This window comes from Pantherophis guttatus, chromosome 10, assembly GCF_059756535.1.
Source record: "Pantherophis guttatus breed Tessera chromosome 10, ASM5975653v1, whole genome shotgun sequence".
In the NCBI taxonomy this organism is placed as follows: domain Eukaryota; kingdom Metazoa; phylum Chordata; class Lepidosauria; order Squamata; family Colubridae; genus Pantherophis; species Pantherophis guttatus.
The window spans coordinates 28,965,497-29,109,675 of record NC_142072.1 but is presented as its reverse complement, the minus strand read 5'-3'; the positions used below and the strand labels follow the sequence as shown (position 1 = coordinate 29,109,675).

Below are 144,179 nucleotides of genomic sequence, written 5' to 3'. Positions count from 1 at the left end.
GCAATGAAGGAGCTTGCGTTTTGAAAGGGTGTTGGGCAATTCCTATTATGGCTTAATGGCTTTGTCCTGGTTTGAGTGAGGGTTATTTGCTTATGAATAGAGCTACCTAGCTACTTGATTCCTTTCAATAAGCTCTTTATCTCTTAAGTGCTGACATCTTCTGAGGGCTATTAAAAAAGGTTGGGGCTGCTTTCTGTCTCCAAGAGCATATTTCTCCATTCCTCCTTTAGGGAAATATAATATTCTGCCTTTTTAATATTTCCTAAAATATTTCATTCTTCTAGGAGAGAGGTGGTTGACAACTTTCTACACAGGGGAATGGCCAAAAAGATCTATATTCTATAAGATCTTTTTTTTCTGCTTCTTTGTGACTTGTTTTTGGAAACCTTCCCTAATGTTTGGGGTTACCTGTTTGAGGTCCTTAATAGAATAACACAACAACAGAGTTGGAAAGAGGTCTTCAAGTCCCACCCCCCTGATCAAACAGAAGACCCTATATTAATCTGAACAAATGATTGTCCAATCTCTTCTTAAACACCTCCAGTGATGGAGCACCCACAACTTCTGAAGGCAAACTGCTCCACTGATTAATTGTTCTCACTGTTAGGAAGTTTCTCCTAAGACTGCTTTTCTCCTTGGTTAGCTTCCATCCATTGCTTCTTGTCCTGCTTTGGAGAAAAAGTTGACCTCCTCTTCTCTGTGACAGCCCCTCAAATATTGGAAGACTGTTATCATGTCACCTCATCAGTCCTTCTCCTTCAAGATCAATTTCTTTTCCCAAGTACTGAATGTGAGAGCGACTGCTGGGGGGAAGTTCTTCCAGCATTTATGTGTAACTATGTTATTATTATTATTTTTTATTTGATTTATATGCCGCCCTTCTCCGGAGACTCAGGGTGGCTTACAGTGCGTTAAGCAATAGCCTTCATACTTTTGTATATTTATACAAAGTCAGCTTATTGCCCCCACAAACTGGGTCCTCAATTTACCTACCTTAGAAAAGATAGAAGGCTGAGTCAACCTTGAGCCTGGTGAGATTCGCACTTGCAGTAATTGCAGACAGCTGGTGTTAATCACAATGCTATCAGTCTGCTGAGCCACCAGGCCCTTTTTCTCAACTGTAGCTCCTCCGTTGCTGCCAATATTATCACTTTCCAGTGAAGCAGTTTTCAGCTCCATCCCTCTTTGCCAACCAGCTGACTGAGGGGACTTGTGGAGAGGGATGGAGGGAGACAGACAGACGGGCAAACTGTGGGCTAAGGTTCATGAGCAGAAGGAGGCTGTGGTGGGCTTCCTGGGGTCTACCCTTGGACATTCAATCTCACAAATGGTTGGAGTTCCACAAGGGGCCTATAAAGAATGCGGACTAGCTCCCTGACATTTTAACAGTTGCAATTAGATCAGCTGTGGGGGCTTTTTTTAGTAGGTACAATATCAGCCTCCGTGATACACAGTGATGCTTTCTGGATGCCCTGGATCAGCAGCTGGAACTGAGAAAAGTTAAGAGAAGAGTTATAACCGATACCAAGAGAAGCCTGCATCAAATTCTTACAGTGTGTGGTTCATCCAGATGATTGCATGCAAACCTCAGTTTGCCTGCAGTCTTCTTTGCCATTTGTCACACCCCTCTTTACCTCAATTCTTTTCCCTTAAATATTATTTTAATTTAAACAAATATAAAAAGGAAAGTAACATGCAGCAAAACACCTGCCTAATATCCTTTTTCCTGTTGAGAATTCCCCTAGGGTTCCTGCTTGGCCCCTCTTGGAAAATCAAAGGAAGAGTGTTCTTTATCTACATGTCTTTGGGAAAGAACAGTTCCACAGGGGGTGTCTTGCAGCTGTGGATGGAGCTGAGTTTCTGAGGTCTCCTACTTTCTACCTAGCCACACCTGCCAGCAGCCACAGTCTCTGGGGAGGAACAGGAAGTCTCAATTGGCCTCAGCAAGGCACCCTTCCCTTGAGAGCTTCAGGAAAGCTTACTCCGATAGACACGGTGCAAACCCCAGGTGTATCTTAGCCAAACTTTGGCATAATGCACCCTGGACCAAATGGGATCTAATATTCAGAATAACAGAGTTGGAAGGGAACTTGGAGATCTTCTAGTCCAACCCCCTACTTGAGCCTTATTCCATTCTGGAGAAATGGCTGCCCAATCTCTTCTTAAGAACCTCCAGTGGTGGAGCATCCACACATTCTGGAAGCAAACCATTGGTTAATTGTTCTCACTATCAAGAAATTTCTCCTTAGTTCTAAGTTGCGCCTCTCCTTGCTTAGCTTCCATCCATTGTTTCTTGTCTGGCCTTCTAGTGCTTTGTGTTAAATCGTGGGCGATTGAAGGAAGACTCGAAACAATGTAACTGTAACTCTTTTATTTAACTCCAGAAACAGCAATGGCAATTCAACCCCCGGGCAACCCTTTATATAGGAAGGGGCTGTCCCCGACTGCAACCACTGACGTGCCTTCTAGTTTCCCGCTCTCAGGACTAATTCCTGATTGGCTCATTTGAACTGTACTTGATATCTAACACTCCTCCCCCCTAGTTCAGTGTCCGCCCGTCCAGGGTCTCTATGCTACGTAGTCGCGTAAGTAGGCGGGTTGCTTGGAGGTTCGACCGGACCTGCACAGTTCAGTCGTTCCGGTGCCTTCGGGTTGAGAGGTTGGGGTCCGCTGCTCTCTCTGTGTGGGCTCCGGAACTCTCTCGAACTCGGTCTCCGGCGTGGATTCGCCTCCTTCTCCCACTTTACTTGGCTGTCCCCGCCGGCTCCTTTCGGCGCCTGTCGCCTCCTCCGTGGACTCAGGTACGTGCTCGCTGTTATCTTCTTCCGGGCTGGTGTTAGGCGTGTCCAGAACTGGCGTTTGTGTATTGGCCCGCTCTGGTACCGCTTGCGTGTCTTTTCCTTCCCCCTGGTTGTTGTGCTGGGTTTCCCTCTCGACTCTCGTTACTCTTCCCCTGAGCTGGTCGATGTGCCTTTTCCAGTGCTGGCCGTCTGTTGTCTAGACCCGGTAGGACAGGGGCCCCGTCACCTGGGTTATTGTTGCTGGTACCCAGAGTGGGTTTCCGCTCAGGTTTTTTGCATAGACTCTGTCCCCTGGCTGGAACTCCCGGATTCTACTCGTGGAGTCGGTTGGCTTCTCTGTGCTGTACTGCGGGTGCAGTCTGTCCAGAGGGGATCTCAGCTTACGGCCCATTAATAATTCTGCTGGGCTTCGGTGGGTCGCGGCGCTTGGTGTAATGTGCTGGATGGCTAATAGTTTATCTAATTTGGCCTGAATGTCCCCTGGGCCTAATCTCATAAATGTCTCCTTTGTAGATCTCACCATCCGTTCCGCCAAACCATTCGTCGAAGGTTTTTGGGGGGCCGATAAGGCGTGCCTTATTCCTTGGTCAGCGAGGAACATCTCGAAGGTGTTTGATGTGAATGGAGGCCCGTTGTCGGAGACTATGAGATCAGGAATCCCATGTGTGGTGAGTAGGCATCTCAATACTTTAATCACTGTGTCTGCTGTGGTCGTCGACATGAGCACTACTTCGAGCCACTTTGAATATGTGTCCACGATGACTAGGAACGTATTCCCTTTGCACGGCCCTGCGAAGTCGATGTGCAATCTGGCCCATGGTGTTCCCGGGTTTTCCCAGTCGTGGACGGGGGCTGAGTTTGGTGCCGCCCTCGACTCTTGGCAGTTTGCGCAGGAGGACACCCACGTCTCGATTTCCTTGTCCATCCCGGGCCACCACACGTAGCTTCTGGCCAGGGCTTTCATCCTCACGATCCCCGGGTGCCCGTCGTGGAATAATCAGAGTGTCTGTTGTCTTAGTGTGTTTGGAACAATGACTCTATCCCCCCACAACACGCACCCCCTTAGTCCTGACAGTTCATTTTGCCTCCGTTTGTATGGCAGGAACTCTGTGCTTATGTCTTTTTCCTCCGGCCACCCCTTCCAGATCCAATATAAAATTCGCGCCAGTATTTTGTCCTTTGAGGTGGCCCTCGCGATGTCGGCTGCAGAAATTCGGGCTTCCTCCATCGTCTCGATTAGCAGGGTGGTCATTGCTGGCGCTGGATCCTCCCCCATTTCTGGAAGTGGGCACCTGCTGAGGGCGTCTGCATGGTCGATTGATTTTCCCAGGTGGTGGAGCAGTGTGTAGTTGTAGGCCGCCAGAAACTCCACCCATCTTAGCATTCTGGGCGACAAAACGGGGGGTGTTGGTTTGTCCCCTGCTATGATGCCTAACAATGGCTTGTGGTCGGTTATTAGTTCAAAACTCCGACCATAGAGATACTCATGGAACCTTTTTATTCCAGCTACTGCGGCTAACGCCTCTTTGTCCAATTGGCTATAGTTCCGTTCAGGTTTTGACAAAGTCCGGGAGAAAAATGCAATGGGGGCCTCTGTTCCGTTAGGCATCTTGTGGCTCAATACAGCTCCGATGCCGAAGGGGGATGCATCGCAAGTTAGTCTTATGGGTAATGTTCCGCTGTATTGCACTAAAACTCTGTCTGACGTTAAAAGGTTCTTTATGTCTTCGAACGCTTTCCTCTCTTGCTCCCCCCATTTCCATTCTGCCTTCCTGTCCAGTAGCCGGTGGAGTGGTTCAGCAGTGGTAGCTTTCTGCGGTAGGAAAATATTATAAAAGTTAAGCAACCCCCAAAATGCCTGCAGTTCGGTTTTATTTTTGGGGGGGGTGCTTCCTTGATCGCTCTCAGCTTCCCGGGGGTGGGTCTAATTCCCGACTCATCTATCAAGTATCCCAGGAACTCGACCTGAGTCTCTGCTAGTTGGCACTTGTCCCTTTTAACTTTGAGTCCCACTTTCTAGAACCTTGTCAGCACCTCCCTCAGCCGCTGCTTCAATTGAGCCGTGTCCCTTGCTGATATTAATACATCATCGAAATATGGGACGACTCCCTCGATTCCCTATAGGAGTCGTTCCATCAGGCTTTGGAACAGCCCGGGCGCTATGCTCACCCCAAATTGCAGTCTCTTACATTTGAATGCGCCCCTGTGTGTAACGATGGTTTGTGCTTCCGCGGTGGCTTCATCTACGGGCAGCTGCTGGTATGCTTGTGCTAAATCCAATTTTGCGAAGATTCTTCCCCTCCCCAAGGAATGCAAGAGGTGTTGGACTACTGGTACAGGGTATGCGCTTTGTTGGAGCGCCTTATTTAATGTACTTTTATAGTCTCCGCACAAGCGTACTGACCCGTCCGGTTTAATCGGTGTCACGATGGGGGTTTCCCATCTCGGGTGGTCTATTGGCTCTAACACTCCCTGCGCGACCAGTTTATCTAATTGTTCGTCTATTTTTGGCCGTAGCGCAAAAGGGACTCTCCAGGGTTTGATTTGGATTGGGGCTACCTGGGGGTCTAAATTGAATGAGATTGGGGACCCTTTGTACTTGCCTAGCTCGTTGTTAAAGACCTCTGCGAACTCCCTCATCAGGTCCTCCTCCCAGGTGTCGTTTCCGATGTGATCGACGCCGGTGATGGCTAGCCCCAATGGCTCGAACCACTCCATGCCCAGCAGGCTGGGCCGGTCTCTGTCCACAATCATGAGGGGTAGCGTGGCTTTGAATGTCTTGTAGGCTACGTTGAACTTGCCAATGCCTACCACAGGAATTCGGTTCCCTTGGTAGTCGATGAGGGTGAGGCGCTGTCGTTTGAGGTCGCGGGCTGTGATGTGTGGCAGGAGCTTCTTGATTGTTGTCCAGGATACCATCGATAGGCTGGATCCCGAGTCCACCTCCATTCTGCAGGGTCTCCCCTCGATCCAGACTGTTGCCGCCATCTTATTTGCCCTTCCCGCGCTGGCATGGCCGATCACGATGGTTTGATGGGTCTCGCCTCGATCCGCCCGATGGTCATCGTTTCTTTGTCCTCGCCCAAACGGTTGTCTCTTCCCACTTGTCTGGAATTTTCTGTTGTTTGTTGGCGATCGGGGGGGTCTGGTCCTCCTTGAGGCTGGCTGGGATGCCCTGCAGGCCCTCGCTATGTGCCCTTTCTTTTCGCATCTTTGGCAGATAGCGTCCCGGAATCTGCATTTGGCTCTCGGGTGGTTCCCTTCGCATCCCGAGCACCAGGCCTCTCTCTTCCCCTGTCTCTCCTTGCGATCGGCTCGGAGGTGATGGACTTCATCCTCCTCGTCCTCTTCCTCCGAACCCGATTCCACTCTTTCATAGTGCACGGCCACCTCCTCCTTTACGGGCGGCCCACTTTTCATTTTCTTCATAGCCGCCACCGATTTCGGGGAAGTTTCGGTTGCGGATGCTTCTTCCAAGGCCTCCTTGAATGTAATTTGAGGCCGGGCCAGCAACCTACTCTGTAACGTGAGGTCCCTCAGTCCCAGTACTAGACGGTCCCTCATGGCCTCTTCTAGATTCAGGAAATCGCATGCGGCAGCTATTTCTCGCAAGGTCGCCATGAACGCACTGATCGTCTCTCCCTCTCTTTGGTCCCTCCGATAAAACTCATGCCTTCTTACCAGGGATGATGCTTGCGGTGCGTAGTGTGCCTTGAGTATTTCTTGCAACGTTGTCCAGGTCATGGTCTTCAGATTGGCTGGGGCGGCAAGCGCTTTTGCCATTTTAAACACTGCTGGGCCGCAATGGGTGAGGAAAAGGGCCCTCTTTCTCTGCTCTGATAAGCTCAGCAGATCGTTCGCCTCCATGAACATATAGAATCGCTCCATGTAAGCTTCCCAATCTTCCCCGGTTGGGTTGAATGGAGCGGGTGGTGTGATTGCAGACATCACGATAGCCGATGATCTGACCGGTGTTTCGGTGGATCGGATGGGTGGCTGATGATTGCTTGGAGATTGATGTGCAGTCCTGTTCCTTCAGATCCCACCTTCGTCGCCAATGTTAAATCGTGGGCGATTGAAGGAAGACTCGAAACAATGTAACTGTAACTCTTTTATTTAACTCCAGAAACAGCAATGGCAATTCAACCCCCGGGCAACCCTTTATATAGGAAGGGGCTGTCCCCGGCTGCAACCACTGACGTGCCTTCTAGTTTCCCGCTCTCAGGACTAATTCCTGATTGGCTCATTTGAACTGTACTTGATATCTAACACTTTGGAAAACAGATTGACCCTCTCTTCTTTGTAGCAGTGCCCCTGTCAGGATAATGATTTAAGAGCTGACCGGCTACTACGATGATGTAATACTGGAAATGAGTCAGCAAGGTTTTTGGGCTGATATCACTTTAAGAGCCTGTAATAAGAAGAAGTCCTGTTGGGGAATATCTCTGTGTGTGTGTGTGTGTGCTTCCATGTAGTAATTGCTGTTTGTTTGAGGTTTGACTAAAGTACGTATATGTATATATTCTTTGTAGATAAAACCACTATTTAAATACAAACCTCTGTTTACTGTATTTGCTCCTGAGTTGTCTCACATAGTCACACTGTGCGCACTCTGACACCCCCCCAAATATTGGAACGCTGCTATCATGTTACCCTTAGTCCTTCTCTTTGCTAGACCAGACATACCCAGTTCCTGCAACCTTACTTCATATGTTTTAGCCTCCAGTCCCTAATCACCTTGTTGCTCTTCTCTGCATTCCAATCCTGATTTTAATGCCCAATTTACAAAGAGGGCTTCTTTGAACCACTGCCTCACCCAACTGCATATTGTAGCTTTGCTTTAAATCTCACAACAGGAGCTGGTCTGAGCAGATACCATTCTCTTTAAATGCTTTTAAGGTGCTTATGTTATCAGATGCAATTACTTTCCTCCTTCCCCTTATTCTTCCTCTTCTCCTTCTTCTCTCAGAATTTATCTTTCTCCTCATCTCTTTCTGGGACTTTGCCTGGCTGAAAAGATAACCAAAATATTCCTAACCTGGGTTTGGGGAATCCAGATGCAAATGAAAGACAGCACCTGAGCAAACAGCTGTTGGTGAAATTTAGATGTCCAAGAAAACTTGGTTTGAGTTCAATGAAATGCTGTAAGAAGAGACAGAGAAGGCTGTCCACAATAGGACTAAATCTGGAAACAGAAACCTCTGGCTACCAACATTGTTGGACTGCAACACTGTTAACTTTCATCCTATAGGGGCACATAGGAAGGTTGGATCTTTCTGAAAAGGCCATCTGTAGCATCTCAGCATTGTCGGCCACCATATGTTTTGGTACTCAAGATGGTGTTTCTGTTCCCAGTATTTTTTTTCCCCCCAAAGGAGAAGATTGCCATGGCAACTTCCACCTGCAAGCATGCATTCTAAGTGAAACTTGTCACTCATCATCCAACAATGTTAATCTGTTGGATTTACATAGTAATTAATGTCAAGAGGCCCTCTGCCACTGAGGCAATCAGCTCCTGTGTTTCCAGGTCTCTGCAGCCTGATGCTTGGAGGGAGGCCCTGAATTGACCTCACTCCTCAGCTGGGGAAAAATGAAATGGATTCAGAAATGGCCCATTTTGTGGGCCAGCAGGTTTGCCTAAAAAGAAAGAGATCTGGCTCCATGCAGGGCTAGTTCTCCCTTTTTTGCAAGCTGCTACAGGCAGCCCTCAACTTATGACCTCAGTTGAACCCAACATTTCTGTTGCTAAGCGAGACAGTTTTTAAGTAAGTTTGGCCACATTTTATGACCTTTCTTGCCACAATTGTTAAGCAGAACATTGCAGTTGTTAAGTCAGTAACAAAGCTGTTAAGTGAATCTGGCTTCCCCATTCACTTTGCTTCTCAGAAGATCACAAAAGGGGATCACATGACCCCGGGGGGACACAACTGTTGTCCGTTGCCAAACATCTGAATGTTGTTCAAGTGATCATGGAACTTCTGCAATGGTCATAAGTGGAAAAACGGTCATAAGTCACATTTTTCAGTGCCATTGTAACTTCAAACTGTCACTAAACAAATAGTTGTATGTCGAGGACTGCCTGTCTTTGTAACCCAAATGCCTGATAAGGAAGCCTACATTGACGAGACTTAAACTTTAGACTTTAAACTCTTCCCGAAAGCACTTTTTAAAAAACTCTTCATTGAGCCTTGAGCCAACAGGAGAGGATGCAAGCATACATGGTGCTGCTCCATCATGGATCCCAGTTCAGCTGTCTGACCAATTTACTTTGGGGCGAGTGGCGGAAGACGTTACTTTGTCTCCCAACAAGCATCACCTTCCAATTGGGCTTGTAGCTACTTTGGATGGTAGATTTCACCTAGGAGGTAGCAGGAACTGTAGATTGGGGGGCTGCAGGGGGGAGTGAAAGGGGGCAATCCTGATGCTTCTGCTCAATGCAACCCTTCCTCACACCAGGGATTTGCCCTGTACAGAACTCTAGAAGATTCCTGAAAGAGCACTACATGTCTTTCCAAAAGTAGCTCTGTTGATTGGCCAGTGGTGCAAACGAAGTGCAAAAGGGGATTGACTGGGATTACCTATGAGTGAGCTACGGAAGAAGTGAGAGTGAGCAACTAAGAATACCAGTTCTGCCTCGGGGCCAGCAAGATACGGAATCCCCAGCCGTGCTTCCAGGGAGCCTGCTATTTGTATTGGTCTCATTCTGTAGTAACATCAGCACAACAGTCATGCGTCAAAGCCAGAATAAAGAAAGCAAAATTTATTTATTTATTTATTTATTGGTTTGATTTATATGCCGCCCTTCTCTGGAGACTCAGGGCGGCTTACAATGTGTTAAGCAATAGCCTTCATACTTTTTTTTTTTTTATTATTGAAAAGTTTTACAAAAAGTTTACATATTTCCCCCCCCCTTCCCTACCTCAACCTCCCCCCTCCCCCCCTCCCCTTCCCAGAACAAATTACAGGGTATAAACTTCAACAATCATAATCAATCCTAATCTAAACAATTATGACATTTCACATCTCTTGTTTCTTCAATTCCCTAATTACCCGCCTAGCTTTATTACTTAAAGACACACTAAATATCTATATAATCATTCATAACCTATCTGCAATTTCTTATTCCGATATTTATTTTGAATATAATCTATCCACCTTCTCCAGTCTCTTAAATATCTTTCATTTGAATGATCCTTCAGGTACGCCGAGATTTTTGCCATTTCCGCTAGATTTATAACTTTCATTGTCCACTCTTGGATTGTAGGTAAATCTTGCTTCTTCCAATATTGTGCCACCAACAGTCTTGCTGCAGTTATTAAATTCAAAATCAATTTAGTCTCTATAACTGTACAATCCGTAACTATACCCAAAAGAAACAGCTGTGGTGTAAATTTCAACCTCTTTTTAAGAATATTTTGTAAAATCCACCAGATTTTAATCCAAAACGCTTTAACCTTTTTACATGTCCACCAAATGTGAAAATAAGTAGCATCCTCACAATTACATCTCCAACATTTTGGTTGTACATTCGGATACATACGAGATAACTTTTTTGGATCTAGATGCCATCTATAAAACATTTTATAAAAGTTCTCCCTTAAATTTTGCGCTTTGGTAAATTTCACATTTGTTACCCATATTTTCTCCCACGTTTCCATCATTATTGGCTGTTCAAAATTCTGCGCCCATTTTATCATACAGTCCTTAACTAGCTCTGTTTCCGAGTCCATCTCTATCAGTATATTATACAATCTTTTTATATGCATTGGGCTTTGATCTCTAATTTGTTTAATTAAATTTTCATCACTTTGTATAACACCAGTTTTCTGGTCTTTTCTCCATCTGGCTTGTAATTGTACATATTGAAACCATGTTTGAATTATTTTCTCCTCTTTCAACACATTCACAGATTTTAATTTTAATATACCTCCCTCCATAATGAGAATATCTTTATACGTAATTACATCCTGTCTACATTCTATACTCGTATTCTCTATTGCGTGCCTGGGTGCTGTCCATATAGGTATTTTTTCATTTAACTTATATTGATATTTCTTCCAGACACGCAATAAAGCATTTCTCAGTATATGACTCTTAAATGCTCTGTCCACCCTTTTTTCATACACTAAATAAGCATGCCAACCATAGACCAGATCATACCCTTCAATATTCAATATCCTTCCATTTGTTAAATTAATCCAATCACTAATTGCTGATAAAACAGCTGCTTCATAGTACAATTTTAAATTTGGCATTTTCAGTCCTCCTCTTTCTCGTATGTCCTGCATTATTTTCAATTTTATCCTTGGTTTCTTACCTTGCCATACGAACTTATTAATACCTTTCTGCCACTCTTCCAGGTTGGCATCCTTTTTTAGTATTGGTATCATTTGAAAGAGGAACAAAAACCTAGGCAACACATTCATTTTTATAACTGCTATTCTACCCAACAAGGACAATTGTAGTTTTTTCCAATTATCCATTTCAACTTGTATTTTATGCCATATCAATTCATAATTATACTTATACAATTTACCATTAGAAGATGCAATATAAACTCTTAAATACTTGACTTTTTTAACTATTTCACATCCCGTTACCCTTTGTAACTCCTCTTTTTGATTAGCTGTCATATTTTTAACTATCATCTTTGTTTTTCCAATGTTTATCTTAAACCCAGATACTTGACCATACTGTTTTATTATATCAATCAAAACCTTTGCTGATTCCACTGGATGAGTTAAGGCCATAACCAAATCATCTGCAAATGCCCGTATCTTATATTCATAATCTCTAACTTTGATTCCCTTTATCCCATCTGCATTACGTATTTTATTTAACAGCAACTCCAAAGTTAATATAAATAATAATGGCGATAAGGGACATCCCTGCCTCGTGCCTTTTTCAATTTTAAAAGTTTCTGTCAAACTGCCATTAATAATTATCTGAGCTGTCTGTTCCTGATATATTGCTTTTATGGACTGCATAAAGCAATTCCCAAATTGCATCCTATTGACCACTCTCAATAAAAATTGCCAATCTAATCGATCAAAAGCTTTTTCCGCATCCAGAAATATAAGCACCGCAGGGATTTGGTTATTCCTTTCCAAATGTTCCAATATGTCAACAATTTGTCTTACATTATTTTTCATTTGTCTACCTTGTATAAAACCAGTTTGGTCAGCATGAATCGTCTTCTGCATTACTAGCATTAACCTATTTGCCAATATCTTAGCAAATATTTTATAATCTGTATTCAATAAGGATATAGGTCTATAATTTTTGGGTTGTGTCAAATCTTGATCTTCTTTTGGAATTAACGAAATAAAAGCTGTTTTCCATGAAGGTGGTACCCCTTCACCCAGCTGAATTCTATTGAATAATTCTTTAAGAGGTAAAACCATCTCCAATTGTAAATATTTATAGTACACAGCTGTTAATCCATCCGTACCAGGAGCCTTACCAGTTTTTAACTGTTTAATTGTTGAGAGGATCTCCTCCTCTGTTATTAATTGGTTTAACCGTTCTCTTTGTTCCTCTGTAACTATTGGAATATTCTGTCTATCCAGATATGTCTCTACCTCTGCACCTTGTATTTTGTCTGCAGTATACAATCTTGCATAAAATTCTAAAAATGCCTTTTTAATCATATTTTGGTGATACAGCTCTCTACCTTTATACTCTATTTTCTCTATGGTACGAGATTTTTGTTTTTTCCTCAGCATGTATGCCAACCATCTACCTGGTTTATTTGCATTACAAAAAGTATTATGTTTAGCATATTGTAGATTGGTTGCCACTTGGTCTGAAAGCATCATATTAAATTGCCCACGTAATAAACTGATCTCTTCTTTAATTTTCTTATCCCCTGGGTTATCAATTAACACCCTTTCTTTTTTCTTAATCTCTTCTTCTAATTCCCTCCTTTTCTCCACTTGTTTACGCCTATAAGCATTATTCATATTTATCAGAACTCCTCTCATATATGCTTTACTAGCATCCCATACCATATCCATAGATGTTCCCTTGTTCATATTAAAAACAAAAAATTCCTTCATTAGTTTTTTACATTCTATTACATTTTTCTCATATCTGAAAAGGTTTTCATTTAACCGCCAAGATCTCCTAACTCTTTCCCCACACTCCAGTTCCATCCAAACTGGGCTGTGATCAGTTAAAATTCTGGGACAAATCTTTATCTTCTTTACCCTGGAAAAAAAATCATTTGTAATTAATATAAAATCAATTCTTGAAAAGGATTGATGTCTATCTGAAAAAAATGTAAAATCTTGTTCTCTATAATTCCTTTCACGCCAAATGTCTCTTAATTCCATATCCTCCATCATATCAAAAAAAGTCTTAGGCAGTCTAGATCGCAATTTGGTAGATTGTACTATTCTTTTCTTATCAATACTAGGGTCTAACACTCCATTCCAATCTCCCATCAGTATACATGAATTATAATCCCAATGTAATAATTTTGTATGTATCAACTTATAAAATTTCTCTTGCTGTTGATTGGGAGCATATACCCCCAATAAGAGTGTTTTCTTTCCTTCTATCATTATCTCAATTGCCAGAAATCTTCCTTGTTGATCTGCCTCAACTAATTTAGCCGTCAAATCTCTTTTCAAGTAAATCACTATTCCATTCTTTTTTTCCGGGGCTGATGCAGCAAAATGTGTTCCCAATTTTGTATTTATTAAATATTTTTGGTCAGTTGTCCTTATATGTGTTTCCTGCAGGCATATTATTTCATTTTTAAATTGTCTCAAATGGTGAAATATTTTCTTCCTTTTTTGTGGTGAGTTTAAACCGTTAACATTCCAGGTTAAGAACCTAGAAGCCATCCTCAGAATCTCGAAGCTTGGCGAGAACCGCTTGATAATCCTCTTGGAATTTTCTTTTAGGTCTCGCCCCTCCCACAGCTTCTACACCAGTATTCACTTCTTGTGATAAAGTCTGCTCTTGTAACTTTTTTAACTCTTCAACTTTACGTTTAGTAGCTGCTCTGGTTTGTCTTTGATCTTTGCCTTCTTCTTGTTTTTCAACTATATCCCATGCTTGGACAGCACTTGAAAGTTGCAGTACTTCCTCCTGCATACTCATAGCTCCGCCTTCCGATTGCTTCTGCAGATCCTCTTTTCTTCCCTCTGTCGCCTCTCTTGCTTTTTTGCCTCCTGGCACTGGTGGTTGTCCAGCCTTTAATATATTACTATAAAAATCTCTTGCTTTGTAAATTGTATTAAGGCGATATCACTCTCCTGCATAATCCACTGATAATCCGACTGGGACTTCCCATCTGTATTGTACCTGTCGGTTCCTCAGCTCATCTGCCAGAAAAGCATACTCTTTCTTGGATTTCAGCATTTTGGGTGGTATTTCTTTAAATACTGCAACTTCTTGTCCTGCCACTTGCAACTTATTTTTGTAGGCAGCTTGTAAAATCTCATTTCTAATCCTTCTAGTAACAAAATAAATCACAACATCTCTTGGTAATTTCCTTTGTCTAGCTACCCATGAATTAACACGATAGATCCGATCCATTTGCCATTCGAGTTCACCTCTGGACACTCCTATAAATTGTGCCAGAGCATCTTCAAAGATCTCTTTCAGATTTTCCTTCGGATTTTCTTTCAAGCCTCTTATTCTCACGGCAAATTCCATCATCTTATATTGTGTCAACAACATTTCAGCTTCTGCTTTATCAATCTTAGTTTGTGATTCCTCAACTTTACCATCTAAAATCTCATTAGCTTGAGCAACCTCATCAATTCTATCTTCTACATAACTAACATGTTTTGCCAGTCCCTGGAGTGCAAAGACTATATCTTCCCTTATATGTTGATTTCTTGTCTTAATTATGTCCTTCATTTCTTCCATTTGATCTGAGACTCCTTTAAATGCAAATGCAATGTCCTCTTTAAAACCTTCTTTGATTTCTTTCATGGCTTCCTGAAACATCTCAAGTGTTAACATTTGTGCTTGTGGTTGTAACTGTGGTTGTAATTGAGCTTGTGTATCTGCCGGAGGCAAGAAGGTTTGCAACCTACTAGTTTGAGCTGGGGAACTTCCCGCACTCGCTGCTTTAGGCAACACCAATTTTGTCTGCTTTGAAGCCATTTTAAAATTACACAGTCTCAGGAACAGTTCTTATAGCCAGCGAGAAAAAATCAGAAAATTTTTAAGATCTTTAAATTTTAATTCCCAAAGTCCAGGATATAAGATTAAATCCAAAAAATTTTTAAGCGGAGTTGTTAACTGGTAGGCATTAATGAGTTAACAAGTCTGTAACAACTTTCTTCTTAAGTTTCACTTTCGTCTCTTTGTCTTAACGAGCCAGCGCCATCTTCCCCTCCCTTCCCACTCCAGCTCCGCTCATATAGGCTCGAAAAGAAACGATGTTCAAAGGAATTAAAGTGTAAGTACTTGCAATTATGTAGTCTCCTGTTTTTGTTCTGCCTGCTTCAATTTTCTCTTTGTATCAATTAAAAGCAGGGGCGGACGTGGCGTTTTGCTCTGCCTTCTGGCAGAGGCGTCCCGGCTTTGGAGCTTTTCCCAGGTTCTTGGGGAGCTCGCACTTTTCGAGCCCCAGAATTAATTCTAGGGCTCTTATGGAGCTCTACCCTACACCTGGCTGCTCACTTCCCCCTCTTCTCCCGGGGGGGAAGGTTCTTCGCCGCTAGACAGCTGATGTTTTGCTGTTCTAGTGGCTAACAAAGTCGCGGGGCTAGCGCTCACCCAGGGAGCGTCCTCAACGTCCTACGGAGCCGCTGGAAGTCAGCCTTCATACTTTTTGTATATAACTGCTTAGTAGGGCTTTTGGCCCCCCCTAAGCAGTGTTCTTTCTTTTACAAAGTCAGCTTATTGCCCCCACAATCCGGGTCCTCATTTTACCTACCTCGGAAGGATGGAAGGCTGAGTCAACCTTGAGCTTGGTGAGATTTGAACTTGCAGTAATTGCAGGCAGCTGATGTTAATAACAGTGCTTTAGTCTGCTGTGCCACCAAGGCTCAAAATTGTGACATGATCATGAAGCTAGGCAGATTCTACCACCCCACCTTATCTCATCCCTTTCCCTTGACTGCATCAGCAGCTATCACTTGAGTGAATTGTATCAAATCATCTTACAAATCTGAGGGGCAAAGTCGAGAAGGGGTGACAATGCCTCAACTTGCCCAAACTTCAGGAAAGGAAAGGCAGCCTGGGTTATGAGCCCCACCCTCAGCCAACCCCAAGGCGCTACATTCACGTTTCCCAGGAGGGTTGAGAATTCTCTTTCACCTGAAGAATCTGGAGCCTCTGCCTATTCTCATTAAGCTGTTGCAATTGCAATGAGCAGAAGCTGTCAAAATACTGAGAATTTAAGTGCCTGCATGGAGGGGAAGAGAAAGAGACAGAAAAAAGAGGGTGCCCTTTGCTCAGTCGTGAAGAGCAAATTTTTTTTGACAAGAATCAGAAGCAGACTTTGCAGGATGAATAGCTTTCACAAAATCTAACATCACAAAATGTCTAATTGGCACGTGGCTTCAGCATGTTTTATTCATCCTTTCCTAAATGGTTTCCAATGTTTTGTCAAGAACAATTTGCCATCTTACAAAGCATCGATTAGAGCTGTCTTTGGGTTACTGTTTGGTATCACCCTAGTGAAATATTCATAAAGACACATTTAAGCAAAGGATGGAAAAGAAAACCTGCCAAACAGCTTTGGGCTGCAGGGAGGTTTCTGTGAATCTCTTACCAAAGGAAACGTGGAAATGGTAGTCCTCACTTAATGACCGGTAAGAAAGGAAACCGAAACCGAAACGGAAACGGAAAAGGAAAATTAGAAGAGAACAGAAGAGAACAGAACAGAACAGAACAGAACAGAACAGAACAGAACAGAACAGAACATCAGAGTTAGAAGGGACCTTGGAGGTTTTCCAATCCAACCCCCTGCACAGACAGGAAACCCTATACCCATGATGACAAACCTATGGCATGCATGCCAAAGGTGGCACACAGTGCCCTTTCTGATGGCACATGAGCCATCACCCCAGTTCAGATCCGCTGCACATGCACACACGCCTCCCACCGGCCAGCTTCTCTATGGGTCTATGAGGCATGGGGGGTGCTGCGTGTGTATGTGGGGGGGCAGGGCATAGGCACGGGGGCCATGCACACATTGCATTTTCGGGTTTCGGGCGCACATGCACGCTTTGGGCATTTGGTCCGGGAAAGGTTAGTCATCACTGCCCTATTTATTTATTTATTTATTTAAATATAAATACTAATAGTCTTATGCTATTATTGTTGTCAATTCATCGGGTTATATTTTTCTAAGATTAACTTAAATTATATATTTTCTATAAACAATAAATTAATTTGCTATAAATTACTATAAACAATAAATTACTAATAAAAAATACAATCAATCAAGATCTAGTTCAGGCACTTATAGCAATACACTTAAGGAAGGAGCTATGGAATATGGACAGTAATAAACAATAATTACTAAGAATCCCAATTTACTGTTTACTATTATATTATAATTAATTATCAAGTTAATTAAATAAGTTTAAATAAGTATAAATTATTTGTCTCCAATTAATTAAGAGATATAAATATAATAGATAAGTAGATATAAATATAAATATAAAATTATTCACAGTGTCTTTTCACTTGTTGCTTGCTTTTTAATTATCCCCTTTTCTGGTTAGTCAATAGGAGATTCAAGTGTAGATCGATTATAGTCTTTCTTTTGGAGAGTTATTCCTCCCGTTGATATTTCAAAATGGCAATTCCGAATCTGCAATCTCACTTTTGTGTATCCCCGCTTTTGCCGGTCCATGCTTTTTTCTCCGTTAGGACGGCTCTATTACAGGTGAAGCTAACACCTCACAGTCACTTCTCTTCACTTCTCTGCTTTCCGAAACACTTGCCTTCTCTTTTTTTTTTTTTCAAATCAAGATCTTTTTTTATTGAAAAAGTTTTACAAATACAAATTTTCCCATTCCCCCCCCTTTCCCTCCCTAGCCCTCCCTAGCCCTCCCCTCCCCCCATGACTTCTCCAAGGTGAAATCCAAATCCACATCATATTATATCATACTTTACCGCCCTTCTATTCTACCCTCTATATACTATACATTTCTACACAACATTCAACTAAAAGCTATCTGGTACTTCCTAGTTTGATATTTATTCTGCACATAATCTATCTGTTATGTATTGATACTTTTGAGCGGGAGTTTCAAACCTGCCTACGTTTCTGATTGGCTGACAGTCCCTCCAGGATTGTATATAAGGAGGGCTGCAGTCCCTGAGTTTTTGCTGAAGTCTCACTGTAAATTAAAGAGCTGTTGTCACTTGCTTGGTTGTGCCTCTCGTTATTCCCGAACCACTTCATTGGCGACGAAGGTGGGATAGAGGTCACAACAAGCGAACCAGTGAGACCACGAGCTTCAGCTAGGCGACGAGGTGAACTACAGGAGGCATACCGAACATGTCTGCCTACGTTCCGCCCAAGCCTTTTGATCCGACCCGCGAAAAATGGGTCTCGTACCTGACGAGGTTCGAATGCTCGCTCGAAGCCAGCGACATGCAAGGGCTCTCCGCTAATTGGAAGAGGGCCCTATTCCTAAGCCACTGCGGACCGGACGTGTTCGAGATGGCAGAGTCACTGTGCGAGCCAACGCCGGTCCAGACTGTTTCCTGGGACACCCTGATGGCCACGCTCCGGGCTCACTACGCTCCCGTGCCCTCCAAGTTCGTGCAACGATACCAACTCAGACAGCGCGTACAGCGAGAGGGAGAACCGGTCAGCGCATACATGGCCAGCCTGAGAAAAGCCGCAACCCATTGCGACTATAGAGACTTGGATGATGCGTTGCTTGAGCAACTCATCTGCGGTGTCCGGGATATTAGGCTGCAACGGCGCCTGCTCGCCAAGCCTGATTTAACGCTTGCTGGAGCCCTAGACGAGGCCAGGGCTCATGAAGCCTCCACAAAAGCCGCAGAAACGCTGCAGCGTCCGCTGACCAGCAAAGACAACCCCAAGTCTGCCCCGGTGCACAGAGAAGACGCCGGATCCAGCTCGGAGTCCGAGTCGGATGAAGACGTTTTCCGAACGGAGCACCAGAGAAAGGACACTGGCAGCCCCCGGCGAAGCTGTCCCAGCTGTGGAGGGCACCATGACAGACTGTCCTGCAAATATAGGGAGGCTATTTGCAGGCGTTGCGAGAAAAAAGGGCACTTGGCGCGAGTCTGTAGAGCCATTCTGCCCAGAAAACACCAACCACGTGAGCGCCGCAGCCAACCAGAATCAACGCGCCAGAAACAACCAACGAGAGAAGGCGGCGTGAAAAAACGGCGCGAATTTGAACCTCGAGATGGCTGCAGCATTCACATAGACCAGGCCAGCGCGGAAATCGAGGACAAAGTCAGCACGGTGGTCGAAATCAACGGCAAGCCATGCTCAATGGAGATCGACACCGGATCGGCTCTCTCCATAATGTCTTGGGCGACCCTAAAGACCCTCCTGCCGTCGTTCCGGAAGGACCAGCTCTCCAAACAGAGACTGCGCATCCTCGACTACCAGGGGAACCGAGTCCCCCTCGAAGGCGTGGGCACGTTCCGAGTCACCTACGGAGACTACGAAAGAGACCTGCCACTGACCATCGTCACAAAGCAGCTTCCCAGCCTTCTCGGCATGGGGTGGTTCCGAGCCCTCGGCATGGGTTTCACCGGCGTCCACCAGATGCTCAAGTCATCGTTAAAAGACAGTCTCCTGACCGAGTTCCAGGACGTTTTCAGGGACACGTTGGGCAAGTATGTGGGGACCCCTATCTCCCTTAATTTAGACCCCAACGTAGCCCAAATAAGACTCAAGGCCAGACGGGTGCCTTTCGCATTGAAACCAAAGATCGATGAGGAACTGGACAAACTGATTAAACAAGGGGTGTTAGTTCCCGTTGACCATGCAAAGTGGGAAACCCCTATAGTGACCCCAGTTAAGTCTGACGGCTCAATTAGAATCTGCGCCGACTACAAGTGCACGATCAACAAGGCTTTGCAGCCGAGCGCCTATCCGGTGCCGATCGTGCATCATCTACTACACTCCCTGGGGCCCGGAAAATTTTTTGCCAAATTAGACCTGGCTCAGGCCTATCAACAATTACCAGTTGATGATGCCACGGCAGAGGCACAAACAATTGTTACTCATAGCGGTGCATTCAAATGCACCAGGCTCCAGTTTGGGGTGAGCGTCGCACCCGGCCTGTTTCAAAGCACCATGGAGCGCCTTCTGCAAGGGCTTCCCGGAGTGGTGCCCTATTTTGATGACGTTCTAGTCAGCGCTCAGGACGAACGTCAGTTAGGGGATAGAGTAAGGAACGTCCTTTCTAGATTTAGGGAAGCGGGACTAAGGCTAAAAAAAATAAATGTATGATCGCTGTCCCCTCCGTTGAATTTTTGGGGTACAGGGTGGATGGCACAGGCATCCACCCTACCGAAAGCAAGGTGAGAGCAATTAAGAGCGCACCTGCCCCCAAGACCAAAGCTGAGCTCCAAGCCTTCCTTGGACTGCTCAATTTTTACTCAATGTTCCTGAAAGACAAAGCTACCGTCGCAGATCCCCTACACAAACTATTGGGGAAGAATGTACCATGGGTCTGGGGGAAACCACAAGCAGCCGCTTTTGAGGCAGTTAAGAGACTTCTATCAGAAGACAGTTTCCTAATCCAATACAACGCAGCGCTACCGCTTGTATTGGTTTGTGATGCCTCCCCCGTAGGAGTTGGTGCCGTCCTGGGCCATAGACTTCCGAACGGCCTAGAGGCGCCCATTGCGTTTTACTCTCGCACCCTGTCAAGCGCAGAGCGAAACTATAGCCAATTGGACAGAGAGGCTCTGGCTGCAATTGCAGGGGTTAAAAAGTTCCACGAATATCTCTTTGGCCGGCAATTCGAACTTGTGACTGATCACCGGCCCTTGCTAGGACTTTTGGCAGGCGACAGGCCCACCCCCGCTGCTCTGTCCCCACGCTTGACTAGATGGGCTATTTTTCTTTCGGCCTATTCGTACCAGCTTGTACATCGACCTGGACGGACCCTGGGTCACGCGGATGCCCTCAGCCGCTGTCCCCTACCTGACTTACTGACCAATCCAACACCTGAGGCCTCCGTCCTTCTACTGGACACATTAACTTTGGGACCTATTTCCTCTGCCGAAGTGGCTAAAGCCTCAGCCAGGGACCCGATCATTCGTACTGTGATGGGGTGGGTGCTGAAAGGGTGGCCGGTCAAGGTGGACGGGGGGGACTATCAAGGTTTTGTAAACAAATGAAACGAACTGTTTACGCAAGGGGGTTGTTTGTTGTGGGGTGATCGGGTGGTAGTGCCAACAAAACTACGAACGAGGGTCTTGGAATTGTTGCACGAAGGGCATCCGGGCATTGTCAGAATGAAAAGTTTAGCCCACAGTTACGTTTGGTGGCCCAACATGGACCAAGTTATCTCTGAGTGGGTGGGGAAGTGCAGACCCTGCCAGGAGTCTCGCCCCGATCCCCCGGTAGCGCCCATCCGAGAGTGGGAGAAACCAAAAGGGCCATGGGGGAGGAGCCATATTGATTTTGCTGGCCCCTTCCACGGGCAAACGTTTCTAATTGTAGTAGATGCCTTTTCGAAATGGCTCGAAATCATTTTAATGCCCTCTACCACAGCCGAGGCTGTTATTAAGGCCCTTCGCAAGCTGTTCGCCACACATGGCCTACTGGATTCCCTAGTATCTGACAACGGCCCTCAGTTCACAGCAACCCTGTTCGAGGGATACTTGGCCGGACTAGGCATCCGCCATGCCCTATCGGCCCCGTTCCACCCGGCTTCTAACGGATTGGCCGAGCGTTTTGTAAGAACGGCCAAAGAGGCCCTATCCAGACTAGATAACGGGGACTGGCAGGCCAGGATAGATCAATTCTTAGCTGTCCAGCATGCCACACCATGCACAGCCACAGGGAGAAGCCCAGCAGAGCTCCTCATGGGCAGGAAGCTCCGATGCGTGTTAGATAGGCTTCACCCCAATTATTCGCACGAAAATTTCAAGGGAGAGACCTCTGGACTAAGACAGTTTCAGGTTGGGTCCCCGGTGTTCGCTCGCAACTATGCCAGCGGACCTCTATGGGTTGCAGGAACCATAGTGGGCATAACGGGCCTGAAATCTTATACGGTAGACGTTGGGGTAGACAGACTCTGGAAGCGCCACATAGACCAGCTGAGAAAAAGGGTAGTCGGCGAAGCAAACATAAATTTAGACATATCCGAGCCTAACTATAACAACTTTCCCAAAACAGCTAACTCAAGCCCGGGTTCGCGAGAATACTTAGCTGACAAGCCCTGGTTCCAGCGCCGCCCCAGCGAGTCGCCACTCCCAACCGGGGATAACTACGCCCCGGACAAAATCCAGGAGGTTCCATTGGCGGAGCCGGGAGAGACAGAAAGTCCCTCCGACCAGCTCGACGCCCCACCAAACACTGAACTGCACAGGTCAACTAGGACGAGAACTCGCCCTGGGCACCTGCGAGATTTTGTGTGTACTTATGTAAATTTTTGAATATCAGTGCCTTCTGGGAAGGGAGGGGTGTTATGTATTGATACTTTTGAGCGGGAGTTTCAAACCTGCCTACGTTTCTGATTGGCTGACAGTCCCTCCAGGATTGTATATAAGGAGGGCTGCAGTCCCTGAGTTTTTGCTGAAGTCTCACTGTAAATTAAAGAGCTGTTGTCACTTGCTTGGTTGTGCCTCTCGTTATTCCCGAACCACTTCACTATCCATTTCTTCCACTCCCATACATAAGTCTCTTGAGTCCGGTCTTTTAAGTATGCTGATATCTTCGCCATTTCTGCAAAACTGGCTACCTTCAGAGTCCATTCTTCAATAGTAGGCAAAACACTCGCCTTCTCAATCGTTTTTTTTTTCCCACTCCTCTGGTGTTTCCTACTGGTCTAGCTTCACCCTTGCCATTTTACTCTCCTCGTTGTTTGCCGCCTGCTGCCTCTCTGAGTCTCTCTTCTTTTTAGCTGTCTCACGGGCTCTAAGTTCTTCTTCCTTTCCCTTATCCAAAAGTTTTATGGCATTTTAAACCTCTGCTCTCACCACCGATCTTCCCACCATACTCACTCTCTGTTTCCTGCTGTTTCGTTCGGTGCTTCAGACCTCTGGGCCAGCCATGGTGGCTGCCTTTTTGTGTGGTGGGAGACTGCACCTCTCCACACCTCCTCCGAAGGCTCCCTTCTTTCTTACCAGTCTCACCAAGACCGGTCTTGCCCCTTAACGGGCACCGCAACGCTGGAAATTCGGCACTGGGTACGGAGCGATCTTTCTCCGTGCCGCTTCAACCCACATCACCACCGGAAGTCTGTCCTCCTCTGTTTCAAGTTGCCTTCCCCCAGGCCTAGCCAGGCATCTGGAAAAGAAAGTAGCTCTACTTGTTTAGTAGGTTGAGAGGTGAGGAAAGACAGAGAAAGGAGAGGAGAGGAGCCAGGCTAACCCAGGCACAAGCTGTCTCCTGTGAGGCAGAGAAACCAAAAGGGATGACTGGGCAGAACCTGCTGTAGGAGCTGCCCAGGCTGAGCCACAGTGGCACAATGGTTAGAATGCAGTACTGTAGGCTACTTCTGCTGACTGCCAATTGCCAGCAGTTCGACAGTTCATTTCTCACCAGCTCAAGGTTGACTCAACCTTCCATCCTTCCAAGGTGGGTAAAATGAGGACCCAGATTGTTGGGGGCAATATGCAGTAAACTGCTTAGAGAAGGCTGTAAAAGCACTGTGAAGTCTAAGTGCTATTGCTATTGCTATCAGGCGTATCCAATGGTGGGATTCAATTTTTTTTACAACCGGTTCTGTGGGTGTGGCTTATTTGGGTGGCCGTGGCTAGCTGATCATGTCACCGGGTGGCTGTGGCTATGTGTATAGAGACTACTCAGAGGGCTGAAAAAAGTCATTTCTGACTGGTCCTCACACTTATGACCATCCTCACATTTATGCCCGTTGCAGCATTCTTAACAACTGTGTCACTCATTTCACAACTGCGGTGCTTCATGTGACCAGGAGGGCGTGGCCAGGTGGTCATGTGGCATTGCTTCTTTGCCCTAATGACAGTTTGCCGCAATGGTCTAAGTGTGAAAAACGGTCATAAATCACTTTTTTCAGTGCCATTCAGTTGTAAGTCAAGGATTACCTGTACAAAAATACAAAAAGCTTCTTTGCTTGCAAAAAGATGTCCTAAATACCAATCATTAGAATAGCAATACCTGCAAACTGGAGTTACAAATCAGGCAGGGTTCCAGAGTACCTTGAGGAATTAAAATAGTTAAAATGCAATGATAACTATCAGCAGCCAAACGAAACCGTTTAGCAGAGAGGACATTTAAGCTCTCCAGAATGAAGCAAAGGAGCAAACAGAGTATCTGTTGCTTGTTAAACCAATTACCAGAACAAATAGACACAGAATTAGTCAGATTTCCAAAGCTGCTTCTTTTTCAGGAATAGAGATTAACATTTTTCCTTCCAAACAAAGCTGAATAGGGAAAATTATCTCATCACTAAACACGGGATTAAGCATCACCAAGCACAGAATTAAACTTCACCGAAAACCAGTTTTAGATCAAAAGTCAGAAAGGGTATGTAAACTCACGTTTGAATATCAATCTTTCTAGCTAGCCAAGAAGCCTTGCTGAATGTCACTCATCTTGGTTCCTTGTCATTAAAAGCTTCTTTCCAGAAGCTCTGCTTCATTATTCAATTATTTCTTCAAAGTGCTGATCATTGCACCCTGGCTGGAAGAACTCCAACAGGGGAGTATTTCCTCCCAACAGCGGTGTAAAAAGCTTAAAACAACCCTTCCCCTTTAAGAAAGTCAAGCAAAAAAAAAAACCCTCTGAGAACCTCCGGAACCAGAAGCAACAGTAAGTTTAGGCATACTGCCAGAGAGGCAGTTTCTGTAAGCAGGGCAATAAAGATTAGGCTAGAATGTTGTAATTCCTTACAGGATTAATCCTGTAAAGTGGAAAAAAACAAAAGGAGATTTCTTTTAACAACCAGTTCTCCGAATTGTTTAACTACTTAACAACCGGTTCTACTGAACTGGTGCGAACTGGTAGAATCCCACCACTGGGCGTACCATCAGTCTCAAGTCCCTTCGTGCCCAACCCTCCTTGAATTCCGTTGACTCTTATCTACTGCCAATTCCCTTTGTCTGTTAGTAGTTCAGATTCTTGTAAAGAGCGTTAGCATGCAATAAAACTGTATTCGTTTGAACTGCCTTGCCTGATTTCCTGCACTTGGCAGCTTCTTAAGCATCAGGCCATTGGCTCCAGAGAGCCTTATCAGGTCTGGAAAATGCCTGTTTTTGCTGCATGATTAGGTCCTGAGCCTGTAGCCTGGCAGAGAATCCTCACAAGCAGGCAGGAACCTATTCTTCTGCCTCAGGCTTGGCTGGATGATGTTCAGGCAGATATATAAATTTGTTCATTAAAAAAAAAACTCTTTGAATAGTCTTGGCAAAGGTGTTTCTTATCCAAAACACTAAACTTTGAGTGCTTGGACACTTTAATGTTCTTAATTTTCCTCACCTATATAATGGTTCATAAACCATTATCAAGCTTCATCAACAATCAAAAATATTTCTGCTTCCAAAAGACCGTCTGCCCAAAGCTATCAGCCTCCAACAATTATTGGATGTGAATCAATAACCAGCAGGTGTTTTCATTCCAGATGCTTCCAGATGGAGGCTGTTGCCAGGATTACTAAAAGGAAGGTGCTGGACAGCTATGCCTTCTTTCTCTCTTACTGATTTGGCCAATGTGTGTGAATGTGAGATGGGTTACAAGTATTGGAGAGACTGAATCAGGCAATTGCACAATACAAGTCTCACCTGGAAGTTTTTCTTAATGTAAGTGTGCTACCATTGTGCATGGGGATGCTTATTGGAGAGGGATAAAGCAACTCTGCATATACAGTTCGTCTATTTGTTCCTTGGAAAAAGAGTATTTAGTGTGGTATTTAGTGTGAAACTTCTTATCTAACCTAGCTGCCCTAATATCTGAAGCAGCCACCCATTCAGCATCTGCTCACAGGTAGCGTTTCCACAATACAGCATAGCATAGCATAGCATAGCATAGCATAGCATAGCATAGCATAGCATAGCATAGCATAGCATAGGACAGGACAGGACAGGACAGGACAGGACAGGACCTTGGAAGTCTTCTCGTCCAACCCCCTGCTCAAGCAGGAGAACCTATTCAGACAAGTGACTGTCCAGTCTCTTCTTAAAAACCTCCAGTGTTGGAGCACCCATGATTTCTGGTGGCAAGCTGTTCCACTGGTTAATTGTCCTCACCGTTAGGAAGTTTCTCCTTAATTTCAGGTTGCTTCTCTCTTTGATTAGTTTCCATCCATTGTTTCTTGTCCTGCCCTCTGGTGCTTTGGAGAATAATTTGACCCCCCTCTACTTTGTGGCAGCTGCTCAAATATTGGAATACTAGTATCATGTCACCCCTAATCCTTCTTTTCTTTAGACTAGCCAAACCCAAAACCTGCAGCCGTTCTTCATATGATTTAGGCTCCAGGTCTTTGATCATCTTAGTTGCTCTTCTCTGAATTTTTTCTAAAGTCTCAACATCTTTTTTGTAGTATGGTGACCAAAATTCATTGCAGTATTGCAGGTGTAGTCTTACTAGGGTTTTGCAAAGCGGCATTGCTGACAAAATGTAATTCACTGGAGAAGGAAATGGCAACCCACTCCAGTATCTTTGCCATGAAAACCCCATGGACAGTACCAAAAGGCAAAAAGATATGACGCCGGAAGATGAGTCCCTCGGGTCAGAAGGTATCCAATATGCTACTGGGGAAGAGCAGAGGGCTAGTACTAGTAGCGCCAGAAAGAGTGAAGCGACTGGGCCAAAGCCAAAAGGACACTCAGCTGTGGAAGCATCTGGTGGTGAAAGGAAAGTCCGATGCTGTAAAGATTTTTTCTCCATCGGAACCTGGAATGTAAGATCCATGAATCAAGGCAAGCTGGAAGTGGTCAAACAAGAGATGAAAAGACTGAACATCGACATCTTAGGAACCAGCGAACTAAAATGGACAGGAATGGGTGAATTTAATTCAGATGACCATCAGGTATACTACTGCGGGCAAGAATCCCTCAAAAGAAATGGAGTAGCCTTCATAATCAATAAAAGAGTAGGCAAAGCAATACTGGGATAAAATCCCCAAAATGACAGAACGATCTCAGTTCAAATCCAAAGCAAACCATTCAATATCACAGTAATCCAAGTCTATGCCCCAACCACTGGTGCTGAAGAGGATGAAATTGACCGGTTCTATGAAGCCCTACAGCACCTTATAGAGTTAAAACCAAAAAATGATGTCCTTATCATTATGGGGGATTGGAATGCTAAAGTAGGAAGCCAAAAGATAACTGGAAAACAGGCAAGTTTGGCCTTGGAGTACAAAATGAAGCAGGGCACAGGCTGATAGAATTCTGTCAAGATAATACGATGGTCATAGCAGACACTTTTTTCCATCAACCCAAGAGATGACTCTATACATGGACATTACCAGACGGTCAACACAGAAATCAGATTGACTATGCGCTTTGCAGCCAAAGATGGAGAAGCTCTATACAGTCAGTAAAAAGAAGACCAGGAGCTGACTGTGGCTCAGATTATGAGCTTCTTGTTGCAAAATTTAGACTTAAATTGAAGAAAGTAGGGAAAAGCACTAGACCACTCAGGTATGAACTAAATCATATCCCTGATGAATATACAGTAGAGGTTTAAGGAATTAGATTTAAGGAATTAGATTTGATAGACAGAGTGCCTGAAGAACTATGGATGGAGGTTCGCAACCTTGTACAAGAGGTAGCAACTAAAACCATCCCAAAGAAAAAGAAAGGCAAGAAAGCAAAATGGCTGTCTGAGGAAGCTTTGCAAATAGCTGAGGAAAGAAGGGAAGCGAAAGGCAAGGGAGAAAGAGAAAGATACACCCTGTTGAATGCAGAATTCCAGAGAATAGCTAGAAGAGATAAGAATGCCTTCTTAAATGAACAGTGCAAAGAAATAGAAGAAAACAATAGAATAGGGAGGACCAGAGATCTCTTCAAGAAAATTGGAGATATGAAGGGAACATTTCATGCAAAGATGGACATGATAAAGGACCAAAATGGCAGGGACCTAACAGAGGCAGAAGAGATTAAGAAGAGGTGACAAAATTACAAGAAGAACTATACAAGAACAAGTTTAACATCCCTGATAACCACGATGGCATGGTCACTGACCTTGAGCCAGACATCCTAGAATGTGAAGTCAAATGGGCCTTAGGAAATCTGAGCAAGAACAAAGCTAGTGGAGGAGACAGTATTCCAGCTGAGCTATTCAAAATCTTAAAAGACAATGCAGTCAAAGTGCTACAGTCAATTTGCCAGCAAATTTGGAAAACTCAACGGTGGCCATAGGATTAGAAATCAGTCAGTTTACATTCCAATTCCAAAGAAAGGCAATGCCAAAGAATGTTCAAACTATCGCACCATTGCACTCATTTCACATGCTAGTAAGGTTATGCTTAAAATCCTACAGGCTAGGCTCCAGCAGTATGTGGATCGAGAACTACCAGAAGTACAGGCAGGATTTTGAAGAGGCAGAGGAAGTAGAGTTCAAATTGCCAACATACACTGGATCATGGAAAAAGCTAGGGAGTTCCAGAAAAACATCTACTTCTGCTTCATTGACTATCCTAAAGCCTTTGAGTGTGTGGATCACAACAAATTGTGGCAAGTTCTTAAAGAGATGGGAGTACCAGACCATCTTATTTGTCTCTTGAGAAACCTATATGTGGGTCAAGAAGCAACAGTGAGAACTGGACATGGAACCACTGATTGGTTCAAAATTGGGAAATGAGTCTGGCAAGGCTGTATACTGTCACCCTGCCTATTTAACTTATGTGCAGAGCACATCATGAGAAAGGCGGGGCTAGATGAATCACAAGCTGGAGTTAAGATTGCTGGGAGAAATAACAACCTCAGATATGCTGATGATACCACTCTAATGGCAGAAAGTGAAGAGAAACAAAAGAGTCCCTTGATGCAGGTGAAGAAGGAGAGTGCAAAGTAAGAAAACTAAGATCATGGCATCCAGCCCTCTCAATTCCTAGCAAATAGATGGGGAAGAAATGGAGGTAGTGACAGATTTTATTTTCCTGGGCTCCGAGATCACCGCAGATGGGGACTGCAGCCAAGAAATTAAAAGACACTTGATCCTGGGGAGAAAAGCTATGGCAAATCTAGACAGCATACTAAAAAGCAGAGACATCACCTTGCCAACAAAAGTGTGTATAGTCAAGGCTTTGGTTTCCCCAGTTGCAATGTATGGCTGTGAAAGCTGGACCATAAGAAAGGCTGAGCGCCAAAGAATCGACCTTTGAACTCTGGTGCTGGAGAAAACTCCTGCAAGTCCCTTGGACTGCAAGGTGATCAAACCGGTCAGTCCTAGAGATCAACCCTGACTGCTCTTTAGAAGATCCTGATGATGAAACTCAAGTATTTTGGCCACCTAATGAGATGGAAGGACTCACTGGAGAAGAACCTAATGCTGGGAAAGATTGAGGGCAAAAGAAGAAGGGGATGTCAGAGAATGAGGTGGCTGGATGGAGTCACTGAATCAGTAGGCGTTAGCTTAAATGGACTCCAGAGGAACATTGTCCATGGGGTCGCGATGGGTTGGACAAGACTTTGCAGCTAACAACAAAGTGGCACTAATACTTCATGTGATCTTGATTCTATGCATCTGTTTATACAATCCAGGATCGTATTAGTTTTTTGCTGGTTCATATTCAAATGATCATTCACTAAGACTCCAAGCTCCTTCTCACAGTTACTGTTTTTGAGCCAGGTTTTACCTAATCTGTACATATACCTTTGATTTTTCCTACTTAAATGTAAAGCTTTGCTTTTCTGCACATTAAAATTCATTTTGTTGGATAGGGCCCATTGTTCAAGTTTGTCAAGATCTTTTTGTTCCCATATTATTATTATTATTATTATTATTATTATTATTATTATTATTATTATTTAATCTTTAGTGAGATTCACAGCCTTTGAGGATGGTTAATAGCTCAGCAGCTCGAGTCCTAACCAAGGACCTAGGAACTGTTAAGGTATCGTTGGAGGATGTAAGCCAGCGGTTCTCAACCTGGGGGTCGCGACCCCTTTGGGGGTCGAACGGCCATTTCACAGGGGTCACCAAAGCCTTCTCTCGCCCCCCCCCCCCACGCCTTCACTCACCCTCACCCTCTGCCTCTGTTGGATCGCCGGTCGCCGGTCGCTTACCCCGCCCACTCCCAATCTATTGCTGCCTCCAGAGTCCCAGCTGATGGCTAGAGGGAAAAAAACTTTAAATTCTTGCTGCGGGGCTTCAAAGGGCCACCCTACAGCTGATCAGTGTTAAAAGAAAACAAATGAATAGACCGGTGCCTGCAAAAATAGAAAAAAACAGCCCCTTTCAGCTTCAGCATAGGTTAATTACAAGTTGATTTGATCAGCCTCCGGACTCTCAGCTTGCTCTCAGCTGTTTTGGGGAGGGCTCTGTTGCTAGCTAGCTGCAAAGAGGTAAATTCCTGGAGCAGATTTTTTTTTCCCCTAGCTATCCTGAAAAAGCGAAATTGAAAGTAAAGCAGGGTTTTTGCTGCAACATGACAAAATGAGGCAGAGAGAGATTTACTTTTATTTAATTTGTATACCGCCCTTCTCCCGAAGGACTCAGGGCAGTGAACAGCCAACAATAAAATACATACATACAAAATTTAAAAAACAGAAATAAAATCGAATTTCTTTTTCTTTTTCCTCACCAAAAAAGGTAGGTGCAAAACTGCAAACAATGGGAAATTTAGGGCAAAAGAGGAGGTTCAAGATTTTAAAACACAAAAGAAAAAAGCTCTATTTAACTAGGGAATTGTAATAATTGAGATACTATTAATTGTATATTGTGTTGAAAGCAGAAATGGTTAAGTTGTGGTTTGGAGAAATATATGGGGGAAATTATTTGGTTTATTATTATTGGTAAATATAATTAATTGATTTGTAAGAAATTGGATTGCATGGAAATAATTGGAATATTCATGTTCATATTGATTAATATACAAAAAAGATAGTTATATAACTAATTGATTTATATTAAAACGTTGAATTTGTATTAAACAACTGTATTACATAATTACATAATTAACCAATGTGAGGATGGATATAAAAATAGATGACAATAATATAGAATAGAAGGGAAAAATTGAATTTGATTAAGATTAGAGATGAGGATGAAGGGTAATATTGGTTTTTTTAAAAATAGATGAGGAATAAATATGGTAAAAAGGAAATATATAAATTGTAAATTTAATTGAAATGACTAAACACTGTGTTGGAAGAAATATCCTTCTGGGTTCTGCTCCCAGTGGAGAAAAAGACACTGGAAACATGGAGACTGCTTGGAAAGATGGTTTAATGGTGGACAGGATCACATGGCTTGAGTTCCTGAACAGAAAAGGGGCAGATACAGTAAATCCTCAGGTTTTTATGCTCTCTCTGGCTTGGCATTTCTTGGGGCCCCGAAAGAGTATCCTGATTGGTTGTCAGACTCCCAGGGAGTGGGGGTCTTATCTAGCCTTGCTGGCTGATGGTCACATGTGCTTCCCAGGTCACGTGTGGTGAGTTTCAGTTGCTAGATGGGGCCCATTGTGTTAGTTTCTGTTGCTATTGTGTTGCAAATGTCCTTTGACAAAGGATTGACTTTCTGCCTCTGGCCCATTAACAAAGGGTGGAGGGCAGGAAGGTGGGAGCTGCTTTGTTTGTAAAATATGCTTCTCCATTTCTCATCCAGGGAAATATAATATTCTGCCTTTTTAATATTTCCCAAAATATTTCATTCTTCTAGGAAAGGGGTGGGTGCTAACCTCCTACAAATGTTTAAATTTGTGAACCGGCCAAATACTCTGTTCAAAGAAAATACGTTGTATGTTTGTATGTGTGTTTCTAATTATTGCTATTTATTCATATTTGTTCTCTTTTATTCTTTAAAGTTTAACAATTCATTCTTTATCTTAATATCTTTATATTTGTTTGGGGTTGACTTTCTTCCCTTTCATCTTTTTTATTGTACAGCAATCTTTCTTCTCAAACCTACCACCTCTCTCTTTTCTTTTCTTTCCTTCTTACTTTCTCTTCCCTCCACCCTCTTCTTCTCCTCCCTACTTCCTCTTCCTTTCTCCTTCTCCTCCTCTCTTCCTCCCTCTCTTACCCTCACTCCTACTCTAATTTTCCTTCCCTTCCTTCATCCCTCTCTATTGCTGTATCCTTTTACGCATATGGACTACTCAGAGGGCTGAAAAAGTTATTTTCGACTGGTCCTCGCACTTTTGACCAGTCCTCGAACTTACAACTGTCCTCACAATTTATGTTTTTGCCCTATCTTGTCACCATGGTGAAGAGAAGCAGTTGTGAAATGAGTGACACGGTTGTTAAGAATGCTACAGTGGGTATAAATGATGACCAGTCATAACTGCGAAGACCGGTCAAAAGTGCGAGGACCTGTCAGAAATCACTTTTTTCAGCCCTCTGGGTAGTCCTTTTGTGCACAGGGACTACTCAGAGGGCTGAAAAAGTTATTTTTGACTGGTCCTCGCACTTTTGACCAGTCCTCGAATTTACGACTGTCCTCACAATTTACGTTTTTTGCCCTATCTTGTCACCTTGGTGAAGAGAAGCAGTTGTGAAATGAGTGACATGGTTGTTAAGAATGCTGCACAGGCATAAATATGAGGATGGTCATAAGTGTGAGGACCAGTCAAAAGTGCGAGGACCTGTCAGAAATGACTTTTTTCAGCCCTCTGAGTAGTCCCTATACATATAGCCATGGCCACCCGGTCACATGACCAGCTAGCCACGCCCACCTAGTCACATGACCTCCAAGCCACACCCACAAAACAAGCCACGCCCACAGAACCAGTATTTAAAAAATTTAGAACCCACCCCTGGTTGGGGGTCACCACAATATGAGGAACTGTATTAAAGGGTCGCGGCATTAAGAAGGTTGGTTTTTTGTAGAGTCAAAATGTTCAAGTCCGGTAAATTTAGAATTTCTAAATAACGGGGTAGCCCTTTGGGTATTGCTCCAAGGGCTCCAATTACAATTGGGACAACACACGATTTCTTTTTCCACAATCACTCAACTTCAATTTGCAAGTTCCTGTACTTTGTGATTTTTTCTTGCTGCTTATCTTCAATCCGTGCATCACCAGGTATTGCAATGTCAATGAACCATACTTTTTTCTTTTCAACTATTATTATGTCAGGTGTGTTGTGGACTAAGTGCCTGTCAGTCTGAATCCTAAAGTCCCACAAGATCTTGACTTTCTCATTCTCTAAAACTTTCTCAACCTGATGTTCCCAGTGGTTTTTGCTGTACTCAAATCCAAACTTCTGGCACAATTTCCAGTGAATGATCTTAGCAACACGGTCATGGCGTTGTAGGTAGTCAGTTTGTGAAATTTTGCTGCATCCACTGATCAGGTGGTCAACTGTCTCATCTTTATTATTATTATTATTATTATTATTATTATTATTATTATTATTATTATTATTATTATTATTAGTTCAATTTATATGCCACCTTTCTCCGGAGACTCAGGGCGGCTTACAATGCATTTAAAAAAAAACATTTTATTCCCTCATCTAAGTCTTTATAAAGATATTGATGAGTACTGGCCTAAGATAGAGCCTTGTGGTACCCCACTGCGTACACTCTCCATGCAGATATAGTACCATTAAGGATTACTTGTTGAGTACAGTTTGTCAGCCAACTACAATCCATCTGGTGATGATGTTGTCTATTTTTACCAAAAAGTAGATTGTGGTCTACTTTGTCAAATGCCTTACTGAAATCTAAGTATACTATGTCCACAGTATTTTGCTGGTCTACTAATTTAGTGACTTTATCAAAGAATGAAATAAGATTGGTTTGGCATGATCTATTTTTAATAATCCTGTGCTGGCTACTAGTTATAACTTTATTTGCTTCTAGTTGTTTACAGATCTGGGTTTTTTTTATTATTATTATTATCTTTCCCAGGATCTTCCCAGGTATTTATTAGTTTGTTTATTATTAGTTTGATTTATATGCCTCCCTTCTCTGGAGACTCAGGGCGGCTTACAATGCTTTTAAGCAATAGCCTTCATACTTTTTTGTATATACCTGCTTAGTAGGGCTTTTGGCCCCCCCAAGTGGTGTTCTATTTTATACGAAGTCAGCTTATTGCCCCCACAAACTGGGTCCTCATTTTACCTACCTTGGAAGGATGGAAGGCTGAGTCAACCTTGAGCCTGGTGAGAATTGAACTCGCAGTAATTGCAGGCAGCTGGCAGCAAAATACTACTTTAACAGTAGTTTAGTCCACTGCACCACCAGGCTCCTTATTGATGTTAGACTGATTGGCCTATAGTTTCCTCGGTCTGTTTTCTTCCCTTTCTTGAAGATGGAAACCACATCAGCCCTTTTCTAATCCTCAGGTAATTCCCCTGTGCTCCAGGATTTGCAAGCTCCTTCAGAACTCTGGGATGTAATCTGTCAGGTCCCAGTGATTATTCATCAAGGTCTGGTAGGTGTCCTCTTACCATTTTCTTGCTTATTTTAATTTTTATTTATGGTTTGTCTTTTACAGTAGCCTTTTTGGTACGTTGGGCTATAATTTCTTTTTGCGTGAAGACTGATGCAAAGAATGAGTTAAGCAGCTCTGCTTTCTCCCTACTGCCTGTTACTTCCTTGCCATCTTCTCTCTTTAGTGGACCTACTGTTTCCTTGACTTTTTTCTTGTTTTTAATATGTTGAAAGAAACTTTTTTTATTATCTTTTACTTTTGTAGCAAGTCTTAGTTCATTCTGAGCCTTTGCTTTCCTGAATGTCTTTGCATGTTCTTGCTATCTGCTGATATTCTGCCTTAGTTATGTGTCCCTCTTTCTATTTTCTGTGCATGTCCTTTTTGTCTTTCAGTTTGTCAGAGAGATGCTTGTGCAATCATGCTGGTTTCTTCTTGAATTTCTTGTTTTTCTTTTTCAGTGGTATTCTGCTGGACTGAGCTTTTATGATTGCATTTTTCAGAGTTTCCCATGCTTCTTGAGTTTAGTTTAGTTTAGTTTAGTTTATTGTCATTGCACATGGTACAACAAAATTAAATGTCATCTTCAGTGTATATTATAACTATAAAAATAAAAACAAAAACATACATCCTTTACATTCTATATAATTGAAATTGAAAACCCGATATTGCACTATACTGTGGAATTCAATATGGTTATTGCCCTGGGATAGAAGCTGTTTTTCAGCCTATTTATCCTTGTTTTTATTATCCTGTACTGTCTGCCAGATGGTAATAGTTCCAAAAAAGGGTGCCCAGGATGAGATGGATCTTTAAGAAAGTTTTGAACTTTCTTAAGGCAGCAGGAGCTATAAAGCTCTTCCAAAGAGGGGAGAGGGCAACCAATGATCCTCTGGGCAATGATGTTGACCCTTTGGAGTTCTGTCCTATCTGCCACTGTGCAATTGGCAAACCATACAAAGATGCAGATGAACTCTTCTCCCCTAACTAGGGGCGGTGGTTCTCTGACCAGTTGTCCCAAAGGTGCTTTTTTTCAAGTGGCAACTGAATTTTCTGTTTTTTCTTTGAAGACATTTCACTTCTCACCTAAGAAGCTTCTTCAGGTTTTATTGGATGAGAAGCTAAATGTCTTCAAAGAAAAACCAGAAAGTCCTGTTGAAAACAGCATCTTTGGGTCAATCCAAAGTCTTGAAAGGATTTTAAAAGACTGCAGTGAAACACCAGATGGACCCTGGACCTGCTTAGGGGATAGTTTCCTCTCAGTCTTTAATGCCTTTAGGTTCTTCTGGTCTGTCCATACCTCGAATGGGATTTTATTACCCTCTTAGAATTGCCTCCATGTTAGAAGAACCCATCAGACAGCATAAGCCTCCTTTTCCCAGATGGCCCAACATCTCTCAGTATCTGATAATTTGCAAAACATATAAGTACAGGGCTGCAACTCCCCTATTTCGTTCCTCTGGAGTAAAATTGCCCCAACTGCCACATCTCTAGCTTGGATTATGAATGGCTCATCTGGGTTTCGGTGTTTCAAAATTGGTTCCACAGCAAAGAGCCGCTTCAGTTTCTCAAAGACTGCTTGGCATTCGATGGACCAATTTAGTGGCTGACTCGGTCTTGAACAGGCAGGGCTATCTGGGAAAAAGTGGGGATGAAGTTCTGCTGACAGAAGTTCACAAATCCCTGGAAGCTCTGTAGCTGCCTCCTAGTGTAAGAAGCCTCTCACTCCAGAATCGCCCTCATCTTACCCGGGTCCATTTCCACCCCATCCTTGGAGATGCAGGTACAACTGGGCTTTTCACAATTTCTCAAGTAGTGCCCTCCCTATCCTGACGTGCTCTTCCATGGTCTTGGTATAAATTAGGATGCCATCTAGATACACCAGCACTCCTTTGTACAGGTGTTCATGCAGGACCTCGTTTATCAACTGCATGAATACTACTGGCGCCCCTTGCAGCCCAAATGGCATCACCTGAAATTGGTAGCAATTGAATGCAGTTTTCCACTCATCCCCCTCTTTAATCCTCACTTGGTAATAAGCTTCCCTCACGTCCATCTTAGTGAAAATTTTCCCTTTGGATAGGTAGCCCAGCATGTTCTTTATGATGGGGAGTGGATACATATTTTCCACACAGATACAGTTCAGCCCATGGTAATCCACTCACAACCTAAGAGACCCATCTTTCTTCTCTTTGAAAAGTAAAGGGGCAGACACCTTTGATTTCACTTGCTGGATACCATAAATCCTCCGACTAAGTCCTTGTCTATAAACCCCAAAGTTCTTCCATCTCCCTCGGCATCATGGAGCACATCTTCAGCTTAGGCAATTTAGCCCTGGCAAGATCTCAATAGTATAGTCTGTGGGGCAATTGGGAAGGAGACCATCCAATTCCCCCTCGTTGAATGCCTCTGCTAGGTTGCGGTATTCATTTTGAATGAGCGGCTCTAACTCCTCACTTCCCTTTAGTGCATTTGCTAATCCTTTCACTTTCCTAACTGCAGGCTTGTAGCTAGTGTTTGGTGCTTTTGCTGGCTCCTGCCAGCTAGCCGCTTTCTTCCTCGTTCGCCATTTGTTGCTGTCCCAATCTAATGATAGGTTCCATTTCCTCAACCAGGCTAGTCCTAGGACCATGGTTTGGTGTCAGCTTTGGAAGCCATATTAACACCAGAAGCTTCCACATTGCCACCTTATTGCACTTGGGAAAGTAGGAGGGGTGATTTAGTAGTGGGATTGTAGTTAGACATAATAGCATTCTTCTTTCCGGTCAAACTAAGCTATGCCAGCAAATCAGAGAATGACACAGTGGTTAGAAGTTAAAGAGGGATCCAAACTAGAAGTATATTAGAGTTTGCAGCAATCTAACCAGCACACAAGTAAATGATTCAGCAGGATTCATTTATAGAAGAAACTTGTTTATATACAATATTTTATATTATTGTAATTATATTACAATAATATAAAACACGATGCCTGTATACGATACCCATGCACTCTTGCAATGTGGTAGCAGAACTCAAAACCAGAAATCACAGAATCAATAATGCAAGGACAAACCAACTCTTATATACAGATCAGTCAAGCTAAGTGTCAACTTGCAAAGTTTTCAAGTTGCCATGAGCAGGAGGGAGGGAGAACTGATAGAGCTAATTGATTTCCCTAACGGAAGCTACATTCCATACATGCTTTCTTCCGCAATCAAAAGAAGGGTGTTGGATTTCCCAGTTAGCCAAAGTGGGTAATTGGAGAATGTGATTTATGACATGGCCAGGGAGGAGGGGAGAGACAGGGTCATAGGGGAAAGTAAATCTACATGGGATTAGTTCTAACTGCATCCGAATATTGTCGAAATGGTGCTCCTAATAAATGACTGTATTTCTTTTGAAGTTTGGCTCATGGCTCATGAATTAATTAGGGCATCTTTCGGAAACTTCACGCTAAGCCACGCCTTGGCTCCGAGTCATCTCACATGGCTCACAACAATCCTGTTTCTTAGTCACCAAACAGTTCCCTTTGGCTGACTTGTTATGGTTATCCCAGCTCATAATTTCTTATACACTGACAAAGTAAAGAGAAATTTCCTGAGTCTTGTTCCACAGACATGAAAACATGTCTCCCCAAGGCATGGATGCTCCATCACTGGAGGTTTTCAAAAATGGACAGTCATTCCATTACATGAAGTTGGACTAGAAGACCTCCAAGCTTCCTTCCAGCCCTAGGATTCTATTGCAACACCCACAAAAGAAGATTTAATCATCTAGCCCAATTAGAATGGAAAAAGACATGCCAGATGTTTGAGCTGACCTTAGAAAAAGCTGAGAAATATGGAACATTGTTGCTGATACATGCTGGCTAATTGAGAAAACCAAAGAATATCAAAAAGAGGTCACTATGTACATCATTGATTACAGAAAGGCCTTTGAGGAAGGGGTCAACCTATTTTCCAAAGCACCCAAAGGCCAGACAAGAAATAATGGATGGAAACTAATCAAGGAGAAATTCAACCAAGAACTAATTTTCTGACAGTGAGAACAATCAACCAATGGAACAGAAGTTGCCTTCAGAAGTTGTGGGAGCTTCATGACTGGAAGTTTTCAAGAAGAGACTGGACTGCCATCTGTCAGAAATGGTGTAGGGTCTCCTGCTTGGGGGGAGGGTTGGATTAGAAGACCTACAAGGTCCCTTCCAACTCTGTTAATCTGAATCTGATTCTCTGTGCTTGATCCCTCCTAGAAAACTAATTTTGCTTCCCCATTTTTATTCAATTCTGTCAGAACACTGTTACCTTCCCACCATAGTGGTACCTATTATCTACTAAAAGCCACGGCGGTGCAGTGGTTAGAATGCAGTACTGCAGGCTATGTCTGCTGCCTGCCAGCTGCCTGTAATTTGGCAGTTCAAATCTCATCAGGCTCAAGGTTGACTCAACCTTCCATCCTTCCAAGGTCAGTAAAATGAGGACCCTGATGGTTGCGGGAAATAGACTGACTCTGTAAACCGCTTAGAGACGGCTGTAAAGCACTGCGAAGCGGTATATAAGTCTAAGTGCTACTCATATTGCAACTAGTATTTGCATGCTTTTGAACTGCTAGGGGGGCAGAAGCTGGGGCTGGAACATTGCGTGGAGCAGGTCTCAAACCCAGGCTGTCAACTTTCCAGCAGACAAGCTCAGCATCTTTCACCAGTGAGGCATCGCACCCCCTTCATCCCAGTAAATATTCCCCTGAGCATTGAACTTCACTTCTCGATAATCCTAGGCAGCGTGTCTGAAATTTGTGCAGGCTATGATTATGGCAAAACTCAATATAAAGCTGGGGAATGTAAATACTATAAAGATAAAGTCTGGGAGATGCTATGCAGTACAAGTAGCCCACAAGTAGTATGACCACAATTGTATCAGTGTAATTATGAGCTGGGGTAGCCATAACAACAAGTCAGCCAATGAGAACTGTTTGGTGACTGAGAGCATTAATATTTCCTATATTATTATTAACATGCTCTAATGCTAAGGAGTTCTATTCCCCCTCCCCACCTGAAAAGAAATCTGTTCCTAATGCAAAACACAAGCAGAGGAGAGGAGTTTCAGTTTTACTTTCACAGCAGCAAGCCGGGGATAAGATAGGGGAGGCTTCTATGAGGCAAGCCTGAGGGAGAGAGAACCTCTCCTGCGCGAGCTGCATTGGCTCCCGGTGGTCTTCCGGGTGCGCTTTAAGGTGTTGGTTCTCATCTTTAAAGTGTTCCATGGCTTAGGGCCAGGGTATTTGCGAGACCGCCTGCTGCTACCGATAATCTCCCACCGGCCAATACGCTCTCACAGAGAGGGCCTCCTCGGGGTGCCGTCGGTCAGGCAATGTCGGCTGGCAGCCCCCAGTGGGCGAGCCTTCTCTGTGGTGGCACCCGCCCTGTGGAATGAGCTGCCTCCTGGAATACGATTGATCCCGGACCTCCGGACCTTCCGTAAAGCCCTGAAGACATTTTTATTTCATCAAGCCGGCCTAGCCTAAATGGTTTTTAATTGGGATTTTAAATTTTATGGATTTGGGGTTTTAAATTGGGTAGCCAGTGATTTAATTCTTTTAATTATCTTAACTTTTGCATTTGTATGTTTTTTAATTTTGGCTGTTCACCGCCCTGAGTCCCTTCTGGGAGAAGGGCGGTATACAAATTAAATTAAAAAAAAAAAGAAGGGGATAGGATAGGGGAGGCTTCTGTGGGGCAAGCTTGAGGAAGAGAAGGGGATAGGATAGGGGAGGCTTTTGTGGGACAAGGCTGAGGGAGAGAAGGGGAGAGGAGAGGCCGATCGTAACTACTCATTGATTCTCAAGCTGTAAGTGTTGATTTATCAAGCCTGAACACATAGTTTCGTAGCGGAGCTACTTCCATTCCCCACCATCCAGTCAGAGCGGGAGAAGCTTCTTGGATGAGAAGTGAAACATCTTCAAAGAAAAAACAGAAAGTCCAATTGCCTCCTGAAAAAAGCACCTTTGTGACAACTGTGACCTGGATGACTGAGAATCTCCATAGACAACATGAAAAACTGGTTAAATAACATGAAAGTGGTGATGGGAACAGATAAGACTTTTTGTAAAGCGGAGGAAAGCAAGTAGTGGGGACCTGAAGCCAACACTATTTGGGCCAGTTACTTAAGATAATTTCATAAACATGCTGGAGTCACCCATGCACAGCAAGAGAGCCTTATATGGTAAGTGAGAATATGAGACCAGATAATTCAGGAGAAAATCAGAGCAGACTGCAAAGAGTGCCAGAAGGATGTCTTCAAAGAGACTGGACAAGCATTAAAACGGCAAATGTGATTCAATATAAATTAACATAACAAAGACAGTTGTGGGGAGGGGAGGAGATTCTATGGTGGGAATAATTGAAAAGGAGATTGAGAACAACCCAGTTTATGATGCAGCCATACTGGAAAACTGTAGACAGCTCTCAAATTAGGTATCACATTTTAAATGAATACATTTATTTAGCTAGAAAACAGGGCTTGATTTATATTGACAACCAGGATCATAACCAGGGCCGGATTTTCCTATAGGCTAACTAGGCTTCAGCCTAGGGCCTCAAGATCCAGAAGGGCCTACACAGTGTGGGATTCTGGGGGTTCTAGGTGGCTCGGCCGAACCCTTTGTTAAATTGCTGGCTCCCCCGCCCCTCCGCACCACTATTTATTGCCAATAAATAGTGGTGGGCGAGGGGCGGGGGAGCCAGCAATTTAACAAAGGGTTCGGTGGTTTTTTTGTAATTTTATTGGCCCCCGGAGCTTCAGCAGAGGCTAATTGGCCTCCCGGCTCTCAGCTGATTTGTCTCCGCTGTTTTGCTTCCTTCCAAAGAGTGCTGATTTTTTTTCCCCTAGCTATACTGAGAAACGAAAGTGAAACTGCTTTGCTGTTGCTGCAAGGTTGGAAAATTAGGCAGGCAGAATTCTTTTCTTTTTCCTCACCAAAAAAGGTAGGTGAAAACAATGGGAAATTTAGGGAAAAAGAGAAGAGTTCAGGATTTTAAAACACAAAAGAAAAAAAAAGCTGTATTTAACTAGGGAATTGTAATAATTGAGATACTATTAATTGTATATTTCTGAAAGCAGAAATGGTTAAGTTGTGGTTTGGAGGAATATATGGGGGAAATTATTTGGTTTATTATTATTGGTAAATATAATTAATGGATTTGTAAGAAATTGGATTGCATGGAAATAATTGGAATATTCATGTTCATATTGATTAATATACAAAAAAGGTAGTTATATAACTAATTGATTTATATTAAAATGTTGAATTTATATTAAACAACTAATATTACATAATTAACCAATGTGAGGATGGATATAAAAATAGATGACAATGGGAAGGGGTATAATATAGAATAGAAGGGAAAAATTGAATTTGATTAAGATTAGAGATGAGGATGAGGGTAATATTGGTTTTTTACAAAAATAGATGAGGAATAAATATGGCAAAAAGGAAATATAGAAATTGTAAATTTAATTGAAATGACTAAACACTGTTTAAATTTGTGAACCGGCCAAATACTCTGTTCAAAGAAAATAGATTGTATGTTTGTATGTGTGTTTCTAATTATTGTTATTTATTCATATTTGTTCTCTTTTATTCTTTAAAGTTTAACAATTCATTCTTTATCTTAATATCTTTATATTTGTTTGGGGTTGGCTTTCTTCCCTTTCATCTTTTTTATTGTATAGCAATCTTTCTCCTCAAATCTACCACCTCTCTCTTTTCTTTCCTTCTTACTTTCTCTTCCTCCCCCTCTTCTTCTCCTCCCTACTTTCTCTTCCTTTCTCCTTCTCCTCCTCTCTTCCTCCCTCTCTCTCCTACTCTAATTTCCCTTCCCTTCCTTCATCCCTCTCTATTGCTGTATCCTTTTATGCATATGGACTACTCAGAGGGCTGAAAAAGTTATTTCTGACTGGTCCTTACACTTTTGACCAGTCCTCGAACTTACGACTGTCCTCACATTTTACGTTTTTGCCCTATCTTGTCACCATGGTGAAGAGAAGCAGTTGTGAAATGAGTGACATGGTTGTTAAGAAAGCTGCACGGGCATAAATGTGAGGATGGTCATAAGTGTGAGGACCGGTCAAAAGTGCGAGGCCCAGTCATGCACATAGCCATGCCCACCCGGTCACATGACGAGCTACCCACGCCTACACAGTCACGTGACCAGCTAGCCACGCCCACCCAGTCACATGATTGCCAAGCCACACCCCCAACTAAGCCACGCCCACAGAACCTGTTGTTAAATATTGAATCCCACCACCGGTGAAAGGGCCTCATAAGTGGATTAGCCTAGGGCCTCTTTCAATCTAAATCCGGCCCTGATCATAACTATGGTTTATAAAAAGTTAGGTCTGCTGAGGATGGAGAACATTTTTCTCTTCATGTGCAATATTTAGAACATCCAAAAATCCCCAAGGGCAGATCAGGCCAGGAACCCACTGGATCTGAAAAAAGGAGACGGACAATGTGCTTCACAGCCTCCAGTCAGTTCCTGCTCAGCAGCTCCTCTGCTCTGAAAGCATTTCAGACACCTTCCTGTGAAGCACTTGAGGGCCACTCAGGTTGCCAAAAACAAGGAAGCCCATGACACCTCAAGGTGTGACTCTCCCTTCCTTCCCCCGAATTCCCACTGTCCTTGCTTACAGTTTCTCATTTGTGAAAAGCTTCTGCCTCAGCAGCCTGCCAGCTCTCATTACCTGGCAGGTAGGAGAAATTGCTGGTGACACTTTACTTAGGCTGATAACAGGGTGCACCTGGTACATCATTTCTGTTCCTGCCTCCCCATGCAGGATGTGGCTGGGCTGGTGGAGAGCAGCCCTTCAATTTTAGCAGCAATGCTGTGGAATATAAAAGAGGCAGCCCATGAAACCTCAGCATGATGAAATCCAGAGGATTCTTCTTCAGCTCGGGGTGCATGACAAACAATAGCAAGCGGTCTCTGCTGCATTTTGAACATGAGTGCAAGACACACTCATAATCACTGGAGGAGGAGGAGGAGGAGGAGGAGGAGGAGGAACAAACAGCCTGGTGGCTCTGGAGACAGAGCTCTGAAATTGCAGGTGCCAATTTGCTGCCATCAGGTTTCTTTGCTCGCTCTGGACCAATTCTCTCTGTGGAGAATCCAAATCTTCTTTTCTTTCTTTGTTATAGGCTTTTTTTTTTAATTATTTTTTTTTCAGCCACCAGTCCTTTGAGTGGGGAAAAGATACTGAGAGAGACCTTCCCCTTTGCATTTCTTGTCTTATCCTTGATTTGTTAATGAGGATCTTATCCCAAATCCTGCCTTAGGTCACTTTCACTGGCTCTTAGTTTTATCATTCAAGGGATACCTCCCTGTGTATAGGATAGGATAGGATAGGATAGGATAGGATAGGATAGGATAGGATAGGATAGGATAGGATAGGATAGGATAGGATAGGATAGGATAGAATAGAATAGAATAGAATAGAATAGAATAGAATAGAATAGAATAGAATAGAATAGAATAGAATAGAACAGAATAGAATTCTTTATTGGCCAAGTGTGATTTGAAAAACAAGGAATTTGTCTTGGTGCGTACGCTCTCAGTGTACATAAAAGATACATTTGTCAAGAATCATAAGGTACAACACTTAATGATAGTCATAGGGAACAAATAAGTAATAAAATCATATTAGGAAACAGTCAATATAAATCGTAAGGATACTAGCAACAAGGTTACAGTCATACAGTATTCAGATAATAGTTCATCAAGATTCACCCGTGCTTAATCAAGCAGCAGTCTGAGTTGTGGTTGTCATGACATGCTTGGATTCTTCTCAGACAGATTTCTGTGTCCATGGAATGGTCACATCTTCTAGCCATGGAAGGTGAACAGATCAACAAACAGAATGCACATGAAATGTCATTTTTGGGAGGGACATGGGACCAGAAATAGCTGACCACAGCCTGGATCCTGAAGTGTTGGTTGAGTGAACCAAAGAAGGTGAAGCAGAGCGTGGAAGGGATCAACATCCTGACAGGGAATTAGGACCAGCATTGAAGGGAGCAGCAAGGCTGTGCATGTTAAGGAAGGGCAACCAGAGCTAGAGCAGGTTGAAGAAGCAGGAAAGGAAGGCACTCCATGTGGCAAGTGGAAGGGAGCAGGCAGGAAGGGAAAAGCCATGTTGGAGCAAGTCCTTGAGTTCATGTCCATAATTGGCCAATGGAGGAACTAAATTGCAGGGTAGGTTGCAGGAATTAGGTTGGAGGAACTAGGTAGGTCTAGTCTAGTGAAAAGAAGCACCAATGGCAACAGGATAGCAGGTTTTCCAATATTTGAGGGGCTGCCACATGGAAGAGGGGATCAACATATTTTCCAAAGCACCAGAATGCAAGACAAGAAGCAACGATGAAACTAATCAAGGAGGGAAGCAACCTAGAACTAAGGAGAAATTTCCTGACAGTGACAACAATTAACCAGTGGAATCGTTTGTCTTCAGAAGTTGTGAGTGCTCCATCACTGGAGGTTTTCAAAAAGAGACTGGACAGTCTGAAATGGTCTAGGGTCTCCCGCTTGAGCAGGGGATTGGACTAGAAGACCTCCAAGGTCCTTTCCAACTCTGTTATTCTGTTAAATTCATTGAAAAGTGTTTGTGCTTAACTATGCTTGCTCTTTCTTGGTGTTCATCACTAGCTCATAGAGCTATCATCCCACTTCCAGCTTACTATGTCCACAGCATTTCGCTGGTCTACTAATTTAATCACTTTGTCAAAGAATGAAATAAAATTGGTTTGGCATGATCTGTTTTTAACAAACCCATGCTGGCTTTTAGTTATAACTCCATTTGTTTCTAGATGTGGCTAGGGGGACCTTTGCTACAGCTTCGCCTGGTGCACCAATTGCGACCCTACTTGGATCGGGAGGCTCTCCTCACGGTCACTCATGCCCTTGTCACCTCACGGTTAGATTATTGCAACGCGCTCTATATGGGGCTACCCTTGAAACGTGTTCGGAAACTACAGTTGGTCCAGAACGCAGCCACACGAGCTGTCATGGGTGCACCTAGGTACATCCACATTACACCAATTCTCTGCGAGCTGCACTGGCTCCCTATTGGTCTCCGGTCACAATTCAAGGTGTTGGTTATTACCTTTAAAGCCCTACATGGCTTCTTCGAGGGTATCTTCGAGACCGCCTTCTACTGCATCGCTCCCAGTGACCGGTAAGATCCCACAGAGTTGGTCTCCTCCGGGTCCTGTCAGTTAAACAACGCTGGCTGGCGGGCCCGTGGGGGAGGGCCTTCTCTGTGGCTGCCCCAGCTCTCTGGAACCAGTTACCTCCTGAGGTCCGGACCATCCCCACCCTATTGGCCTTCCAAAAAGTGGTAAAGACCTGACTTTTCCGGCAGGCCTGGGGCCGTTGATCTCGCTCTTGCGATCCGTCGAGATCCGGCCATGAATGGTGTGAATGAGTTTTTAATGTTTTTAATTCTTAAATGTTTTTATAATGATTTTAAATGCATTGTGAGCCGCCCTGAATCTTCGGAGAGGGGCGGCATACAAATTGAAATAATAATAATAATAATAATAAATAAATAATAGATATTTGCAGATCTGTTTTTTGATTATTTTTTCCAGTATCTTCCCAGGTATTGATGTTAGGCTGATTTGTCCGTAGCTTCCTGGGTCTGTTTTTTTCCCTTTTTTGAAGATGGGAACCACATCAGCTCTTTTCAAATCCTCAGGTAGTTCCCTGGTGTTCCAGGATTTTTGAAAAATATGGTACAATGGTTCTGAGATAACATCTGCTGGCTCCTTCAGAAGTCTGGGATGTAATCCATCAGGTCCCTGTGATTTATATTCATCAAGATCAGATAGGTGTAACTATTGTCTTGCTTATTTTAATTTTTATTTCTAATCTGTCTTTTATAGTTATATTTTTGTGAGTTGGGCTATAGTTACTTTTTGCATGAAGAAGAATGCAAAGAATGAGTGTTAACAACTGTAGTGATTCACTTAATAACTATATCATGAAAGGTCATAAAATGGAACAAACCTCACATAACAACTGTCTTGCTTAGCAACAAAAATTTTGATTTCAATTGCGGTCAGAAGTCAAGGATTACCTGTACAGTTTGTGGCTTGCTGGTTAAAACCAGCATGACTGGAAGAGATTTTAGTCCTTTCCTATTGCATGTATACATTGTATTAAAGTGGGGTATTATGAAGGCGGGATCAGACCTTCAATGGCCCTGACATCCCCAGAGTGGCTTGGAACACCCATCCCGCCTGCAGGATTGACAGGGTTTGCATTTGGGAGCAAAGAGTAGGGCTGCAGCACCATCTAGTGGTCACAGGCAGGAAGGAGACCCATGGCATTTCCAGAGTTCATCTAGGAGAGTCAGCCTTGTTTTGAGTTTGGTTCTGGACAGAAGAGGCAGTTATAGTCCAGTCACAAAAGGATTTGAGGCTAATTTGGATCTAAATTGTCTTTAGGGAAACCTGTGAAAACTTCCCCCTTGTACAGAATAAGTAAAATATTACAAGACAGCCAGTCTGGTGTGGTGGTTAAGGCACCAAGCTAGAGTCCAAGGGACTGTATGTTCTCGCCCTGCCTGGGACACAAAGCCAGCTGGGTGATCTTGGGCCAGTCATTCTCTCTTGGCCCTAGGAAGAAGGCAATGGCGAACCACTTCTGAAAAACCTTGCCAGGAGTCCACATTAATTTGAAGGTACAAATTACAAGGATACAATGTCTATGGAGATTCTTAGTCATCCAGGTCATGGTTGTCCCAAAAGTACTTTTTCAAAAGGCAACTGGACTTCCTTTGTTTTTCCTTGAAGAAGTTTTACTTCTCATCCAAGAAGCTTCTCGGGATTGAAGAAGCTTCTTGGATGAGAAGTGAAACTTCTTCAAGGAAAAACGAAGTCCCGTTGCCTTTTGAAAAAGCACCTTTGAGACTACAAAGATACAAGTTTTATAATAACTGAGTTGATGCCTTATACTAAGCTATGATTTGCTTCATCATTTATTGAATAAATAAATGTTTATTCAATAAATGACACTTTCCTAATTCAGAAACCATGACTTTCAAAACAGATTGGCTAGATTTACATAAGATGGCAAGTTTTTAAAATAAACCCACATTGTGGCCTAAATAAGTACATGAATGGCCAAGCTGTGGATGAAGACATGTACTTCCTCCTAGTTCTTCTTTTGTGTAAGTAATGGTGTGCTAAATAACAACCAGGATGTCATAAGACTTTTGTTCAGGGGAAGGAACCATTTTGGCCTCCACTGCTGGATCTCATAATCCCAGGTGACTGGTTGGAGGTGTCCATATTTGGTCATGGCTGAAAGGTGTGGAATTCCACAGCATTTAGAGAGTTCCTTTCTTGCCCTTTCCTTTCTTCATTTCTAGAGGTACAAAATGAGAGGAAATTGATGTTTTGAGCCTTACTGCCTCAGCCCCAGAAGCAGGAACTGAACTGATGATCTAGAATTCTATACGCACATAAGAGAAAAGAAATCATCTTGCTGAGGAGAAATTTTAACTGGGGTTATTAGGGAGAGTTCAGTTATTCCCCAAGACCAACATGCCACCAAAAGATTGACACTAGAGCCTATGCAAAGAGTTGTTCCCAGGGGGAATGGGGGCTCCACCACTCTGAGACGACTACAGGCAATCCTCCACTCATAATAGTTTTTAGTGACTGTTCAAAGTTATAGAAGCACTGAAGTATAACAACACTGAAAAAAGTGAATAATGACTATTTTTCACACTTATGACCATTGCAACATCCCCGTGGTCACAGGATCAAAGTTTGGCTGCTTGGCACCTGGCCTGTATTTAGGACGGTCATCGTGCCTGATCGTTTTAAAAAATGCTTTGAAAAGGCTCTGACATCAGGCAACTCAGCTGGGATTGTCAGAGAGACTTTTAAAGCATTTTTTTCTGCAACCTCTTCCGGGGAAGAGGTGGTTTAAAAATGCTTTGAAAAGGCTCTGATGATCCCAGCTGTGTTGCCTGATCGTCAGAGCCTTTTCAAAGCATTTTTTAACCACCTCTTCCCCGGAAGAGGTTGCAGAAAAAAAATGCTTTAAAAGTCTCTCTGACAATCCCAGCTGAGCCGCGCGATCATCAGAGGCTTTTTTTTTTACTTTTAAAAGCATTTTTTCGGTGGAAGAAGTTGTAGAAAAAAATACTTTTAAAAGTTTTTTAAAAAGCCTCTGATGATCGTGCGGTTCAGTTGGGCATGGGGGGGGCGCAGGGATTCTTGCTACCGGTTCTCTGAACCACCTGCCACCATTGCTACCGGATCAGGCGATCCGGTCCGAACCGGGAGCATTTCACCCCTGACTTCCCCCCCCCCCGCCCCAACACACAAAACCTGGTTCTTCTTCCTGGATTAGGGCCACATGTGTCATCACCCGTCTTGTTCTGAGAAACAAAAGTGCCCCCACACTTCCTTCTTCTGAATTAACATTTTAAAAGCTGTTAACAAACCCCAAAGAGGGAAGGATCCTTCAGGGCCGGGTCAAGGATAGGTAGCTTCCTCATAGTATTACAAGTCCTACCTTCATTTTCTTTTTCAAATAACCGGTCTACAGTTAATTGAGACACCAGCAGTAAAATCATGTATGCAATTAAATGACATCAGTCTAAACATCAGTAAAAAGGTCTTGCAGTTTTATATAGTCCAACTTTAAGGAGAAGTACCATATAAAAGTACAATCAGACAGTATGAATTGCTTTTTATAGGTAACAGCTGGGAAGCCAGAGCAGAGGCATTTCCCATGAATTTGGTGGGCTATGGTGTGATCTGGCCCTGGCATCACTGAGTGTAGAATAACCACAAAGTTTTGTTTGTTTATAAATGTATTCACCACTCATCTTACCACAGGGTCACTCTGGCTTATGGTTGATCGTTAAAAACTTTCCTCAGGAAAAATCCAAAGATTCCTTAGAGAATTGTGCAGGCCTTTTATTTTATTTCAAGAGATGTGACAGTGCAGCATTGTTGTCACCCAAAAACAGGTTTTTCTTATTTCCAACTTCTGTCATAGTGTTGAGAATACGCAGCTGCCTTTAGATGTGCCAGTTTATCTCTGAGGAGGGCTGCTCATTTAAAGTACAGTACAAATGGCTCTTGTACTTGTGAGAAGCTTCCTCTGATGAATACAAATGTATGTAACTGGAGAAGCCATTGATTTATTTCCTGCCTGTGAATATCAGTGTCCGGCTGGAAGTAGAAGAATGGCCTAGCTGGACAGAGCTCTGATCCACGAAGACAATTTATAGCTCCTCTTACAAAGAATTTTTATATCAGTTTTAATACGAAAGTTACTCTGAGTGGCAGATGCAGTTTTTACTAACATTCATTCACAGAATTGGACTACGCCTGGAATACTGCATCCAGTTTTGGTCACCACAATATAAAAAAGAGGACTCTGGAAAGAGTGCAGAAAAGAGCAACCAAGATGATTAGGGGGCTGGAGGCTAAAACATATGAAGAACGGTTGCAAGAACTGGGCCTGGCTAGTCTAGTGAAGAGAAGGACCAGGGGAGACATGATAGCAGTCTTCCAATATTTGAGGGGCTGCCACAGAGAGGAAGGGGTCAAGCTATTCTCCAAAACACCAGAAGGCAAGACAAGGAATAATAGGCGGAAACTGATGAAGGAGATATTCAACTTAGAAATAAGGAGAAACTTCCTGACAGTTAAAACAATTCACCAGTGAATACAGAAGCTGTAGGTGCCCCAACACTGTTGGTTTTCAAGAAGAGACTGGACAGCCACTTGTCAGAAATGGTATAGGATCTCTGGCTTGAGCAGGAGTTTGGACTAGAAAACCTCCAATATCTTTTCCACGTCTGGTATTCTGTTAAGAATTCTATTTTCCTTCTATTAGGCCTTTTCATTTCATTTTCATCCACAATACTATGTGCTCCCTAATGGAAACATTTAAATATAATCATAATATTTTACTGGAAGAGAGACTTTTGGGGAGATGCTGCTAAGAGAAAGTTGTTGCCTCTCAACACTCACAAAGAGCCCAGTTCATTGTCTCCTCCATTCAGGGGTACTGCTAGGCCTTTAACATGGTCTTGTGAAATATAATAGCTGGCTCTGGCCATCAATACAGGCCTGATTTGCCCCATTTCTGCTCCTGGGCTGATGATCTTTGATCATGGCACAAACAGACAGTGATCTACAGTTGATGTGAACAAATTTGGAAAAGCTTCAATGCTCTTTGGCCTGACTATCAGCCTGAACAAGACTGAAGTATGTTATCAGCCCATGCCAAATACCAACTTGGTAAAACCAAAAATCACTGTTCACTACATCCAGCTGATAAATGTAAACAGCTTCAAATATTTGGGAAGCATCATATCGAGCAACGGATCTTTGGACAAAGGAATTGACTCCAGGATCAGCAAGGCCAGCCAGACTCTGGACTGGCTGTGTTCTAGAGTGCTCAGTCAACACAGTGTGCATGTCTCCACAAAGATGAAAGTCTACAGAGCTGTGGTTATCCCTTCCCTCCTCTGTGGTTGTGAGTCCTGGAGTCTGTATCTATAACACAACAAACAATTGGAGAAAATTCACACACACACTCTTTGCTCCATCCTTGGCATTTGTCAGCAAAACCCTGACTCCAACCTGGAGATGTTGCATCACACAGTCCACCTACGCCTAGAAATGGTGGGTGGAATAACATCATCCGAATAGATAGGCAGTCGCTCTGTCATGTACTGGAGACTGGAAAGGACCTTGAGGCTGTCCATACAAGTGGCACAAAGATGCTGTGAAGGAAACCCTAAACCACTGTAAAATCCAGCCAAGGGAACTGGAAGCTGCAGCTGCTATGAAGTTTCCATCAGCTTTGAAGGTAGGCACTGCCAAAAACAGACAGAAAACTAGGAATGACATCACAGGATAATATCCGCAGTTGTTTCATCAATGGACTTCTGGTGCCACCATTGCACTAGATTACACTTCCAGACTGGGAGTAGAGGGCCACCTGAACGTCTACAGATGAACTGCACCACAGCGTGTCTTCTTCAAACTTGAAGGACTTCTTATATGTCACCTTCAAAGTTCAGTGAAAAGGCTTTTGAAGCTGAAGCAACAAATGGGGTGTCTATGGAGATTCTCAGTCATCCAGATCACGGTTGTCCCAAAGTTGCCTTTTTCAAAAGGCAAGTGGTCTTTGTTTTTCCTTGAAGATGTTTCATTTTTCCTTGAAGACATTTCTCTTCTCATCCAAGAAGCTTCCTCAATTCTGACTGAATGGTGGACAACTTTTTAAAATCCTTCCATTCTCCACTATTCGGCCAGAACTGAAGAAGCTTCTTGGATGAGAAGTGAAACAACTTCAAGGAAAAACAAAGGAAATCCAGTTGCCTTTTGAAAAAGCACATTTGGAACATCAAATGGGGGTTTCTCACTGGCAGGAGCTCACATCATCCTGCCTGAAGGGGAAAGGTGGAACTACCTCAGAGGAGGAAGGCTGAAGCCACTGGCTGTGTGGAAGCAACCTCTGGAAGGTTGATGGGCTTGCACTTACTTTCTTGCCATGCTTTGTGCTTATCCTCTTTCTTTTTGCACATCATTTCTTGTAGTGCAAATAGCAATGAGGCAGTTTGATGAAGGGTTGAATAAATAAAATAAGCTGGGCCTGTTCGTCTAAAGGCCAGGATACAGCAAAAATATTGTTTCCTCTGACACAGACAAAGGTCATTACTTTTGCTGTTGACTGAGGAAGGGCTGCCATTAAAGATGAAAAATCTGGCCAGGTGACCTTTTACATTTCATGTTTTCAAAGGCACAACCTCTCAAGTTAATCTGGGAGAATTTCTAAGCAATGAGATCAGCGGGCAAAAATAAAGCTACTCTTTCTGCATTTTATTCCGTTACTCCTGTCTAGCAGTGTTCCAATATTGGATGGGCTGCCCCAAAGAAGAGGGAGTCAACTTATTTTCCAAAGCACCAGAAGGCAAAACAAGAAGCAACGGAGGGAAACTAATCAAGGAGAGAAGCAACTTAGAAATCAGGAGAAATTTCCTGACAGTGAGGACAATTAATCAGTGGAGTGACTTGCCTTCAAAAGTTGTGGATGTTCCATTACTGGGGGGGTTTAAAAAGAGATTGGACCACACATTGTCCGAAATGGTATAAGGTTTCCTGCTTGAGCAGGGAGTTGGACTAGAAAACCTCTGTTATTCTATTATTCTATGGAAATGCCAACTGCACTAGATCAAGCTGCTCACAGTTTACGGCTCCCCTTTGATAGAACTTCACCTCAAACAAGGAGGAGGAGGAGGAGGATATACATCTTGATTGGAACTACGTTGCTCCCTTAGCTATTGCTTTGAACATTAAGCTTCTAATTGCTGGTTTCTATTAAGAGTCCACATAAATATGTATTCTCTTTGGAATGTCCTGATTGTGGCATCTGTTCTTACAGCAATTGTTTGTCTCTACTTGTAATCCAGGGAAGAGGAAGAAGGAGGCAACAATGTTTTGTTTTGTGTGTTTGTGTGCTGTTTTTTTTTTGATCTGACACTTCCCTGCAGTTGGTCCCTTGAAGCTTCTTCCCACAGAGATGGATGATGCACATCACCATAGTTACTGGGGGGAAACTTGTTTTTTTTTCTGTAAGAAACTACAAGAAATTGCATCACTTTCTTAGTAAAACAAATTACAAAACTGACTCATTTCTGCCCAACTAGAAAATGTGGAGACCAGAAAGGGACAGGGGATATGTAATGTGAGGCATAGTGGATATTGCAGAAAAATATACCTAATTTGTTGGATCTGTTTTTAAGAAACTGTTTTTCAAAGCCTAAAACTTAGATATCATCAGAATAATGCAGATTTGGAATGTGAGATGTTGCTGATTGTTTAAGCAGGTTGTCTTGTGCCGGTTCTGAAATTGATCACCATGTTTCCATACTGTCGTTTTGTTTGGAGCATGTTGTGTTCTGTAGTTGCAGCACTTCATCCTGACTGAGCCTTTAGGAGTTCAGGGCTGAGCAGGGGAGAGTTAATCTATTGATGCACATGAATACAGTCTCGTGTTTTCTTTTCATCAAGTCAGATAAGAGAATTATGCTCTCTGCCAGAGGACACCACCAGTAAAGGAGAATATTATAGCTCAGGATTGAAATGAGGGGTCCCTGGTGCTCTCTGAGCTTGGTTGTTTTCTTGCAGACATTTCATTATCCAAATTAGGTAACCTCATCAGTGCGGGAAGGGGCTTGTATGTAAACAGAGATCAAACCCCTTCAAGTACTGATGATGTTATCTAGTTGGATAATGAAACGTCTGCAAGAAAAGGTTGAAAAGTCAGAAAGCACCAAGGACCCCTGTACCATCAAATACCAAGCTTTTCTCACCCAAAATACAGGGATTCTGATTTTGCAAATTTGGGGCTGCCCTGGTTCACTGAGGATCCAAGGGGGCCTGTGCTTTAAGAGTAACATGGACCGCTCCGTATCTCTCCTCAGCCCTCTTAACAAAGCAGCTGGGGGAGAAAGGGAGTGATTCAGAAACTGTGGCTTTCTTCCCAAAAAGCCCTGAAGGCAGCCCTGAAGAGGAAACTCCTGTTCTGTGGGGGGGGGAGCAGTCTGAGGCAGAGCCAAGAGGAAAGGATCAGTGTATTGACCAAGGCTTTGGCGGCATCACATACTTCATAGCAAGGATATTTTAAATGCTTCCCCACATTTAACACTAAAGCCATTTTAGAAATCTGTATTTCTTTGAAAGGAAGATTACACATTCATTATTGTAGATCTGCCTGATGTGGTTTTGGGGGGAAACTTCAACTAAGTGTGTCTAAATCCAACTGGTTTTACTGTCCTGGGAAATACAGACCCCAAGCCCACAAGGTCCCAGGTGGAGGGTGGCTTGCTTGTTCTTATAACCAGCCACGGACATGGAGGAATACATTTCCCAAATGGAAATGACCCATGTGCTCTTCAGCTGTGGGGCTTGCAACAGGTTTTCTGTTACGGGAAGTGACTCATGCTGCCTTGTTGGAAACCTCGTAAAAGACTCTTGCCAACTCCATGTTCCAGTTAGCATGTTCTGTGGTCTCGTGGGGTATCTTCCGTTCACTCTTGCCCCACAGATGACTTCAGAGCCTGTGAAGCCTCACTCAGATGTTGAATGCCCTTTATGGCCTAATGGGATGCCTCAATACAAACTAGGGTTAATGTTGAAAGATATTGAGACTCTGGAAAGAGTGCAGAGAACAGCAGTACAGATGATTAGAAGACTGAAGGGCAAAGCATGCAGTGAATGGTTTAGGGGATTGGTTACATCTATTCTAATGAAAAGAAGGACTAGGGGTGACATGGCAGCAGGGTTCCAATCTTTGAGGAGATGTTATAGAGAGGGCGTCAAGCTATTTTCCAAAGCGCTCAAGGGCAGAACAAGAAGTAATGGATGGAACTTATCAAAGAGAAATCCAACCTAAAACTAAGGAGAAATTTCCTGACGGTGAGATTGGACAGCCATTTGTCTCCTGTTTGAACAGAGGTTTGGACTAGAAGACCTCCAAAGTCCCTTCCAACTCTGTTATTATATGTACTATGTTCTATATCAGTGATTGGCTGTTGATAGCATTTTAGAAAAGGCAAAATCTACTATACTATATCTACTAATGGAAGAGTTCAATAATAGATGTTATGTTACTGTGGCTTTTGTGGTAGCTTACAATAAAAGTGTGCATTGTCCATTTTATAGTAGTGACACCATTAGTAAACCAGTGACTATTGATAAGTGTAAAATACTGTATAAGATAGATTTTTGTCTTCGTATGTCTTTTTTCCCTTAGTCTGATTCAATGTTTGAAGTTGTCTTTTTTCTATTTTTTTTTTATTAAGATTAAATATTATTTTGTTAATGGTGTACAAATAAAATAAATGAACAACAAAGAATTGGGGAGCAGATTCCAATTTCCATTGGGATCAATGGAAATTAAGTCCAGCATCAATTTTCAAATTCAAAATCTCCTTTAATTATTTACAGAACATTAGAGTTGGAAGGGATCTTGGAGATCTTCTAGTCCAGCCCCCTGCTCAAGCTGGAGACCCTATACCATTCTGTACAAATGACTGTCCAGTCTCTTCTTAAAAGCCTCCAGTGATGGAGCACCCAGAACTTCTGAAGTCAAGCCATTCCACTGGTTAATTGTTCTCACTGTCAGAAAATTTCTCCTTTGTTCTAGGTTGCTTCTCTCCTTGATCAGTTTCCATCCATTGTTCCTTGTCTTGCCACCTGGTGCTTTGGAGAATAGGTCGAACCCCCTCATTTTTGTGGCAACCCTTCAAATATTGGAACACTGCTATCACATCACCCCTAGTCTAGACTAGACCTACTCAATTCCTGCAACCATTCTTCATATGTTTTAGCCTCCAACCCCCTAATAATTTTTGTTGCTCTTCTCTGCACTCTTTCCAGAGTCTCAACATCATTTTTCATATTGTGACGACCAAAACTGGATGCAATATTCCAAGTGTGGTCTTACTAAGGCTTTGTAAAGCAGTACTAACACTTCACATGATCTTGACTCGATGACTCTGTTTAGTAGAAATTGTAATGAATATAGGCTTCTCAGATGTCACAAAGAAGATTATGTAGTCTTAGACAGTTAAACAGAGCAAAGAAACAATCTTATAGATTTTGTGGCTTATTAAAAATCATTTTAAATGAATTTAAATAAGCCATTGAGAATTAACAATTAAACCAATTATAAATTCATAAATCAAAATGGAGGTGTACCATATTTGGATCCAAACCAGGTGGCAGTGTTTGGATCCAGCTGGCACTCTTGCTGTACCTGTTGGACATTCATTAAGAGCTACCGTTTTTCCTGATCTCCCATCATGGTCACATGGACTCTGGAAAACATATATTTGGATTCATGAGGCACCCAGGAGGTAGTAACAGTGCAGTGATGTGGGTTACCACCCCCTTAGCCCAGATGAAGCCACTGTAGCAGGGAGAGAGCAAACAGCAAACCCACATTCTCCTCCTTGTCTCTCAAGGAAGCTCACTCACTTTTTCTGTTATTTCTGTTATTTCTCTATCCAACCATTCATGCCAGCTAGCATGAATGATTTGGGAGTTTTTTCATGGATCATATGCACTGATTTTTTTCCCTCAACGGCTAGGGATATGCCTCTTATCTAAGGATCTCATCTTCTAGCCTGAACCTAAATTTTATAGCCATGTCCATGCAGACGACAACCAGATGACTGCAAAGATATGTGACCCTTCTGACCCTACCCTCATCCTGTCAGAACTAATCCTTCCATCACTCCCATTATTCTGCCAGGACTGGTGCAGCTTCTTGGATGAATAACAGAATAGCAGAGTTGGAAGGGATCTTATAGGTCATCCAGTCCAACACCCACCCACCCCCAGGCAATCATGGTGTACTTAATCACCTCCTCACCAATCCATTGTGATACTAAAAACTGGTAGCACCTTGAAAGTAATTTCTTTTCGATTCCCAGATAGTTAGATTTTATCTAACTCCTGTAGTGACCTATAGATTCCCTCCTTTCTTTTGTCCCTTCTGACACTTGACTGTATTTGGGCGTAAGCCCACCAATCTACCTTCTTGCCCTGGTTCACAAGTTCCTCATGGGTTTTCAACTCCCCTTGGGGATCAAGCAAGTCCTGATAGGTCAATGAGATTTCCTTATTATATAGTGTCGAGTGTGTTACCGCCTCTAGTGGGGCGAACCAAATCGGGATCATTGAATAATACCTGTTCCTAACCCCTTCCCAAGATTCTATAAGATTCTCCGAAGATAGAGTCTCTTAAAGTGTCCACATTTCTTGCCCCTCTCTGTCCATAAGAAGTGGTGCCACCCTCGGCACAAATCATAACCCTCCAATGTAAGAGTCCTCTTCCTATTTAAAAGCATCCAATCTCTAATCCAAGTTAAATTAGCCGCTTTGATAGTAGAACTAGTAGAATCCTAAAGACAAGCTCAAAAAGTTCCAAAAACTTGAACAATGGGCCCTGTCCAACACAATGAATTTAATGTGTATAAAAGCAATTTTTTACATTTAGGCAGGAAAAACCAAAGGTATAAGTACAGATTAGGCGAGACCTGGCTCAAAAACAGTAACTGTGAAAGGGAGCTTGGAATCCTAGTGGATATGAGCCAGCAGAGTGCAGCAGCAGCCAAAAAAGCTAATACAGTCCTGGGTTGTATAAACAGAGGCTACTCTAAAGAAAAGAAGAATTAGGAATGACATGATAGCTGCATTCCAGTATTTGAGGGGCTGCCACACAAAGAAGAGGGGTCAAATTATTCTCCAAAGCACTGGGGGTCAGAACAAGAAACATTGGTTGGAAATCAATCAAAGAGAAAAACAATCTGGAGTTAAGGAGAAACTTCGTAACAGTGAGGACAAATAACCAGCGGAACAGAAGTTCTAGTTTGATTGTGAATGAGTTGGCTTTCTTCATGCTAACTGAACACACCTGCCTTCCTTTGTCACAGAACCTATGAACTTCCCTTTCATCGTGAGCCTCATGAACAAGCCTCCCACAACTCACACTACCGCTAATGCCAAGCTTCTGAGATCTCCCACTTATAGTGGTAATCCACCAAATTAACAAATTCTGGTAGAGACTTCGAGATATTGCTACTCTTGAGATACTGAAATCTGGGCCAAGAAGAGGATGATATAAGCTTTGTGAAGAGAACGGTTGTATTGTTAATTCTTCTAGATTTCTAGCAGCTTTTGATTCCCACCAAGAATGGTGTCCTAAAAGAAGAGGCGGCTGAGATGGGAACAGTGGTCAAGGTATTCTATTAATTTATACTAAACTGACTTATTTCAGATGGTATAAGAAATTTATGATGCTAAGTCCCACAGAATTCCTATTCAACAACTCTATGGGAGTTTTGGGAGATCTTATTTAAATATTTGGGATCTTGAGCCATTATTCTAACCTCAAACAAAACAAGAAAGAATTGTTTGCCATATTTGTTTGTTTGTTTGTTTTAAAAAAGTTGTATGGCCACCCATCTTAAAACACAACTCTAAGTGACTCACAAGAACAATAAAACCTAGAACTATAAGAAAACCCATAAAACATAAAATCATAAAACCAAGACAAAATCTGGTGCCTGGTGCCCCTTGAATCCCCGATGAGGTGAGTTGTTCCATAAGACAGGGGCAGCCACAGGAAATGCAGGTCCCTCTAGAGGGCAGGATTTCAGGGAAGGGACCTGGAATGTGCCTATCGTATCCAATCCGGTAAGACAGGCAAGTATGCTCAGGGCAGAATGGGGCTTTTCGTCTGCTACCCTTGGCCGCGCCTGCTTCTCCGACAGGCTTTCGCCTCGGGGTTATTCGCCTCTAGCTTTTCTCCTTGGCTGACATGCCCCCGGCCAGTTGGCCCCAGTCCCTCTGTCCCACATGCTTCGGCATGGCCCATTCAATGCCACACCCTTCGCCCCAGGCTTTTAGCCTTCTGGGATGGTTAGCCACCAGCCAATTGGCTAACTGCCAATGCTAGCAGCCAGAAGCCCGGGGGAGGGGTGGAAGTGAAGAGTGGGGGTGGGGGGGGCGGATGGTAAGGAGGCTTCATCCAAAGGAGTTTTTGTTTTGGATGGGTATCCTAGCCTTAGAAAGAGAGAGGGAAGGAGGAAGGGAAGGGAGAAAGAGAGAGACAGAGAGAGAGAGAGAGAGAGAGATGGGAGACAAGAAAGAGAAAAGAAAGAGAAAAGAAAAGGAGCCTTGATAGTACAGTGGTCTAAGCACCCTGTTATTAACACAGCTGCCTGCAATTACTGCAGGTTCGAATCTCTCCAAGGCTCAAGGTTGACTCAGCCTTCTGTTGGAAGAAACATCCTTCTGGGTTCTGCTCCAAGTGGGGAAAACAGACACTGGAAACATGGAGACTGCTTGGAAAGATGGTTTAATGGTGGACAGGATCACATGGCTTGAGTTCCTGAACAGAAAAGGGGCAGATACAGCGAGTCCCTGGGTTTTTATGCTCTCCCTGGCTCTGAACTTCCTGGGGCCCCGAAAGAGTATCCTGATTGGTTGTCAGACTCCCAGGGGGTGGGGGCCTTGCTAGCTGATGGCCACATGTGCTTCCCAGGTCACATGTGGTGAGTTTCTGCTGCTATTGTGTAGAGGGCTAATCCTATCTTTGTTGGATCTTTGGCAATTCCTACTATGGCTCTGCCTGAAGGAGGTAGATCTTTGTTATGTAGAATAGACTGGCCCAGGCCTTAATGGCCCATTGACAAAGGGTGGGGGCAGGAAGATGGGAGCTGCTTCAAAACATGCTTATCCCAGGGAAATATAATATTCTGCCTTTTTCATATTTCCTAAAATATTTCACTCTTCCAGGAGAGGGGTGGGTGCTAACTTCCTACACTTCCATCCTTTCTAAGGTAGGTGAAATGAGGACCCAGTTTGTGGGGGCAATAAGATGACTTTGTATAAATATATACAAAAGTATGAAGGCTATTGCTTAACACAATGTAAGCCGCCCTGAGTCTCTGGAGAAGGGCGGCATATAAATCAAATAAAAAAAGAAAAGAAAAGAAATGATGAACGGTTGAAGGAACTGGGCCTGGCTAGTCTAGTGAAGAGAAGGACCAGGGGAGACATGATAGCAGTGTTCCAATATTTGAGGGGCGGCCACAGAGAGGAGGGGGGTCAACCTATTTTCCAAGGCACCCAAAGGCCAGACAAGGAACAATGGATGGAAACTGATCAAGGAGAGATTCAACCTAGAAATAAGGAGAAATTTTCTGACAGTGAGAACAATCAACCAATGGAACAGCTTGCTTTTGGAAGTTGTGGCAGCTTTATCACTGGAGTCTTTCAAGAAGAAATTGGACTGCCATTTGTCAGAAATGGTGTAGGGTCTCCTGGTTGGGCGAGGGGTTGGACTAGATAACCTACAAGATCCCTTCCAACTCGGTTAATCTAATCTAAACAATTTGCTTCAGAACTATATCCAAGCCAGAACCCATCCTGAAAAGGAGCCAACTAATCCATTTCACCCTCTGAAGTTGAGGGCCAAACACTTTCTCAAGAACCTGCACCCAAAAGGTTGGAGACTGGACAAATTGTATAATATGTTTGGTTCCAAGGATGGCCCTGTGAGAAGGAGGGGTACCACTGCTCCCCTCAAAGAATCATTAGCCACCATTTGGCCCCAGCCACATGCCATCTCCTGGGGGACCTTAATTAACATGACAGGTGGCCAATCCACAACCCCATCTACTTCCTCAGGATCAACTGGCTCAAAGTCCTCCCAGATAACAGGCCTCACTCACCTCCCCACCTGGCGAGTCCTAATAGAGGTTCTTAGCTGCCCTTGGCTAAAGTTCACTCATTATCTTCCCAGTGGTGCTCTAAGCGTCTTTTTTTTAAAAAAATTGATTTATATGCCGCCCTTCTCCGGAGACTCAGAGCGGCTTACAATGCATTAAGCAATAGCCTTCATACTTTTGTATATGTATACAAAGTCAGCTTATTGCCCCCACAATCTGGGTCCTCATTTTACCTACCTTAGAAAGGATGGAAGGCTGAGTCAACCTTGAGCCTGGTAAGATTTGAACTTGCAGTAATTGCAGGCAGCAGATGTAAGTGGATGTTAATTAGTCTGCTGAGCCACCAGAGCTCCTTTGGTGTTGTGAGCCTTTGATGGTCTCAGATTAGGAATTTTGCCTTTTCTGAATAAAGTTGCATGCCTATTTGTGTATTTTTTTATTCTCTGTTGTATACCTGCTTTATAATAATTGCCCATCCCTTTCCCAAAGATCTCAAACTAAAATCTTTCTTAGGTGTTCCACATTGGAAAAGGATGCACATTGCACAAAATCTGTCAAACAAGGAAGACTGTCCTCTGCCTTTTATTGTACTCGCAAAAGTAACAAGCAGGGCCAGGGTAAAACTATATCTCATTTTGTTTACATTTATGTTGTATCAAAATTAAGTACAGAGATCATTATTTCAGCCAAAGAATTGTTGTCCCCTTCTGTCACATTAAACATTTCTCTTTTGCTAACAACTCTTGGGCACCTCTGAGGACTGTACCCAAGGCTTGGAGAACTTGCCCATAACTTCTGCATCACACATTCAAGAGATTAACGTTATCCACAAAATTTCTGCATTGTATTATCTCATTATCCTGGGGAAAAAAGCACATTTTAAAAATCAGAGTTGAAAGAGTGTAGCTAAAAAATCTCTAGAGTGATTTCTATGAATCACTATCACTCAGGACAAATAACGGAATAACAGATTGGAAGGGACCTTAGAGGTCCTTTAGTCCAACCCCCTGCTCAGGCAGAAGACACTAGCAGGAGTAGAGTAGTTCTAGAATGACTTGAAGCAAATCAGATCAATGGAATACATCAGTGGTGAGTTTCAAATTTTTTTACTACCGGTTCTGTGGGTGTGGCTTGGTGGGTGTGGCATGATTGGTGGGCATGGCTTGGTGGGCATGGCAGGGGAAGGATACTGTAAAATCTCCACTCCCACCCCACTTCAGGGGAAGGTTACTGCAAAAATCCCCATTCCCTCCCAATCAGCTGGGACTTGGGAGGCAGAAAATAGATGGGGTAGCACCAATCAGAATTTTTACTACCAGTTCTCTGAACTACTCAGAATTTCTGCTACCGGTTCTCCAGAACTGGTCAGAACCTGCTGAAACCCACCTCTGCAATACATGCTCTCTGCACACCCCCAACTTTCAACTATCGTCAGCAAGCAAGGAAGTGTTTTAGATTACACCTAGTCCTTGACTTACAACCATTTGTTTCATGACCGTTCAAAGTTACAACACACTGAAAAAGTGACATGACCGTTTTCCACACTTACAACCATTGCCACATCCCCGTGGTCTCATGACCAAAATTCAGACCCTTAGCAACGGGCTTGTATTTATGATGGTCGCAGTGTCCGGGACTCATGTAATTGCCTTCTTGACCTTCTGGCAAGCAAAATTAATGAGGAAGCCACATTCACTTAATAACCATGTTACTAATGTAACAGCAGCAGTGGTTCACTTAACAACTGTGGCAAGAAACATTGTAAAATGGGGAAAAGCTCACTTAACAATGTCTTGCTTAACAACAGAAATCTTGGGCCCAGTTGTGGTCCTAAGTCAAGAACTAATTGTATAAAACTGAGATTCAATTTAGGCCTGGAAATTGATCGACTCTGCCCTTCAGGTTCTGGGAATTGCTGCTCCAAAAAAGTTGAAAGTCCCATTTCTGTAAAAATTGACAGAATTTTTTCTCTGAAATTGTGGGTAAGATAGCACCTGAACATTTTCTGCATGTGCATTTTTTTCAGCTTGACATAACGGGGCAATATTTAAACCAGCCCTCATTTCTCCAACATTCTGTCTGGCTGCCTGGTGTTTCCTTTTCCTTCCATGAAAGGTGGTCTAAGGCAGATCATTCCAAAGGGTCTGCCTGCATTCCTGCCCCTGATATAAAAACCTGATCCATGGAATCCATAGGATCTTTGGAAAGACTATCTGCCCTAAAGTTCTTGTACGAGGTACAGAGTTCGCCTGAGGAACCCAACACTTCCATGGCCAGGGCACCAGATGATTGTATGTCTGAGGACTAGCTTCTTTCCTCTCAAAGGCTAGTGGAAACCACTCCTGCCTGCAATGAGCATACCACCAAATTATGTAATAAACAACTTCTTGCTCAGGAAGTGAAACTTTGCTGGTCGTGTGGAATTGGGCAATAAGCTTGTTTTTCCCAATCACGACCCGTCCTTTCCATTGAGGGCCCTGAGGAGAGGGGATGCTTGCCCCTTTGGCCAGACCTTCTCTTGCCTTCTGCAGTCCCAGCTCTCTCCCGGCAGGACATGGGTCAGCTTTGCATCTTGCCTATGAGTAACAGCTTTGCATTTGAGGGCAGCCGAGGCTCCATTCACACGACAGACTCAACCAGGTTTCTGAATTGAATATTTTTCTAGAATGACCAGATAATAATTAGAGGGACCCGATTCGCCCAACGCCTACAAGAAATAAAAACCTTTCAGTTAACACCTACTGAACCAGGGCAGATGGGCAGAAGCCTCGGCTGGATCCAGACTTGTCTTGGTTAAGGGTGTCATTTGAACGCAACCAGGTTATAGGTGGTCCTTGACTTACAACCGTTCATTTAGTGACTATTCAAAGTTACAACGGCACTGAAAAAAGAGCCCTACGGCCGTTTTTTCCGCTTACAAATGTTGCAGCATCCCTGTGGTCACATGATTAAAATCCAGACCCTGCCATGTGTCGTGTGTGCAGACTCATGCAATCACCTTTTACAGTCCTCTGACAAGGAAACTCAATGGGGAAGATAGATTCACTTTACAACTGTGTGTTGCTAACTTAACAACTACAGTGATTCACTTAACAACTGTGGCAAGAAAGATAGCAAGACGAGGCAAAACTCACTTAAAACTGTCTCACTTAGCAATGGAAATTTTGGGCTCAATTGCGGTCCTAATTTGAGGACTACCACTCTTCCGATCATATTTTTAATCTCTGGGAAATATTTGGGCTTTTGAGGGAAAGGACAATTCCAGCCCACCCAACCTCTTCCTGAGCACTAAACACATGGCACCCACCCACAGGCAGCTCTCCCGATTTCTGAGCAGGCCCAGCCGGTGGGGGCCACAAAGGTGTGGATTGCTCCACCAGTGACGCTGGGCCAGGCTCTATGAAAGCCGAGAGGGAGGGAGAAGCCGAAGGAGGAGTGTGCGCACCCCGCGTGTGAGCTGGTCAGCCACAGAGTTCCTTCCTTCCTGAGAGTTGGGCAGATAAAAGCTTTGAGCAGCATTTTGCAATCACCTTGCTCGGAGAGAGAGAATAACGACAGCCTTTGGCGTTGGGAGGATCATTTTTCTTCCAGGGGCAGTGGGGCGGCTCGCTAGCAGAGGAGTCCTCTCCAGTGAGCAGAGTTGTAGCACCTGAGCTCACCTAAGGTAAGGGCTGGGCATCCCAACCTCTTCCAGGGTCCCTCGCACTACCTTACATGCCGTGGCTCTGCGCAGAATGAGCTGTGTGCCAACTGGGATGCCTGCGTGCCTTTTGCCTGCAGCTGCCGTTAAAGTGTTGCTGGACTCAGGAGTGGTCAGAGGGCAGGGGTTTGGCAAGATCCCACTTCCTGAGTGCCCAGCCACAGCCACATGGGGATGGAGGGGTGGTGCTGCATGCCAGGAGGCCGGATTGTAACTAAAATGGCTGGCAAGGAGCAGCCAGAAAGTTGCTCTGGCGTCTGGTTAGATCCTCAAACCAAGCCAGGCCCTTGAGCTGCCTGAGCCCCTTGCGTCTACGGGTTCAGCTTGGGGACTGCTGTTGCAAGAGCAGGATGGCGGGGGGAGGCTCAATTTGACAGTGTTTTCAGGGGGAGGGGTGATAAGCGTTGCTCAGGATTCTCCTGGTTGATATGTAGAGAGTCACACTTCCAGGCAGACAAATCTCCAGACCATCTAAACCGGAAAGGTTGATTGCTCCAATCAGCAGTCAAATTTTCTTTGCTTTTCTTCTCTCTTGTTTTGTTAAGACTATCATAATATAAAATACAAATAAAAACAAAGGTAGTAGAAAAATTGGAAAGGGAAAGAAAGTAGAAGCAGCATAGGTTAAAAGGGGAATGAAAAAAAGCTTTGACTCCCAAACTTCTTTCAGCACAGTAAAATACAAAGTAAAATTACTTTTACATACTTAATAAGTACTATCCATTTGCATAATAACAAACTAATTTAACAGCAAATCTCAAAGTCAAGATTTTTTTTCTGCCTCAAGCCCAAGGTCTACAAGCACTTTCCAGACAGGGACAAAACTAGATATATTCTTTTCTCTCATTAAAACAGTTACTAGACTCAACATTCAGAAGGATCTTGACTTGAGACTTGAGCGCTGGGCTCTGTGCAACAAGATGCCATTCACTGTTGAGAAAAGAAGGTCCTGCACTTAGGCAGGAAGAAGCAAATGCACAGGCACAGAACAGGTGGAACCTGGCTCAACATCAGTAACTGTGAGAAGGTCCTGGGTTCCCGAGCGGATCCCCACTTAAGTATGTGACAGCAGGTCCTGCAGCTGCCAAAAAAGCCAATGCAGGCCTTAGGCAGCCTCAACAAAATCAAGATCACAAGAAATGGTATACGGCTTTATAATACACTAGTGAGGCAATACTTGGAATATTGCATCCAATTTTGGTCACCATAACACAAAAAAAGATGCTGAGACCCTAGCAAGAGTGAAGAAAAGAGCAACAAAGATGATTAGGGGTCTGGAAGTTAAATCATATGATGAACTTTTGAGGGAGCTAGATATGTCTATCTATTGAAGAGAAGAATTAGAGGGACCTGATAACTGTTTTCCGGTACTTGAGGGGTTGTCACAGGAAAGAGGAGGTCAAAAGGAGCCGAGGTGGCACAGTGGTTAGAGTGCAGTACTGCAGCTATTTCAGCTGACTGCTAGTTCAGCAGATCAGCGGATCAAATCTCACCGGCTCAAGGTTGACTCAGGCTTTCATCCTTCCAAGGTGGGTAAAATGAGGACCCAGATTGTTGAGAGCAATATGCTATTTAGTATACTGTCTTTGGTGTAAGCCGCCCAGAGTCCTCGGAAAGTGGGCAGCATAGAAATATGACTAATAAATAAATAAATCTGTTCTCCAAAGCACCAGAAGGCAGGACAAGAAGTAATGGGTGGAACTTGCTCAAGAGAGGTCCAATCTAGAAGTAAGGAGAAACTTCTTGACCCTGAGTAGGAGGAGGAGACCCAGAGTTGGTCTCCTCCGGGTCCCATCAGCTAAACAGTGCCGTCTGGCGGGTCCGCAGGGGAGGGCCTTCTCTGTGGCTGCCCCAGCTTTCTGGAACCAGTTACCTCCTGAGATCCGGATCATCCCCACCCTATTGGCCTTCCGAAAAGCGGTGAAGACCTGGCTTTTCCGGCAGGCCTGGAGCCGTTAATCTCACTGTTGCGATCTGGCGAGATCCAGCCATGAATGGTGTGAATGGGTTTTAATTGTTTTTAATGTTTTAATTTTTAATGTTTTTATATATGGTTTTTAGATGCATTGTAAGCCACCTTGAGTCTTCGGGGAAAGGCGGCATACAAGTTGAATAAATAAATAAATAAATAAATAAATAAATAAATAAATAAATAAAGAATGAATGAATGAATGAATGAATGAATGAATGAATGAATGAATGAATGAATGGAACAGCTTACCTCCCAGAGTTGTGGGTACTCCCTCACTGGACAACCCCTTGACCAGAATGGTATAAGATCTCCTGCCTTGAGCAGCAAGTTGGACTAGAAGACCTCTGAGGTCCCTTCCAGCCCTATGATTCTAAGTATCTGATTGCACTTCCAATATTCAGCTGATAAATTTTCATACATCTTTGCTAATCTCATTGGTGCTAGATGCCACCTATAAAACATTTTATACAAGTTCTCCTTATAGGCTGTTTACATTGTTAGCTAACAACTATTAGCTTACAGTTTCTGTGGGTTGGAGAGCTTTTAAGAGGCCACGAGTCATCCCTGTGAGGCAGGGACTACATAACTTTCATCTCAATGGACGTGATTATCTGGACCCGTACCAGTCGGGCTTCAGGCAGGCGTACAGCACTCGCGTTGGTGGATGATCTCTGGAGGGCTCGGGACAGGGGTTGCTCCTCTGTCGTGGTCCTGTTAGATCTCTCAGCGGCTTTTGATACCATCAACCATGGTATCATGCTGCAGCGGTTGAGGGGGTTAGGAATAGGGGGCACATTTTGCGGTGGTTCTCCTCCTTCCTCTCCGACCGCTCGCAGTTCGTGTTGACAGGGGGACAGAGGTCGACTTCGAGGCGCCTTGCATGGGGAGTGCCGCAGGGGTCGGTCCTCTCGCCCCTTCTGTTCAACATTTATGTGAAGCTGATGGGTGAGATTATCCATGGTTTTGGGGTGAGAGTCCATCTGTACGCTGATGATACTCAGCTGTACATCTCCCCCCCTGACCACCCCAACGAGGCCCTTGATGTGATCTCTCGCTGCCTGGAGGCCGTGCAGGTCTGGATGGGGAGAAATAGGCTCAGACTCAATCTCTCCAAGACTGAGTGGCTGTGGTTCCCAGTGCCGCGATATAGTCAGCTGGTGCCATCGCTGACTATTGGGGGTGAGTCTTTACCCCCCACACAGAGGGCCTGCAATCTGGGTGTCCTCCTGGATGCACAGCTGTCTTTAGAAGAACATATGACAGCCGTGGCCAGGGGGGCTTTTTATCAGGTTTGCCTGATTCGCCAGTTGCGGCCCTTTCTGGACCGCAACACCTTGCACACAGTCACTCACGCCCTTGTCACCTCCTGACTGGACTACGGCAATGCTCTCTACATGGGGCTCCCCTTGAAAAGCACCCAGAGGCTCCAACTGGTCCAGAATGCGGCTGCGCGGGTGGTTATGGGTGCAACTTGTTGCGCCCACGTGACACTCCTCCTGCGCGAGCTGCACTGGCTCCAAGTGGTCTTCCGGGTGCGATTCAAGGTGTTGGTTACCACCTTTAAAGCGCTCCATGGCATTGGACCTGGATACCTTCGAGACCGTCTTCTGCCACCAGTAGCCTCCCACCGGCCAGTTCGCTCCCACAGAGAGGGTCTCCTCAGGGTGCCATCAGCCAAATTATGTTGGCTGGCGACACCCAGGGGGAGGGCCTTCTCTGTGGGAGCCCCTGCCCTTTGGAATGAACTGCCCCCAGAAATTTGTAAAATCTCTGATCTCTGTGTATTTCGCTGTGCCCTCAAAACCATGTTGTTCCGCCAGGCTGGGCTATCAATGTAAAGATGTTAACTGGTTTTAAATGGGATTTTAAATTTGGGGTTTTATAAATTGGGCCTATTATTTAATAATTTTAATTATTTTTAAATTTTGTCTGTCTTTGTGTTTTTAATTAGGCTGTACACCGCCCTGAGTCCTTCGGGAGAAGGGCGGTATAGAAATAAAATAAATAAATAAATAAATAAAATTATGGTACACTATTCTGTACATTCTGATTCGCCCTTCCCTGGAGAATTCAGCATAGCTTTAGGAGCTCCATTTTGCTGCCCAAAAGCTGGAAACCAGACAAAAAGGATCAAGGCTCAGAGAAAGAAAAGCGAGTTGGATATGTTTAACCTAGCTATTTGGTGATGATGTTAAAATTCTAGGCAAATATTTTTATTTTATTTTATTATTTGAATGTGCAACCCCAAAATGTATACCCACCAACTGAACAATATTTTTAGTGTACTGAAACTTGATGCTGCAGCAGGCAGAGGCACAGAGAAGCCCAGGAAGTTGTCAGGAAGGTGCTAATGCCCCTTTGTGTGGTACACAAAAAGAGGATGAAATCCTAGCCTTTCGCCACCTTCCTCTTTGAGGCCCCACAGTCAGCCAAGCCTGTGTTCCTACCGGTCGTCCACCTTCAGAGCCAACCAAATCCCACAAGAGGGCCAGGCTGCCCCCTTACGGCGAAGGCCTGGAAGCTGCCTGAATGTCTCTCTCTGTAAATTGCAGGACTAAATGTTACATTGCCTGAGCCAAAGCATGAGAAGCCTATGGGGTTCCTGGACAAAGATGCTGGTATGCACTCTTTTCCTGCTCTGGATGCCAGAAGGTAGGTGCTCGTGGCCCCAGCTGAGGTAGCCTTGGAGAAAAGGGCAGGGCACCACCTTTGGCAGCCAGCCACCTGCCCTGCCATTCATTGCTTCCAAATCTTTTCTCCCTCTTCAGCAGGGTCCCTCTCTTGCAGTCACTTGGCTGTCAACTCCTCAGTTGTCGTCTTGGGAGGAAACATCACAGCTTCTTGTACCATCTGGAGAAACCACTGCCCCATTGCAAAGGATAGCAAAATCCAGATTATTTGGAAATTGAGTAGCCAACAACTTCGAGGATCCCAGTACAGCTTCAGCAACGGAGTGGAAGTTTCCAACATCACTGTCGGCCCCTTCAAGGAACCTGTGACTCCCCTGAGCTGCTGCATGCAGGAACATGGCATTCCACAGGTTATGAACCTTACCCAGATCCTGGCTGGATGTAAGTCTCACTGCAGGAATCCAAACTAGAGTGTCCACTGTGCAGTGATTATAAAGAAACATTTGTACCGCCTGTTTATGAATCATAATAGGCAATAATCAATAATATCATTAATAATCCAACCCTAAGACCAAAATCCCTTATAAACAGGACGTGATTTTTTTTAAAAAGTCAAAATGGTAGCCATGGAAGAGTTTGGATCACATCTTTGCAGCCACTATCTTTTGTGACCCTTTGCAGACACTTCTACTCACTTATACCACATCCAGGTTTGATCACCACATTACAAAAAAGATGTTGAGACTCTGGAAAGAGTGCAAAGAATAGCAACAAAGATGATTAGGGGCCTGGAGGGTAAAACATATGAAGAGTGATTGTGGGAACTGGGTATGTCTAGTTTAATGAAAAGAAGAACTAGGGATGACATGATAGCAGGGTTCCAATATTTCAGAGGCTGCCACAAAGAAGAGGGTCCTCTCTTGGGAGACTGTTCCCAAGAATTGCAGTATAAAAATGACACTTCCCCTCTCCCCACAGACTCTCTCCCATTAGGGGGAACTAAAAAAGAACCCTTGGGTTGGTTGTTTCTAACATATTTCCTTTCTTGAAGCTCAAAAGCAACATATTGCACTGAGCTGAGGAACAAAGAAGAACAGTTGTAGTAGAGTTAGAAGGGACCTTGGAGATCATCTAGATTCTAGACCAACCCTCTGCTCAAGCAGGAAACCCTATTCCATTTCAGACAAAGGGCTCTCTAATCTCTTTTCTAAAACCTCCAGAATTGAGCCAGTGTTTCCAGTCACATGCTGGATCCAGCTTGTACTGGTTTGCAACAGACAATTGGTATATTTTCTAGAATGTTGTGATTTGGTTGAAAGCAGAGCTGAGGTACAACCAGTAGCGCATGGATCAGCTATTCTCCAGGTAGCAACGAAACCAGCAGAGATAGTTTCAAACATTGACCATCAACCCACTGGTAGTTTCCTAATCTCAGCAACTTTGTGAAGTGTGAAGTTCAACTCCCAGAATTTGCCCACCAATATGGCCACTGCTAAGAATTCTGGGAGTTGAAGTCCACATCTCTCAAAATTGTTGTGGTGGAGAACCACTAGTTTGGTGTGCGATGAGATCCCTATTCTAACCAAATCTATGGAAAAGCATGATGTTTGAGATGACTTCAACAAAGAAGCGAAGCTACATTCATCAGTGACAGGGAGATGTCAGTTAAAATGCTGGATAGTCTTTCCTTCCTTCAAGAGAATAGAAATCAAAGTTCAACAATTGGCCATAAGTAAATGTTTTAAGTTAATGAAATGACTTTGAGGTAATGCCACATAAATGAGTTTTGTGGTATGTTTTCTTGTCCAATAAATCTAAAATTGAACTTAGCAACAGATTCACATCCTAAGAAACTGCCTGTATCCAGCAGAACAGAAAGCCTGCACTCAGCCAGGGGGCTCTGGTTTCACAAGACCAAATAGGCATCTCTGCTCTCATTGATGGACGTTGTATGTTAGAGAAGAAATTCTGGCTCATAAAAAAATACAAATGTTGATGATGGGAGGGACAGCAGAAATGAGGAGGCTTGTGTGTTTGAACGAGTCACCAGTCATGAACATCAAACTTTGAGACTTAGGTTGCATTATGACAAATCTATTTCTCCACCGTTCAGTCTAAATCCCTCAAAGCCACATGACTGTTGCTGCCTACAACATTGTCATTGAAAATTTTTTCCTGCTTCTTTTTTCTCATTGCCATGTGAATGCCAAACAGACCCTCCACACCAACCTCAGAACCTCACCTGCGTCTTCAACATTACCTCCAAGAGCCTGGCATGCCAGTGGGACCCTGGCTGGGACAGCCTCCTTCCAACCCGTGTGGCCCTGAAGGGATTCCGGTAAGAACAGAAGATGAACGGTTACAGTCAGGCTAGGGCCAACGAGGGAGGGGGGCAGTCTGCTTCTCTTCATTCTTATTCTTCCTGACCTTTAACTTTTTTTAAAAAAATTGGAATTTTTGGCTTAATGGAGTCCTTTCCTCCTTGGAATAAGGTCTTGCATTCTGTTAGCCTCTCTGTGCAGCACAGGGAGCTGCGAGCACAGCTCCTTTCTATCCCCCTGATAACTCTTCTTGGTGTTTCAGGAGCTCAAGGGAGTGTAAGGCCCTGGCCCCCATCGCAGATTGTATTCCCGAGCCTGGCCAGCACTCCTGCATTTTTCAACGCCTGGAGCTGCAACTGTATCAAAAAATGCTTTTCTGGGTGTCTGTGGAAAATGCCCTGGGCAACGTGACCTCTGAGCGCTTGTGTGCAGACCCCATGGATTTAGGTGGGTGCCAACAGCAGGAGTGGGTCTCCATGCCTTCTTTTCTAGCAAATGGGGTTGAATCCATAGGTGTCGGTGAGAAGCAGGGAGAGTTGCAATATGTTCATTCAGAGGCCAAAATGAGAAGCAATCTGTCTTGTCTGGAAGGATTCTGTCCCTCCCTGAGCTGGGAGAAAAGCTGCTGCTTGTAAGTCACTCGGCACAAAAGAGCTGCCCAGGGAGACTGTCTCTGGAGCTTCTCCAGCATCCAGGTCATGGCTGTTGTCCCAAAATGCTTTTTCAAAAGGGAACTGGACTTTCTTTGTTTTTCCTTGAAGACGTCTCTCTTCTCATCCAAGAGGCTTTTTGTGTGAGAAGCAAACTTCTTCAAGGAAAAACAAAGAAAGTCCAGTTGCCTTTTGAAAAAGCACTTCTGGGATGCCCAGGGAGAGAGACTCCATCCTCCCTGCTCTCCAGCCAATCAAAAAAAAAAAGCCCCACCTTTGGGAAGGAAGAAGGTGGACTGATCGTTAGTGTCCTCTTTTCTGTCTATCCTGGCATCTCATATCAATATCAAACAACGACACTTTTTTGAATGGCACACAGCTTTTTTGGGTGGTACATTCTTCATCCTCTAAAGAAGAGTGGAACTTCATTTAAAGCAAGACTTGGAGCAGGAACAGGACATGTTCAGTCCCATTTATGGTTTCCAAAGGTCAAGGTGGGGAGAAAATCTGTTCCAAATCACCCTAAAGAGCCAAGATCTCATTTTTGATGGACATTCCTTTGAAGGCCACCAAAGGTATCATTGGTGCGGATGCCTGCCAGGCAACTGGCACAACTTTTTCAGCCCCTGGGAGAAGCCCTTCCCTTCCTCTCCAATGATCTTTCCTGTTGCTGTTTGCCTTTTAATTTTATTGTTTAGGGTGGTGATTTGACTCTTCTTGCTACCTACCCTTGGGATAGCTTTGGAGGTTGGCATTAAGATACTTTAAAGGAAGTACAAAGCTCTCTCTCACCTCAGTTTGTTCCTTCCAGCCTGGCTGGAGCCCCCGACCATCCGGGACATCAGGCCCCTCTCTGAGGAGAGCGACTGCATGGTGGTCAAATGGGAGGCAGGAAAGGACAGCAAACTCATGGAACAGGCCTGTGACCTGCGCTACCAGATGGAAGACAGCCTGGAGTGGATCCTTGTGAGTCCCTCTTTGCCTTGATAACAGAATGGCTTCGTTTGGTAGGATCCCTCTGTGGGGAACAGTCAAGGCTCCTCTGGCATGGCTTCCCCTTCTGCCCCTGTCCCCAAGCCCTCTGCTTCAGACTTTGGGCCCTTTCTGGTAGCCACCCATAAGACCTCGGCCCTGTTCTCTTCAAAGGCCTTTTTACTCAAAGCATTTCTGGCCTCTTCCTGTACGCTGGAGGGTCCTGTGGGCTGGGGGATTCAAGGGAAGGAGCCTTTCCATGGGCCTGCTTCTCCCATTCTCCCATTCGTCCCAGGTTCACAACATTACCACCTCCAGTCGGCAGATCCGGCAGTGCGGCTTCCTCTTTGGCAGCCTCTACTATTTCCAGATGCGCTGCAGGCGCCGGCCTCTCAGCTACTGGAGCAGCTGGAGCCCGACCAAGCTCTTCACTACACACGAGAAAGGTGGGGAAGGGGAAGGGTCCTATGGCTGCCCCCCACAGATAGCCAAGCCCTCTAAGTCACTGGGATAGCCAGGGCATTGGGACAGGTTGGCCTATGCAGGTGGAGGAACTGCTTCCTTTGGCCATATCCAGAGTGCATCGTCCTCAGTGAACTAGAACACAGTATCCAATGAAGGATTGCATCGTATCACACCTGTTTACAATCAAATGCATTTAGTGAAATATGGGGGGGGGAGGGGACTTTCCAAGCAGATGCTTAGGGAGCCCCTGGCTAACGTTAGCTGATCTTGAAAAGTTAGGGTAAGACTAGTTATGCAGCAGAGGGAACCCCAGGATGAGTTAGGAAAATATCTATGGAGATTCTCAATCATCCAGATCACGGCTGTTCCAAAGGTGCTTTTTCCAAAGGATTTCCGTGGATTTTCTCTTCTCCTCCAAGTGCCAGAAGGTAGCTGTGGCAAACGATTTTTGAAGTGTGGCCCCGTGAATGAAGGCAGTGGAGGCTGAGCGAGGCTTCCCCTTCCTGGGCTGCAAAGCTTGGCTGCTTGGAAGGAGAAGGGCCAGAGCCAAATGCCAATGGTGCTGAAGTCTCTTTCTCTCCCACAGCACCTTCAGGAGCGCTCGATGCCTGGTGGAAACTGCGAGAGGCAGAGAAGGGGGCAGAGGTGCAGCTGCTATGGAAGGTAATCAGGTGCCTCACTGGGCAGGACTCAAGGCAACTTTATTCCAGAAACTGCTCTTGGGAGGAGACCATAGCCAGGTGACCCAGCAGGAGCAGGAGGGAGATGGGAATCGTATTAGAGGTGGTCAGTGAACGATTACAACTGAGTGCAAAATTTCTATTGCTAAGCAAAACAGTTGTTAAGTGAGTTTTGTCCCATTTTACAACTTTTCTTGTCACAGTTGTTAAGTAAATAACTGCAGTTATTAAATTCGTAACACAATTGTTAAATGAATCTGGCTTCTCCAATGACTTTCCTTATCAGAAGGTTGCAAAGGGTGATCACGTGACCCTGGGACACTGCGACCGTCATAAAGACATGCCGGTTGCCAAGAGTCTCAATTTACAACCTGCAATGCTCATGAAAAACAGTCATAAGTTTTTCAGTGCCGTTGTAACTTTGAATAGTCAGTAAGCAAATGATTGTAAATCAAGGACTATCTGTATTGCATTAGTCCATTTCTAATCTTGGTTCATACAAACAAATTAGTCAAATGTCCTGAACTCGCAAAACCTACTTAGCCACAAAAGGACTGGCTGCAGTGAAAACAAAGGTTAGTGTGTTGTACAAATGCTCTAAACTCTAAACTCTTTTGCTACTCTGACGGTGCTGTGTGAATGCAGGCAATACGGGCTGCAGGTTTCATGTGCTGCATTTCCACCTGCCTTGATCTTGTTCTACAGCCGATGAAGCCACAGGAGGCCAATGGCAGAATCCTGGGATACTGGGCAGCACTCAGCACTAGTCAGCACACGGGCAATTCACTCCCTCTGTGTAACACCACCCAGAGGCAATGCACATTCTTGATGCCACCAGGAGCTGAAAGGATTTATCTCTCGGCTTACAACTCCAGAGGTGCATCTCAACCCACAGAAATCTTCTTGCTGGAGAAAAAAGGTAGGAAGTAGATTGACTCAGCATCCCATTTCTGTGAATCTGCTATTCCATTTATTTTATTTTAGGTCTTTTTTTTTTTAAAGGAGGGGGAGAGGGACTGTAACTTTTCTCTCTATTTACAGATTTCATATATATTATTACTCAAATTTTTAATATATTTTAATCAATTTTTACAACCAATTTTCCCTAACATAACTGCAATTTTCATGAATGCCTCCTTTTTGAATGTAGGCATTATTCAAATAATACTTTATTGAATTAGTGAAAATTGTAAAATTTGTAGAAGTGTACATTTTGAAGAATAACTAAATTTCAGATCATATAATGCAGCCTTTCCCAACCAAAGAGATCTCCAGTATTTTTCTCACAGAATTTGTCAGCTGGCAACGCAGCCATGACTGAAAATCCCAGAAGTTGGTCTTGAAGATCGAAGTGCTGAACGAACTGCTTGAATAATCCTTCTTCACCTGTTTTGTTCTGGGGGTTTCAAATTAGGTGCCTGGCTGATGGAATCCAACTCATCGCCTCTGTTAGTGGCCCATTTATTTGAGCAACAGGCTCTAGAAATTCTCTGGCTGGCCTTATTTGTGTCTTTAATTCTTTGTTGTAACCAATGTTTTGTGTGGCCTGTGTCGTTTTGATTGCAGCCCTGGCAGTTACATACAATGTTAGGTTGGGGAGGGGGAGTGCAGTCTTTTGCTTTGCCCAGAGTTTGCAGGGAATTTTGTGGGCCACCTTTGTTCCCCAGTGGGTGGAATAATCTCCTAGTATGTTCTGACACATTTTTTAAATCTATGGCAGCATTAGAAACCTAGAAACAAGGAGAAATTTCCTGACAGTGAGAACAATTAAGTGGAACGGCTTGCCTTCGGAAGTCATGGATGCTCCATCACTGGAGCCTTTTAAGAAGAGACTGAGCAAAATGGTATAGGGTTTCCTGTTTGGACAGGGGGTTGGACTAGAACAGCGGTCAACAACTGGTAGTCCATGAGAAAATTTTGGTGGTCCGCAGAAACATTATTTGCATTTTTTATATTGCACGAAATCAGGGGTGCTCAAACTATGGACCCTGGGCCGGATACGTGCAATGAACGCTTGTGTTACTGCAGAGAGTCTCTCCCTTTGGGGTCTTTTTGTGCAGCTTGGAGGGGGCCAGAAATTTCAACTTGGGGTCTCTTTCAGCCTCCTGGTGCAGGGCTTTGGGCAAAGGCTGAAGGGAAGGGCCACTCGTGGCAAAGAGCCCGAGGGCCTTGTTCCAGTGGGACTGTATCATGGCCTGGAACTGGCTGACCATATCAGCCCACTGAGCCTCCAGGCGCGGGTACATGGCCTTGCACTCCTACAGGTCTTCCCTCTGCTTGGAAAGCCTATGCTTGTAGTCCTCAGTGAGGTGCTTCTGCTGAGCCTCCTTCTCAGTCAGATCCAATTTGAAATGAGCCAGCTGTTTTGCCAACTCTTTCTAGTGGTGGCTCCTTAGCTCCAACAACTGCTTCCTGTTGGGGCCCTAAGGAGCCCAGGTGGGCAGGCGAGGAGGGGCTCGGAGGGGATAGGCAAGTAGAGGCCGATGAGGCAACTCTCGACATGAGTGACATCAAGTTGATCATGCCCACCCAGTCACATGATCACCTAGCCACACCCACCCAGCCGGTCATTAAACAGATTGTATTAGTGGTCCACGGGATTTAAAATTATGAATTTAGTGGTCCCTGAGGTCCGAAAGGTTGGGGAACCCTGGACTAGAAGACCTCCAAGGTCCCTTCCAACTCTCTTTTTCTGTAATCTGTTAGTATAGTAATTCTTTCTGTTCTTTGTTTTGTGTTCTAGTACATTGTTTTATGAAACTGGGAGTGGGATAGGGGGCCTTGGGTGTATTTTGGAGGTAGTTAAATTCAGTCCTTCAAAGCAGGAGTCTCCAACCTTGATAACTTTAGCTATGGCTTGCTGAGGAATTCTGGGAGTTGAAGTCCAGAAGTCTTAAAATTGCCAAAGTTGAAGTCCCCTGCTTCAGAGTGTTCCTGAGCTGTAGGGTGCCCTAGATCTGAGAAGTCTTATTCTCCTCATCCTGTGGGCTGAGGATGATTGCTGCAGATTTTAACATTTGATCAGTGTGTACCAGTTTTCTATAAAGTTGAGTTTGTGCTATGGCATATTTTCTGTCTGGGGATGAAGGTGATGAAAAATGGGAGGGGCAGCCAGGTTTGTTTGTTTTCTCAGTCGCTATGTGAACTTAATCCCTGGGTACTGAGAGCCCTTTTCAATTTGATTTTCTAGGAGGATTAGAATGGCTTAACTTTGTTTTTATTTTTTGTACCTTTAAGTGTGTTGACTACTGGCAACTGCCTGGACAAGTCTCTGCAGTTTTCTTGACAAACTTTTCAAAAGTGTTTTATCATTTATTTTATTTTATTATTTTATTTATTGAATTTGTATATCGCCCTACTCCCGAAGGACTCAGGGCGGTGAACAGCCAGATAAAATACGTATAATACAAATGTTAAGAAAAACATTTTATCATTGCCTTCTCCAAGGGCTTAGAAAGCCTGACTAGACTAAGGTCACCCAGCGGGCTCTATGTCTAAGGCTGAAGAGAACTCAGGGTCCAATCGATTCTAGCTTCATGTTTTCACCACTATACCAAACAGGCTTTCTCTTATTAACACACTTGATCATATTTTGAGTTTGATTCTGGGAAGGACAATCTTCTCAGGAGCATGGCTGCTTCTGCCTAGGATGTCCAGTTGATGAGTATTCTGGTGATCTGTTGGAGTACTCAGTTGTTAAATTGGATGTAGGTAGTGAGGCTTAGACTAATTACAGGTGCATCCAAAGGGATTTTCTCCCTTGGAAGAGTGTGAAACCCACATCCAAAAGATTATGAGGCTAGAGAAATACTTGAGGCAAATCAGAGGGGGTTTTTGGACACGGATGCAATGCTGTTCCTGAGGTTCCCTGAACCCATATTCAGAAGCCACTGAAGAACAGTTGACCAGGATAGAGTTGAGTTGGCTCTGCCCTGCTTTACCAAGTAGTCCCCTACTGCCCCTTGCTGATCAGCTGCTCTTTGAGACAATCCAGGCTGGACCATGGATTTTCTTTCTAGAAACCAAATGGGTTCAAGAGAAAGGATCTGATATAAAAGAAACAGACTCTCTCTGCCCAAAGCAGGCAGAGAAACACCCTGAGCAGCAAGGAAACAAGGAGCCTCTTGCACCAACTTCCGGTGCCCAATAGGCCTTGGACTTATGCTGCCCCCTCTGATCAAACACTTGGCAAAGTATATTGCAGTACCTACGCACATCAAAAGTCCCACAATTCCTTACCAATTAAAGAAGGAGAGACTGGAGGAGCCACAGATGAAGGAAGAGTCAAGAAGAGGCTTTGGTAGAGGTTGGGGACAAGAAGAAGGCAATCCGCTAAGACCTTGGCAGAAAATGTTCATGCCATAGGTAGGTGCAAATGAAAAAAGGGCAAAGGCAAGCAAAGCCTGATTGTCCAGGAGCCTCTCTCTGTGGGGGAGTTTTTCTACCGTGTGCTTTGCAGGAGGAAACAATTGCATAATGCATGAGAAGGAGCAGAAGCAAAACAGGAAGCTCAGCCCTTCTCTTTCGAAACAAGCCGATCTTCCTAGATAGTATGCAGGCTCTTTGTTGTTTGCAAGCTGTGCTTTCTTTCACAGTGGGGAGCTTGCTTTGCCCTGTGTAAGTCTATGCTGGAGCTAAACATGCTCTGCCATCTCCCCATGACATTGCCTTGATCTCCCCACTCATCCATAAGAGAGGCAGCCATTATTCATACTAAAGTAGCATTTTCCCTTTAAGCCAATAGCATCTAACACAAGGGTGGGTTCTAAAATTTTTTACTACCGGTTCTGTGGGCATGGCTTATTTTGTGGGCGTGGCTTGATGGTCATGTGACAATTCTTTAGGATTTAGCAGAGGTACTGGTCTACCAGGCTTTTAACTGGTAGACCAGTAGCCCCAGACCCCCTTGGGATCAACCTGCAGCCCTCCACTGCCTCCTCAGGCGGTGGGGCGTGTGGTGGGGGGATGCTTTTCAAGAAGTCACAAGGAGGGCTGAGAGCTGGTTTCTGTCCCACAAGTAAGACTTGGTCCAGAACCAACCACAACATGAAGGTCTTTTATTTGCTCCCTGTACTCCTTGTCTTTGCATTTTTAACAGGTAATAAATTAAATTTCTGATGACGTAAAAATAGCTCATAACTCATCTTTCTAGACAGCTCTTATCATGTCTAAAAGCAAGATACTCTTCTCCAACTTTTGTCTGGAGTACCATTTAATCCAGAGCCTTTTAATTCCAGAAGTCCAAGTTTAAAGAATGGAATTAAAGCTCCATTTTTTAGCTAAAACTTAATTCACACCTGTTAGTTTTGCTTGAGCAGTGTGAACAATTGACAGTGTGATCCTCCAAAGGTCTGAAAAATATATCATTGATTCTTCTTTGGCATTTAAACTAGATAACCAATGTGAAAAAGTGCATCAAGGAAGGACTGGAAAACCAATTCATACTGAACTGTATTGGGTTTTCTGTTGTTATTTGAATAAAATGAAAAGAAATCAAATAGTGGTACCTAGTGCGGAAAAAGAGACGAAATAATGGGTCATTCTCAACACTTGAATTCTCTACACTTAAAATATCTAGAAATTATTATGGTTAAGTGAGTTTTGCCCCATTTTACGATTTTTCTTGCCATGGTTCAAATCAAAGTTCAAATCAAAGATTTGATAGTTTGAATCAGAGATTTGATAGTTCAAATCAAAGATTTCTGAGACCAATGTTGAATACTTAAATTTCAGTAGTCACCAATTCCAGTCTTAAAATGAGTTTAGAATCAGTGGGAGTCACTGATAACAATGAACTAATTAGCTACTGATAATGAGTCCAGTCCTGCCTTTCTTTTCTTTCTGTCCAAGTTTTGCAAGTACTTTTTCCAGATATATGTTTTATTCCAAAGTATACAAACCATTATTGTTAGGGGAAAAATGGGTCTTCCAAGCAATTTTAAAAGACACTGTCAGAATGACTCTGCCTCCTTATGGCTCCTTGAAAAGCATCCCCCCAAAAAAAGTAAATGAAAAGAATAAGCTTAAAAATCCTAGCCTTTTAAAATTGAAAATTTGGAGAATTGGGAGGATGAATATGAGACACTAAGGGAGATGTTTCAGAAAGTAAGGGAGGCATTTAAGGGAAATAAAGAAGCAGAGAATGCAAAAAAGAGCTTGCAAAAAAAGAAAGAGAAAAGATGAATGAGAAGCAAGAGAAACAAGGAGATAATATTGAAAAGGAAATAATTGAAAAAAAAAGATAAAGATGATTACACTGGGTTCAATAGAAAAAGTGGAATAAGATGAAATATACTGCTAATAATTAAAAAGATGAGGGGAAATTTTGAGAAATATAGTTGATAAATGAAAGAAAGACCAGAGACTCCATAGTGGAAAATATAAAATTGAAAATGAATACAGCAATAGAGAGGGATGAAGGAAGGAGAAGAGAGATGAAAGAAGGCAAGAGAGAGTGGGAAGGAAGAGAAGGGAGGAAGGAAGGGAAGGGAAATTAGAGTAGGAGTGAGGGTAAGAGAGGGAGGAAGAGAGGAGGAGAAGGAGAAAGGAAGAGGAAGTAAGGAGGAGAAGAAGGGGGGAGAGAAAGTAAGAAGGAAAGAAAAGAGAGAGGTGGTAGGTTTGAGGAGAAAGATTGCTGTACAATAAAAAAGATGAAATGGAAGAAAGGCAACCCCAAACAAATATAAAGAGGGGAGGGGGCCTGGTCCAGCTGAGGAGTGCGGTACGGGAGGTGCGGGAATCAGGGTCAAGGAGGGGGTTAGAGCTTGTGTTGTTGATGGAAATTATATCAGTACTGTGGGTGGGAGGGGCAGATATGGCGGGAGCAGGGGGCCATATCATGTTATGGGAGTGCGCGCTCACTGTCTTCGAGCGGTGGTGCGCTCCGGCCTCCAATGCTCCTCTTGTTCCCCAAGTTGCACAGACCCTCAGGCCCTGGGCCTTCGGCTGATGCTATGCAACGCCAGGTCCGTGGTAAATAAAGCCCCCCTCATTTGGAATCTAGTTCAGGAGGGGGGAGCGGACCTGGCGGGTATTACGGAGACCTGGTTGGGCCAGGAGGGGGGGTCCCCTCGTTGAAATGTGCCAACCCAGTTTTCATGCATTTCATCAGCTGAGGTCACAGAGGAGGGGCGGGGTGGTGGTGGTTGTTATTAAAGAGGGTCTTGGTCCGAGGGAGGCCACTGTTCCTCAGATGGCCAGATGTGAGTCCCTCCTTGTGAAGTGGGGTCATGGGTCATGGGGCGCAGATGGGCTTGCTGGTTACCAGGCTCCCTGCCACGTGGTGGCGTCCCTGCCCGAGCTGCTCAACGTTATAGCTGCGGTGGCGGTTGATACTCCTAGGCTTATGGTCATGGGGGATTTTAACCTGCCATCCGTTGGTGAGGCGTTTGAGATGGCTCGGGAGTTCATGGCTTCCATGATGGCCATGGACCTGACCCAGTTAGTTCATGGCCCTACTCACACGGGGGGAAACACGCTGGACCTGGTTTTTGTCTCTGGTCAGTGGTTGAGTGATCTTGAGATAGGGGATATAGTGATCGAGCCCTTGTCATGGTCAGATCGTTCCCTCCTTCACTTTGACCTTCGAACTGCCACACCCCACTGCAGGGAGGTGGAACCGATGAGGTGGTTCCGTCCCAGGCACCTGATGGATCCGGATAGGTTCCAGATGGAGCTTGGGCCATTTCCTGAGGCTCTGGCTCACGGCTCGACTGAAGACCTAGTGGCCGCCTGGGATAGGACGGCCACTGGAGCTTTGGACCAGGTCGTGCCTTTGCGGCCTCTGACCCGGTGCCAGTCTCACCTGGCTCCTTGGTTTACCAAGGAGCTGAGGGAGATGAAGCGCCAGAAAAGACGCCTGGAGAGCAGTTAGAGGGCCAGCCATTCTGAATCCGACCTGGTAAGGTCTTATATTAAGACCTACCTGGTGGCGATAAAAGTGGCAAAGTGTAATTATTTTTCCACTCTTATTGCATCATCAGATAATCGCCCGGCCACCCTGTTTAGGGTGACCTGCTCCCTGCTCCATCAGGAAGCATGGAGGGTAGAGCCAAGGACTTTGTACAGTATCTATATGACAAAATCGCTCAGATTCGGGAACACCTGGACTATGACTGGGTAGATTCAGGGGGGATGATGGAGGCAGATCTTGAGAATATTACCTGGGAAGAGTTTGATTCCATGACTCCTGAAGACGTGGACAGGATACTGGGTAGACTGAGTGCGGCCACATTTTTATTGGACCCGTGTCCCTCCTGGTTGGTGCTGGCCTCCCGGGAGGTTACGCGAGGCTGGCTCCAGGGGATTATTAATGCTTCCTTGAGTGAGGGTGTCTTCCCCACCACCTTGAAGGAGGCGGTGGTGATGCCCCTCCTCAAGAAGCCTTCCCTGGACCCGGCAGTGTTGGCTAATTATCGTCCAGTCTCCAACCTTCACTTTGTTGTGAAGGTTGTTGAGAGTGTGGTAACGCGACAGCTTCCTCAGTACCTGGATGAATCAGCTTATCTAGATCCGTTCCAGTCGGGCTTCAGGTCTGGGTACAGCATGGAGACAGCATTGGTCACATTGGTCAATGATCTCTGGAGGGCTCGGGACAGGAGTTGCTCCTCTGTCCTGGTCCTATTAGACCTCTCAGCGGCTTTTGATACCATCAATCATTATATCATGCTGCACCAGTTGGAAGAGTTAGGGGTGGGGGGCACCGTGTTGCGGTGGTTCTCCTCCTTTCTCTCGGATCGGTCGCAGTCTGTGTTGACAGGGGGGCAGAGGTCGACCCCAAGGCCCCTTGTATGTGGGGTGCCACAGGGGTCAGTCCTCTCACCTCTTCTGTTCAACATTTATGTGAAGCCGCTGGGTGAGATCATCCGTGGTTTCGGGGTGAAGTACCACCAGTACGCTGATGACACTCAGCTGTACATCTCCACCCTGGATCATGCCAATGATGCCCTTGAAGTGATGTCCCGGTGCCTGGAGGCTGTACGGATCTGGATGGGGAGAAACAGACTCAGGCTTAACCCATCCAAGACTGAGTGGCTGTGGTTTCCAACATCCCGATATAGTCAGTTGGTGCCATCACTGACTATTGGGGGTGAGTCGTTGGCCCCCACGGAGAGAGCTCGCAACTTGGGTGTCCTCCTGGACTCACAGCTGTCTTTAGAAGAGCATTTGACGGCTGTGGCCAGGAGGACTTTTTATCAGGTTCGCCTGATCCGCCAGTTGCGTCCCTTTCTGGATCGGGACTCATTACACATGGTCACTCATGCCCTCGTCACTTCCCACCTGGACTACTGTAATGCTCTCTACATGGGGCTCCCCTTGAGGAGCACCCGGAGGCTCCACTGGTCCAGAATGCGGCTGCGCGGGTGGTTACGGAAGCGACGTGGCGCTCCCATGTGACTCCCCTCCTGCGCGAGCTGCACTGGCTCCCGGTGGTCTTCTGGGTGTGCTTCAGATGTATACTATAGGCCAGTGATGGTGAACCTTTTCAGCACCGGGTGCTGAAAAGGGATCGCACACATGTCTGGGCCACAACCTGGAAGAGGAGCAGCCCAGGGCACATGCGTGCACCTGAAAATGAACTTCCGGTTTCAGCAAGCTACTCTTCTGGGTTTCTGGCATGCATGGGCACATGACAATCAGCTGGCTGGTGCACATGATCATGCAGAAAAACAGAAGACCAGCTCTTCTAGTTTCCGGCACTGCCGCGTGCAAAAAGGCCAGCTGATCATCACACATGCAGGCACGCCAGAAACCCAGAAGAGGAACGGGCAACGCTGCACATGCCAGGCAACATGGCTCTGCATATCACTTTGGACACACGTGCCATAGGTTCACCATCATGGCTATAGGCCATCCAACCAAGCAGAAAAAAATAGATGTACTTTTGCCAACCAACTAACAAATATATGTAGGAAACACACTACAATAGTAATGGGGGACTTCAATTACCCTGACATCAATTGGAAGGCTAATTCTGCACCAAGTGAGAAATCGAATAGATGTCAGGAATAGTTGCCTGACAATAGGTTCCTGACCAGTCTAGCTGACAACTTTGTAAGCTTACACTTAGGCAAGAAAAACCAAAAGTACACATATAGACTGAGTGAAACCAGACTTAAGAGCAGTAACTGTGAGAGGGATCTTGGAGTCGTAGTGGACAACCATTAAATATGAGCCAACAGTGTGCAGTGGCAGCCAAAAAGCCAATGAAGTCCTAAATTGCATTAACAGAGGGATATAATCAAGATCAAGTAAGGTACTAAATAATACCACTCTATAAAGCCTTAGTAAAACCACACCTAGAATACTGCATCTAGTTTTGGTCACCATACTATAAAAAAGATGTTGAGACTCTAGAAAGACTGCAGAGAAGAGCAAGTACAACCAAGATGATTAGGGGACTGGAGGCTAAAACATATGAAGGTTACAGGAACTGGGCCTGGCTAGTCTAGTGAAGAGAAGGACCAGGGGAGACATGATAGCAGTCTTCCAATATTTGAGGGCTGCCTTCAGAAGTTGTGGGAACTTCATCAGTGGAAGCTTTTAAGAAGAGACCGGACTGCCATCTGTCAGAAATGGTGTAGGGCAGTGATGGTTAACTTTTTGGCACTGAGTGCTGAAATAGGAGTGTGTGTGCACGTGCGTGCTAGTGCACGCACGCACACCAAACCACCGAAACCCAGAAGAGAGCAGCTGGCCATGCGGTCATGCGCATGATGGAACCCCAAAGAGAGCAGCTGGTCGGCGTGCATGCGCATGACGGAACCCAGAAGTGCAGCTGGCGACGGAGCATGTGCCCACAGAGAGGGCTCTGCTTGCCACCTCTGGACCATGTGCTATAGGTTCGCCATCACGGGTATAGGGTCTCCTGCTTGGGTGAGGTGTTGGACTCAATGACCTACACGGTTCCTTCCAACTCTGTTAATCTGTTAATTCTGTTAAATCTGTTCTTGTATCTTGGGTTTTTCCTGCCTAGGTTTTTCTTTGCTTCTTCCAGCCCCAAATCTCCGTTTCCTTTTCCATTCACCATTTTAGTAGTAGTAGTAGTATTTATGCTTCTTATTATCTTCTTTACCCCCCCCTTTATTGGGATGATGATGGGGGCGAGGGTGGGGATTCTGTTGCTGTGTATGTACATTGAGTGCTTCTGTACCACAAATTCTTCTCCTCCTCCTCCTCCTTTTCTTCTTCTCTTCTCCTCTCCTCTCCTTCTTTTCTTTTCTCTTTTCTTCTTTTTTCTTCATTTCTTCATTTCTTTTTCTTCTTTTCTTCTTTTCTCTACTTCTTTTCTTTTTCTTCTTTTCTTTTCCTCTTTTCTTCTTTTTCTCTTTTTCTCTTCTCTGTTCTTTGTTCTTTTTCTTCTCTTTTCTTCTTTTTCTTCTTTTTTTTCTTTTCTTTTTCTTCTTTTCCTTTCTTCTTTTTCTTTTTTCTTCTTTTCTTCTTCTCTTCTCTTCTTTTTCTTCTTTTCTTCTTCTCCTCCTTCTCCTCCTTCTTCTTCTTGCAAGCCATTCCACTGGTTAATTATTCTCACTCTTAGGAAGTTTCTCCTTAGTTCTAGGTTGGTTCTCTCCTTGATTAGTTACAATCCATTGTTTCTTTTCCTCCCTTATGATGTAAATTGTAAATTGTAGTAAATTGTTTAAATAGTTTGTAGGAGCCCCTCAAATATTGGAACACTGCTGCCATGTCACTCTTTCTTTTTACTAGACTAGACATACCCAATGTTTGCAACCCTTCTTCATATGCTTTAGCCTCCAGCCCCCTAATTCTTTCTGTATTTAATCACACTTGGCTAAGTAAAGTATTCAATTCACTTCTGCTCCATTCTCTCATACTGTTCTCAGGTCAGCCTGTGCTTAAGGTCCAGGTCTCCCCGCACAATGAGAAGAGCTTCCAGCTGTGCTGGGATCCTCCGAGGACCCCAGCTACAGGCTACATCGTTGAGTGGCACCGAGTGACCTCTGCAGCAGAAGAAAGCAACGTTGGGTGGCAAAAGCTACAGAATGGGAGCATCAGAGAAACCCTGATCCAAGGTGAACCACTCCCTGGGGAAGGAGGGGGCACCCTTGGGGAGCGAAGGCAAATCTTCTCTCTGACATTTATCTGGCCAAAGTTTCCCAACTTGGCTGCACAATTTTAGTCAGATCTGAACCAGGCGGATTCATCAGGTTGCTTTGTTAATTTTGTCTTACCTTCAGACTTTGCTTTTACCTAAACTAGGAAACCTTGACTTTGATAGCTAAGGAGATCCTCCATCATCCAGGTTGTGCTGGTCCTGAAGGTATTTTTTTCCAAAAGACAACAGGATTTTCTTGTTTTTTTCTTAGAAAACATTTTGCTTCTCATCCAAGAAGCTACTTCAGTTTTGAAGAAGCTTCTTGGAAGGAGCAAAACTTTTTCTAATATGTTTCTGAAGAAGTGAAGAAGCTTCTTGAATGAGAAACAGAACATTTTCTAAGAAAAAAACCCAAGAAAATCCCGTTGCCTTTTGGAAAAAGCGCTTTGGGACTTGACTTTGAGGTATCTTCCATCTGGCTTTGCACTCTAGTGACAGTGAGATGATCCCCTGCACACAGTGGCTTGGATCCGTTGGGCCAGAAAGATGTAAGATGTGTAAGATGTACTTATAGTCAGTTATATTTTAGATGAGAGTTGTCTCTATTCAAGCAGCATTTAATATGGATCCAGCTTCTGAGGGGGCATGCAAATGTAACATTTTTTTTTCACAAGAATCATTGCAGGTTTAGCAGGGCAACATTTTGAAAGGACACAATCAATAGTAGAGCAAGCAGCTTAATAGGTGGTGGGAATGTACCCCACTCGACCACAGCCCTTCAGTCATTATTAACATCTGCCCCTTCTCTGTTTCAGAAAACATTGAACCTTTCCAGCGCTACCAGATCTCCGTCTACCCCCTTTACAGAGACAGAGTTGGGATGCCCCAATCCATAGAAGCTTACACAAGGCAGAAAGGTGAAACTTCCACATAGGCGCTGCTTCAGCGTCCATCCAAAGCAGAGTCGTTTTCAATCGAAAATCTCCCTGGTTGGAATTTTACATTAGGGGAGGGGAAGCTGTGTAATTTCCAATCATCTCTGGAGGTATTGTTGTTTTAGGAATGGGTTGCAGAAGAAAAATAGCAGTGCATATTAAGCCTGATAATCAACTTAAATTCCAAAATTATAATAATGTAAGCATTCCATCTTCTCTTTTCAATGCTGTTATCAGAGGATGGCATGATGAGTAACTATTAGTAAATAGTCAGTAGAATCAGGAAGAACTTTTGCTCATCCAGCTTAAAACTTTTTGAGTGGTGACCAGAAGCGTTTCAGAAGCAACAAAGATGATTGGGGGCCTGGAGGCTAAAGCATATGAAGAACCATTACAGGAATTGGGTTATGTCTAGTCTAGGGAAAAGGAGAACCAGAGGTGACAGAATAGCAGTGTTCCAATATTTGAGACGCTGCCACAAAGAAGAGGGGATCAACCTTATCTCCAAAGCACCTGAGGGTAGGACAAGAAGCAATGGATGGAAACTAAACAAGGAGAGAAGCAACCAAGAACTAGGGCGAAATTTCCTGACAGGCAGAACAATTACCGTATTTTTCGGAATATAAGATGCACCTTTTTACCCCCCAAAAAAGGGTAAAAATCTGGGTGCGTTTTATAGTACGAATGTAGCCCCGCCCACCTGCTGGCCCCCACCCTTCGGACATTTTTGGGCAGTTCCAGGCAGCGAGGATCTGGGTCGGGGCACAGCCTGAGGAACAACCCTCTTCGGGACAATCTGGGGGGGGGAGTCTGCCCGGCAGCTTCGGGGAATATGGTGGGCCCCACAGTGTGCAGCTGGTCACCCCTCTGGCCGCCCAGCAGGCAGCTCAGGGCAGACAATGGTCACAATGACTTCACTCCCCAGCAAAATGAGGAGCTGCTGCCACTGCTGCCTAAGCCCTCTCTGCAGCCAGGAGCCGAGCCGAGCCGAACGGGAGCCCTTAAAGTGAAACGTCCCTCCTTTCCAGCCACTGCTCCCCATTGGCCGGATTCCCCAATGCAATTCTCAGAGCCGCGTTTTAGGCGGCGGCCAGTTCCCCTGCAATGTGCAGCGGGGAACTGGGAACTGTTTTGTATTCGGGGAGGGGATTGCAGTGCTGCCACCTGAAAATGCTTTTCTTCCCATTGCACATTGCAGACCCACGCACCCTTATCCTCCTTCTCAGCAGACTCACCTTCTCTTTCCTCCTGGCCAGATCCGCTGCCTGAAATGAGATGCACTTTTTTTGCCACACCCCATGTTTGGAATCGGGAAAGGGACCACAGGTCTTCCAGCCAAAAACGCTTTCCTTTGGAATCAGGATAGGGATGTGGTGGTGGAACGGGGTGTGCAGAGGCAAAAAAAGTGCATCTCGTTTCAGGTGGCGGATCTGGCCAGGAGGAAAGAGAAGGTGAGTCTGCGGAGAAGGAGGATAAGGGCGCGTGGGTCTGCAATGTGCAATGGGAAGAAAAGCATTTTCAGGCGGCAGCACTGCAATCCCCTCCCCAAATCCAAAACGGTTCACGGTTCCCCGCTGCACATTGCAGGGGTAGAATTCTTTTTTTCTTGTTTTCGTCCCCCAAAATTAATGTGCATCTTATACTGTGGTGCATCTTATACTCCGAAAAACACGGTAACCAGTGGAACAGCTTGCCTCCAGAAGTTGCAGGTGCTTAAAAACACAGGAGATTTTAAAGAAGAGATTAGAGAACCATTTGTCTGAAATGATATAGAGTCTCCTACCTCAACAGAGGGTTGGACAAGAAGACCTCCAAGGTCCCTTTCAAACGGGGGTAAAATGCTCTGAAGTCTGCTACCAGTTTGCCTTGCGCATGCATGCGTGCTTTGCGTGCATGTGCACCGCAGGCACTAAGAAGCCTTTTCTGAGTCGACAAAGGTAAGTAGAACAGCGAGGGAGGAACAGCTGTGCTGTACAATTTAGATTCACTAGAAAGCAGGATTTTCTGCTTTCTAGTGAATATAAATCATGTGGCACAGCTGATTGTCACACAGCTGATTGTTGGAACTTTTTTAAAACTTTTTTTAGCATTTTTTTTTACTACCAGTTCCAGCAAACTGGTAGCATTTTTTACTACCGGTTAGGGCAAATTGGCCCAAACCGGTAGCATTTCACCCCTGCTTCCAACTCTTCTATTCTGTTATTCTGCTTCCAGAGACTGCTCATAGCAAGCTGAAGCCTAGTTCCTTCTGTTTACTCAGTGGGTCCACCCACCCTCAGCATACTCTCCACTTTGACCTGCAGTTGATCCCACTCTGATTCCTTCCTGTCTCCACAGCTCCAGCCAGAAGCCCAAAAGTTCATCCCCAAAACATTGGGGTGTCCACAGCTGAGGTTTGGTGGAATCCTCTCCCTGTTGAAGACCAGAATGGATTCATCACTGGCTATACTCTCTTCTGGATCGATCCCAATGAAGAAGCTAGAAGTATGTTTGGCCCCTCCCTGCAATTATGGGGGTAGTGAGTGATTTCTCCCCTCAAAGTAGGGAACCCCTCTGCCTCCATCATTAGCTACAACTGGATTTCAGCTAAGAAGAGAGCATCCACTGCCTCTAGAGAAGTTCTGCCCCCTTTTGTCTGATGGGACTAGAGCAGGGGTCTCCAACATTAGCAACTTTAGGACTTGTGGACTTCAACTCCCAGAATTCCCCAGCTAGCATGGAGTCCACAAGTTTTAAAGTTTTTTTTTTTAATAAGAACTTTTATTTGCAGTCACAGACCAAAATACAAATATAGTTGCAAAAGAACATGAGGAAAGTAACATCATAAACAGTTGGCTATCAGAAGCCTTGGCTGAGAGGAATTACAGTGTTCTTCTCTAATAGTTACTGCTCTTAAAAAAAATTTAGAAACCTGAAAAGTAATGTGTGAGGAGCCATCCCCTAAAGAGCCTGTAGTACAGTGGACTAAAGCACTGTTATTAACATCTGCTGCTTGCAATTACTGCAAGTTCAAATCTCACCAGGCTCAAGGTTGACTCAGCCTTCCATCCTTTCAAAGGTAGGTGAAATGAGGACCCAGATTGTGGAGGCAATAAGATGACTTTGTATAAATATCCAAAAGTATGAAGGCTATTGCTTAATGCATTGTAAGCCGCCCTGAGTCTCTGGAGAACGGCGGCATATAAATTAAAAAAGCAAAAAAAAGCAAAAAGCAAACAATATAAGGCCAAATTACTAGCATTGGATCGAGAGAGATCTGTTTCTAGGAGAGACAGTAAAGTTTTAAAGTTATCAAGTTGTCCTAGAGGAAACGGGATGAATCAGTCTATCTTTCCCTCTTACTGAGAAGGGTTCCAGTGCTGCTTCTTGTTTCTATATGTTTATATCTCTTTAGAAATAAATTCAGAACCCCTCCCTCCATCCTGCCCTCTCTCCACTGCAATAGAAAATTATATCCGAGCCTCTGACACCAAGACAACTAAAGCTGTGTGAATTGTGCAATAATCTGCAAACCACACATTTGTCTTCAGAACAAATAACAAGCAGTATGGAGAAAGAGGGGAGAAGGCAGATTGTTTAGAAATCCTCTGCACAAGTCAAGATGGCATTTATTCACCCAAAGAATATGCTCCAAATGAATATGTAGACAATCCTAGTGCTTCCTGGATGAACATCTTTCATGCAATCAGACCCTCCAAGTTGGTTTAATTTAAACACTTCCTCAGGCATTGATCAATTTAAGGAGGGAGTTGCAAAAGATTTCCCCTCCATAACTTGCTTACTAAATATATTGTTTGCAACTTATGAACATGCTGTACTTGATAGCAATATATTTGTCTCCCTCTTTTAAACAGCAGGAAGAAATTGATTTTTTCTTTTCAAAAAGTGAACTTAGAAAGCGCAATGGCTCATTAGATCTACTCGGGACAGATGAAAAACTAATTTTAAAATATATAGCTATCTATTGAATATCAAAATTTTATTTATTTATTTGTCAAGCATATATAAGATAACAGGTAAAAGTATAAACATAATTTGAATACATGAAAAGAGTAAGACTAAAAAGGAATATTAGGACAGGGACGGAAGGCACGCTGGGGCACTTATGCACGCCCCTTACAGACCTCTTAGGAATGGGGTTAGGTCAACAGTAGACAGTCTAAGGTTAAAGTTTTGGGGGTTTGGGGAAGAAACTACAGAGTCAGATAGTGCATTCCAGGCATTGACCACTCTGTTGCTGAAGTCGTATTTTCTGCAATCGAGTTTGGAGCGGTTTACCTTGAGTTTGTATCTATTATTTGCTTGTGTATTGTTGTGGTTGAAGCTGAAGTAGTCATTGACAGGTAGGACATTGTGGCAGATAATTGTATGTACTACACTTAGGTCAGACCGAAGTCGGCATAGTTCTAAGTTGTCTAAGCCCAAAATTTGAAGTCTGGTGGAATAAGATATTTTATTGCGGTTAGAGGAATGGTGGACTCTTCTCGTAAAATATCTCTGGACTCTCTCAATTGTATTTATGTCCGATATGTAGTGCAGGTTCCAGACAGATGAGCTGTATTCAAGAATTGGTCTAGCAAATGTTTTGTATGCTCTAGTTAGTAGTACAATATTACCAGAGAAGAAGCTACGCAAGATTAGCTTAACAACTCTTAATGCCTTTTTGGCAATGTTGTTACAGTGGGCTCTGGCACTTAGATCTTTAGAAATGAGTACTCCAAGGTCCTTGACAGAGTGAGGGTCATCTACAAGGTCAAGTCCATCTAATTTGTATTTTATGTTTTGATTTTTTTTGCCAATGTGCAAGACAGAGCATTTGTTGGTTGAGATTTGAAGCTGCCACTTGTTAGACCAATCTGACACATAAGCAAGGCCTTTTTGAAGGGTAGTTGCATTATCAGTGGTGTTGAACAGTTTAAAATGGAAGAAGAATAAGTGAAAGAAACAATGATAGTATGGGCCAAAAACTTTGGATATGCCATCGTTAGATAAATGGCAGAAATTGTGGGACAGAAATTATAAATTAACAATGTCAATTGCCTATAAGGAAAATCTATATAAAATGTTTTATAGGTGGCACTTACCATCAGCAAGACTGGCAAAGATGTTTGAAAACATGTCCGCCAAATGTTGGAAATGTAATCAGATACTGGGTTCATATTATCATATGTGGTGGACATGCCAAAGGCAAAAAGATATTGGAGTAAAATACACACATGGTTAGAAAAAATGATAAAGCAACATATTGATTTTAAGCCAGAAATATTTTTGTTGGGTATTTTATCAGAACAGAATAATAAAAGAAACACTTATCTAATTTCACATGTGTTAACAGCAGCAAGAATTGTCTTTGCACAACAGTGGAAAAATGAACAGATCCCTACAGATGAAAGTGTAATAAATATTAGAATGCGCAGAGATGGGCAGATTAACACTAAAAATAAAGGAGAAGGAAGAAACAATATTTCTTAACATGGGACTTGTTTTACCAATGGCTAAATAATAGAAACAGAGGTTAGAAATTAAAAAGATTAAGAGAATGATTAATTATATAATGAAAGTTTTCTAGTATGGGCAAGCTAATGCCACTATTACTATGTGATTATTATTAATGATATGTATATTATGATTACCATTATGCTTATTGTCTTTTTGTTGTTTAAAAGTAATTGTACTCAGACAACATGCTGTTCATATAGATATTGATAGGGTGGGATTCAGCCGGTTCGGGAAAACCGGTCGTTGTGACCTGTGGGTGGCCAGTCCCACCCACCCTCCCAGCGCTATGCCGTCCTATTTAGCTGCATTTTCTAAGCCATGTGCATGCGGGTAAGCATGTGAGAGAGCAAAGCACACACGCAGAAGCCCGCATGTATGTGCAGAAGGCGTGCACACGAGCGAAGGGAGCATACATATGCACACACTCACATTTTCTGTGGTGGGGCAAACTGGTTGTTAATTCATGTGCTGCCCACCTCTGGATATTGAATTTTTTACGATATATATATAAAATGCAATGGTTCAGTGGTTAAGATACTGAGCTTGTCAGCTGGAAAGCTAACAATCTGGGTTTGAGACCCAAGCACCAGGCAATGAGGTGAGTTCCCATTTTTGTCCCAGCTCTTGCCAAGCTAGCAGTTCGAAAGCATGCAAATGCAAGTAAATAAATAGGTACTACTTCAGTGGGAGTGTAACAGTGTTCTGGGCGCTTTTGACATATAGCCATGCTGGACAGATATGTTGCAATATTTTAAGGATCAGACTCAATAATTGACTTAAGAATAAAGTATTCAAACAAAACACTGTTTATTTACAGTAGGCATTCTATATTCACTGAATAATCACAGATAAAAGCAAGGAGGAGGTGCATACAGCTCCTTTTATATACACAAGGCGGAGCAAGATGTGGGAGTGGTTAAATATGAATATATTAAATGATGAAGAATAAGTTAACCCCTGATACTCTGGTTATACACTATTTACATATTGGAGAATAAGGCATTTACTTGTGACAAATCCCCCTCTAAATGCCGATTCGATATACAACAATAATTACATTCAGATTCAGAGCAGTATAAAACTTGCAATTTTGAAGTCAAGTATTTGTGTTGTTTAGAAGGCAAAGGCTTTGTCAATATGTCAGCTATTTGCTCTGATGTTTCGCAATGGACTGCTTTAATAAATCCATCCTGAGATAATTGTCTCACGTGCTTGAATTTTATATCTATATGTCTGGACCTTTGACCAATAGCATCAGATCTAGATATTTCAATAGCAGCCTTGTTATCTTCGTGTATGACAAATGGTAATGAAGGTTTCTTCCAAGTATTTGACAATAAATCATTAAACCATACAAGATTGTTGGAGGCTTTAGACAAACAGACATATTCTGCTTCAGTCGTTGATGTGGCTACTAAATCTTGTTTTCCAGTGTACCAGTAAACTGGACAATCGTTAAGAAAAAATATATAACCAGATGTGCTTTTTCTACATATAGTATCACCTGCCCAATCCGCATCTGCATAACATGTGAGGATGGGCTCTTTGATATTATTAGGTTCCAATAATAAACAGAAGTCTAAGCTATTCTTTAAGTATCTTAATATTCTTTTAACGGCTTCCCAATGATACAATAAAGGTTTGCTGACGTATCTGGATAACAAATTGAGGGGCAAAGCAATATCAGGTCTAGTCCAATTAGAAATATATAGAAGGGAACCAATAACTGATCTGTATAGCGTATTATCCTTAAATTCGGGGGATGATCCGTCCATGTTCCTCAAGAAGTCAGTTTGCATAGGAGTGTCACAGGGCTTAGCATTGTTTAAATTACACTTGTTTAGGAGTTCTACAATCTTATCTTTCTGAGAAAGTTTGAATCCTTTTTTGGTTTTACTGATTTGAACTCCAAGATACTTATTTACCTTCCCTAATGATTTTAAAGAAAAATGTTCATTTAGTTTTGTTACAAATGTCTCTCTCTTTTCTTTATGTTTACCTATATACAAAATATCATCCACATAAATTAACACAAATTCTAATGAGTCACCCTCCTTTTTGACAAAGAAACAGTTGTCAGCAGTAGTAGCATTGAAATTCATAGTTCTGAGTACTTTGACTAAACATTCATACCATCGTTTGCCAGATTGTTTCAATCCATACAAACTTTTATTTAGTAACCACGTTTCATTTTTGTTTGTGTATTGACTATGAGGTGCTCTTACATATATCTCTTTATCTAGTTCTGCGTGTAGATATGCAGTCTGTATGTCATATTGGAATACATCAAGGTCAAGTGCTGATGCTATAACTAAAGCTGTTTTGACACTCTCAGTTCTTACTGTGGGAGAGTATGTGTCTGTGTAATCCTCAGGATATTTTTGAGCATAACCCTGTGCAACTAACCTAGCTTTGTATAAAGTGTTGCCTTCTTCTAGATTTTTTATTTTATATATCCACCTGGTGCCTATAATAGTTTTATCCTTAGGTGCAGGTGTAGGTGTGAATACATTTAACCCTCGCAAACTGTCCATCTCTTTGGCCATGGCTGATTCCCATTTTCTCCTTTCTTCGGGGGGAAGTTTTAATACTTCCTCGTATGTGTTTGGTGTTGATGTTTCGCTATCCATGTACATTACGTAATCTTTGTATTTGTTTGGCACTTGGTTTCTGTTACATCTGATTGTTTTTTCTGGTTTACTATCGTTATCATGTAAATATCTTGCCTCCTTTTTTGTTAACGAATCTGTCTTTATTTTGTGTTGACTGTTTGTCCATGTTTTAATTTTGTTTTTATGTGTGTTGTGATTACATTTTTCTCTGGTTATTTTATCCTGATGTTCAGTATCTGGATTTGTGATTGGGAATATTTCATTAAGATGTATTTTAGACCAGTTGGCCTGTTCATGAAATACTGCTGTTCTGGAAACTATAAATTTGTTATTATTATCAATAAATCTGTACCCTTTTGTGCCTGTTTCGTATCCCATGAACCTAAGTCTTCTGGATACGTTCTCTCCTTTACGCCTCAATTGCTTTGGTATGTGTACATCCGCAGTGACCCCAAATATGTGCATGTGTGCTATCTTGGGTTTTCTATTGTACATTAGTTCATATGGTGTCTTGTTTATAATGCTGGACCAAGTTCTATTTTGTGTATAATTGGAATATTGTAATGCTTCTGACCAGAATTGTTTATCTAAGCCAGCATCCTCTAATGTGCTTCTAATCATGGTTTGTAATGTCGAGTTCTTTCTCTCTACCACTCCATTTTGGAATGCAGAGAAAGGGCTAGACGTGAAATGTAGCATCCCTTTGTTTTTTAGCCATTGGGAGAATTCCTTTGACATGAATTCAGATCCCCTATCTGTCATAATTTGTTTTATTTTAACATTATGTTGCGTTTCTACACGTTTGTAAAACTCTTTGAATTTCTGAAAGGTTTCATCTTTGTGCTTTAAAGTATAGACAAACCCATAACGACTATAGTCATCTACAATAGTCAGAAAATAACGTTTTCTATATGTGATTGATGGTGTTAATGGACCAACTAAATCCATGTGTACCAAATCAAAAATTTGATTAGTTGATCTTGTTGCCTTTCTTGGTTTGGGACTAGTTCTGAGTTTTGTGGATTTACATACTGAGCATTCCAAATAGTTTTTACAATTTTTTATTTTAACACCTTCAGCATGTTCAATCATCTTTTGCACTACAGGAAAACTAGCATGTCCTAATTTCCTATGTAAAATATGCGCACATTCATCATGAATTGGTTTTCCAATTTTAGGTTTTTTGTCATTGGATGTGTCATTAATAGATGTGTCTTTGTGACTATGAATTGTCTCATGTTCTTCATTATCACTATTGCTATTGTCTCCATTATCTATGTCATTGTTTTCTTCCATGTTGGAATCAATATTGTGTAACCATCTTTCTTTTGTGATTAAATATGGTAGACCTCCTTTGATAACCACACTACCTAAGCTAGTTTTGTTTTTCTCTAGTGTTGCTTTTCCTTTTGAGAATACTATATTTATATCAGAATCTCTACTTAGTTTTATTGCACTAAGTATGTTATGAGGTATTTCTGGTATTAGCAATACCCCCTCTATTTTTCCCAGACCGGGTAAATTTACATCTCCTCTACCAATGACTTGGACTTTTTCTTGATTAGCTACTTTAATTACAAATTTATCTTCTATAAATAAAAAATAAATATACTTTTGTTATGTGTAGTGTGATTAGTTGCCCCAGAATCAATGAGCCAATCATTATCCTCTGATTGTTGTATGCTAGTTGTGTTATGTTTGTTTAATCCATTTAGTGAACCAGATCTTCTATCCTTTGAATTATCCCTGCCCCCTCTACGTTCTCTATAGTTGGGTGGACTTCTATATCTATGTCTATCAATGGATGATTGTCTGTTATGGTATCTATTTCTGTAGTCAGTTTTTTGTCTTTCTCTAAGGAATTTAGGACAATCCCTCCTATTATGTTCTTTGGATCCACAGTTGTGGCATTCAATTGATTCACGATATCTTTCTTTATGTTCTATGTGTTTGTTACAACGACTCCTTCTTGAATTATCTTCAGCTATTAGCTTATTTGATAAATTATCTATGGATAAATACCCTAAATTGATTGTGTCTAAATGTGATATATAGTTATCCCATGATGGGTCTAGTGAGTTAATGATAACACTCTTCATTGTTTGATCTGAAATTATCTCTCCCCTTAAATGCAGCTCTGCTCTGATTTTGTTTAAAGATATTAAATGTTCACTTATAGTAACCCCTGGCTTTATCCTAGCTGAGAAGAAATCTTTAGACATTCTTGTTGTAGTGGCTACACTTTCACTGTGAAACAATTTAAACATGCATTGGATAATTTCTGAGACAGTCAGATTTTGCTTAATACTATGGTACATAGCAGGAGATATACTAGAAATTAATAAGAAAAATGCTTTGTGGTGTAGGCAGTCCAATTTTAGAGTCCAAGGTCTTTTAGGGGGGTTAGTAATAAAAAATAATAAGTTTTCTTTTAGAAAAACAACCTGAAGCTGTTGACACCATTCCTGCAAATTAATACCATCTATTCTCAGTTTTGGGAAATCATTGGGTAAATTCCCAATATTGTTAGATCCATTACTTACAACTGGGGGTAGTCCGTGATCTTGCAAGTGTTGATAGTTGCAGAATGGTGTGGGTATGCTCGCAACGAGTCTGAATGGCTCTCTCTGTTCTTCATGTCCTCCGAAGCTGTCTGCGTAGTTCTGCACATGCGCGTTGTTCATTTCGCTCCTGGAGCTGTCGGGAGAGGTTCTCGCTGCTGCAGCTCCCTTGTAGCATTCTTCTTCTGAGGAATCGGTCTCCGGCTCGATCTTGGGAGTCCAGGTGACAGCAGGCGCTCGTTTTCTTTCGTTGAGATTATTCTTGTTGAGATCGCTGGTTCCTGGGATCGTTTGTGGTGTGGGATGGTATCTGCAGGGCTCTCTGGGTTCAGGCGTCGGTGCTCTCGTCGTTTGGATAGAAGCAGGTAGATCCTGAGACTTTTGCTTGCTTGTTTGCTTTTTCTTTATTTTTCGACTGCTATCTTCTGTTGATTCTTTTGTGATTTTCAATTTTGGACCGAATGCTGCAAAAAGCGTTTTCATTGCTGACTTTATTTGCATTTCTATTGAAGTTTCTTCAATGTCTGTGTCTGATTCTTCTGAGGAGTAAATTTTCTCCTTTTTATTTTTTGCATCGTGTAAGGCTTTTCGCGCCAGATATTTTGAATCCTGCTTTCTGATTGGCTCTGCTTCGCTCATCTTAGTGGTCTGTTGGAACCAAGATGGCTGCCATTCAAAATTTTGCGTGGGACTGTTAATTTTCTTTTTTGTTATATTTTTATCTGCAGGCAGTTCGCTCACCATTTTTGAATCTTTAGGTTCATCTGTTACAATGTGTTTCTCTCTCGCTGCTCCGTTGTTTCTTATTATGTCTTGGAGGTTCGCGATGAGATTTTCGTCATTCTTTTGACTTTTTAAGAGTCTCAGTATCTCTGACCTGAGTTCGTTGTTTTCTATCTCGTTTTCTTCTTGGTCATCAGTTTCATCCATTATTTCTTCGTTGTCTGTAGTGTAGTCTTCAGATTCTCTCGATATTACAGTTGTGGATTCATCGATCATTTCTTGATCTGCTTCCATTTCTTTACTGTATGCCCTGGTGTTGGGTCTTTCTCTCTTGTTTCTGGAGTTTTCTCTCTTAGACATATTTAAAGTTTTATTGAGTCAATTCAACCATCCTCTGCTACCAGATTGTTGCAATATTTTAAGGATCAGACTCAATAATTGACTTAAGAATAAAGTATTCAAACAAAACACTGTTTATTTACAGTAGGCATTCTATATTCACTGAATAATCACAGATAAAAGCAAGGAGGAGGTGCATACAGCTCCTTTTATATACACAAGGCGGAGCAAGATGTGAGAGTGGTTAAATATGAATATATTAAATGATGAAGAATAAGTTAACCCCTGATACTCTGGTTATACACTATTTACATATTGGAGAATAAGGCATTTACTTGTGACAAGATAACCGCATAAAGGCTCTTCAGAAAACGCTGGCTCCTCAGCTAAGAAACGGAAATGGGTAATGTCTCCTAGAGTCAGACATGACTGGACATGGGAAACATTTATCTTTAAGAAATTGGATCTTTCTTTTCAAAAAGTGAACTTAGAGGAAAAACAGCAGATGGAAGGAACTTAGTCCAAATAAAATACCTTCAGTCCAATAAACAGGAAATAGGGTAGAAAAGATTTGCTGGGAGGGGCATTGGGGAAGCAGCATATCAGGCATCCCATCCTCCCCTTGGACTGGCCATTTGGTGTGCACACCAAATGTGCTCCGGGCACACCAAAAGAGACAAGTTGCACTCTTTTTGATAATAACTGATTTGACAATAAAAACCTGAACAGAACAGAACAGAACAGAATAAAATTCTTTTTTGGCCAAGTGTGATTGGACACACAAGGAATTTGTCTTGGTGCATACGCTCTCAGTGTACATAAAAGAAAAGATACATTCATCAAGAATCATAAGGTACAGCACTTAATGATAGTCATAGAGAAACAGTCAATATAAATTGCAAGGATACTAGCAACAAGGTTACAGTCATACAGTCATAAGCGGGAGGAGATGGGTGATAGGAACGATGACAAGATTAATAGTAATGCAGACTTAATAACTAGTTTGACAGTGTTGAGGGAAAAGTGATGGCGTTCGGGGAAAAACTGTTCTTGTGTCTAGTTGTTCTGATGTGCAGTGCTCTATAACATCGTTTTGAGGGTAGGAGTTGAAACAGTTTATGTCCAGGATGCGAGGGGTCTGTAAATATTTTCACAGCCTTCTTTTTGACTTGTGCAGTATACAGGTCCTCAGTGGAAGGCAGGCTGGTAGTAATTGAAGTGCAGATGACAGACTCAATACTTCCTCTGTAGAACTGTATCAGCAGCTCCGTGGGCAGCTTGAGCTTTTTGAGTTGGTGCAGAAAGAACATTCTTTGTTGTGCTTTTTTGATGACGTTTTTGAAGTTAGGTGTCCATTTTAGGTCTTGAGTTATGGTAGAATTTAGAAATTTGAAGGTCTCTGCTGTTGATACTCTGTTGTCTAGTATTGTAAGAGGTGGTAGTATGGGAGGGTTTCTCCTAAAGTCCACCACCATTTCTATGGTTTTGAGTGTGTTCAGTCCCAGATTGTTCTGGTCGCACCATGAGGCTAGTTGTTCAACCTCCCGTCTGTATGTGGATTCATCATTGTCTTGAATGAAACCGATATCTCTGGATAGTGAGGTGGACAGTATATAAATTAATAAATAGATAACCGAGCATTTCTAAATATGTTTGCTGCTTGGATCATTTATTTATTTTATTTTTTTATTTTATTTAATTTGTATACCGCCCTTCTCCAACAGGACTCAGGGCGGTGAACAGCCATGGTAAAACATAACATATTAAATTTAAAAGCAATTTAAAAACATTAAATAATTTGGCTATCCATTTAAAACAACCCGGGTTAAAACCAATTACAAATTAAAATCGAAGGGATGGGATCAAGCCAGCCCAGCTAGGTGAAAAAGATGTGTTTTCAGGGCCCGATGAATATTAATATTAGAAGAGAAAGAATAGTATCTTCTAGATGTGTTAGAAGATACTAACTAGTATGGCAGCGCCAGTGGTTGATAGGAGTTGATTTTAACAGACAATTTTCTGGAGTGCTACAGGTTGCCCTATCTTTGCCAAGACTTTGGCGCCCAAGGTGCTGTTTGTGCCACACCTAATCATCACAAGCAAAAACCTTTAGGAGGAGTCTGAAGAATGATGCCTCCCATCATTATTGTTCTACAGCCTTCCTTTTGGCTTCTGAAACAATAGCAAAGTATTGCCAACTTTTTTCTTCAGGTGTTGCTGTGAATGCTTCTGTAGACATGCTGACCATCTCAGGTCTTTGGCCTTCAAGGATGTACAGCCTGCATCTCATGGCCTCTACAATGGGTGGGAGCACCAATGGGACCAGCCTTGTGATCACCACCAAGGACATGGGTAAGGAAAATCCTGGCCGTTTGGGGTTGGGAAAGTTAACTGGGGCCATGGAAATGGAAAGCCATGGAAATTATTAGGCATATAAATCAATAAGCCATTTGAGAGTGTAGGATTTTCCTAGAGGTGTAAAGGATGCAAGTAGTCCTTGACGTACAACTACAGTTGGGACCCTAACTTGGTCGTTGAGCAAAGTGATTGTTGACAGACATTACATGTCCATTTCTCTCTATGATTGCTACCCCAGCACTCCTGGTTGTGATGGTTAATAATCTTGCAGGTGGTTTAGCAGAGTCCCAGGTAAGAAGCATGGGGCTATCTCAGGGGGTGTGGGTGATGCTGTGGGAGGTCTGGCACAAGCCGCCTGTGAGTTGGGGGTGCTGAGTGTGGTGCAAAGCCACCCCAGCCTGACCCTGCAGTACAGCCCTCACTGGGGGCAGTGCTGGGGGTGGGCCTAGAAGGACGGCCTGGGGCCTTCTGCAGTCAAGGCCATTTGCCATCACCTCCAGAATTCTTGTGGTGCTTTGGACGCCTCATTCTCCAAATCGAGCAAAGCTTGGAAAATCTGGCTGGTATTGCTGAAGGTCCTGGGCCCTGGTTCAGCCCCAGCCTTGACACTGCCAAATGCCATTGTGCAGGGCAGCCTAAACTGAGGGAGACGGGGGGGGTGGCGGATTGCAGCGCCCCTGCAGTTATAAATGTAGGCAGGCTGCCAAGCACCCAAATTTTGCTCACATGACAGCGGGGCTGCTGCAGCACTGAACAAATGGTTGCAAGTCGAGGACTGCCTGTACATCAGCCCTACAAGGTAGACTAGACTAGGAAATCAAGGCCACTTAGGCAGGTGTTACTTTTACTGTAACAGCTCTAGGAACAGAACCTTGCAGGTTGGAGTGTGTTTCTCCCTCCCTCCCTTTCTCCTCATGTGAATTAAGGAAAGCCTCCCTGATGCATTTTCTCATGCCACCCCCACCCCCCACCCCCCGCCCCTTGCCCTTCCCAGCCATTCCTTTTGCATGCTGCAGCAGTGTTTCTTTGAATATATTTCTATTAATTTATCAAAATATAAAATGCAGATATAAAAAGGAAAAATAAAATAATGGGAAAAGAGGGGAAGAAAAGGGGGAAAGGGTAAGAAGAGAAGGAAAAGTGAAGCATTGACTTCCAGCTCTTTTTGGCGCGGTAGAATAAGATAAGGTACAGATAATATATACTAGCCATTTCTATAATAACAACAGCCAAACCCAAAATCAAAGTTTTGTTTTTTTTCCCCCACCTACATGTGTTTCTTAAAGTGTGGTCCAAGCAGCCCTGGAGGTCCCTCCACAGCATCTCACAGGTCCACAAAAATCTAAATTATTTGCCAGATATTGAAGACAGCAATAGCACTAGACTGCTTCACGTTGTTAACTTTATTTTATTTAGTAACTATTCTACAAATGTACAATTTAAAATTTTATTACAGTATATATTGATAAATATCACCGATACAAACAAAAGCTCTTTTGGGGTCCTTCATAATTTTCAAAAGTGAGAAGGGGTCTTGAGATTAAAAAACTTAACAAAAATGGATATACAGAATGGTTGGCTAAAGATGGCTCGTTGTTCTGATTCAGTGCCTCATAAAAATGCCCCTTTGTCCTCCCTGGTCCGTGTGCCTGGCTCACTTGAATGGGAGAGTCAGTCATAGCCCGATTCTCCCATTCTCCTGGTCCTTTTCAGCGGGGGTCTCCAAACCTGGCCACTTTAAGGCTTGGAGACTGGCTGGCTACGGAATTCTGAGAGTTGGTCCCCAAGCCTTAAGGTGGCCAGGTTTGGAGACCCCTGCTTTCGAGAACTTTTGGGAGGCATCAGCAATTCACAAGATTGAAACCTGCTCATCCTTTTGCCTTCAAAAAATATTTTTATGCTGCTGTTCTTAATGTGAAAGGAACAACCAAAGGCCTTAAAAGAGGCAAACAAGATTATTTTTTCTCCCTGAACATTCCAAAGAGATCGCGCATCCTTGAAGAGTTATGGAATTTTCTCCATAGCTATTCTCTGGGGACTCTCAGCCTCAAAGGAAGTGGTTAGTTGGGGCCAATTCCTCCAGGGCTTCCTAATCGCATCCAACAGTTGTTACAAGCCCATCTGTGTAAATACAAATAGGCCTTGACTTACAACTACAATTAATTTACTGACTGTTCAAAGTTACAACGGCACTGAAAAAAGTGACTTATGACCGTTTTTCACACTTACTAGTTGCAACATTCCTATGGTCACGTAATCAAGATTCAGATGCTTGGCAGCTGGCTTATATTTATGATGGTCAATATGCCAGGATCATGTGATCACTTTTTGTAAGCTTCTGACAAACAAAATCAATGGGCAAGCCAGATTCACTTAAAAACCATGTTACTGACTTAACAGCTGCACTGCAGTGATTCATTTAATACTCGTCAATTGTGGCAAGGAAAGTTGTAAAATTGGGCAAAACTCACTTAAGAACTGTTTCATGGCCACATAAATATTGGGCTCAATTGTGGTCATAAGTCAAGGACTACCTGTAAATTGCACAACCTCATTCTTCCACATCCATTTTTACACTACAAAGTATCGCTTGATGAAGTGCTAGTTCATTTTTACTTTGGTCAAAGACTAGCAGGCACAACAATGCAGCCAGTTGGCTTATGGGCAAGTACTCTCTGAACTGGGCCCACCGCAGGGTCCCACTTTAGTTCCATGTGTGGGAGATGGTCACTAATCCACCCATTTGCTCTCTCTTTCACTTGCTCTCTCTTCCAGAATACCTGGATATCACCATTGTGTACTTACTCATTGGGCTGCTCTTGGCCATGATAATTGGCATGGTCATCTGCTTTCAGAAGAGCAAAAGGTACGTGGAGGAGGAAGTCAGAAGCTGTAGAGCATCACTTTGTCACCTGAGTTTAGACTCCCATGGACAAGCACAGGAGATAGCAGAGAGCCCCAGCCAGAAACAGTGGGGTGGGGGCCAGAGGTAAAGCAGAAAAAAAAATTCTATGGTAACAAAGGAGGAGGGAGGGCAAAGACCATAGCTGCACACCTTTGGATATGAAAGTGGAAGGTGGCAGGCAGAGAGGATTGGACAAGTTCTTCTTTGAAAGAGAGCGAGGTGGACTTCACTCCCACATCCTCTCTAGGGGTTTTTGTCAACCTCACTCTCTTTCAAAGAAGAACTCCCTCCATTTCCCTGTTTCATGGGGAATTTAGGGTTATCCAAGTCCAGGAAGGAAAGGCTAGCAGATGGGGGAAGGGAACATGATGATGTTTCCTTCAAACTGAGATCAGCTCCTCTTGACATCAAATCATGAAATAAGGCGAGGAGGAGTGGTTTAGGAGAGGCTCCAACAATGAGCAGCAACTGGTGCCATGATTTGGGGGGGAGCACTAAATGCCACTAAATATTTTCAAGAATTTACTTATCTAAACACTAAAAAAACAAAAGATGCTAGTATGAAACAAAAGAATACATGCCAAATGTCATATGTAGGACCCAGAATGTGTAAAGACCGCAAACTCACTCAGTCACATAGACGCACAGATCCCACTTTTATTACTTTATAAGGCAGCAAACAAAGTGAATAGCCCTTCCTCCTCCTGTTTTCCCCACAACAAAAACTGTAGGAGCTGGGTTGGGCTGAGAGAAGTGACTGTGAGAGAGAATGACTATATAAAGAGAGATATAAATGATGATATAGATGATGATATACCTGGCTGGCTCAGGAATTCTGGGAGTTGAAGTCCACAAGTCATAAAAGGGCCATAGTCCCTCACACCTGATCTAGCTTAAGATATAGAGATAGTGTATGTGTGTGTTTGTGTGTGTGTATTGCAGATTGTGTGAAGACAAGATCCCAAACTCATATGTATGAGTTTGTATGCATGTATGACAGAATTTCCCTCTTAAGGAGCTATTTCTCCTGAGAGAAAATTCCCTGACCCATGTTCCAGTTATCTGTGTTGATGTGTTGTGTTGACAGATTGTGTTGATTCACATATTAGACAGGAACACAACATGGTGTAGATCTTCTCTCTGGCCATCAGAGTTCCAAACTAACCAGGTGCTTCTCTCTCCCTCTGTTCTCCCCAACTCACCCTCAGGATGAAGACGCAGTTCTGGCCCAGTGTCCCTGACCCAGCCAACAGCAGTCTGGGCAAATGGGCCCCCGCTGTTCTACAGGAGGTAAATCTGGAAGCTGCTGAGACAAATGGCTGCTCTTCCTTCTGCAGCAGCTGCTGCTGCTTTATGAACCTTCCATCCAGCCAGATGTATTGGCACCACTGCATGAGCGACCCTGCCCACTTTCATTTGTTGGATTTGCAAAATATGTGTGTTCTGATTGACAGCTCAATTAACCTCGTTTTCTGGGTTCATACAACATGCTGAGCCACAAACTAATTACTTGAGTGGTGTTCATATAAAATACTGGGCCAAAATGCCTTATCATTCAGTGCTAATGAGTTTTGCATACAGAGATAATAAGGGTATCTACAGGTAAAATACAGCTCAGATCAGTTGTAAAGCAGAGTTTGCATAGGCTAAAGGAGCTTTATTTCAGTTTATGTATGTATTTGTATCCAGTCTTTTCTTACGAGGTTAAGTGGAGTGCTTTCCTTTTACTCTTATAATGACCGCATGAAGCAGGCTGGGCTGAGAGAGTGTGAGTGATTCTGTAAGGCCTTGCCTCTCCTCTCCGCTCAAGAAAGTAGAACTCTTGAAACAATTGGCATTTCAAAAGGAAACTTTTATTGAAAGGAAAGTGATAGCAAGACAAAGAATGCAGAAAGTCACGTGCAAATTCCATTAGATTAAAACAGTTAGAGATCCCTCCCCTCAGTCCATTGTTGAATAAACCAATCCGCAGTGTGGAGATGTTTTGAGAATCGCAGGCTGAGAAGGTGCTAAGAAGCTATTCTCAGGCATTGCTTGCTGGAGGCTCCGGAGCTGAGACAAAACAGATGGCCCTCCCCCGTTTCGTTCCCAGGAAGGTAAATCAAAGCACAGGCTAAACATGCACCAGAAAGATTATAAACTGAGGAATGCCTCCAGGCCCCCTCCCCACCAGAATGGCAGCATCCGGATAGGGATCTCTGGGATCTGACATGCTGCCTCCCTAGGAGAATGAGAAGTCCACCTGGAAAGGAAACAGAAGGGGAGATACAGAGCAATTGTTTAGTTAGGTTTATCAAGATATTGGGCATAAAATTGTCTCAGTAACATGGAGGCTCTGACATGTTTCTTAGCTACCCATTCATTTTGGGACGGAGGCAAGTGCTTCCAGGATACTAAGTATTACATGACACCATGGTGTATGCGTGAGTCAGGGATTTCCTTGATCTCAAAGTGTTGTTCTCCTTCGACCATAATAGGAGGAGGTGGTGCCTGAGTGGGGAGATTTCTGGTTTCAGCAAGCTGCAGTGAAATACAGGATGCAGTTGCCTGAGGGTTTTTGGTAGTAGTAATTCAACTGTCACCGGATTTATAATCCAGGTAATGGGGAAAGGTCCTATGTATTTCGGTCCTAATTTCTTGGAGGGTTGTAAGGATTGTAGAAATTTGGTAGAGCGATAGACCCTGTCCCCTATTTTAAATGGTTTAGGTTCTGTTCATTTCTTATCAGCCTGTGCTTTGAACGGTGCTCTAGCATCACTGAGTGCTTTCCTTACTACCGGCCAGGTGTTTTGCAGTTGATGTATCCACTCCTTAAGGGAGGATATTGTGGGTTCTTCTGCTGGTAGTTCTGGCATTGGGTTGAATTCCTGGCCGGTGGCAACTCTAAATGGGGTGAATCCACTGCTGGAGTCCACTGCATTATTATAAGCAACCTCTGCAAAAGGCAAGAGGTTGGTACAATTATCTTGTTGGTAGTTGATGAAGCAACCTTAGATACTGCTCTAGAACCCCATTCATTCCTTCTATCCCCCTATTTGTTTGAGGATGATGACAGAACTCAGGCTTTGATCAGTCCCCAGAAGGTTTAGGAAAGCTCTCCAGAGCTTTGATGTGAATTGGAACACACACACACACACACGAGCAGTGAGATATAATCCTCTGGGGGGCTCCGTACAATCAATATATCTGGTTTAGGAACATTTTGGCTAGATTTCTGACAGTGGGGATTTTCTGGCAAGGTATGAAGTGAACCTGCTAGGAAAACAGGTCTGTCACTACCCAAATGACAGTGTTTCCTACACTGTCCAGCAGTTCTACTATGAAATCCAGAGATCTCTCTCCATGGTGCTGATGGTTCGGCTACTGTTTGCAGTAGCTCTGGGGGTTTTTCTTGCCTTCTCATTGTGGCTACACAGACAAGATAACTGGCCACGTAGCTTTCTATGTCTTTCTTCAAGGAAGTCCACCAGAATTGCCTTTTTATCAAGTGCAGTGTTTTTACAAATTGAAAGTGGCCAGCTAGCTTTGAGTTGTGGCAGCCTTTCATGAGGTTGGGTCTCTGGCCAGCTGGGACATACATTTTCCCTCCCTTCCATCCATGCCAGGCCATCTTTTAGCAAGCAAGTGTTCTTATGCGCCTGGAACCAGTCATCTATGAGGAGTGCCTGTTTGAATGCTTGTGTGGTAGCATTGTCAGTTGGTAGGTCCAGTTTTTCTTGCGCCCTGGTCATTACTTTAGCGGCTAGCTGGGAAGCTGGGAGCAAGAGCTTGACTATCTCTGACTTGGTGCTATTGTACTGGGGCATTCTGGATAGGGTATCGGCTAGGAAGTTCTTTCCCCTAGGACAGCGGTTCTCAACCTATGGGTCATGACCCCTTTGAGGGTCGAACGACCCTTTCACAGGGGTCACCTAAGACCATCGGAAAACACCAATAGAGTCTAAAGATTGAGCAACGCTGATGTAACCCAACCCTGTCTTGGACCTTTAACATACGCGTCTTCCATTCAGCTTGAAGCCGGGAAGGCCATACCATTCTTTGCAGGCATGGGGAGGCTACTGAAAGGCAGTGGGAAGATTCGTCTTCCTGGAAATGGATGCAGATGGAACCACTGGGTTGGATCTGGGTGCAGGATATATTTAAAAAGTCACCCTTCAGGAGAGGGAGGAGTTTGCCCGGGATAAGTTCTTAGCCTTTCCCCCCCACCCCACGTTGCTGAGTGGTAGAGTCCATTCTCCACCCCTTCTTTCTCTCTGGGCTTTCGGGAGGAGAGCTGCTGCTCCTGCTGTCACCGCTGCAATTGGCCATCGTTTCCCTTCCATTGGCATCGTCGGTGGGTGAATGAGTTTGGGGGCGATAGAGTGCAGGCTGAGGATCCCCAAATGTTGAAGGGAAGAACTGGGGTTGGGATCCTCTCTTGGGTTCCTCTGGTTTGCTTGAAACGGAGGGCAATGTAGAGGCCAAATTTCTGGGTTCTTGCTTGCTTTAGAAGAGGAAGGGACCAGTTAGGATTAGGAAGTAGGGAAAAGTTGAGAGTTTTAGATCCTACGATAATGAGAGATTGCAAAAAAAGAAAAAAAAGGCAAAATGGCATTGTGTGGCATCCCAGGTTCTGGGCCTAGAAAATACTGAGGTTTCCTATTTGAAAAAGGTTCAGTTCCTGCCTTTCAGCCAGGTGATCGCTTGTCAGCTTTGGATGGATTATTTAAAAAGTTAAAAAAATAAAATTGTAGAATTTTAAAGAGAAGATGTTAGGTGGCTATAAAATCAGGGCATCCTGTTTCATTGGGAAAGAGTGGATGGGGTCCATGCTGGTTCCTTGGCATGATAGGTTTTTTAAAAAAGAAAAGAAAATGAAATCGGAGACTTCTGGTGCAGCTGTCAGGGCGGAAGATCGATGTGGCGCGAGCTCTGTGGTGCCGATCAATTTTTTTGAGTCTCCGCGGCTTTTCTTTTGCCATTCTCAGCCCCGGAGAGGTTGGGGGAGCAGAGGGGCTTTTTTCGGAGGCGAGGAGAGGGAGTGCGACCCCCTCGCCATAACAAAACGCGAGCTCTGAGGATCCGGAGAACAGGAAGAGGGCCGCGAAATAGCGCCCCCGAAGCCAATGACGCTGCGGTTTTGACCGGCACGGGGAGACAGGACAGAACGAGATGGGATAAGAAGAAGAAGGAAATTGGATTCTAAACTGCAGGGACTATGTAGCGACCCGAGAGAATAGCGGCAGCCCAGATTAGAAGTGAAAGAAGTTTTTACTCACAAAGCTTTTTGCGATCTCGCTGCTGTGGAATTGGAAGGAACCGGAAGTATGACTGAATTGGATTGCGTGTTGGTGATTATTGGAGTTAATGGAAGTTTTTAGCTGAGATAAGAACTGAATCTCAGCGGATAAAAGAACAGTATACTGTGAATTATTAACTTTATAAAGCTGGTGATGATTAGGGGGTAAATCTTTCTCCTAATCCCCCTTCCTACCCGGGAGTTCAGCGTGACAGTGAGCCCTTTCCTGATTATCTTAACTATCTGGACAAACTGATTTAAGATTGGAGACTAATGTCTTTTTGAAGATATAATTAACAACTAATATTGCTAATATTTATTAATTGTATATAATAATTGTGGATGAATTGATTGAGTATATAATTACCTATTTAGATTTACTATTTAATATAATTTGATATAATAATTTGTATATACAGATATATAAATTTTATTTAATTGTAGATATATAAGATAAAGTTGAATTGATATATGGTTATAAATATGGAAAACTGAGAGTATACACCAATAGGAGTGAAGCAAGGGAGAAAGCGGATTGATTGTGCAAATTTAAATAGACTACATAACACTAGCGTATGATAATTTGGAAAAGTTTCCTCTGTTTAATCAATGTCTACCACAGTAACCTCCACAAAAGTGATGAAAAAACATATAGCCTCTACAGTGGCATCTTCGCCGATAACAACACCTCCAGGGCTAAGAAAGTCATCTGAAAATCTACCAACATCAGAGAAACCAATCACAATGCAAGGAATGCAGATGATGTTCCAAAATATTCAAGAATTAATGGAGAAGAATCAAGAAGCCACATCTAAAAATTTCGAGGACCTGAAAACCGAGATGAGTGAACTAAGAGGAGAGATGAAACTAATTAAAGAGACATTGGGAGAGATGAGAACAACTCTTTCTAAACATGAGGAGAGATTGATAGAGGTTGAAAAAACCACTGAAAGAGTTGAAACTCAGATAGATAAATGTGAAAGAAGATGTGCTCAAGCGGTTGGGAAACTTGAGGAGGAAGTAGTATTTTTAGAGATGGAGAAGTCTGCTTTCTTTTTACGTCTACAAAATGTGGTGGAGGATAGAGAGGAACAGCTGGAGGAAATCGTAGGAGAAGTGATTGCAGACGTAGTGGGGAAAAAGAAGGAAGAGGTCTATGGCGAGATAGATGAAGCCTATCGTGTTTACACCAACTATGCGAGACGTCATAACTTGCCCAGGGAAATTCACATAAGACTTACCAAAAAGGCGCTCAGAGATGAAACCCTTCATAAGGCTAGGGACCAGAACATTACATACAAAGGACGGCAGATTACATTTCTAAAACAGATCCCTAGAAGGGTGCGAGAGCAGAGACAGAGTTACCAATTCATAACCACGCAATTAAGGAAACACAATGTGCCATACCGATGGTTACTACCTGAAGGGCTTTTGGTAACTTGGCAAGATCGGAAGATTAAAATCGAAAACATACAGGATGCACAAGAATTTTGTGAAAACTTTTTTGGACCTATTGAAAGTGAAAGAGACAAAGAAACAGTTAAAGAGAATCAGAGAGACCAGAAGAAGGAGTGGAGAAATGAGAGAGGAACACAAGTGCACCATGGAAAGGGGAAACGAGATGGGAGGAAGGTGGAGGAAGGAGAATTAGAAGAATACAGGATTGAAACTCGTTTAGCAGCTAAAACTAAAGGGATCAATAGATAGAGATGGATCAAGGAGTGAGACTTTTGACAGTAAATGTCAATGGCCTCAATGCTCTGACAAAGAGGAGGCGTATACTAACCAAAATTGTGAAAACTAATGTGGATATAATTTGTATGCAAGAAACGCACATTAAATTGTCACAAGCTAAATTATTGAAATGCCTTAAAGCAGGGAAATTGTTTGTAGCGGCCTCAGAGGAGAGAAAGAGAGGCGTAGCAATATATGTAAAGGAATATCTCTCCCCGAAACAACTTTTTGCAGATGAAGAGGGAAGAATATTAATATTAGAGGTGGAATTATTACAGAGTAAAGTTTTATTGACAGGAATTTATGCCCTGAATACTAAACATTAGTATTAAATATAAATATAAATATAAATACTAAACAATACTAAATCATTCTTCCGAAAAATACGAAGAGAAATCCGAGACTTGGACTATGAGCAAGTATGTCTTCTGGGCGACTTTCACACAGTTGTTAATAGGACACAGGATTACAAAACAGGGGAAAGTAAAAAGAAAAGAAATGGAGGACAAGATAGGAAGATCTTACCAGCCGTTTATAACGAAATGAGAGAGGAATTAGGATTGAAAGATACATGGCATGAGCACAATCCGACAAAAGAACAATTTACTTATTATTCCCCTAGACACAAATCGTGGTCCAGGTTGAACATGATTTGGATGACACAAGAACTTAACTCTTTAGTGGCAGAGATTAGAATTATGACGAATGATTGGGCGGATCATAATCCAGTATTTGCCATATTAAAGAAAGGGGAAAAATAGAAAGAGATGGATGATGAGATCAGAGATTTTAAAAGTGTTCTGTCCTAGAGAACAAATGGGACGCAGAGGCTCGGCTTTGCATAACACAACTCTTTATTTAATAACCAGTCAACTTCTAACTTGCATACAACAGAACAACAACAAGCCCAGCTGACAGCTGCTTAAATAGCAGTCTGTCAGTCGGAAGAAACCAATAGGATAACTGAGTTTTTCCCATTTTTGCCTGCTCGCATCCTAACCAATTAGAGCAGGGTGGCAATAGTGACGTCAACGGGTCGGACGTAACTCTGAGGACTTAACACCCCTTCCCACCCGAATGGCGCATGCGTAGTCCTCTAGGTACGCCGGATGATGCCAGCTCTGCCCTGATCTTCTCAGTTCAGGCGGGGCCGCCGTAGGAGGCGGAGTTGGAGCGACACTCTCCGGAACTTCAAGAGCTGGTACTGTGGTCGAAGCCGGAACCCTTGAGGACCTTGATGCATCAGGTGAGTGTACCGCTGAGGGCGAGTTGAGTGTAGTTGACCCATTGGGGACAGGCATAACTGGTGGAGAGTCTGGAGTGTTAACGTTGTCCGGTAAAGGTGCCTCCAGCCCTGGCAATGGATAAGCTGCATCCGGAGTTCGTCGCCACAGTTGATTTATGTGTCACCGCCATACTCGTCCATCGGTAAACTGAATCCTGTAAAAGTATGGTCCAGTTAATTGGATAACAACTCCAGGGCACCATTTCACATCGGAACTAAAGTTTTGGGCAAATACAGGATCCCCAACCGTGAAGGCCCGGACTGGGTATTTCGAGGTCTGCAATCTGTCAGGCGTGTACTCGGGATGCAGCCAATCCAGTGTTGTTCGTAGCCTCCGTCCCATGAGCAGCTCAGCTGGGCAAGCCTTGGTGACCGGGCAGGGTGTAGTGTGTTGTGCCAGCAAGTACTGACAGATGTTGTGGTGCCAATTGGATGGGCCCAGACGGCCCAAGGCCTCTTTGGCCGATCTCATGGCCCTTTCCGCCAGGCCATTAGCGGCCAGATGGTAAGGAGCTGTGGTGGTGTGGTGAAAGCCAAGCTTAGCCAAGAACAACTGGAAGGGTGCCGTGGTGAACTGGGGGCCGTTATCTGTTACTAGGGTGTCCGGCAGCCATGGGTCATGAACAGCCCCTTTAGGACACGGATCACTGCCTCAGTGGTCGTGGTGGTCATTAGAGTCAGCTCTACCCATTTAGAGTAGGCGTCTACTATGATCAGGAAATTTCGTCCCCGAAACGGGCCAGCAAAATCTAGATGGATACATGCCCAGGGTGCTCTAGGGGCTTCCCAGTCATGGATGGGCACTGCTGGGGGAGCCGGCCAGGACAGCTGACACGGAGCACAGGCTGCCACCCAGTTCTCAATTTCGTGGTCCATTCTGGGCCACCATACATAGCCGCGGCCCAGGACTTTCATATGGGCAATGCCAGGATGGGCCTCATGGAGGTGCGCAAGAACCTGGGCCCTCAGCGGGGGAGGAACTACCACCCTGCCACCCCATAGAAGGCACCCCTTGAGTACAGACAATTCATGCTGCCTCCGGAAGAACGGCACAAACTCAGGCGGAACCAGCCCTTTTGGCCAGGCCCTGTGCACCCAGTCGATCACACAAGCGATGACAGGGTCACTAGCGGATGAGACCCTAACGTCCGAAGTGGACAAGGGGAACTGCTGTTCCTCAACCAAAAGGACAGTGGCAGTAGGGGCAGGGTCCCGAACAGGAACTGGCAAAGGACAGCAGCTAAGGGCATCCGCGTGCCCAATAGCCAAGCCCGGCCAATAGTGCAGTTCATAAGAGTAGGCAGACAAAAACTCAGCCCATCTAGACATGCGGGGGGAAAGGATCAATGGCGTGCAGTGGTCGCCGGCCAGTAAACCCAGAAGGGGCTTATGGTCAGTGACTAAATGGAAGAAACATCCATAGACGTAGTCATGGAAATGCTTCACTCCAGCGACAGTCGCTAAAGCTTCCCGCTCCAATTGACTATAGTTCCTCTCAAGGGCTGAGAGTGTGCATGAATAAAAAGCAATAGGGGCTTCAGTGCCGTTAGGAAAAACATGACTCAAGACCACCCCCACGCCATACAGGGAGGTGTCACAAGTCAGCGAGAGGGGAAGGCCAGTATCGTATTGGACGAGGACAGACCGTGATGTCAGGGCATCTTTGACAGCCCAGAAGGAGGTGGCAGCCACCGGGCTCCAATGCCAAGGCGCATTGGAATCCAGGAGTCAATGCAAAGGCTCGGCTATGGACGCCTTATGGGGAATAAAAACAGCATAAAAATTGAGCAGGCCCAAGAAGGCTGCAATTCCGCCTTATTCGTCGGGGTGGTGGCAACCCGAATAGCGGCCACCTTAGATGGGGTGGGATGTATCCCCCGGGCATCAATCAGGAACCCGAGAAACTCAACTTGAGGAACCCCAATGGTGCATTTCTCCCTCTTAAACCTAAGTCCAGCAGTGCGCAGGTGCGATAAGATGACTCATAACTTAGAGGCTAGCTCCAAGTTGTTAGAAGCAGAAACGAATATGTCATCAAAATACGGCACCACCCCAGGGATGCCTTGCAAGAGCCTTTCCATCAGGCTCTGGAAAATATCCCGGGGCGACGCAAACTCCAAATTGGAGTTGGGTGCATTTAAATGCACCCCAGTGCGTGACGATGGTTTGAGCCAAAACCGTAGCTTTGTCGACTGGAAGCTGCTGGTAGGCTTGCAATAAATCTAATTTGGCGAATATTTGCCCATGGCCGAGGGAGTGAAGTAAGTGTTGGACGACAAGGACCAGGTAAGGGTTGGCCTGCAATGCCCTATTGAGGGTGCACTTGTAATCAGCGCAAATTCTAATAGACCCATCCCTCTTAAGGGGAATCACTATCAGGGTCTCCCAATTGGAATGATCGACGGGCACCAATATTCCTTGAGCCACCAGCTTATCTAATTCCCTATCAACCTGTGGTCAGAGAGCAAGCCGCACCCTTCGAGGTTTAAGGCGGATTGGTGCCATCTGGGGATCCAAATTGAAAAAGATTGGGCGCCCTGTATATTTACCCAGGCCATCAGCAAACACATCAGGAAACTCGCAGGCCAACACGGCTGTAGCGTCAGGAGCAGTTGAATGGACACTGGAGACGTTGAGATTCAGTGCGGCAAACCAATCGAGCCCTAGAAGGCTCAGGAGGTCGGCCTTCACTATGATTAAAGGCAACTTGCTGAAAAGAGCCTTGGTAGTACAGTGGTCTAAAGCACCCTGTTATTAAGAACAGCTGCCTGCAATTACTGCAGGTTCGAATCTCGCCAAGGCTCAAGGTTGACTCAGCCTTCCATCCTTTCTAAGGTAGGTAAATTGAGGACCCAGTTGTGGGGGCAATAAGCTGACTTTGTATAAATATACAAAAGAATGAAGGCTATTTCTTAGCACATTGTAAGCCACCCTGAGTCTCCGGAGAAGGGCGGCATATAAATCAAATTTTTTTTAAAATGCCTCATAAGACACATGGAAGGTGTCACAGCCAACACTTGGGATGGCCCATCCCTGGTAATCTTTGAGAGACACGGGACAGGGTTTGAGGCGCCGTTTAGAAGCATGGGGCAGCAGCCGGGAGAGCGTTGACCACGAAATCAGGGACCTGGAAGACCCGGTATCGACCTCCATCCAGCAGGCAGCGCCTTCCAAGGTGACGGTGAGGTAGATCTTTTTAATTGACGTTGTGGAAGTGGCGTGGTTCACTGTGATGTCACAGGGTTCCTCAAGATGGAATACCTCGTAGTGTTCAGTGCGGTGCACCACCTTCCTGCCCGGGCGACGGTTCCGCGAGTTGTCGGACGGAACCATGGCGGTGGGAAGAGCCACTTTACAGACCCGCGACAGGTATATGGCGGCAGATGGCAGTTTTAAAGCGACAGTCCACCCTATTGTAGTCTCTGCCACAGCCAGGCAATTGCCGGAGGGTGATTTTCCCGTAGGCAGTCCCCTCTTTCGTCGGTTCGTCTTAAGACGACTTACCGCCCCGTCCTCCTCAGATGACTCATCTGTGTCAGAAACCTCACAGTGGACGGAGGAGGAGGGGTTTCCGGCAGCCGCAGTGCTGGTCTGAAAGCGTTGGATTTCAGCAGCAGACCAGTCGAACATTTCCGCTGCCCTAGCCTCGTCCAGGGCTGTTTGAAGGGTGATGTCCAAACGGGCCAGCAATCGCCGTTGGAGCTTTAGATCTCTCACGCAGCACACTAACTGGTCCAGCAGCATTTCATCCAGCTCACGGAACTCGCAGTGCAGGGCAGCTGACTGTAGGGAGGCCATATAATCGTTGACAGATTCCCCTGCCTTCTGTGCCCTTTGCCAAAAGGCGTGGTGCCGTGCGATGCGGGATGGAGCTGGGGAGTAATGTTTTTTCAGTTTATCAAGCAACATCTCCCACGGCACATCAAAAACCTGCTGAGAAGCTGCCAGGGCCCTGGCAGTTCCAAAAATGTTGCTCCCACATGAGCTAAGGAAGTAGCCCCGTTTCCGTGCACTTGACAGACCTGTCAGGTCATTCGCTTGGAGGAAACACTCGAACCTCTCTAAATACATGTCCCACGTCTTCGATGCTGGCACGAATGGGGCGAAAGCCGGCAAGAAGGTGGACATGGTGAATAAACACTGGAGTTGTGATCCTGTAAGTGACGTTCTGTCACTCGTAGCTTAAGGCACCTGTAGCTGAGGCGGCTCAGCTCTGAGATCACGGTGTCGCAGCCGACACCTCAGGACAATCCCATCCTCATCGCCACTTGTTCTGTCCTAGAGAACAAACAGGATGCAGAGGCTCGGCTTTGCATAACACAACTCTTTATTTAATAACCAATCAACTTCTAACTTGCATACAACAGAACAACAACATGCCCGGCTGACAGCTGCTTAAATAGCAGTCTGTCAGTCGGAAGGAACCAATAGGATAACTGAGTTTTTCCGCAATGAGCCTGCTTGCGTCCTAACCAATTAGAGCAGGGCGGCAACAGTGACGTCAACAGGTCGGACATAACTCTGAGGACTTAACAAAAAGAGACTGAATTTATACAAAAGCTCAAGACAGAAATACCCCTTTTCTTTCAAGAGAACAAAACACTGGGAATGCCACTTCAAATAATTTGGGACACTGCCAAAGTCTTTATAAGAGGTCTTAGTATTAAATATATGGCCACTAAACACAAAAAAGAAGAACAAGAAATGGGTGAGTTAATAAGTAAATTAATAAAAGCTGAGGAACAATTACAAGACAACCTATTTTCTGTAGGAGAAAAAGAAGAGATAATATTACTAAGACATCAGCTTAATCTCTTGGAATTGGATAAATTGAAAGATAAGATAAAGGCAGCAAAACAAAAACACTTTGAATCAGCTAACAAACTAGGAAGATGGCTTACATTTAGATTAAAAAAAGAAAAACAGACTAGACGAATTGACCAATTAGAAGACAAGGAAGGGAACCTAATAAAAGACAAAAAAGGGAAAGAAAAAATTGCAGTGGATTTTTATAAAGAATTATATAAAAGAGAGGAGATTCCAATAGGTGCGATAAAAAATTATATAGAGAATTCGGATTTACCCAGGATATCTAACTTAATGAAAGAAATACTAGAAGAGGAAATTACTTTAGCGGAGATTGAAAAAGCAGTAAAGAAACAGGGGAATCTGAAAACGCCTGGCACAGACGGGCTTCCAGCGGAGTTATATAAAACAATATTTGAGGTTATGGGAGAACATATGAAAGATCTATTTAACGAAGTCGCTGGAAAAACAGAAATCCCCCACTCATGGAGAGAGGCTAATATTAGTTTAATTCCTAAAGAAGACCCCCCTTCAACAGATATAAAAAACTACAGACCAATATCTTTTCTGAATTCAAATTACAAAATTTTTACCACAATTTTAGCAAACAGATTAAAAGGATTTCTGAATGAATTTATACAAATCGACCAAAATGGATTTTTACCATCACGACAATTACGAGATAATATGAGAGTCATGTTAAACATATTGGAATATTATGAAGAATACCCAGGCAAACAGGTCGCACTAGTTTTTATAGATGCCCAGAAGGCATTTGATAGAGTCAATTGGGAGTTTATATTACTACAGCTAGAACACATGGGCTTTGGACAGAGGTTTATAAACGCAATCAAAGCTATCTATTCTAAACAAATGGCCAGACTACTAATAAATGGGGACTTGACAGAAGAATTTTTTATTGGTAAAGGCACAAGACAGGGCTGTCCTTTATCCCCTTTACTCTTCATTTTATCATTAGAAACATTATTGTGTAAAATAAGGAACGAAGAAAGGCCTTAGAATTGGACAACAGGTATATAAAACCCAGGCCTTTGCGGATGATATTGTTTTTATCTTGGAAGAGCCCATAGAATCTTGTTTATATCTACTAGAGACAATTGAAGAATTTGGGGCGGTAGCAGGATTACTAATTAACAAAAAGAAAACAAATATACTAACTAAGAATATTTTAGAAGAACCTAAGAAAGGCTTACAGGAGGTGACTGGATTAAATGTAGTTAATAAAGTTAAATACTTTGGCTAACCAGCAGATGTTCAAGCATACAGGAGGACAATTATAATAAACTATTAATTCAAACAAGAAAAGATTTAGACAAATGGGGCAAAATACAACTTTCACTCCTAGGACGAGTAACAACAGTTAAATCCTACGTTTTACCAAAGTTTAATTTTTTATTTCAAACCACCCCAGTGAATCTACCTAAAAAATTTTTCATGGAGTTAAACCAAATAATAACTAAATTTATCTGGCAGGGGAAGAAACCACGGATTAAAAGAAAGATGATGCAAGAGATAAAAGAAAGAGGAGGCCTAGGTCTACCATGTTGGGAGAACTACTACTCGGCTGCTTTATTAGCCTGGGTAAAAGAATGGATTACCTTAGGAAATAGCCGTCTTCTTAAAATAGAAGGTTTTGACCTACAACAAGGTTGGCATAAGGCACTTTGGCGTGATAATACCCCACAAAGCAAATGGTTCACCCGACATTATATAAAAAATATCTTAATTCGAAACTGGGAAAAAGTTAGTAAAAAATACTATACTAAAACACCATGCTGGATAGCACCTTTAGAAGCAGTGACATACCCCAAACTTTATAACCCTGCGAAAAAATTAATATATAAGGATTTGTTGAACATACAAGGGAAATTAAAATCGAAACAGGAATTAAATTCACAAGGGTTGCAAGTGGACTGGTGGACCTACCTACAGATCCAATCTAAATATTAAAAAGATAGAGATGGGAAAGGTATTAATGGTGAGTTACAAGAATTAGACAAAATTCTGATGGGTCAAGAAAAAGGCATGATTTCGAAAACTTATAAATTGCTCATGAGAATAGAGATAGGTGAGGAAATAGTTAAGGAATCCAATACATTTAGAAAAATGGCAAGAGATTTGGTGGGGGAATATGAAATTAGTTGTGTCTACGGCTTTACATATTTACAAGATGATATACAGGTGGCATATTCCCCCCGGTAGACTAGCTAAATTGTTTACGGGACAGTCCGCTGAATGCTGGAAATGTGGGTGGGAGCATGGCACTTATTACCATCAGTAGTGGACGTGCCCGAAAGCAGTAAAATTTTGGGGGAAAATAAAAAAATGGTTTAACGAGATTTTAATGCAAAAGATTGAATGGCGACCAGAGACATGCCTGCTCAGTTCCAAGCCGGAAAATATTAAAAGAGACTTATGGTATCTTGCACTACACATTATCACAGCAGCGAGATTGGCATATGCTCAACTTTGGAAAAATCAAAATATCCCAACAGAGGAGGCAATTATAAAGAAGATTTTAGAATGTGCGGAAGCAGATAAATTGACTAAAAAACTAAAAGACAGAGACCAAACACAAACATGTTTATCTTGGGAAAAATTTTATAAGTGGTTAGAGGAGAGGAAATTATAACCCACACTAGATGAGGAATTGTATATATTGAGAAATTTATACTGTACAAGTAAAGTGAGGTCGGATAGACCTAATTGATGTATAAAGGTATATAAGTTATTCTGTCTTCTCCGGAATATAATATGGATATACAGTACCGAATATTAGGTTGTTAAGGTACTACATAGAAGTATGCCAGGTTCCTTTTTTTTTTTTAATTTGATTTATATGCCGCCCTTCTCCAGAGATTCAGGGCGGCTTACAATGTGCTAAGCAATAGCCTTCATTCTTTTGTATATTTATACAAAGTCAGCTTATTGCCCCCACAAACTGGGTCCTCAATTTACCCACCTTAGAAAGGATGGAAGGCTGAGTCAACCTTGAGCCTGGTGAGATTCGAACCTGCAGTAATTGCAGGCAGCTGGTCTTAATAACAGGGTGCTTTAGACCACTGTACTACCAAGGCTTTTTGTTGTATTGTCTTGTGTGTTATTTATATGATGTGTTGTTTGTTATTTATACGATGTGTTGTTTTTCTGTTGTTTTTAATGGAAAATGTAAATAAAGACTATTTAAAAAAAAAGAAAATGAAATCAATAATATTGGCATAAACTTCTCTTTTTGAACACTTCCATTTTTCTTCTTTCAAAAGTTTTGTGTTTCAGAATGAACTCTGAATGCCAGCCAGGCTGAGACCTTGCATTGCATTATGGATGCTGGCACGCGAGAGTGCACGAGCGCTCACATGCTCGGACTTTTGGCACACAATGCCAAAAAGGTTCACCATCGCTGACATATACACACATAGCAACGAAAATAATTTTATGGTTGGGGGTCACCACAACATGAAGAACTGTATTAAAGGGTCGCGGCATTAGGAAGGTTGAGAACCACTGCCCTAGGAAGGCATTTGAGAGTGAAGTCAAAGCGCTTGAAATACTGGGCCCAGCATACTTGCTTTGGAGACAGTTTCCATGTGGTCTTAAAGTCTCCAGATTTTTGTGGCCAGTCCAGACCTGGAAAGGGATTTTATTCCCTTCCAACAAATATCTCCATGTAAGGAGAGCCCATTGAACAGCATACGCCTCTTTCTCCCAAACAGCCCATCTGTGTCTGTTAGTTTTTTGGAGGTGTATGCACAGGGCTGTAGTTGGCCTTGTTGGAGGAGGATGGCGCCGACTGCTACATTGCTCGCATCTGCTTGGTTGACAAAAGGTTTTTCTGGATCTGGGTGCTTCAGCACTGGTTCTGCTGAGAACAACCACTTTAGGTTTTCAAAGGCCACTTGACATACCATGGTCCAATTCAGCGGCTGTCTTGATTTGGGTTTAATCCCCCCCCCTTTAGGTTTCAGTAAATTGGAAGTGCAATTGTGCAATTTGTGCGAAAGTCTGGATGAATTGCCAGTAGAAGTTGGCAAACTCTAAAAAAATCTGCAGCTGTTTACATGTGCAGAGAGGGGCCCATTCCACCACTGCCCGCACTTTTCCAGGGTCCATTTCTACACCTTTGTGGGAGATTCTATATCCTAGGTAGTGTATCTTCTCTTTGTGAAACTCACATTTTGAAAGTTTTGCATAAAGCTTTCATCCCCTTCCATGATTCCCTCTAATAGGCCTCACTCATCTAGCTTCAAGAAAATCTTTCCCTTGGAGAGGTGAGCCAACATGTCCTTCATCAGGGGAAGGGAGTAAACATTTTCCATGCTTACTCCATTCAGACTACTATAATCCACTCATAAGCACAAAGACTCATCCTTCTCCCGGAACAGTACTGGGGCCACGATTTTGGGTCAGGCCAGCTCAATGAAACCCCCCCCCCCAGGCTAAGTTCTTATCTATAAATGCCTGCAGTTCCTTGAGTTCCCTTGGGGACATGCTGTATAGCTTTGGTTTTGGTAGTTTTATCCAAAACTCAGCAGGTGAGGTCTCAGAACTCTTGTATTCAGTCACCGGCTGGTGACCCTGCTTCACGGTTCTGATCCGGTCATGGGCCTTCTGATCTGCTAGGCGGCAATGGAGTGCCATCATGAAACAGTTGAAGTTCCGCAACTCTGGGGCATCAGCATTGTGGAGGGTCACCATCCACCTGGCTGCCGCTCCTTCCAGGGCCATGGTGACAACTCTGACTTGGGCGCCCTGCATTTGGAAATCTCACTTGTATTTCTGCATGTATGTCAACTGCTGTGGGTCGCATACAATATGACTATATTTCATACCCACTCTTCCGTTCTAGCTGTGGGGCTCTTGCCAGCCTAGGGCATTTGCATGGACCGGTGCTGCATGTGGTGGGTTAGACCTGGGGTGGAGCCTCTGGCTTCATCAGCAGCTGCTGATGCTTCATCTCCTCCCTCTTGGCAGTCCAATTCCCCCTGAGCTCTCAGGTTCTCAGAAGCCTCCATCACAAACCGCATGACGTGTCTTTTAAGTCACTCGTCCCTGGCCGGTTCCTCGGCCAGGTCCTCCTCTTCCCACAAGGCGTCCAGCTCACATTTCCAGCCTGGTTGCCAGCTGTTAGATCAGTACAAGGCAACAGGCGAGAGTCATTAGTGAATTCAGCACCTTTTTATTTCCAGCAAGATGTGACTGCGCTCTGCCGGCTGGGCTGCCGGAGCTCGCCTTTTTAAGGAGCTCCAGGCAGACCAGCCGGCCAATGACAGCAGGTTAAATCTCCCACAGTCCGGACAGCCAATCAGTGGTGACCATGAAACCTTATGTAGATTCTAGCCAATCTGTGGCGAGCATGAAAACTTATGTAGATTCAGACTTCTGGGCATGACATCACTGGCGACTACAGCTAAGGTGGATCGCTCCTGCTCCCTTAGCTGGATTTTACCCGCCGAGCAGCATGAATTGGCCACTGCTCACCTCGTTGGGATGGGTATAGTAGAGGAAAAGCTCTAGCGAGCCCACCGAAGTGCGATCAGCGGGGGTTTGTGAAGGGAAATCCCCCCTCGGGATGCCAGTGAGGGGAGAGCGTTCCAGATGGTAGCCCCAAAGCCAGGCTCGGGCCCAGTGGAAGAAGATTTGCCCACAAGACAGAGATAAGTGAAGCAGAGGAATCCATGCTGGGATCGGACTGCTTGGAGAGGTGTGTGTACAAGGGAAAGCCGACGAGAGGGAGTGTGGGAGGCTCCATTGAAAGCGGCAAACCGACTGACAGGCTGGAGTGATTAAGTGGCGGCAGAGGCTGTACTTGTTAAGATTACCTTTTAAGAAGATCAGAGTGGGTGTTTTCAAGAGTGCTGTGACTGAAGTGTCTTGTGGAAAATCCTGGGACTCTCTATATTCATGAATTAGACTTGCCTGGGCTTGATAGTTAGTAAGGAGCCATTGTGACTTGCATTTTTGAGTTTCTCTGGAAGTGCTGAATAGTAAGAGCTTCGTTGGGACAAGAGGTAGGAAGAGCTGATCTAACTGAAACTGAGGCAATACACCACTCTGTGGTGGCTTGGAAATTTACTGTGCAAGAAAAGAGGAAAAAGTTTTTTTGGCTGATTCACTTTCAGACATTGCACACGATTTCTGGTTCTGGGGAATTGAATTGAGTAGAAAATTGGATTTCTGGCTCTTAACTCTGAAATTACTTTGTAATCCTTTTGGATAAAAAGCCAGTGTATGCAAGAGTGGGGTAGGCGGTGGAAGCTTGCAATTATGTCGACAGTGACGAAGAAGTTCTTGTTGTGACTCCGACCCCCGAGCCTGTCTTATCGGAGGGAGAAGACTCCGAAAGTGAAGGAGAAGAGTTGGCAAGGCCTCCCTCTCCAGGACCCTCCTCTCTGGCAATGCCTCAGGTGTCTTCCGAAGGAGAAGAGATAGGCCAGGAGCCAGGCACTTCCGAGCAGCCGCAGTTAGACAGCGATGGAGATAAGTCTTGGCTGGATCCCCGACAGGGTCGGAAAGACAAGCACGCACAGCAGAGAAGGAGGTGTGCAAGAGATTAAGCTGAGTCACTGGACCACACCCCACAGGGGATAAAAGGGGGTGTAGTGGCCATTCAGGCTTTGTGACGGACAAAACTGAAAGCTAGCAAGTCATTCTGCATTTCTGGAACTTTGTTATATGCTCTGCTTGGATTGATTTTTGGACTGGACTTGACTATTCTTTGGCTTTTGTGGACTTACTTTGATGTTTTCGGTCGGAGGAGATAAACCTCCCTTTGTAAGTAAAAACTTTTGGCAAACAGCCATTGGCTTGCTGCCAATTCTGTTATCAAAGGAAATTCTTGTCTGCTGGTTTATTTTAACTCTTGGTCGACTGCTGGTGTGCGTGTGTGAGACGGGGACAGAACAGATCTTAACCCTTTCAACGGTGCCTACCCCCACGGTGACATCTCCAGCATTAAGAGGATCAATGGACAATGTAAGACCTCCGGAAAAAGGGGTCGGAGGACAGGAACTTCAAAATATGCTACAGATGGTACAAAACACTATTACAAAGAATCAGGAACAATGAAAAAGTTTGAAGATGTGCAGGAGGAAATGGCAAGTATCAAGCAGGAAATCATGCACATCCACTCAAAATATGAGGAAGTTCAAGAAATATTAGTGGCTCATGAACAAAGATTTGACCGAGTAGAAACAAAAGTGGAGAAATCAAAGAATAAAATGGACAGATGTGAAGCACGATTAGTGCAAGTAAATTGAGAGTTGGAAGGGGAGATAGTTCACTTGGAGATGGACCGCACTGCCTTCTATTTTAGATTTCAGAAAGTGACGGAAGCGAAAGACGAGCAGCTTGAAGATATAATCGGGGAAATAGTAGCTGGTGTGCTTGGAAGAGAGAAGGAATTGGTACAGCGCGATATAGACGAGGTCTACCGAGTCTATACAAATTATACTAGGCGGAATAAATTACCTCGTGAAATACACATCCGATTTAGCAAAAAATCGTTAAAAGAAGAACTGTATCAGAGCACTAGGGATCAAAAGATTACTTATAAGGACCGAGAAATTGTGATATTAAAGCAGGTCCCACGACGTGTTCGTGAGCAAAGACAGAAATACCAGTTCTTGACAGAACAATTAAGGAAATATAGGGTTCCTTATCGGTGGTTGCTCCCAGAGGGATTGATGATGACGTGGCAGGAAAAGAGAGTGAAGATTGAGAACCTTCGAGATGGACATGATTTCTATGAAAACCAGTTTAATACAAGTGAACCCGGTAGTGAAGAAGAACTGGAACAAAAGAATTGCAAGAACCAGAAGAGTGACAGAACGGAAAAGGGCGGGAAACTGAAAGAGACAACGAAAGGAGGAAAGAGTGATATAAGTGAAGATGAAATCCCAGGAACCCGACGAGAAACAAGACAAACAACAAAGGCGAAAGTCATAGCGAAGTGAGTATATGAAGAAGATTGGAAATTTGATTTCGATTAATATTAATGGACTAAATGCTCCAATAAAACAAAATTACAAAAATTAAAAACTGGTATAAAATGTCTCCAGGAGGTCCACATTAGGAAGAAACATATGGATTTATTAAGATGTTCACGATTGGGTGAGTTATACGTATCTCTGGCCGACCAAAAGAAGCGGGGTGTGGCAATTTATGTTCAAACTTATATAGAACCTAAAAAGATATACTCGGATGAAGAGGGAAGATTGTTAATGATTAAAGTAACAATGTATGGTAGACGTATCTTCCTGGTGGGTATTTACGCCCCTAATAGTAATCAAAGGAAGTTTTATAAAAGGGTATATAAAAAATTGGTAGAATTAGAGCATGAACATATTTGTATTATGGGGGATTTTAATGCTATAATGGATAGAGAGAAGGATTATAAATCTGGAAAAGGGGGGGGGGAAGTGAAAAAGAAAGGTAGGAAGACGTTGCTGGCAATTTGGAATCAATTAAGGGAAGAATTTGGACTACAGGATATGTGGCGGAACTTTTATCCGATAAGGGAACAGTTTACCTTTTTCACTCCCAGGCATAAATCATGGTCCCGCCAATATTGATATGATATGGATGTCATTGGAAGTAGGAGAAATGGTACTGGAGGTTGAAATTTTAGGGAATGATTGGGCAGATGACAACCCTTTAATGCTTGCCTGGAAAGGAGAGCGCAGCACAGGATAATGAATGTTGAGGGCAGAACTGTGCAAGGATAAGGATTTTGTGGAGTTGTTAAAACGGGAGCTGGCTCTTTTCTTCCAGGAAAACAGACAAGAGGATACATCTTTACAAATAATATGGGACATGGCTAAGGCAGTGGTGAGAGGGGTCGTGATTAAATATATGGCCAAAAAATGGAAGGAAGATAAGCAGGAGAGACTAGAATGGGCAGACAGGTTGGAGAAATGGGAAATAAGATTACAAAAGGAACCGACAGATAAGATAGCGAAAGAAGCAAGAGGATTGGCAAGGGACCATATGAATTTATTGGACCAAGCTGAGTTAGTGCAAAAAATCCGGAGAGCAAAGCAAAATTATTTTGAATATGCCAATAAAGCGGGAAGATGGCTGTGAAGCAGATTAAAAAACGAACTAGAAAGCAGAAAGATTAAGGCCAGTTAAGGGATAAATCGGGTCATTTAGTGGCCAATACTGGGGGGAAAAAAGAAGTGGTGTATGAATTTTTTCAGGAGTTATATCAAAGAGAAGACACCAGTCGAAAGCAATTCAGTTTCCTAGAGAACTTGCCAGGGGTACCAGATCAGATAAGAGATATGCTAAACAGAGAGGGAAATAGAGGAAAGTGTGAAAAAACAGAAGAGTGGTAAAACCCCTGGAACAGATGGACTGCCTGTAGAGGTGTATAATGTAATCTGGGAAGTGATCGGGACCCACTTGTGCAATGTCTTTAACGAAGTGCTGAATGATGGACGAATACCAAAGTCTTGGGAAGAGACATATGAGCCGATACGATCTATATTAAGAATTATAGACCAATAGCCTTGCTTAATGCTGATTATAAATTGTTTGCATCCATCTTAGCAAAAAGACTACAAGTTTTTTAAAATCAGTTCGTACATAGAGACCTGAATGGTTTCTTACCGCATAGAGTGTTGAGAGATAATCTGAGAGTAGTATTAAATGCTCTTGAGTATTATGAACACCATTCAGACAAACAGATGGCACTTCTCTTTTTCGATGCTTATAAAGCATTTGACAGCGTGAGTTGGGAATTTATGTTAACCCAGCTTCGTAAAATGGAATTTGGTGAAAAGTTTACTCAGGCGATACAAACAATTTACACTTCCCAGGTGGCATGGGTTTTAGTTAATGGGGAAAAAACAAAGGAGGTTATAATCAGTAGGGGTACGAGACAAGGTTGCCTGCTTTCTCCACTTTTATTTATTCTGACACTGGAACCTCTTATTAGGGAAATTAGGAATAACCCAGCAATTAAAGGACTTAAAGTACGAAGGCAGGAATTTAAAATACAGGCATTCGCGGACGACCTTGTCTTCATTCTAGAAGACCCTTTAGAGTCGGGCCCAGAGTTGATAGAGATGATAGAAGAATATGGTAGAGAGGCTGGGTTAAAAATGAATAAGGACAAAACCAAGATATTGCTCAAAAATATTCCAAAGATGAGGATATATTAGAATCTAAATTGGATGTTCAAATTGTAAATAAAATTAAATATCTAGGAATTTGGCTAACAGCCTGGTGCTCTACAATTAAGGAAGATAATTTTGTTAAATTATATGATCAGACTGCAAGAGACTTGGAGAAGTGGAAAAATTTACAATTGTCTTTGATGGGATGGATAGCAGCAATTAAGACACATATTTTGCCTAAATGGCTATTTTTATTTCAATCAGCTCCGGCGAGGCTAGATAAAAGGTTTTTTAAAAGTCTGGATTGAGTCGTGCTGAAATTTATTTGGCAGGGGAAAAGGCCTAGAGTGAAGCTCAAAATGTTACAAGAGCATAATAGAGAGAGGGAGGGCTTCGGCCTCCCCTGCTGGGAACTATATTATGGAGCTTCACTGCTGGCCTGGATGAAAGATTGGATGCTATTGAAGAGGAGGTCTTTATTAGATTTAGAACGGCACGACCTACAACACTGTTGGCATGCACTGCTATGGAAAGAGAAAGCGCAACAGTATAAGTATTTTAAGAGACATTACCTAAGGCGAATATTGCTGGAAACCTGGGATATATTCAAAGGAAAATTCTATACTAAGATTCCAACCTGGTTCTCAGCAACAGAAGCGATGACATACCCAACAGCTCTTAAACAGGATAAAATTTTTAGATATAAAGATCTTGTGGATGCTCAAGGGATATTAAAATCTAGGGGAGATTTGGCTGACAAAGGAATCAGGCTAGATTGGTGGACCTACGCTACAGTTCAATCTCGTTATAGGAGAGATAGAGATAATTATGGGATATATGTGATGGAACAGAGTTTTGATAAAACATTATTGGGAGAGGACCATAAATACATAACCAAAATGTATGCACAATTGCTTGAGTGAATGATAGGAGAGGAGGTTGTAAAAGATACCATGATTGCCTGGGGGAGGAATTTTGGGTACTTGATTCCTTTAGAAAAATGGCAACAAATGTGTGGGGAAAATATTAAAATGATTACGGGAACGTCTTTCAAGGAAAATGTATATAAAATATTGTATAGGTGGCACCTCCCATCAACAAGAATTGCTAAAATGTTTCCGGGTGCATCAGAGTTATGTTGGAAATGTGGGGAAAGCAGAGGTATGTATTTCCATCAATGGTGGACTTGTATAATGGCAAAGAAATATTGGAGAAGGATTAGGAATTGGATTAAGGAAATTACTAATGTGGACCTCCAATGGAAACCTGAGATATATTTACTAGGTATTCGTCCAGAGGGGCTGAGTAAGAAAAAAGGGTATCTCACTCTACATATTTTAGTCGCAGCTAGAATAGTGTTCATCCAACAGTGGAAAGAAAAAGAGATACTGGCTAGTGCCCAAATTATAAATAAAGTATTAGAGTGTGCTGAGGCGGACAGAATGGCATATATGTTGAAAGAAAAAGAGGATTCTGAATTTTTTCAAAGTTGGGACAGTTGGTATCGGTGGTTGAATAAAAGGATTGAGATGAAGTGAGGGTATAAGTCAACATGAGGAGAGATATACCTATCTAGATTGAAAGATAATTGTATGGAAACCATATTTGAGGATTATTTATTTTATTCTGTGTTGTGGGCATAATTATTTATTAATGAGGGCAGGAATATTACCTGCCCGGATAGACGTGTTAGTATGTTTAGTGTTATGAATGGGGGAAGGAGGGAGGGGAATGTATGGTTTTTGTTTTTATGTATAATCAATGTTTTTGTCTCATGTTGATTTTAACCTGAAAAACTTAATAAAATCCCTTGCTCTGCAAGGAATGCCTCCATGGTCTTGGCTGTCAGCTGTGGGCCATTATCGGAAACCAGGACGTCGGGTAGACCGTGGGTGGCGAACAGCCGTCAGATGGCTCAGATGGTGGCTTCTGTCATGGTTGTCTGCATGATGATCACCTCTAGCCACTTGGAGTATGTGTCCACGACAATCAGGAACATCTGTCCTTCTACTGGCCCTACAAAGTCAATATGTATGCAGGACCAGGGCCCCTTGGCCGCTTCCCATTCATGAGTGGGTGCCCGTGGTGGCGCTGGTCGTGTCCCCTGGCAGGGTTTGCAGGTGGCCACCTACTCGGTAATGTCCTTGTCCATCTGGGGCAACCAGATGTAGCTCCGGGCTAACGCCTTCATCCTCACGATCCCAGGTTGTCCGATGTGCAGGGCATCCATGGTGCGCCTCTGAAGCTTTTGGGGAATGACGACCCTTTCTCCTCACAGCAAACAGCCCTTAATGGTTGACAGTTCGGTTTGCTTGCTGTGGTAACTCTTGAATTCCTCCCCCAGGTTCTCCTGTGGCCACCCCCTCAACACCCAGTTCAGAACCTTTCTTAACGTTTTGTCTTTTTGGGTGTCTTCAGCAATGTCTCTGGCAGTCACTGGGCTGGCCAGGTCAATGTCGATCAACAGCACTTGGACTGTGGGTGCGGGGTCTTCCACTGATTCTGGCAGCAGGCAGCGAGCGGCTGAGAGCGTCGGCGTGGCTGATGTCTTTGCTGGGGCAGTGTATCAGCTCGTAGCCATACGCCGTGAGGAAAATGGCCCATCTGGTCATCCTCGGGGACATGTATGGCGGGGTTTGTTGGTTACTGGTGAGGAGTCCTAATAGGGGCTTATGGTCGGTTACAATCTTGAAATGCCTACCATATACATACTCGTGGAACCACTTGATCCCTGCCACCACGGCCAAGACCTCCTTATCAATCTGGCTGTAGTTGCGCTCGGCCGATGACAGGGTCTTGGAGTAGTATGCTATCGGTGCTTCTGTTCCATCTGGTAGGCGGTGGCTGAGGACTGCCCCAATTCTGAAAGGGGAGGTGCCACAGGGGATCCGAACCGGCAACGTGTGGTTATATTGGATCAGGATGCTGTCGGACGAGAGGAGGTCTTTCACAGCTGCAAAAGCTTGGTCTTCCCTCTGTCCCCAGGTCCACCATGTTGTCTTCCCCTGGAGGTTGTGGAGCGGTTCAGCAATGGTGGCCTTCTGTTGTAAAAATTGCTGTAAAAGTTTAACAGTCCCAAGAAGGCTTGCAGTTCTGCCTTATTCTTCGGGGTGGGGGCGTTCTTAATGGCTTTCATCTTGCTGTCAGTCAGGTGGATGCCTGACCCATCTATTAGGTAGCCCAGGAACTCTACCTGCCTTACGCCAATTTTGCATTTACTAGGGTTCACTTTGAGTCCTTTTTTCTGGAACTTCCCCAAGGTTTCACGCGCACGTTCCATCAACTGGCCTATTGACTCCCCTGATATAAAAACGTCATTGAAGTATGGCACCACTCCTGGGATCCCATGCAGTAGCCGCTCCATTGGGCACTGGAAAAGTCCTGGGGCTACGCTGACCCCAAACTGCAACCTGGTACATTTAAATGCCCCCCTGTGAGTCACTATGGTTTGTGCTTCAGCGGTGGCTTCGTCTACTGACAGCTGCTGATAGGCCTGGGCAAGATTCAGCTTGGCAAATATCTTCCCGCTTCCTACGGAATGCAACAGATGTTGCACCATGGGCACTGGGTACGCACTCTGCTGAAGGGTCTTGTTCAGTGTACACTTATAATCTGTGCAGATGCGGACGGACCCATTTGGCTTCACGGGGGTGACTATGGGAGTCTCCCACATCGCGTGGTCGGTTGGCATGAGGATTCCCTGGGCAATGAACAAGGACAAGGACAAGGAACAAGGAACATTGTTTAATTGTTCCTCAACCTTGGGCCAAATGGGCCCTACGGGGTTTGAGCCTGATGGGGGTCACATGGGGGTCTAGGTTAAATGAAATGGGTTTCCCCGTATATTTACTTAGACCCTCATCGAAGATGTCCACGAACTCTGCTAACAGCTGGTCCAGTTCGTGGGTGGTTACGCTGTGCAGTCCGGTGATGTCCAGGCTCAGGGGTTTAAACCATTCTACTCCCAGCAGTGAGGGCCGGTGGCTGCCAATGACCGTGAGCAGCAGCTGGCCTTGGAACTTGTGGAACGTTACTTTGACCTTCATTCTGCCTAGTACCTCTATCCGGTTCCCTTGATAGTCATTCAGGCGGACATTTGGCGGCTTCAGGAACTTCCTGCTTGCGGCTGGGTTCAACTTCTTGATTGTTTGCCAGGATACTATTGTAAAATATGACCCTGTGTCCAGCTCCATTTTGCATGGTTCCCCTTCTATGTTCACGACTGCGTGGTATTTCTCCTGCTCAAATGCATCTGTGTGTCCCACAGTTGTGTGATGGATTTCTCTGGGAGCTTGGTATTGGTCCTCTCTTCATCTGCTCCATTGCTGGCCGGCTCTAGGGTTTTCTGGTCTTCCTGATGGGGCTATAGGCTTTGACTGAAAGGGAATGGGTTGGGGTGCTTTGCAGGCTTCGGCAATGTGGCCCTTTCTTTGGCATCGGCGGCATGTTGCATCCCGGAAATGGCAAGCCGCCCTTGTGTGGAAACCCATGCAGCCTGGGCAATGTGGCTGGCTGCTCTTCGCATCCCTGGGTTTCTGCCGCTTTTCTGGGTACATGCGGTGGATGGTGTTGTCTGTGTCGTCCCAGTCATCATCATACTCAAGGACTTCGATTGACCAGTCAGGCTCCCAGTATGTGTGGTGCACCCCACTGGTCTTCCTTACGTTTGCTGCCAAGTTGTCTGATGATTCTGCAGCCCTGGCCTCCTCAACAACGTCCTTGAATGAGACCCCTCTCCTTATCAACAGTTTATTTTATAGAGCGAGGTCCCTCATCCCCAGGATGATCCGGTCGTTCATCATTTCTTCGGGATTTATGAACTCGCACCTGGTAGTGATCTCCCGGAGGCTGGCCACAAAATCATTGATGGTTTCTCCCTCTCGTTGGCACCGGTGGTAAAACTCATTTCGGCTGACCATGGGGATGGCGGATGGTGTGTAGTGGCCTTCCAGGGCACGTTGCAGGGTGGCCCAGGTGACGGTCTCCACATCTGCTGGGGCGATCAGCATCTGTGCCATTTTGTAGATCTTGGTGCCACAGTAGATCAGGAATAACGCTTGCTTCCTGTTGTCTGGCCTGTCCTAGTAATCGTTGGCCTCCAGGAACATTCTGAAACGGTGCATGTATGTGTGCCAGTCTTCCGTCTGCAGGTCGAAGATTGCTGGGGCCAGCGATACTTGCGATGCCATTTGTGCAGGTGGTCGGAGGTCCTTGTTCCAAGACAGTTGCATGGTTCACAAGGAGGTTCTCAGGTCCCTTTTGTCTTTCATTGCCAGTGTTAGATCGGCGCAAGGCAACAGGCGAGAGTCATTAGTGAATTCAGCACCTTTTTATTTCCAGCAAGATGTGACTGCGCTCTGCCGGCTGGGCTGCTGGAGCTCACCTTTTTAAGGAGCTCCAGGCAGACCAGCTGGCCAATGACAGCAGGTTAAATCTCCCACGGTCCGGACAGCCAATCAGTGGTGAGCATGAAACCTTGTGTAGATTCTAGCCAATCCATGGCGAGCATGAAAACTTATGTAGATTCTAGCCAATTCGTACATAACACCAGCCACCTCGGGTGAGGGTGACACCTTTAGTTCTTCCATCCCAATTGTCTTTCTTCCCCACTCCAATCAACCATCTTGGTTTTGTGGGATGCTTCAGAGCAACCTCATCTTCAATAGGACATTCAGAGATTGCATCCGGCTGGGCGGTGCTAGAGGTTTCACTCCCTCTCCGTGCTTGCTGCTTTGCTCAGACATGGTTTGCAGGGTCCCCTCGGTAGAACAAGTGCTTCTCCGGGTTGACCACTTTTGCAGATCCTGCTTTATGTAAGGACTTGCCTCTTCTCTCAGCTCAAGAAAGTAGAACTCTTGAAGCACTTGGCATTTCAAAAGAAATCTTTTATTGAAAAGAAAGTGATAGCAAGACAAAGAATGCAGGATCTGAGGATTCCGGTGCAATTCCATTAGATTAAAACAGTTAGAGACTGCTCCCCTCAGTCCTATGTTGAATAGGTCAATCCACAGGTGTGGTTGTTTTGAGAATCGCAGGCTGAGAAGGTGATAAGAAGCTGTTTTGAGGAGCTGAGACAAAACAGATACCCCCCACCTTTTGTTTCCAGGAAGGTAAATCAAAGCACAGGATAGACAGGCACCAGGAAGAAGGTTATAAACTAAAGAATGCACCCAGGCCCCCTCCCCACCAGAATGGTAGCATCCTGATAGGAATCTATGGGACCTGACAGATTCTCACCTTCAGTAAGAACTGGAGTCTCCCCAGTTTCCCCAGAGCCATTCCAGGGAACCCGTCTCTTGAAGACGGCTTGCTGGTATAGCCAGAGGGTAAGGTAGTGGCTGCAATTGAGACCAATCAAGCAATTGCTAAGTTGAAAATCATGTGACTTATGACCTGATATCTTGTTTGGTCACACATGACCACAACTTATGATTTTATTTGTTTGTTTCTATCCCACCTTTATTATTTTTACAAATAATTCAAGGTGGGGAGCATACCTAAGACTCCTTTCTCCTCCGATTTTCCCCACAACCACCACCCTGTGAGGTAAGGTGAGAGAGAGTGACTGGCCCCAAGTTACCCAACCTGCTTCCATGTCTAAGGCAGGACTAGAACTCACTATCTCCTGGTGATTGGCCCAAAGTCACCCAACTGGCTGGCTTTCAAGTCCTTCCTTAGCTGGCTGGCTAAGGAAGGACTTGAACTCACAGTCTCCCTCTTTCTAGCCTGCTACATTCATCACTGGATCAAACTGGCTTTTATTTCTGCATTCTCTGTTAACTTTGCTTGTGGCAAGCTAGTTGCAAAGCACACAAATAGCCACCATGTGAGTATTGTACAAGGACAGATCACAAAACTATTTTGTCTACTGTTGTAACCTCAGTCACTAAATAAGGCAGTCAGTAAACAAGGACTACCCACCCACCCCTTTGGACTCAGCCAGGACTAGGTTTCCTTAGTGGCCACCCTGCCATAATTAATCGTTCCTTCTCCTGTCTTTTTCTACAGGAGACCCTGCAGGCCCCCAAGGCATGCGAACTCAGCCCCGTCATCGTGTCTGCCATCCTGGTGATTGAAACTGATGAGAAGAAGTGCCTCTCCTGTGGGAAGAGTGAGCCCAGCCCAGCCACGGAGGACAGCGCAGCAGCCCTCTCCGACTGTGGTGCCCATGAAGCCAAAGGAGCCATTCCAACTGGGGGCTCGGGGCCAACCTCCTACATGAATAACCCAGAGTCTGTTCAGTATGCCAAGGTGCTGGGGGGCAGCTGCCGCACTCAGCAAGAAGTCTCGCCCACCATCTATATACGCTCCAGCTCCAGGCAGCCTCTGCTCCACAGCCTGAACCCCAGCCCAAAGTCCTACAAGAACCTGTGGTTCCACAGTGACCGGCCTGAGCGAGCCACCCCCTCCAGCTTCCAAGAGGAGATGGTTTTCTTGGATGGGGCCTTGCTGGATTTCCCATTGCTGCAGGGGCTCAAAATTGATGGCGACGAAGACCTCTGCGACTTCCGACAGCTTTAAGGACCCAGCTGGAGTCACAGGGCTGCAAGAGGGAGCGGCCTACTCTTTTTTGATCTTCCCTTCTTCCTTCTCCTCCCTGAGAGCCATTATTTTGTGTTTGAGACTATAATGTGTCCAGGAAGGTGGGAAAGATAGGCAGTGTTCCCAAGGAAGAGTCACGTTTCTGCAGGCTCGGAAACAGCCATGCTTTAGTTTAGAGCAGGGGTCTCCAAACTCGGAACTTTAAGACTTGTGGACTTCAACTCCCAGAATTCTTCAGCCAGCCATGAAGTTGAAGTCCACAACTCTTAAAGTTGCCAAGTTTGGAGACCTCAAGTTTGGAGTTGAGTAGAAGGCAACCTCAGGGAGGTGTGAGTGTTGGATTTTCATTTCTGCTTCTGCTTCAGAACCTGCCAGAGGCACTGAGATGACCTGAGGGCATCTCCAGGGATGGGAACCAGCCTATTTGGAGGTGCTAGAACAAAGTTCAGAGATTAGGTAAAAATTAGGTGTCTTAACATTTAACATTTTTACAGCTTCAAAACACAAATGCTGCACCACTCCCAATCTGCAGAACTCATGGTGCTACAAGGGCTGTAGATGCAGCCCAATGTCTGTAAGTTCCCCACCCCCACTTTTGCATCATCTCTTTGCAACTGTTAGAAACTCAGTCTTGCTGAATATCCTCTGTTCTCATGACTTCTGCTCTGTAGATGAGCCTGTAGTACAGTGGACTAAAGCACTGTAATTAACATCCGCTGCTTGCAATTACTGCAAGTTCAAATCTCACCAGGCTCAAGGTTGACTCAGCCTTCCATCTTTTCAATGAGGACCCAGATTGTGGGGGCAATAAGCTGACTTTGTATAAATATACAAAAGTCTGAAGGCTATTGCTTAACGCATTGTAAGCCACTCTGAGTCTCTGGAGAAGGGCAGCATATAAATTAAAGCAAAAAAAAAAAAATCTGAATAGATGAGCCACAGCCCTTGTTTCAAGCCGCTCCTGTAGAATGGACATCCTCCTTCCCAGTGGCTTCTTTTGTCACTGGATATACAAAGTGTGTTGGTCATAACAGCTGCCGCCTGTTATGTTATTACCTAGTTGGGTAATGTCTGCAGGCAAATAAGCCAAGAGTACTAAGGACTCCACAGTTCAACTTTGAGCTATAAGTTCTATTGACGGTTCCAATATTTACTGAACTCCCCAATCTGGAATCCCAAAAGAGAGCAGAGTTCAGCAATCTTGGCAGGAAGGCCCATGTCTCCATTACCCAGGACTTCTGTACCATTTTGGTTACTGGTTAAGTCAAGTGAAGGTCTTTTGCCACCCAGGACCATGCAGACCATCCCCTAAACTGCCAAACGTCCACAGAAGAATTCTCTCAGCTATTGAAATGATGTAGATGCTTGTGGAGAAGTGCCAGCCAAGAAGAGCCACAGCTCAGCATGCCCACATTAGCCGGATATAAAGGAAGGAGTAGAAGGAAGCAATGGGCATGAAGAAGGGTGAGAAAGAAGTAGCTGTTTCCTGGTCAGTCTACGTCTGTTATGATGGTCTCTGACTGACTTGCAATGAGGACTCAGTCAAAGACACGGGATGGCTACAAGAGGACACCAAGGAATGGTAAAGAGAAGGCTCATTTGGAGAACTCCCTCATCCCTTCGAAATGCTTTTTCCACAACTGCTGCTATTATTTATCATGTATATAAAACACTGTACATTAAAGGTGCTCTTGTATTGTCCTCATCTGAACTCCGAGGAAAACTCCTTATTCTTTTCTTCCTATCACATAGCCAGAAATTAACTGACACATCACTGATTTACATAGATTTGCACGGCTGCTCATATCACCATAGTGACTTTGGGCAGCAAAACATGTAAAATATCAACCACAAGAACCAATCAATATATGAAGCCTAAGACAGTGTCCCCCAACCTTTCCAGCTTTGTGGGGGGGAGGTGAGGGAGAGGAAATGGCTCCACACAAGCAGCAGCCATGTGCATTCTATTTGTGTGAGCAGTGGGCACGCACGTGCGCACATGAAGCTCCATTTGTCTGCCACAGGTTTGCACAAATGGACCTTCACACACGTGTGAGTGCCTGCCACTTGTGGAAATGGAGCTGCATGCACAAGGACACACCTGCCGCTTGCAGGGCCCAGTTCCAAGCGGTACCCCTGGCGTAAAAAGTCCACAAAGGTAAAAACAAATCCAATGAATTAAAAGTGCCCTGAAGGCTCCATCTACTGTACCCATTCCCACCCTTGAGAGCAGAATTGGATCTTTAAAGCTTGTCCAAAGACTCAGCAGACCAAGGCTCCACTTTAGTGGAGGTCAGAGTATGGTGTCCCAAGGGGGCACAGGAAGGGGGCACACTGCCACAGGAAAGGCTTGTTTTCTGGTCCCTCTGGGTGACATTCTTTAACCTGACACTCCGTCAAAGGGGACACAACTGAATGTTTTGGGTGATACCGCAGCATTTACCAACACCCGACAACTATCCAAGGGAGATGGGTGCAGTGGTGGGATTCAAATAATTTAACAACCGGTTCTCTGCCCTAATGATTTACCCAAACACAATAAGCAGAGAGAAAATGTTTACATACCAAGACATTTTAGACAATAGCGGTAACCTCAAATCTAATGAGACATTGAAAGAGCAAGGGATCCATATAGATTGGTGGCCCTATTTACAGATAAAATCCCGATATAGGAAAGATAAACAGGAAGAGGGAATAGAAGCGGGAATAAATAGCTTTGACAAGATATGGCTTGGCAACGAGAATAAACTATTAGCTAAATTATACTCCTACCTGCTCGATTATGATAGAGAAGGAGAAATACTTAAAAATGAAATGATTGCTTGGGGAAAAAATATTGATTCAAAGATAAATTTAGACGATTGGGAAGAGATATGGAATAGCAATCTTAAATTGACAAGAGCAATAAGCTATAAGGAAAATCAGTATAAAATGCTGTACAGATGGCATTTAGCACCATCTAGAATTGCAAAGATCTATCCGAATGCAAGTCCCAAGTGTTGGAAATGTGGCCACCACCAAGGTACCTTCTACCATATGTGGTGGACATGCCAGGAAGCGAGGAAATTCTGGAAAAAAATACAAAAATGGGTCCAAGAAATATTAAATGAGGATATTACCTTTTTACCTGAAATCTATCTCCTGGGAGTGCTAAAACGGAAATTTGTTAAAGAAAAGAAATATCTGATTATTCATATCATCACGGCTGCTAGACTCTCCTATGCCAGTTGCTGGAAAGAGAAAGGATGTCCGACTGAGGAACAGATAGTCAATAAAGTATTGGACTGTGCAGAAATGTGCAGATTAACGTATGTCTTAAATGGAAAGGAAGACACAGAATTCTATACGATCTGGGATCTGTGGTATAGGTGGTTGAAAAATAAATGCAAAAGTTAATTCTCATTAGGACAATGTACAATTATTAATCAATCTATATATTATTGTTGTATCATGTATTCAATTTCACAGAATTTATGTATGAATTGTATAATACTTAGATAATTGATTAGATTCCATATATGTAAATATACAAGATGACTACACGTTGCCGAACCGTAGAGTTTGAAATGTAATATATTCTTTATTCAATAAAACTTCAAATATATATATATATATATATATATATATATATATATATATATATATATATATATATATATATATATATTTGAAGTTTATATATATATATATATATCCATTCCCAACGTGCCAATAAATGTGTGAAGGAGGTTTATATTTTTTTTAACTATGCTGCCCAGGATAGAAGCTTCATCCTGCAATAATTCCCATCGGAATTCAATTTAATTTACTTAATCCTCCAGCAACTGATACTTAGCCACTGTATCTTCAAAGCTACTACTATATTAGCCAGGCAAACTCTTATTTTACTGTATAATTCCTATCTCTTTTTGCAATTTGGAGCGCAAGTACTTTTATGCTTTCAATTTGGTCTGCAGTCAGTTAAAATTGCACCTTATCAGTGCTGGATTTAATCCCCTCCCATTTCAGCACTAGATGGAGATGCAGTCCTACCAATTGCTATGTAGCCCAGGTGAAAAACTTATGTGTTTTAGGATAAGTTGACTTGTATTTTAAGTTGATAAGGATGTTTGATAATAAGTACCATACAAGAATTCTGTGTGTCTTTGGTTTCCTTGCAGAAAATTTCTTCCCTGAGATATGAATTCCTATACTCCCAAACAATGGACTGAAACATGATGTTTTCAAGTATTTATATAAGCGTATCTCAGAATTGGCGGTAGAACATAATTCAGCCAGAAAATATAACCTTTGACACAGATCTCAGATTTGGAAAAGAAACACATATTCATGATCCCCAGGGTCTGTAAAGCCCCAAACACACTGAATTGCAGACCTGAGCTTTCCCTGAGGAGTTAGATGAAGGCGGAACTCAGAATTGGCCATAGGACTCAATTCAGCCAGAAAACGTACCTTTTGACACAGACCTCAGATTTGGAAAAGAAACACATATTCATATTCCCCATGTTCTGTAAACTCCAAAACACACTCAATTTTCAGGTCCAAGCTTTACCTGAATAGTTAGACCAAACTGTATCTCAGAATTGATGGTAGGACTCAATTCCAGTTGTTGGAGTGATAGAAAGTTAGTCATAACAACATTCCATACTTGAGGATTTTGCCTGCGTCTGATGGAGACTGACTCAAGATTGTATCCAGTTGAGTGTGAAGAGTTGATTGGACAATGTATTGAACTTGTGGGTGTGGGGCAGGGCTGTGAACTGTCATCTGGGTGTCGACAACCTGGTCTCGGCTAGTCCACCCAACCGCTCTGGAAGCAAACAACAACCAGAAGGAAACGAAGCGGTTTGCAGCGTCTTTAATCAGGTTAAGCACAGCAACACAGGCAGGAGTAAGGCACAAGCCGGCATCGACGTTTAAAGTTAGCGCTACACGCAGCCGCTGTGTAGTGCTCTTTATACACTTAGTAACAAGCAATTTACCATTTGGCAATCAAACAGTTAACACAACACCCCCCTTCCCACTAGCTTGCTCGATGATAGGGCATGCTTCTGTTACGTCACAAGGAGGCGCTATTCGCAAGCTTTATGCTCCACCGAGCTCCGATGAAAGCGTTCGTTTCTTTTGTGCTTGAGCGGCAAGGTCCCTCCAAACAGCTGGGAGCACATCACCAGAGTTTACAGCCGCTCGGCCCCTTCTCATCTTCCTCCCCAACAATGGCGAGACCCATCTGGGGCTCGACAGGCGGCTCCCCTCTACCAGGAGTCCACCTGCAGGAGGTAAAACAGAGACATTAGTTACAGAAGATACTCTACCCACTGGGTCCCGGTTTATCTGGATGTTGGCGATGATACCGACGGATTAACTGGTTGGCATGGACATCTGGGGCTGCCACCCAAGACGCTTGTGCTAACGGACAGTCTTTCCAATGTACTAAGTACTGCAGCCTGCCCCTGTGTACCCTACACAGACAAAGGTCCAAGTCATCCAGGAAGCTCCCACACCCAAGAACAAGACCGAACTCCAGGCGTTCTTGGGGCTTTAAAACTTCTGTAGTCTTTTCTTGCCACACAAAACTTCTGTAGCTGAGCCTCTCCATTGCTTGCTTGACAAGAAGATGTCTTGGTCATGGAGCTGAAAAGAAGCTGCTGCTTTCTCCGCTGTTAAGGAATTGCTATCTTTAAACAGCATCCTGGTCCAGTACAACGAGAATCTCGCTTTGGATCTCACCAGTGACATCTCTCCATTCAGCATTGGCACTGTTTTAAGCCACCGATTCCCAGATGGAAGAGAGGTCCCGGTTGCCTTTTTTTCATGGACTTTGTCATGAAATTACAGCCAGCTGGACAAGGAGGCTTTGGCTGCGGTCACAGGAGTCAAACACTTCCATGAATACATCTACGGCAAATCATTTGACCTTGTGACCAATCACAAGCCACTACTGGGCCTGCTTGCTGGGGACTGCCAAATGCAACTATGTCAGCTAGGGAGTTTTAAGTTGCCTTTCAGTGGAAATAAATAAAGAGCTGTTTGAGATAACTCTGGCCTCACCTCCATTCTTTGCCCACAACATAACAACAACAAGAAGACTTTCCTCTCCCTCTCCCCCCCCCCAATTCCTGATCCTGCCTTTCTGCTACCAAGCAGGCAGTTAGGGGATACCAAGCATGCCCAGGGGGAGCACCTGGCCAGGCTGGGATGGGCCAGGGCTAAGGCAGTGGGGGTCATCCCCTCACCATCTCCCTGGTGGCCCCACTGACCAGATCTAAACACATTGCTGGCCGAATGCGGCCCACGGGCCTTGAGTTTGACATCTCTGAACTATTGAAATCTGTCTTCTTTTAATTCAGGGGAGTCAAACTCAATTTCATTGAGGGCTGCATCAGGATTGTGGTTGACTTCAGGGGCCTGGGGTGGGTGTGGCCAGGGTGGCCGTGGCTGTGGTGGCTGTGGCCAGCTCCTACTGCTGCTGTGCTCACTCTCCTTGGCTAAGTTGCCCATAGTGTGTGCAGGAGGCCAAAGTGTATGGGTCGGAGGGAGGTCCACTCCTCTCCTTGCGAGGAGACCCAGCTTTGTAACCAAAGCATCCTCAGTGATAGGATGGGAGACCACCAGGAGAGGTCAGGAGGCAGGGACAAAAGGCAACAGGGCTTCTGGTGACCAAGTGCTAAGGGAAGAAAGGAAGGAAGGAAAGGTTCCTTCCTTCCTTCTCTCCTTCTTCCTTCCTTTCTTCCTTCCTTCCTTTCTTCCTTCCTTCCTTCTTCCTTTTTCTTATTTTTCCTTCCCTCTTATTCTTTCTTTTTTCTTCCTTCCCTTCTTCCCTTCTTTTTCCTTCCTTGCTCTCTTCCCCTCTTCCCTTTTTCTTTGTCTTTCCTGTCCCTTCTTGGATGCATTCTCTTTCCTTCTTTTTCCTTCCTTGCTCTCTTCCCCTCTTTCCTCCTTTTTCTTTCTTTCCTGTCTCTTCTTGGATGCTCAAATGCAAAAGGGGAAACATTTCTCTATGCCTCCTCACCTTGTGATCAAATGCCACTTTTGCTAGTAGTTTGTGGCCACTTAAAAGACTGAGAACAAACCAGACTCAGTTTATCCCATGCTTGCATTTTGTGGGGGTGTCCTCATACAATAGTACAGCAAAACTGTGAAAATGATGGCTGATAGTTGATCAGAGCTCCTCTGTTTTTTATGTGCAACAGCTTTAGCGTTTAAGAACAGAGGCAAGTTACTTGCTTTTCTATATACATAATCCTTAAAAGAGCTCTCCTGTAGGGACCATGCTATGGTCTAATTCAGACTGGAAATATAGTCAAGGAAAATATTTTTCTCCACTTGTTTTGTCCTGTTTTCCCCACTTGAAATGGCTGTTTGCAACACACAAGGAGGGGATACTTTCCCAAGAGTTCACAATTCAAGAATACTAATGTGCCATTTGTTAAGTACACATGAGGTATCTCAGGGTGGGGAAGGCCATGGAAGGCCTATTGATAGAACAGGCCCTCAAGGTCTCCCTGACCCATTAAGATACCTCATGCTTTGTTGCATGTTTCCGAGGATCTAGCCCAATAACTCCAACGCAGGTTAAGTTTGATTCAAAAGACATTTATTTACATCTTACTTATCTCTTACAGGTGAACATCTGGAATGGCGCTGGACCCTTGGACAATGACTTATATACCTGGGAGGCGGAGTCAAGGTGAGGAGGGGTCAAGGGAAAGGCTAGGTGGGATGGATAACGTTAACCCTTGCCCTGCCATGAGTGCACTGTATTAGGCATTTGTATGTAACATGCTTCTCCCTCCCTTCCAGCCACAAGGACTCACTTACCTTGCAAACATCTGTCTCCTCTTTCCCAGTGTTTCTTTGCCTTTGAGGAAGGGAGAGGAGAGTTGCCTTGGAAATGCTTTTCTGCCAAGAATGGATGCTATAATACCATGCAGGTTCAGGCACCCACCCTCTTTTGCAGGGACCCAGAAACTCATTCTTGGTGAAAAGTGTTTGCTGGTCTTTTGCTCCTGCCCAACTACTTTGCACTTAAGTACTTAATGAAACCTCATTGTCCCATGGAGCACGCTTGCATGGAAATGCGGCATCTGCATGCACATGGGGCACTTGGAGCAATTTTTGAAGGCAAACCCGCTGCTGCGTCTGCTCCCTGCCTGGCCAGCCAGTTGGCACAAAGTCTCACTATTTTTCTCCTTGTGGTCGTCCCTGCTCAAGCAGCGGCGGGCTCCATGGGGTCTCATTCCTGCTCTGGCATGGTGAACTTCGGTGGGCTGGATGTGAGTGTGAAGGGCCGGGCCTTTCTCGCTCAGTTGGAGGCTTCGTTCAGCCTTCAAACAGTAAGGCTGGCCATGGAATTGGAATTGGCTGGGCACAGGAACCAATGCCATCTGTGGCCCTGATACGCTACTCGCTTGTGGGCGCCAGCCTTACTGTTTGAAGGCTGAATGAAGCCTCCAACTGAGCGAGGAGGCACTAAAAAATATAGTTCAGACCTTCCAACTTCTCACGAAAAAAGAAATCTCATGAGGTTGGAAGATCTGAACCATTTTTTTTTTACCATAGTCCCACAGACTACTTTAGTTGCCCTGCATGCAGCGATGGAGAACTGGGCCTGTGCATATGCACGCATGCTGGGATGATGTGGCCCGGGCCGAAGTGATGTGGGCTGGTCCCTTACAGTTTCCAGGATAGCCGTGCGGGCCTGAGTTTGACACCCCTGATTTAATGTTTTTTTCCATTCAATTGTGTTCAATTGTTGGAGCCTGCTTAGAGAAGTCCCTGCAGTTCTTAGCAAGGTTTTTCAGAAGTGGTTCACCATTGTTTCCTTCCTAGGGCTGAAAGAGTGTCTGGTTCAAAGGCATCCAGTTGGGTTTGTGCCCAAGATAGAACTTGAATTCCCCATCTTCTGGTGAAGGTCTGGTGCCTTCACCATAGCATCAAATTGGCTTTCTCTTCTAACTTAACTCTACTTTCTTATGTCCTGCATTCTGAAATGGAGAAATAATGGCACCTTCTTCTATGTACTTGAAAAGTGCTGTCAAATCTCCCATCTAGTTTCTTCCGTTTCTCTGCAGTGGATTTCATTTCTAGTCCCCTAGGAAGACTAGAAATCTTCATGGCTCTTCTCTGAAATAGGTAGTTTAACTCTTCCTTAAAATGTGGCGTCCAAGACACATTATTCAACATGTCTACCAATGCAACAGTGGAATTTTTATTTCTCTTGAGATGG

At 43.9% G+C, this 144,179-nt stretch overlaps 1 protein-coding gene and 1 long non-coding RNA gene across 2 annotated transcripts; both read left to right on the top strand.

Annotated features, from left to right (window-relative positions):
- The first annotated feature begins 34,384 nt into the window (after positions 1-34,384).
- LOC117663483 (uncharacterized) lies at positions 34,385-61,785 on the top strand. Its single transcript, XR_015729472.1, has 3 exons — positions 34,385-34,474; positions 57,988-58,294; positions 61,303-61,785. It is a non-coding gene; the product is annotated as an uncharacterized LOC117663483 (long non-coding RNA).
- Positions 61,786-64,310: 2,525 nt separating this feature from the next.
- CSF3R (colony stimulating factor 3 receptor) lies at positions 64,311-136,661 on the top strand. The gene is made up of 16 exons (XM_034413167.3): positions 64,311-64,453; positions 69,014-69,113; positions 69,230-69,532; positions 71,306-71,429; positions 71,675-71,859; positions 72,874-73,028; positions 73,330-73,480; positions 74,086-74,162; positions 74,885-75,098; positions 86,023-86,211; positions 87,050-87,151; positions 89,507-89,653; positions 101,115-101,255; positions 104,037-104,127; positions 105,375-105,456; positions 134,417-136,661. The coding sequence occupies exons 2-16, from the start codon at positions 69,020-69,022 to the stop codon at positions 134,927-134,929; spliced, it is 2,568 nt and encodes an 855-aa protein (XP_034269058.3). The 5' UTR covers positions 64,311-64,453; positions 69,014-69,019; the 3' UTR covers positions 134,930-136,661.
- Positions 136,662-144,179: the final 7,518 nt, after the last annotated feature.

Coding starts and splice junctions, on each gene's coding strand:
- CSF3R (XM_034413167.3), top strand. CDS start 69,020: ATGTTACATTGCCTGAGCCAAAGCATGAGAAGCCTATGGGGTTCCTGG. Junction 69,533..71,305: donor TACCCAGATCCTGGCTGGAT/GTAAGTCTCACT, acceptor AATGCCAAACAG/ACCCTCCACACCAACCTCAG. Junction 73,481..74,085: donor CTTCACTACACACGAGAAAG/GTGGGGAAGGGG, acceptor TCTCTCCCACAG/CACCTTCAGGAGCGCTCGAT.